Here is a 144,179-nt window from a genome sequence, read left to right as displayed (position 1 = left end):
CACAGCAGCATTTTAACAGCCGGTTTAACAGGATTTTTTTTTTTTTTTTTAACCTTTCATCTCCTTTGTGATTTTTATATTGAACCACTTTCCTGCAGAGTTCCCGACAAACCATGAACATTTTCATTTTATATCCCATTTTTTTTTTCTTTCTTTACTCCGCTGCTCCGAAGCACTGTGTAAAGATTTCACTGGATTCAAATTCTATTTACGTATAGAGAAAGCCTCAGAGGAATTTACCCGGTGCAGTTAATCTACGCTGATGGTCTAACAGGGATTGTCTGCAAAGTATCTCCATAGCCAAATCATACAGTGTGAAACTGCATCAAATGAACAGATGGCAGTGACACGAATTAAAAGCACAGAACAATAGTAGAATATAAACCAGGAATGACACCCAAAGTGGCTGTTGATTTATAGCCGTGGTGAGTTTGGTACTGGGCTTCCATGTATATTAGTGCTACAAATCTGGGTCCATTTAGCAGGGAGATGCTCATACATACATCACCGACTCCTGCTCCAAGCCAAGGTCAGTCCTTATTGCATCAATCTTTTCAACAGAGGCTACTCCACACAGCAGCAGTTTTGTAACTGTCGCAGCTGTAATGGAATCTTTTTTCTCGCGCTTCATCTTTCTCTTATCACATGAAATATATATTCAACTTCTCTTCTTTCTCTCATTCTCCTGATTCCTTTTATTTTATCTGTAGAACATTCCCTGGGACCTCATTCCTTTTCTGGGTGCGGCTGGGGTTGCAAGGGGCTGGGAGGGTGTTTTTTGGGGGGCGGGGGGCACACGTGCTGCAGAAGCAGCACAGATCTGAACCCTTTTTGCTCTTGATTGCAGAGGGTCACTAGTGAAAACACAGATATAACTAAATAAAAAATTTAAAATACATTACATAAAAATGGACCTGTCCCATTTATATGGTGGTTCAAGCCAGTGACAAAACATTTATTAAAATCTGTCGACTTCCCTTCCCTCTGCTGTATATATTATTCACTAAGTCATTTCCCAAAGGTTTGACAGACATAAGAGCACTTAACATGTGTGCGCCACTCAAGGTAGATAGAGGATGTTTCTTTAAATAGGGCCTTTTTTTTTTTTTTTTACACAAAATGTCACTTTTTCTGGACTTTATCTTGGCTGTGTCCCCAAAGTGTCTAATGGAGGTGGTCAAAACACTCATAAAGACGAAAAGGGACCGAGTTGAAATGTGCCAGTTTGAGACATTTATGCTGAGTCAGTTTCTGTTGTCCTGATTACTCACACTACAGCCTCACGTAGTACTTTAATAAATGAAGAAATAATAAAATCAATCATTTTAAATAGCGCTGGACCGTTTACAGCGAAGGGAGGGGAAAAAAACAGTCGACTTTTAATTGATGAACTTGACCTGCTTTTCCCTGATAACAAATTTCATTTGTTCTATAAAAATTATGCTCAAGTGACATTATTTGACGGGATCTTTATCACCTGCAGAGTAAATAAGAGTAATTTATGCTGTTTAATTTTGAACATGGATTATAAATCATGGCTCTATCATACATTACGGTGCTTGCTTTGATGAAGGAAGTGAGAAGCAGGGCCAGCTGATTGGGTTGTTAAGGCAGCAGTATAAAGCAAGAGTAACAGCAGTGACTCATTCTCCCAGCATGGTTCTTTACAGCTGGGCACATTGATGCAGATGATAAATGATGATAAACACATAGTAGAGACACGTGGTGAAAGATAGACTTTTAAATAAATTATAAAGAATGCATCATTAAAACTCAGACAACAGCTTGATGCAAAAAACAGATTACAGGTATGTCTACTGTCTCCCTTGCAAATAATGTAGTTCAAGTTAATAATCATTACTGTAAATCTAGCTGTGCATTCATGCTACATTGCTTTTCCAGTAATAACATGATCAAATGATACAATAAAGTGCAATACATAATCACCATAATAAAAAAAAAAAAACAACTCATGATATATTGTGCTTTGATATGACAAAATGCTATATAAATGAATACAGACATAATTTCATCTGCAGAAGCTGATTACAGGCGCCGCTCTCCTTTAGGTGAAGCCTCGCAGCTCGCTCAAGCAATCATACAGTAAGTCATCTCTCGGCTGAGAAGACCCTCAGATCCTCTGTCAAAGAGATGGCTTCTGACAAATATCAGTCTGCAGTGATGAGGACATGACAGCTGTCAATCATCACTTAATAACGGGGAGGCAGAGCAGCTCACATGCCGTGGGTTTGACCTGTGAGGCCGCAGAGAAGCACACACATTTTGATTTATCCATCTTTTATTAGCAAATATAAAATAGCACAGGGTGGAACATGGGTAATACTTTAAAACAACAGAGGAGCATTTCCAGATAATATATTTTCACAAGTGATTGATTAGAACCATCCACAGAGTACGCTTAAAGAAATAGTTTGACATTTTGGGAAATGTGCTTGTAAGCTGTCTTGCCGAGAGATGAAAGGGTTGATAACACGTCTGTTAAATATGAAGCTACAGGAAACAGCTGGTTAATTGGCTGGGAGGAAATATCTAGTCTGGCTGAGTCGAACTGTAACAAAACCAAACAAAATATATGTGAATCAGGTGCTGTGACACAGACAACTGTAAAGTTTGGCTACCTGAACATGGAATTATAATCTAATTCACCACAGAGTTAGGGCTCCACTTAAACAGCTATTATTCTTGAGATTGGACTGAGGAACAAATATGTCTGATTGGATCACCAACGAAAGATTTTACCTGGAAAATTCTAAAAAATAAATAATGTTATCATACACATGTATGAAGAGGTGTATCACGTTTAAATTGATTCTCATTAATGTGGAAATATGTTGCTGTTGGCCTCAACCTGAATTATTCTTTTCTATTCTTTTCACTGCGGAGCAAGTGAAGCAGAATTAGACACAAGATCTGTGCATACATACACAAAAATACAACAAATAACAGAACATGATGAGGCACATTTTTCAATGTGGACATCTGATGTTAGAAAAATACTGAATATTCCTCGTATTTTGTTGTGAAAATCATTGCAATTACATGTGTTGCTGCGAATTCTTGAGTTCAGGAGGTGAGCTGTAAATAGAAGCCTGAACCGAATGAAAGTGAGGGGTTTTTTTTCCATCGCATCTTAAACATTCAGACTTTGCACTACAAACATTACCATCTACAGTTAGCTAGTGTGAAGCAGCATGCTATCGCTCTCAAGCCTGGATGCTACAGTATACAGCACAGAGGGTCGCGTATTCAGATTAAAAGGATTAATAATGCTCTTCCTCCTCTCGGCTCATCCTGCAGAGCTTTATGAGTTCCTTCGATCCCTGCTTTCAGAAGCCATTAGCGCTCTTCCTTTTGAAAGATAGAAGGCGAAGCCCGGAGCCATAGTGAGAGTCCTCTTCCTGCCCTAACTAGAAATGACACAATGTCAATAAGTATACTGATTATTCTGCCCATTTGTTTTGTGCAATGCAGTTAACGAGCTATATTATACAAAAAACATTGTGAAAACCCAATAACCATTCTTTATCATTTGTTTTGATGAGCGTAATAGAGTGGCTCATACGAATGGCCTGCTCTGTAGAAACTTCTCTTAGTGGAGGAGACAATGGATGATTTCCTACATGTGTAGCTGCTGTAGCAGGTATCAGGAATGACCACGGCGTGCAGCGGTATGGGGAGCATCAGTCCACGCCATCGTCTTGAATTGTTTGTGTTCCTACATCAGCTGTCCTCCCAGTTCACCATTTATCTTCCCTGAACTGTCCTAACCTTTTCAAGCTTTCACTTTTGACAGATTCCAGATACACTGGGCCAAGACTCACTGAAAGCACACTATAGCATCATACACACAACTGTCAGTATTAAAAGGAAGCCTACACATGGCCTGGCACGCTGGATTGGCCTCCTCCTTCACAGCCACATAAATCTCAGCTGCATCAGACAGGTGGGAGGTGGCTCTGGCAGATGGAGCCCTGAGGAATGGAGGTAGTGATGCTTCAGACAGGCCCTCTTCCCAACCTCTGGCCCCGTTCCTCTGCAGGAACAGGGAGGGTTGTGGGAGTCTGCAAGGAAGGTGAGCTCTCTGGCTCTTGCAAAACTTTGGCAACGGGAATCTGATACAGTATCTGCCAAAAGTGGGGTCCCACAAATAAAAGGAAAATAAATAAAAGAATAAAGAATAGAAAAAAAAAGTGACAAAAAAAGAGAAGAGATGGAAAATGAGATGACAGATGACGTGAAATGTAGAATAGAAACTTTCAATAAACAACAAAGATAAAAAATAAAAAGCCTCCTCAGTTACCAAGAAGAGACAGATTTATGAACATGTGACTTAGAACAACTTTAAAACTAAACTTGGCGTAAAGTATAAAATAATAATTGCATATTTCACTTAATTAAGTGAACCCCCATGTCTAATCTTAACCTGTGCATAAATCTGGTAAGATGTCAGTTTTGGCCTTGGCTAATCAGGACTCAGAAGAAAGCTAGAAGAAATAAGGAAGCAAAAATTCCCCCCTCCCCCCATTAGACATACTGTACATAAACTTGTGGTTGTTTCTCCCAAGCAGGATTTGAGCAGTACGAGAAAACTCTCCGTCTCATCTTAGTGTTGGAACAAGCTCAAAGAAAAGATGGAAACATGAGATCTCTTCTTGGATTTGTGCTTTCCTATGGGGATAGCTGAAAACGTCATTTCAAACCGAGAGCTTTAAATGAGCAGTTCTGAGGTGAACTTGATGGACCGGGCCTTACAGCTTGTCATCTAATCAGCGAGCTAACCAACTCTGTGCTGTACTTACCTTGCCATTCATTCCCTGTTGTTGTTGGAAAACTGATAGACCAATCCACTTCCCTTCCTACCTACCTACGGTAACAATGCCGAGGCACACAGTCAGTCAGGATGTCAGTGAAAGTGTTGTGCCACTTTCTGGTTATTTTTTAGTCTGTGAATACTTTATAATCCCAGGTTATAAAAAGGGACAGTTAAAAAAATGAGATAAAGGGAAAAAAAGAACATGCAGCATGCCAGCTATGGCACAAACGTGTACAATTATTTAATATTGTGCAGCTTCGTGTCACTTACACATCGTGGCAGTTTGCCTTGCCACACTGCTCTGGTCACATGTGTGGTCCTCTCCTGTGGGCAAACAGTGAGGGCAATGTGGGTTAGACTCAGGCTTATTTACTTCTCTCCAGACAGGCTGACTGACAGTGATCTGCTGAATTTTGTTGGCCCTCCTTTGCTGTCCAGCAAGTATCTGACAAACCTGATTAACATCTATTACTCCCTGCAATAGGCTTTCTGCAAAGCACTTGTACTGTGACAGAGGCGTCTTTATGTGAAGGCATGATGTTTATACATTGTAATGGGATGTAAACAGACACAGGAAGTAAGCCCTTGGACTACATGAACGCAAACTCATGAATTCAAACTCCTGCGGTACTTTTTGGAAACTCCAGATTAAACAACTTCATCTTTCTATGCACTAAATTGCACTTCCTTTTGTTTCCCCATGTATGTACTCCAATGATCCACTTTGCCAAATTTTTTGTGAACCCCATCTCAAATTACTTATATTTATAAAAAACTAACAAAACAAGAACACAAATTATTAACTTAAAAATAAAAAAATAAAAAATACTACAATCATTCATCTTAGGCGATGAAACGGTTTTCCAGAAAACAATACAATTATTGTTTTTGACAGTATTTGTATTGTTTTTGAAAATCTGTTTTGTGAAAACCATTTTTTTTCTCATCATGAGGTGAGCGAAAGGAATGAACCCTGAAAATAGTTTCATTAGCAAACCCTAAACTCTGTACCAAATTACTGCTTCAGATGAGTTTCATTAATCTGTATATAGACACAGTACAAAGTATAGTGTAGTGTACCACAGGTATCCATAATAATAATAATAATAATAATAATACAAAATTATCATTCTCAGAGAAGAATTCATAATTGTGAATGAATCTGATAATTTGATGGGGAAATTATTTGTCAGTATTTCCACAGTGTTTCTAAGGATATATTTGATATTATTCAAAAGTTTTCAAATGATAAACATCCAAGAGGTCTTTATGACATGACACCGGGCAATTAAACCATAAAAACTTTACCATAAAAGTATCGCAGCCAATTAGAAAATAATGCGAAGGGGTTGGCTTTAAAAGGGGTGCAGAGCTGTGGTTGTAAATAGGCTTTTTGATCTATGAAACAAAAAGAAAGCTGAAATCACCCCAGGTAGCGTGCTCGCTGTGAGGATGTTTGCGCTCCAGCATGGTGGGGGTGGTTGGGGAGCGAGGTTGTTTTCAGCCATCTCCTTGATGGGTTTGCATTTCAAAAGACCTTGGTCCAATCCATTAGGGGTGTAGGAAAACAAGATGTTCCTCTCCAGTTGGGCTAATTAGGTTTTTTTTTTTTTTTTTTTTGAGGGAACCTTCCATATTCTTAAATTGCTGTGGGGATCCAGATGTGTAACTAGGCTAATGACTGACTGAGTAACAAAGAAAAATGGGCTATAATCCTTGAGCAGCATAATAAGTCACCTTCTGTGAGGCAGCAGTGAAGAGTCATCGCCCATGTAGCCCTGCTCGCTGTTCCAGCCTACAGTATATAGCCAACCTTGATCTACTCTGGGGTCAAATCATATGCAAGCCTCCAATTAGCTACACTCTAAATAGAGTGAATATAAGTCCATTTACAAGTGGCATCATCGTCCGCGCGGAGACAGAGGAGATGAAAAGTCACTGCGAGAGGATGGGAGTGGCCCGGAGGGTGAAGGGTGAGAAGGCGCGGCAGTGTTGTGCTGAAGTCGTGTGTCTGCTTTGAGGAGGAGTAGAGCTGACAGAGGCCACCTCAAGAGACTCTTCACTCTCCATCAAAGAGCTGAGAAGAAGAGGCAGGGTCTGTCAGGGGTTCCCAATTCCAACAGAGCGCCCACATGCTGCACCTCCCACCCTAAACACCTTTAGTCAGTCTCACAAAGCTTCTCATGCTGACACAAGCCTCCAGATTCATTGGCAATGCATGACCAATCCCCAACTCAACCATCCAAACATCACCAGAGTTTAGCACTTAGAACATGACAGACACGTCCAGGGGCTTCATTTCCACACAGTCTGCAAACACTGGGATCATGTGTACCTCAGCAGACAGACAGAATGTGATAAAATCCCATTATGGGTGGGGTGGTATCAGATAAAGTGTACAGATGCTCCACATCACAATTATCAAACAATATTATATTATATCTGATAGAAATCCTAAACTATACAGACAACGAAGATAAGATTTCTCCCAATGGAAGGAGTCGGACCATATCTGGACAACCAATTTGATTTGTCCCCCCCACCAGCAAATTGAGATTTCCTTCACCCTCCCCACTTCTTGAACCAGGGCTATCAGTTTTAATTTTCCAAACTTTCTCTTTTCCGTCAAAATTGGGTAGGAGGAAAAAGGAGAATATAGAGGCAGAGACCACCATTCCAAGTTTTATCTGCTCGACAAAATGTCGTTATCTTAGTGCGGTGTCAAGAACTCTATCTCTTTTTTTCCAGGTGACAGGCACAGACGAGAGATAAGATTGGAAAAGAATCCCACTCCACTGAGTAAATAAATAATCAATACTCATCTAAATGTAAATGAGAAAGTAGCCCCCTTTGATAGGAGGGTTTTTATCAACCAACCAATTTTCTACAGGCACTCACTGGGCCTCAACCAAATCACCATCATTCAGCTCCCATGTAATGGATAAGAAAGGGGGGGACCAAGGGGGTGGGGGTGGATGGTTGGAATAGGAAGGGTCATCTGAGATCAGCCATGTTTAGAAGGCTGCATCGCTAGCACACTCACACTGACTACAGTATGCACGAATGGTGCTTTGGGAGGATATTGGTAAAGATGCCGTAGGAATTTCCTAATCATTGCATAACATGACAATACACAGGTAATAATTGGAGTAGTTTGATAATCCGAGCAGCTAAAATAAAAGACCATGACTAGTCAAATTTGTTTAAGTAGTAGTTTCACAATATACCTTTCTGGTTCCTCTACCAAGGTTAAATACGTTTAAGAATAAGGACGGAACAAGCCTGTTCTGATCTCTTCCTTTGTACAAAGCATAAGGAACTAAATAAAAGGAAGTTTCTTTTAGCACAGATAAAGCAATAACTTGGCTATTTGATCATTTATCACGTCAACTTTCTGTACCTGAAAAGTATTTTCCAGCATTGAGTCCATCGCTCTGTGTTTGCTGAGCTTAACCAATCACGTTCCAGACTGTCAGGTTAAATTCCAGCAGAATTCCCCTCTGAAACTGGAGAGGGACGAGGCCGCAGAACCTATCATTATTTCTCACGCGCTCTCGTGTTAACATTTTGGATACCTCTGCACTTTTCTAACCTTTTTTGATGCTGTATACACAGGACGACATTAGCATTTTATTGTCATCAGAACGCACTGCTCTGTCTTTAAATTGATCCAATAAAAACCCTCAAATACTATTTTCCTCATCCTCATTGCATTAGGTTTTATTTCATAACTCATAGTTGTCAATAATGGAAACCATTATATAGCAGTATACTCAATAACAGAATTTTCCTGCTTGAAATGCATGCAGTATTGATTTCATGTTTTTCTGGGTCCATAAGGGCAAGTAGCGTGGCGGAGGTTGTTTTACTGTACTCAGTCAGCAATGGAGAAAACAACATGGGGAGCAGACTGAGAGTCTCGCTGCTAAAAAGTGCAGCTTCAACAGAATAATAAAAAGATATATATACTGTATGTCAAAAAAATTTTATGACCTGAAGGACAAGTAATTCTTAACATTTTCGATTTTTGTTTTAATTTTTAACTATACTTGTAATTAATTGTTTAATTGTAGTGCATGGGATTCCCGACTGTATGCAAACCATCAACACAATAATCATTGCTATTTCAGATCTGCACGCTATTCAAATTATAAACTACTCTTAATGCAATTTCTGGGAATTCAGCGTGTGGGTTACGGGCTATTGCTCCGCTGGAAAAGATGCTTATTTTCTATTAAGGACCATTGGTTTGTGAAACTAAACAAATGAAAGTGGACAGACATTTTTTTCTAACAGCTGTATGGTGTATGAGGCTGGCACTGTGCTGCGGTAGGCTCCAGGTGAAGCTGTGGTATGTGGCCACACTGCTTGATTTTTATTGTGCTGAATTGGAATGACAGAGCAAAGCATTTCACATAGTGTGTCTTCCATTTCTTCCCTGGGATCCCTCCAAGCTAGCCTCTTGTGTCCCCCTGGGAAACAGACCCATCCAGCTAATATGCCATAAGCTGACAGCCCTCCTCTGAAATGTGTGTTAAAGAGCCGGGTTTGAAAACATAAAGGCATTCTTCAGAAGCTGATGCAATTCCTTTAGAGATGCACACATTTTGCATGTTGTCTTCAGCACACGCTCATAGCTCTTTTAACACACCACTGATATGTAAAGTAAAACCACATTGTCCGTAGTAAATACGTGTACATTGTATAAAAAGACAATATGGTTTAGATGAACTTCTGCGTTCAGCGTCGGGAGGCAACAAAGTCACTGTGATGCATTTAGTGGTGGAAAAAATAGGACTTTATAGTATTATATACCTCTGACTCACTTTTATCTATGCAATTTAGCAAGCACATGAAATTGCTCCAAGTTTTCCAACCTCAGCTGTAATCCGCTCAAGGAGGATTTGCAGACTTTTCCTCCAAACCATTTAAAATCAGACAGAACAGCGAGGGTGAAAAAAAAACAAAAAAAAAAACACTTTAAACGGAAATCTTGACAGGATAGTGCAACGCTAAAATTGCACCGCAGCTGCTTTTGTTTAAATCCAGTGCATTCATGGCTCTTAAAAATATTGCATCACTGCTGGTTTATAATCTCTCTGCACTTTAACTTTGATGGTCTTAAAGAATAAAAATGCTGTTTTCCTGACTTATTTTCATAAGAATTAAGGAAAACTTAATATGTGTGTTTATCCCACTACACAGCGACCAGCTGAATGTAGACTATATCCACAGCTCCTGAGACTTACTGTTGTGATCTTATTCAATTTACACGAAAAAATGTAAAGCCTAAACTTTTAAGTACAAGAGGCAGTATTGCTGTTTCGCAGAGCAATCTCTCACAAGCACATTGTTCAACAGCAGAATCACCAGCCATTTAAAGACCAATACCAGAGACCAGAACGCCTTTATAGCTGGTGTTGTCAACTCAATTTTCAAATTCCACCCCACACCCTGGCTCTTCTATTGAAGTGTCATCTGATCTGCTGAATTACTGACAAGGCCACAGTCATCACCGCATCGCTCTGCCTTTCTCTCTAACAACATCCATCAGCAGCTGCATTACATTCACCTTAAACCAGGGAAATAACAGCTCTGTGGGGAAAGAAAAAAATAAAAAATAAAAATAAAAAAACCCTCCTTGGCGCCAGTGTGCCAACAAAGTCTCAGTGATTTTTCTCAGAGGGACACTATTTCTCTTCTCCAAATCATTGTGTTCTGTTTAATCATAATATATGAAGATTATTTAATTCATATGCCAATCAGAACAATGATAGTTCAGATTTCTTGTACTCATCATGGAGTAGACGACAGCGGTAGGTTCATTCAGTCATCAGTCGAACCTTACAGCAGCTATAATTAATGTTTTCATAATAATAGCCCTAATGACTGTGTAGTAGTTAATTAAAAAGTGAAATAATGAATTCAAAGTGAATTATCACACTCTGCATTTCTCCCCTGCAGAACATTTTCATGTTTAGGTTGTTCCTTATTTTGGTTGAATGTTTGATTCCGTCCCACAGTTCTCACTGCAAGGTCTTTAGCCACAGAGGAGAATCATTTAAAAAGCTAACTTAGAGTACCTGCCCCACAGCAAGACACAGGCACATTTAGTTTGCCCCAGAAGTTGGTGGAGAACCAAAACAGAGCTATAAGAGGAGTAAAAAAATATACCTAAATATAACTCCAAATGAAGATTAACGTTGTTCAGAGACTGATGGATGTGTAGCTGAGATATTTTGACAAATTTGACAAATAACTTGCTTATGGTGCCCCAAGGTGGCCAAAACAGTCACTATTAGAGCTTTAACTAACAACTGATTTCAAAATGAAGCAAGTTTAAGTGACGTCCCAGCTGGCAGACTTTGATACACTTGATCTGCTTGTGTTCTCCGCAGCAAGAGTTTGTGATTTCGGCTACAGGATGACTATAATCACAATTAAATACCATTAGTTGTGCAGGTGCATAGAAATGAGTGACTGGATGCAATTGTTCATATCAGATCAGATTCATCTCTTGCTGCAAATCAAACAAAGCATGTGGACTGTATATAATGAGTGGGCGTTTAGCTCAGGTGGATAAGATCATTTGTTTATTTAAACAAACAAGAACGAAAGAAAGATTGGAGAGCCTGGCCTGGCCGAAAGAGCGCTTGACCAAACAAACCTGAAGGACACTGAAGAACAGCACAGTAAGGTTTCCGCTGAAGCACAACAGATCACAAAGAAAAGTGGCGTAGGCTGCACTTTCAAAGCTCTTGGTGAAATCGTCAAACTCTCAGCTGAAATGCAATTTCTGACAGAATCTATAAAGGACACCTGCTGCTGTTTACTGTGATTTTGCCTTGTTTATCATGTCCGAGGATACTAAACACTGGTCTTGTTGGCAATGGTGCAGCTCCTGAGTAGAGTGAGGTGTCAGTTTCAAAAACTGACGCATTAAACATATACTTAACATACCGGCTGTTGCATGAATTCTCTGTGTAAAATGACTAAAGCAACTTGATTTGCTCTCACTGGACAGCGAGATCTGTTGTTGCTATCGAGGAGACAGTTTGCATTTTAGTCTGAAGATTTCCAATTTGCACTTTCAGTGGGTGAGGAAGAAGAACCCCAGGCTACAGCCACAGTTTCCACTCAGGAAAGCAGGTCAAATGAACTTTTTTTTCCAACTCTTGCTCAGTGCTACCAAGATGTAGCCCGGTTTTTCCATGATAATCTTAATACAGCCTATAAATATGCTCCTCCTGCAGATTAGCAAGCCCCTGTGCACTTTTATCTCTTTTTTTCTCATATAATTGCCCTTTCTGCCTCTGGCACAATCACATTACAAGTCATGAGAGACCTACGTAACGTCTTTGTAAACATAAGCTTGTAGAGCACTATTTTCCATTATTCATTATCAAATGGCCAAGATGAATTTGGAAGCACGTACCGTATGGTAAAATGTTTTAATCTGCACTTCAGAGAACCTGAATGAGCTCAATACTTCAAATATAGAAATATTTTCACATGTCCTGTTCAAGATATGCACCATCGAACTTAATGTTCATAAATAGAACAATATAAATAAAAAAATCTGCACTTCATCATTCAACAGTAATAGTGAAAATCTCGTTGTGTCTACAATGTTAAAGATGGACATCTGACCACTGGTAGCGCTGAGGGAGCAATGTTAGCACAAGTGAGGTCCTTATATTGTTTAGATAACATGGAATCAGCATACATGGCTATAAATTAAAATATAATTAAGTTATACTATTATAGATTTTATTTATTTATATTTATTTCATTATTTGAGAATTATTTGGAATTTTTTATTCCTAATATCAGCTAAAAAATCGTGGTGATGTATGTGGACATCAACAACATTTCTGGAATGAGACATTGCTGTTTTTCAGTTCAGATTTTTCAGAGGAGACGCAGTAACATCTGTTTGCGAAATGGAAACGTTCGGTTACCGAGCTGAAAATATCTGCGTGGCCAGATGCAGCTGGTTAAAAAAAAACCAAAACAAGAAGAAAGTTTTTTCTGTGTGTTGGCTGTACTGACCCTATAAGTTGTGGGTGTACAGAACTTGTTTTACAAACTGGTCCTCCTCTCCACATCTGCTCCTGCTAATGCCGTCCCCTACCAGCATTCCTGATGCTCAGGTGAGTGTTCTCCTGGTGTGAATTGCAGACCTTGTGCTGAACATTGATGCACTGCCTCCATTACCGCCCTGCCTCCTTCCGAGGAGTCGACACTATTGTTTATGACACTGACACATGCAGTAATGGGTATTTCACTTCTGCACCTATACTGAGCGCGTGTTGAAACTGGAAACACAGATAAATATGGTGCGTATCCACAACATCAGTAAATTTCTATTTCATCAACTGAAGCATTAGACTGATCACCAGAAAAACCCCAGTGTAGTGGTAACACTGCTGCTTGGACTCTCCGCCATTACCAACTTGAAATTATCACGTCGTTTTAAGAGAGCAGAAATGATCCCCTGGGTAAAACAACAGTTGCTACACATTCAGTCAGTTTGGCCTCTCTGTTATTCCTGGGACTTAAATGTTCAGGGAATTCAAGGCACAAAACTTCTGAAAATGATTTAACTGGAACGTCTCTTCAGGAAAATCATCAAACATGCAAAGATACGTCTCAGGGGATTAGAGGAACTTCAGACATACTGTACAAGTCAGAGGAACCCTGCAGTACAGTATGTCCCTGTAGACTTGGGAACATGGCAGCTGTCACTAACAAGGAAAGTCACATGTCACTCTTCTCCTTTATCTTCAAATACAAACACAGACTCTGGTGTATTAGTGCCAGATATTTTCAATTATCTCATGTCAACCTTTATCTCTTCACATTTTCTGCTGTACAGCTGGATTGATGCCTTCCTCTTTTCATATTTCAAGCACTCTTGTACTTCAGAGGAGAGGGAGGAGGAGAAGATCACAACAGTTTGAGGCAACTTTTATGTAGGTGTTTCAGATTCTGCTAGCCTGGGGGTGTGTCGTGCACACCGTTAAATTCTTTAACAATGCTTTTAGCCGTGCAATGCCTGTAAATAAAAACAAAGGCTCCCTTGAAATGTTTGTCTTGAAGAAATCTTGCTCGCCAAACACCTCATTCATTTCAAACGCAGGGATTATCAGTTCAGATAAAGGACTGATCAACTTTTCTGATACAGAAAAAAATCTAGTGTAGCTACAGAGTTGCTGGTGTATATTTCTATCACAGCCGCAGAGCACAGCATCGTTCTCCTCAGTAGTTTTCTATTACAGTACAACATAAAGCCCTCTTCTGTTTACATAGCAAGCTTGCATCAAGTGGAGGATTGTGCACATAAAATTACCATAATAGGCGGCCACCGAGTTTGCTAATGTGCTTCTCTGGATGATGGGGCATGCAGAGACTCGCTGAGGAAGAGACAATGTGGCAAAAGCAGAAAAATCCTCAGTATATCCTCATTTTTCCAGGCCCTATTTAGTACATGGGTGTGCAGCCACCCCAGGAGCAGAGAGGTTACCCCACATCTGGAGAAATGAGTTTGACCCTCTCAAAGGGCACAGGAAGTTGCCCCTGAAAGCTGCAAACAAAAGCAGCAGTGGCGAGCAGGAGCCCAGAGCGCCATTCATCGCAGCTAATGACTTGTTCATTAAGAGTGATGATGGATAAAGACTTCTCACGCTGAGATGAAATCAAGATTTATATGCGTTGTTTCCTCACCCAACTTGTGGGAAGATCATCATCATTTAATTCTATCTCTGCGGCCGGTGATGGGCATCCAGAGAGCGGGCTATCAAACGGTGCAGTCAGCTGGCAAAATCCAAAACGTGCCGTTGGCACATCTGGAGCTTGCCGTCGCAGCTGAGGGTGAGCAATGGCTGCTGGCAGGTGGCCAAATTACAGGCAGAGACGCTTCAGGACTCCACAGTCTCCACCCTGGCTTCTCCTCGTTTAGATCATCATCATTATTTATTTGCTTATTTATTATTTTTTCCATTATGTGTGCTGTGTTGCATTTCAACAGCACTTTTCCCCCCCTCAGCATCAGCGTATTATCACACCACGCTAGACCCTCGACCCACCTCACTCTGTAGGTTCTTATCTCTAGCTGGAAATAGGCCCCAAGACACTTCATCAGTGTCCTTCACCCTGCTATCTGCTGCTCCCAACTTTTATTAAAACTTCAGCCTTTATCAGCTTCTGGGTAATTCAGGCATGACAAATTGGGCACCAGATGCCACCTCCATTTGAGGCCGCTGTACATCTCTTGCTCCCCTATCAAGACAATGGGAGGTGGCGGGCTGCAGCATTGTGGGATATGCACCTTTAGCCTACCACATCAGAGTGTACTTCGACAAACTTCCTAGAGCCATTTGAATGCTGAATGCTGTGTCTGCCATTGTAGAAGTTCTCCTCTACGTCAGTGCACTGCCACTCTCGGAAACCTTCTCTATCTGCAGTCAAATATGAGAGCATCACTGTGGATTAGATGCCCCATGACACGACTGGGTGCCTGAATATGCTGTGGATCGATTTTCTGAATGAAAAAAAAAAAAAAACCAAACAAACGAACGCCCACTATTTATCTGTTTGTTTATTTCTAAGTATTAAGCACATTTTTTTTTGGACTATGCATTACATATGGGGCAAAGACTGTGGCATGTACATGTTATCAAATACAAAGGGACTGCACAAGAAAATAGTGGATATAGAAAATAAAAAGGTTTATAAAGTACATTTTTCATTAAACCGCTATTAGACCAACCTCCTACACCCGTTATGCTCCATCCAAAAGGAACTTGCTGTCATATTATTGCTTTCGTATTATTTCTAGGATAATAAACACATAAAAAAATATTCATGGAGTATTGTGTTTTTGGGCCTGTGGTGCACAATTAGCTCTCCGCTGCTTTTGAACGCACCCATCTTGATGACATGGACAAGAAGAGCACCAGGCAGTTCATATATACTGTCTCCTCCTCCTGCACATTTCATTTTGGGCATGTTTAAAGATAGGACATAATTTATGATGCATTTAAAAAGAGGGAACGTGGATCAGAGCTGTATGCTTCGTTAAATAAAACCTCAGCAGCTCCAGGATATAGAAAAAGAATCAGTCGGCGCCATTAGTTCATTTATATCACAGACATTAATAATCCACAGGCTTTTTAAGAACAAAGCAGACTGAAACAGACAACACACATCCACTCACTTGTGAGATAACCTAATTCTGAAGTGCAGGAGGTTTTAAAGTTGACAGCCCTGCATATAAAGATGCTATTGGATCAGTTACTGGAACTCTTGAATGGTATTCATGGGGAAAGGGACAGTATTCATGGGATACCGAGACCTACACATCATGTGCTCCTCAGGGAATTCAGCAAGGGTCCTGCCTGTAAATAAGAATCCATGATAGAGGGGCAGCAGGCGTGAAGCATGAGATTGGAAACCAAAGGCATCACACTGGGCTGTTGGATCTTAGTGATGTTTCGAAACACATAACTCTGTATTTGGCATAAGCCAGGACACACTAATACACAAACCATACACATGAACACTTTCCTACACTGCATTAAAGTCTGATCATACAAAAATATATATTTGAATTAACTCAAATAATCAAAGGCTGCTCTTGCAAAGGAGGGTATGCTTTGGGAATGAGATGTGTGCAGACAACACGGCGCAGATCCGCTCTCATTATTCCAACCGGGTTCCATTTTAATCTCTCTCATAACATCCACATTTGGTCCTTCCGTGCCCAATGCAACAGTGCCGGCCAAGATGCCAGCTGTGTTTCAGGGCTAAAATGTGTTTTAAGAGCTACTGCAGGATGGTAATGTGTTGTGCAACCTGCCAGCCCATGAGCATCCTGAGGCAAATGGGAGAAGCAGTGGTTAAAAAGCAGGCATTTTTGGGCTAGAGCCAGGGAGTAATCTACCACATAAAGGCATGGCATAACCGGGGGCTATCATAAGGGATATGCTTCCCAAAAGGCGCCATTTTTTTAGGAGACCTCCCATTATTTGGTGCCAATGGAATTTGGCACAGGAAGCCTCTTTTAGTCAATTAACATTTGAAATTAAAAAGCACTCTACACAGCCATGTTAAGTAAATTAGCAAACAATAGATTCATTTGTCAGTGATATTGAAAGCATTATACAACCTCAGTAGGGCAAACGCTGGAGACTGACCCCAGACACAGGACTGGGATGTGCTCTCTTTCACACATTTACCTATTGGTGTGAAAAATATACCAATTCCACACTTGGAAACCCTTTCATTTTGGCAATTTGTTATGTCAAATAAGTTTGCTGGGTAAACTGGACTTGGGTACAGAAGTCTGTGATGAATTGTATCCATTAAGCAGGAATCTTAGAAACCTTGAAGTGAAAACATACCTAAAACAAGAGCATCATTAGGAAAATGAGCAAAGACCCGGACCTGGAGTGTTTCTGAACAGAGATGAATGATGGCATCACACCTCAGTCCATTATAGACTCTATTTATACACAGGGACACAGAGGAGCAACACTAGTTAGAGGCTTCTCTCCAATTAGGTTATTAGTGGTCTGGGAGCCTTTCTACTGAAGGAAATTTCAGAATAGAAATTGTGTGTTTAATCAAGCATAAGGAAATCTGTCATGGAATTCTATTTCATTTGGTATCCAGCAATGCATTTCTTTATGCTTAGTTCGACTGAATTCCCCTGTTTCCTTAAGTGTAGGACGAAATATCAAACCTCATGGCCTGTTTGATTCCACACCCAACAATTTCCTTGCAGTGCCGATGTTCTCTGTCATTGCAGGGTGTTGTGTGTCCCTTTTTTGTAGGGCGCAGCCTTGCTAGCTTGTGTATTTATGCACAAAAACACACAAAGTTGGCTGCCTTCAAATTATGCAACACATTTATCTTTGGAATACTAGTATAATAATATAGGACAATTTGATGCAAATGTTTGGGTTGTTAGTTTTTTTTTTTTTTTTTAACCTGTAACATAAATGCAAAAACTCAATATTCAAAATAAAGATCTCAAGAAAAAAAAAAAAAAAAACAACCTTTCACCTCAACCTCAAGATGTAGCCATGTTACAGTTCTAATAACATATTTTTGACCTCATGTTTTTATTGAACAGCACCATGATGTTGTAAAAGCGTCACACTGAAAATCAATTCACAGTGATAGTGCTTTAACAGCGTCAAACCCCCAGTCAGCGTGGTCTGTGACATTCTCAGCTTTCCAGTCAGCAGGAAACATGCTAGCATCTTGGCTTATTAGCAGTGCTGCTAGCTCAAATACTCGTGTCTGCTATGGTGGTCCCCCAAAAGTTTACTTCATACAGTGTGACAGAAAGTGTGAAAGCTGAAGTTGACTGGATGTGGTGCAAATCTCACTTTCAGCTAAGCATAAAAAAAAAAATCCACCATTTTCAATACTGTTCCTTCTCTTTACCCATTCTGTCACTTTCTTGGATTGCGCAAAAAATACTTTGCTCCAAAACATTACCAAGTGAACTTAACACAACAGTTTGTTCAGACTGAAAATCTTATCTGGTACGATAATGAATCAGTGCTGTGGCTGATTGGCGATCGGTAAATTTATATGGAAATATCACCTCAGTCTGTCTTCTGAAGGGCAACGGGTAAGAGCAGTAAAACTTATGTATAATCTGAAGTGTAACGGGGCTCCTTGCACACGGCCTGAGTGACAGGTCAGTTTACAGCCCTGGAATTCCCCGCCGCTCCTCCTCATTGCAAGACATGGTAGCCTCAGTTGAAGTCGAGCGAGGAATAAAGGATTACCTTCTGTATTTTTTCATTAGACTTTTCTTTTGTTACTGAATACATAAATCCATTGTGGCAAGATGCAATATGTATCATGGTGCTCCACCTGCGGACGTCTCATAATGGCTGCCATGTCCCTCCAGTCAGGGATGATAAGTGAACCCCCTGTGAATGTTAATGATAGTGATCATTCTGAACCAGCCTGCCTCTCTGTCTTAGCTCACAGCCCGGGTGTCACACACAGGGTGGCAAGGTTCAAGGGACTAAAATGAAAACAAACACTCAAGGAGATATATAAATAAATAAAGACGGAAATGAATGAATGAGGGACTGAATGAATGTGTGTGCATCGCCACAGCAGAGTAAAACATGGAAGCATTGACCCTTTTTTTTTGTGGGGGGATGACTTTAATTTAGAAATCTGCAATCACTTGCAGTATTTTGTTCCATAGTGTTGATTAATTATTGTGTCATTTCATGCAAAAGTCCAAGCTGCTGTAATATTTTTCATGCGCCGGGACTTATTTCATTATTTCCGAGGCCGGTAAACAGTGGGGAGCAGGTGGGTTCAAACAGATGTGGCTGTTTACATGACCACAATAGTCTGGGCTTCATTTCTGGTCATTGCTCGTAAATAGCTTTGACAACATGCACACTTGCAGGGCCAGACAAAAGGCTTGACTCAGCTAATCAAAACTGACAATACTGAAATCACAATGAGCCTTTTTCTATCAAGTGCTATGAGTCAAATGGGAGATGAGCTTAAGTATCACACTAATCTTGAACAGCACCCCCACAACACAGACGACCTGAGAGATGATTCTGCTGCCTGCTGACGATACAAATAAGGAGACCATGTGCGATATGAAAACCTTTAATCACATTTTCCTCAGCAGCCCTCTCGATGTAACTTTTTCCACTGTGTCGGCCTCCTTCAGCGTGGATTGTTTTGACCATCACAACAGCTTCTCCAAAGCAACACGCCCAGCTCAAGTAACAGGCAGGGGAGAAAGCAAACACAGAGTCCATGCCAGCTCATCCCCCTCTCTACATCTCACCGCTTCCTCCTTGTCTAACTTTGCCAAAGTCCTTGGAACTTGCCAAATCCAGTCATGCCTGCTTAGCTTGCTGGACTGATTGTGCCAGAAAAGAAAATAAGACACAGATGTATACAAACTCTTGGTGGTGCCAGTGGAGAGACAGCTAATGGCTTCATCCCGACCCTCCCATTGTAGTCGGGCACAGGTGGGGATAATTAGAGATCTCTCTGCTCAAAGTTCTTTTTTTTTTTTCTTTCTCAAGTTGTGACAACTGAAAAGAGGCTATGGTGCTAAGCTGCACCCCACCCTCCCATCACCAACCCCTTTACCAATGAAAGCCATGGTTAGAACAACAAAACATCATTCATTCATTCTTCTCTTACCGCTTATCCATTTCCAGGTCACGGGGGGTGCTGGAGCCAATCCCAGCTCACATTGGATGAGGGTGGAGGTCACCCTGGACAGGTCACCAGTCCATTGGAGGGCCAACACACAGAGACAGAGAGAGACCCACAACCACTCACACTCAGACCTACAGACAGTTTAGGGTCACCAGTTAACCCAAACATGATGTCTTTGGACGGTGGGAGGAAACCCACGCAATCACAGGAAGAACATGCACACTCCACACAGAAAGATCCCAGGCCGGGAATCAAACCTGCAACCTTCTTGTTGTGGGGCAACAGCACTAAGCACTATGCTGCTATGCTGCCATCATCCATACAGCCTTTCCTTTATAGTGACTGACACCGCTGGACCCTGCCTAGCAATGGTTTGTCTTGGCAACAAAAGAGGAAACTAAGAGTTTTCTAAATAGAAAAATAACACCCCCCCTCCAAAAAAGAAAAAAAAAAAAAAAAGCAGACCTCCTGTCAGTCCAGGCTGTGACATAGCAGTGGAAGAAGAACAGAAAAACCACAAGGAGAGGGACTCAGGGAGTGTGTCATAGCCAAGACTAATCTGCTGCTCAAAACAGCCTAAGATTAGTACACATGAGAATGAAAAAAAAAATAAAAGAAAAGAAATATAATGCTTTTCAATCTTTGGAAATTGAATACCTTCGAGTGCACCATGAAAAACAGTTAGGTGTCTCAATCCAGATTGCTGCCTCATTTAATAATTTATGTTCCTGAACTCCAGATGTTTGAATAAGCTCCAGACTGTGACCTCTGTCCTCTCTCTGGGAGACTCGAAATGAAATAATCCCGCTTGAGTAATTCCTGATGCAAAGCGCGGTGCTATTATATATAGGCCGTGTGCTTCAAAAGGCTCCAAAAGCCCTTTTTCTTCCGTTAGCCTGAGTGACAGCAGAGAGACATGTGTCTTCAGATGAGAGGAGGCGAGTCTCATTACGCCGTATTTGGTTGACACTGAGTGATTCAAGTGTTCCTGGACAATTCAGACACACTGATATAAAACACATTAAATGTCTTTCACAGCACTTTACCTGACACTGTTCATCTGTGCTCATCTGTTATCCCTGACGAGCCGACTTTTGTGGCTGCTTCCAGTCTCAGGACTCTTGTGAGCAGTGAGTCAAAAGCAGCTGTAATGAAACACATTTAACATGTGAAATATTGAATCCCCTTTCAAATTAAAAATTTCAAGGAGAAATTTGTACTTTTATCTTTCACCAATATAAAATGCCATTTGGCTCATTAACATAATATTGTTGGTGCTGTAACGCCACATTGGATTTTTGCAGAAGGTATTACTTGACACACCTACTGACGCACACATGCAGATCAAATCAAATGTATTGTAAACGTCACTGACACATATGGGTGAATTTCTCCCAAAAATGATACTTGAGTAATCATACATGACACACTGTAATATTATTTTGACATCCTACATTGGAAAGCAGAGAAAGTAGCACAGCAACACAACCTGGCATGTATGTGATGTAAAGTTTCTTCAGGAGTGACAGGTATGGAGACAAACACTGTGCCAATGAACATTTGCAGCTCAGACAGGATGAAGAGGAAGCTCCACCTTCTCTATACATATTCAGCAAAACTCAGTGAATGAACATGCACCTCACCAAACCATAGCTAAAGTGCTGCCTTGACAGTAGGCAGTTATTACCGTATTTTACATTAAGTGACACTAAGCAACGCATACAATCATGAACAAAATAAAAAATAAAAAACTTTTCCAGAAGAAAACCTAGTTCGTCACTTACATTTGAAGTGAAGGTGTGTCCTTTTGTCAGACAAGGAATAATTTCAAAAAGACAAACAAACCGGAGTCAGCACCCGGAACCGACACTTGTAAGTCCGCAGTCAGAAATTGTTAGCCTACGTTCCCTCCCTTTGACACCAAAGCGTTGATCCTCATTCTCGCTGCAAAGACTTTGAGGTGAGAGTGAGGATAGAGATACGGTGGAGGCGGTGATAGGGCAGGTGAGTGGAGAGGATGCCAAGCCCAGTGGTCAGCGGGTAACTGAGAGAGGGCGGCTGTCACATCCTGCTGACTTAGCCAAGACAGATGAGACAATCAGCAACCCAAGGCCTGGACAGCTCTTCAAACCCGTCCGTATCCAGTGTTTCAGGGGAGCTTTCCACTACATCTCAAAGCTGAACATGGTGTTCCCTTTGCTGCGGAGGGCAGGTCAAGGCACTTCTTTGCAATGTAAAAGATATGTGATGCACTTTGTAGGCAATCCTAATGCTAGCTGTATCTTCAAAATATTGATTTATTCATGACAATGGAACAAATGTCTGTGTGATTCAAAAAGGATCAGAAAATCATTGATCTTGTGCTGTTGGTTCTGATAAGCATTTTGATTCCTCTTGTTCAGTTTGAATGCTGTTGAATTGAGCCAATTGTGCGTGTGTTGTTCTGTCACTCCCAAGAAATCAGATAATGCACCTTTAATGTAGTTTACGGAATAATAGTAGTAATGTTTTGTTTTGTTTTGTTTTTTTCGGGGGCGGGTTGATAATTCTACCCTTTTCAGTCTTTGTGAGCTTTGAGGAAATTAAATATGTTCAATGTCCATAAAAAAAATCATGATCCATCCGAACCACATGGACGAAGAGGAGCAGCATTATAAGCTGTGGGGTGTATGGGAAATGTGGTCCTCAAGAAATGGTAAATCAATGAAGATGGTGGGAGACAGGGGCAACCCATCATCTGGACTGTTGTCTCATTTGTTTGGGATAATTATACCAAGGTGTCACACTTAATTTGACAGTGATAGACTGACGTTCGAATGCAACACTTTGCACCTTCTGATTTTGCTACCACACATCCAATATTGCTGCAGCTTTCGAGGACCTCGGTATTTCCTGAATTAGAAAAAAAAAAAAAACCCAAAACATAAAAAAAAAAAAAAACAGTTTTGGAGTGTGTGTCTGTGTGTGTTTGTGTGTGTGTCAAAAATGTCCTAAAGACCATGCTGGACCAGAGGCCAGCTTCCAGGCTCTCTCCTAATTGCATTGATTTTTAGCACAGTAAATCTAGCTGTGTCACAATCTGCACTCCGCAGGCATGATGTACTGCTCCAAAGCCAGGCTGCGTGTCTGCTCTCAAATTTGCTGCTTTAAAATTTGAACTATAACGGCGTGATTAATGTTTAAATTAATTAATCGCTAAATGTATGCTAATTGTTTAATTGGTTACCTGATCTATATAAGATCATTTATAAATTAAATGAGTTGATTTACAAAGTTTATTGATTAAATGTGACAGTGAGTTATATGGTGGACTACCTGATTTGCAATTTTCCCAATTAAATTCACAAAGCTCTTTAAAGTGTGGTTTTGCAAAGTGTGTCCTATCCAAGTGATCTACGCCAGCGCTGACACTGCTGTACTTATTTATGAAATCAGACAGCCAATAATGATGCATTAATATTAATGCCAACTGTAAATTTTCATATTGCTCTGCAGAAACCAATCCAAGAACATTTGTCATTGTAAATCCATCTATTTTTCACATATTTAATGCAAATTAAAGTGGAAGTCCTCTGTAAGGTCAAGTATCTGGGAGGATTTTTTATTTTTTTTTTTTTAACTCCATGAGCTACAGGTGAATTATCTATGGAAGACATGTGAAGGACAATTTTCAGGAAACAAATCAGTAGATAACTTTAATTTGCCTAAAAAGTGTAAAACCCAGCAAATCCATTTATAACGCTTGTGTTTTTGCAGCACACTCTTAAAGAGGTTCAGTATTTCTAACACAAGGGCATGACGATCAGTGTGTTTCCCAGTGTGCTTTTATAGCACAAGAGCTGTTTTAGGATCCAATATAGATAAGTTCTCCAAGTGTTTGGCTATTCTCAAGAAAATAAAATAAAAAAAAAAAAAAATCTGCAGAAACAGTCAATTGTAGTCTATTGCAACAACGCTATGCTACACTCCACTTCCTGTCTGCGAATTACCATTTTTGTTGTCTCTCCCCAGGGGGTTGGAGGAGATGCAGGGATGTGGTGAAATATGGCACTATGGTAACCAATACAACTACCCCTTTGGGTGTGATAGTGGAAGGTTGTATATGTGTAACAGCAATCTAACAGCTTTCATTAAGGAATCACTGATCTCTAACGCCAAGTATTACATTATTACAGTATCCCATATTCTTATAAGAGTAAAATTCCCTGTAATTGGCGGCACTGGCTGTTGAATAAATGTCTGAATGTAGTCACTTTACCTTTCTAATTTAGTATTTAGAGGAAAATGGTTGTAATTGTATTTTAAAATGTTTATGAATTTATTAGTGATGTTTAATATCATCCAGTTAAACTAATCATATAAATTATTCATATGAATTATGATGCATTTATTGCTTATGTGTATTTATGACTTCATCTAATCTTATACATTATTACATTATAATTATTTAAATTATTGATGTATATATACTAATGCGAATTAGGTTTATTATATCTATTAAATAAGTGTTTATATATTCATGAATACTGGTTGTAATGACAATTCAACAAAGTGAAGCAAAGCTGAAAGCTTTTTTTTTTTGGAGGGGGGGTCATCAAGCTCTGGTTTACCTGTTGTTTGTCAGCAAGAGAGGGTGAGGTTGACCTTAAGCCTATCCCCCAAGACAAAATGTGCTTTGGCACAAAAAGACAGCCACAAAATGAGACATCACTAAAATGTCAGATTTCATCTTTGAAACTCAATCAATCATCATATCTTCTACTGGTTTTTAAAGCTTTTAATGCAAAAATAGACTATTTAATGAGATTACAGAAGCATTGTTCATTGAAGGGGCTATTTGTAAGCTTTCTCTGCTGCTGCTGATTGCGGTTTCTTGCTGGGAGCGGGTGCTGCTGGTAGTCACTTGCCAAGAGCTTCAGCCACCGTCTTTCTAACACATGACATTATAATACGCCATCTCAGTAACACTACATCTTCAGGGCAGTCTGGAAATTACAGTGAGCTGCTATTAGAAAGTGAGGGGACAGGCTGGGACTGACTGGAGCTTGCTGGCTAGCATGTTAACCTCAGTGGAGGAAGAGCATTGATGAAAAAGTGGGTAAACATTGGCTTTGCTTTCCACCACAGAGGGTAGCTTTTTTCTCAGTAACGCTAGAGGCACGTTGTGACTGCCTTTGGTTAAAAATGCAAGTGTTCCCACCAGCTGCGTGACCTTGCAACCTTTTAATGTTGGTCACATTTATGAAATTCAACCTACAAACATACAGGTTGTAATGGAAAGCATGTGTATGTGTAATATTGCTGGCATGATGTTGAAATGTTTGACGCCAAATCTGTCGATCACACAGCTGTGACATGTGAGACGTGTGTGTCATGCAGTGTGCCTGTTCTAATTTCTTAATATCAGCCTGTCTCACTGTTGTCCGGTATCCAGTTTTTTATCCAGTATTTTGATTTCATCTGTGAGGCAACCTGCCATCCAGTCACTTCTTGGTTTGTAAATTTGTCATTTTGCAGCTCTGAGTTTGTAATTTGGCCATTGCTGTTTTTTTGGAACCAAAAGAAATCATATTCAGAGGAGAAGGCGGCGCTGAGGAGGAGTGAGGGTTTGATCTGACCTGCTCTGTGCTTCTTCCAGCAGGTTGCCATGTCTGGTAGAGTCTGTCAGTCATTGGGTTGCCACACCTTGTTGCACACCCTGAAAAATACACCATGTTGTATTGCACAGGCATTGAAAAAAGAAACTGAAAACGTAATCTCGTCAGGCAAATGTTTGCTATTTTCTTATATACCTCTGTACAAACTGACTTCTTTTTACAGCCAGAGGAGGCGCCCCCTGATGGTCATTAGATATAATGAAGGTATAATGAAGACTCTTCAGCATTGACTTCACTTTACAGACCTCTGAATCAACATCCACTTGTATGGACAGTCAATGTAAGTTCAACTTACAACCTATTTAGATTCGAAGACTGGGATTTTAATGCTCTGCTCAACAGCGTCGGACTTCAGTGTAACTAACTGTTCTGTTATTCATGGAGCTTCTCCTGTCTAGTGTATCTGTGTATAGATACACGTTCCATAAAAAGAGAGAGAGGAAATATGACAGTTGATCTGCTGTAGGATTGTACAATATTTGACCCGTTATCTGCAGACACAGTCAGACTGAGGTGATTACAGGACAGTCAATTGAAACCTCAGACAAAACGGCTGAAACTCAATGCAAGTGTTAAGTTTTGCTGAAGTGTCGCCACCATGATGGAGACATTTTTGTGTATTCAATGGCATCTGCAAAGTGTTAAGAAGTGTAGGTGATTTCTATGTTATCACACAAAGAGCCAAATTTGTTTCCCAATTGGCTGGACACTTTGCTTTTCTAATCTCCCATTTCCTGTTTTGTTTTCACTGACCTTTCCAAAATGTAAGAATCCAAACAAAATATTCCACATACATTCCATTATTCGTATTGGATAATAATCTGGTGTTAATACTCTTCCTTGCAATTGGCGAAAGCCCCAAATAAGTATTCTAAGAGCAGATGCAAAACTGCACTTCATTTTTTAAATCTTATGCTTAAGTAATATAGGATACAAATGCATGGCGTGTAAAGATGAAGAGTGGCTGTCACTCTTTTCATAATGGCCTTCCCCGCCTGAAGTCAGATTAAACCAGTAAATGACTGACAGATCATACTTTTTGCTAATGTGCACTGATGTTAATATTTTAAATAAATACTCCAGGTAATAAATAAATTGTTGGCGCAATATGGCTGACAAAGCTCAGCACCAGATTGATAGTGAAGGTAATTTAGAGCTTTTAGCAAAAGCAAAACACACACATAAATAAATGAACTCCCTGTGTCTGCCAGAAGATCCAGGGCAGTCACTGTCTGCTGCTGTGGATCAGGATGAGCAACGAGTTAAAGTTTGGCAACCAGTGAGAAATTCCTGCGAAATCTAAATTGATTAACATACCTGTCTAATTTGGAGTAATCCACTATTCACTGGGTCCAAGCAAATTGAAACAGTTATTGCAACCTTACACATGGCTCCATATTCATAGTGAGCAACGCTGTGGCAATAAGGTAAGCAGGAAAGACAAAGTCAATGAAGACAATTTGACTCATCGGTTGTGATGAGAAGGAAATAAAAACCTTTTATACGTAAAATGAAATCCAGGTTTTTTCTGAATTCACAACTGCCAAAGAGTCTCTACCTTTTCAGACCTATTCATCTTCTTCTTTGTCTTGTCTCTTGCCGTCTGTTTATTCTGGCATTCATCAGCGCCATTACTGCCATGCCGGTCAGATCTCTCCGAGGGAAATGAAAAACAGCAGTCATTTTAAGGTGCAGTCAAAAGGTTAGTTCATGTAAAGGGAGTCTCCCGCATCATTCCATGTGTGCGTCTCTACTATGTTGGCGTACTCTGTACTGCAGGAGCTGCAGGAGTGCAACTTTAAGTTTAAAAAAAGCTGCTGATTTGGTATCTGCGTTGTCAATGAAGGTTACAATGGAAAAAGTTGACAAAATCCATTGGAACTTGGTTTAATAAGATTAAAGCTGTCAAGTTCATAAAGCCAAAACTACCAAAAACAACAACAAAAAAAAGATCCTAGGAAAATGGATCAGCAGAAGTGCCCTTCACTTTGTACCTGGCACTATGCAAGAGATATTTGCCTTTGGAAAAATCTTTCCATTTTCCATATTTTCCTGCTCCTAATGTCTGGTTAGGTTATATCTCTCCCTGCAAGTAAATGAAAAGCAATTAGCTCTGCTGAAGTCTCCGAAAGGCCACAAAGGCAATAATAAAGAAATGATTGTACAGGTGGCAAACGTCGGCCTCTCTGCTTCATGAGTGGAATGCGCATTTGCTAATGTTGGTGGTATTGGTCCAGAGGTTACACGGGTAGCTTGTGGGGAATTTTTCATATGTTTTTGCTTTTTGTAGTTCCTCGGAGGTGATGAATGGCAATGGGTATAGTGCCAGTAGCGATGTCTCTAGAAGTAGCTTATTCTGTGCTGCCAAGCATGATTTATGACAAGAAAAGGGAGGGGGGGAATCTCTGACTTCACCATTTGCCCTCCTGCACTTTTCCATATTGTCCAAGAGGAGTTTGGGGGTATTGGATTGACACAGCAACTGCACACATCTGGTTTGGAGATATAGACGTTTTCAAGCCAACAGCCATTTGAAGAATTTGAGGGGAAATTAGAAAATGGAAATATGATGTGGCAAAAGAGGGAATAGTGTCCATGACAAAGACTATTACTGCCTTTTTATTTTCATTGTTGGCTTGAAAAAGTTTTTCATCAAGTTTTCAGAAACTGAGAATAATAACTAAATGTAGATTAAAGAGAGGACCTTTCTTCCAAGCCTGTGTTCTCATACAGAGAAATACTGGATGCTGACTAGTGGATATTACCAGCAACCAACCCTAATTCAAATAACACAGTAGTGCTGAGTGCAGGTTTTCTGCAGGGTGTGTCAGCTGAAATATAACTGTGACCTGAGTGACGAAAAGATTTAAGTCACTTTCAATTTTTTTTTTTCATTTAAAATAGAAATCATGTCAAAATGTGACACATTTATGGCAGCAGCAACTAACTGTAACGTAAATCACCATTGTTTTTTTTTTTTTAACAAGAAAACAATCAAATCAACCCAGTTCTTTATTGCTGTGTATTTATATTGAGGAAGAGTAAAAACCACCAGTCCATTATGGTTATTGAATATTATTATTATTATTATTATTATTATTATTAGTTAGTTCATTAATTACTGTTACTGGTATTAAATATCTCCCTGATAAGGCCTAATAAGTTTTCTAATTTTGCTCCATCTGCAGTAATCTCATTATAACACAACTTTAAGAGCAAGTGACTGTTGTTACAACACACATTGTAACAACATTTAAACTGAGAGGGTTCACAGATCACAGTTGTAGGATGCAAGCCTCCTTGTTTCTGTTCTGAGAATCCCATATTTGCCTTTGGATCCCTACGAGGAGCAGGAAGGTGTTGTTGGATTTGACCTGACCAAATAGCAAGGAGAAAATCCATCTGCTGTAAATAATGGACCGACTGAAACATCAAAATATTTATGATACTGCTTTTATATAATTACCATGTAGTTAATAATTCAATCATTATAAATCATTTACAGCTCAAATTCAGCTGACTATAAACTAAACTATATACTAAATTGTACACTTCGAAAAAAATAAAATAAAAGTTTAAGTACTTTTCACAAACTTGTTCTTAATAGTGGGATTTTTCTAGACTGTGGAATTGCTTTTTTAATTATACTTGACTTATTTTATATGATTGTAAAACAATTTTCTAACAACTTTGAATCACAGCAAAGTTAAAAAAAGAAAAAAATGCTATGAGGGAGAGCTATAAAGATACCTCAGGTCAATTTCTTTATTCAAACTCATAAACATTTGGTAAATAGTATAACCTGTAATGCCAAAGAGCTTCTTATCCGCACCATAAACTTTGGACTTTTCTCAGATTTGTAGCATCAGAGTGGAACACTGTGTCCCTGTAACCTCAGGCCATTAGTCCATTCAAACAGGAGTTCAAAATTTAATTTGGTTTGTTTTTCCCTCACCCATAAAGCCCAGATGTCGCTTCACAAACAACCCACTGTAATACACAGCCACTATGACAAATTGAATGCTAATGATGCAACTTGAGTCTCAAGTAACTCTGGTTGAACATTTTATTGTTCAGACATGCTTTTAAGGACCTCTGTCTTACTAAATAATATTCATATAAAATCAATGCGGTAAAAATGTTCAAGGAGGATTTTAGCGCCATAAGGATGAATTAGACATTCAGAAACTCTATTAATTTCCACAGTATGCGGCGTCATATTTAGATTTAATAGAAAGTTTTTAATGAAGCAGATTGGAAAAAGGATCCTTGCCTCCATTACCGAATGATGGATAACCGAGAAAGGTTAGCAGCCACTCATTAACACTCTCTTAAATTACGAAAGTACTTGCCGCTTTTTTCTCCTCCACCTTTCATTTTTCCCCTTAAATGAGATAAAATAATATTGAGAGGATGAGCCTTGAATCAAGTCCAACCATAATTAAATACACTGATGGGGTGAAAGTGTTCTCTAGTGCGGGTGGTGTTTGAAAATGTTGCTGTGAGTTAAGATCACGCGAGGCACTTATGTTCCAATCCACACGGCTGTCTGTGGGAGTGTGATGGATAAGTGCAGAGCACAGGTCTGTGGCAGTCAGAAGAGATGTGCTAAAATGTATTTCATTTTCTTTGAAGCTAAATTGGGTTGTTTATTTTTCACACGCAGTTTTTGGTAAGAGATTTGCGAGTCAAGAAATGAAGTCATCTGCTCCAAATGAATATACGATACTGAAGATTTTAATGATTTCCATTCTTAAGCTCTTTGAATATGCATTTTGCATACAATTAAACCTGTAAGGTTTAGTCTCACGGTAGGTTAAGAACCAAAAACGGGAGACAGGGGTAACAGAGCAGCTGATAAAAATAGAGGTCATGAGGTATTCTTCATTTCGCTGAGTGCTACAGAGTTGGAACCACTTGGGATGTTGGTATGTAGGACACCCGCTGCTAAAACACTGCCATGCAGCACCATGATTACGAGTTGATCCATCCTCCACTGAAAGCTCACGCCGGCGGAAATCAAGTACCCCGAGGCTTACAGCTCACAGCCCAAGGCCTAAAAGGTAATAGCATGAAATATAGATACAGAGGTGACAGATGTTTACAGTGCGTCGCGAGATGGCATTGAGACACAACACAGTGGCTCCCCCTCCATTGGAGAGAAACCTGATGAGTAGTATAGTAAAGAGATGGAGTGATATAGGAGGTGCTCTGGCAGTGTTTGCAGGCAGATCATTAGGGCCCCTCTTTAACTCAACCCCCAGTGACAATCTATTGCTCTCCTCCCCTGTCAGCGAATCATTATGGTCTGATCATTAGTGACATCGCCACATGCCCATCACTCAGGCTGGTGCCATATTGGCAGATGAACAGCCTCTGCCCCAGGCCCACTAATCTAGAGTCTTCAGACAGGGAGGATGAAGGAATGTTCACTGAGCATCAAAAACCCTGGACCCGCTCCTTTCCCTCAGATCAAATATAGATCTGGTTCTGCATCAGCATTCACAGAGGCGAGCAATAACTGGTGTAATAAATGAAATGCCCACAGTTTTAAGGCCTCCATTTTTTTTTTAAATTAAGTTTTCTTCTTAATTAAAGGCACAAAGCAGTTTACCATTTCTCAGAAAGACCCTCCCTACATTTGTAAAATTCTCCTTTAACTTCACAAAGTTGAAGTCCTTAGTAGGTCAGGATGGCTCTTCCTGTTTCTCACCACTGTAGATAAAGGGGGCAACTCACAGAGTTGAGCCACTGAATCTTGCTGACCCAGCTGTCGTGGCACACATTACTCAAACCTTCAAAACTGTATTTCAAATTCCAGCCAAGATCCAAAAGTTTCCTCTGAAGTATTGAATTTAGACATTCTTTTTTTTATAATAAAATCACATTAAAGATATCAGATGATCTATATATCTGACAGAGGGATGCAGTCATAAAACACACGAGGTCTGGGCGGTAATGATATTTCAATCAGTTTGAGCATCACATGTATGTCATATTGATGATTTAGCCAACCCTTTCTTCAATTTGTCACTAAAGTTTGCACAAATTTGAGTGTCATTTAAAATTTGTAGGGGCCGAAAATTATTTTTAGGGCATTAATCTAGAAGTTGAACTGCTCAGGGCACATGACTAAACTCATACTGGACCCATCTTGTATGCATGCAGACTGCTCAGCTATTTGGTCGTATGATTATTCATAATTATTATTATTATTTTACTCTGCTTGATGGCTCTAAATTGTCGCCAGTATTACCAGTTTCAAAATCATTCTTTGGTACTTTGACTATGCCGCCATCTGTAACTGTTGAAATTCAAATATACCCAAATTAATTTGTGAGGTGATAACTTACTTTTATTCCAAGTCGTAATCTTGGTTCATGTCACATTACACACTGACCAATGGATCCACTGATTAACATGTTTATTGCATTATATTTGTTGCTATTCATCAAAATGTAATATTAAATGTTCCCATGTATGTTGTCAGAGAAGCAAAAAAAAATTGAGTCCCTCATTACAATTATTTTCAACTTTCAACAGCTTTATTTTAAAGTATCATACATATTAATACATAATTTAATTTGACGAATCATTGAGGAAATCTATAATTTACCCAATAGAATTCTAAATTATAAACAAATAAGTAGTTGCACAGCTTTATTTATTTGTGTATTTATTTTTAGTTGCTTCTTTCACGTTTGCAGTCATAAAACAGACAGATGAGTAAAGAACCAAACCCTGATTTCCAGTTCAACACATATAGTAACACCAGTTCGAAAAAAAGTAATTAGCTTTTAACATAAAAAGGTTTGTTGTGATTGATTTCATGTGGAGGAACGCCAGAGATGCTCTCAGCTCTGTACTGTATGTTTTAAGATGGTGATGCAATGGAAACAGAAATGCATGGCCTCTGCTCTGTGACCTGTAAATAATTGATAAATCAATTTTCTTGACTAGAACACCAAATAATGAAGCAATGCAATTCTTATCAATTACATTTTTGTCTTAATTGTTGACTTCACTTAGCACAAAGCAGCACAGCGAAACACCATGCCATTTTTCAATTAAAAGGTCCAGATGTTTTTGGAGGCTTCAGTAGACACAGGCAGTTGTGAGAAATGCGTTATCTGCATTGTAATAATCACTAGAACATCAGCTCCAGGCTGCATTTACATACTCATGTTTTATTCTAGCCCTCTTTCTAATGCACCGCTTAATTATACTGAGCGCAGACAATGTCAGACCCCCATAGCCCCAAATTTATTATTATACTGCGTGTGAAGCAGCAACCATCAAACCTATTGCCCCTCATCACAAAATACCAGACTCGTCGCAGCTCACACATTTGGAAATACATATCATGCTCTCGGCATTTAACACATATCATATCTCTGATTTTCTGATCAGTGATTTTTTTTTTTTTTTGTGGTTTGTTTGTTTCCCTTTCTTTAGATGAAAGATTTGTGTTGTTAACTGCACATGTTATTTTGCATGGGAACAATTGCATTGTTCAGAGAATCATAATAGAAACTGGATCCAAGATGTATAATAATGAGATGTAATTACTTCGAATGGCCGAGCAGCAGTCTGGCATCAGGAATGTCTGCCTCAAAACTATTATCTTATCTGCTTCAATCATTTTCTGTCATCACGCAGAGAACTTTTTTTCGTACAACTCACAAGCGAGTTGTCGTGTGTTATGTGGCCATTAAAAGTTTGTTCATCCTTTCCTTACTTAATGTTAATGCATAATAATATACTTAAAACCTTTATTCCTTATCATTACTGAAACATTAATATGCTAATACCAACTGTACAGTTGTATAAACTTCATATACTCCTGCTTAGACATTTAGTCTATTGGATTATACTTCATTATTTATGCAGAAACTTCATACATACATACATAATTCTATCATACGTTTCATGTATATGTTTCATGGCGAAAATACAAATTACGTTTCAATTCAATATTTTCTTGTGCCAAAATGAAATTTTGGCGTAAAAAGAAAAAATCAAGCATATATTATTATTCACATATGTGATCGTTTATCATTAAATCAGCACAGTTTTTAATGTATACTTAATGCTAAACGCCCCATTAATATATGTCCATAAATGTGAATCTGCAAAGACATGAATTAGAAGTTGTGTAAATTAGCATGAAATGGAAAAAGTCAAGTAAAGTTCATGTTATAGGTAACAGTTTCAGTAAATGTTCTGTCATACTCTGGTATTGTTCATTTGAATCACTGGGATACACATCTGCCATCTAGCCAAACAATGTTTACCTTTTGTCTTAAGGATTGTGTCAAAAAATAAGGGTTAGGCACAATGTAGATATGCTCATCCATTTGCAGCAGCTGTGCATGTAATGTAATTCGAGTAAAAGGTGGATGCCTGGTCTGGGTTTATACATGGTGGTGACAACTTTTCGGATCAAACTGACATCCTTAGCGCACGCTGCAAAAACAAAAAATAAAAAAAAAGCATGTCTCGTAGCAATACAAGCCGACATCCCCAGTTTGGTAAGGTCACATGTTCCGTTACAGTGAACAGAGAGGGGCTATACCTCACACCCTCCACCCCCACCCTGCTCACCAAGCCCCTCTGAGAGGAGCCGAGCATGGAAGAAATATTCTTATTTAGATGAGGACTCAGCGAGGGGCACAGTATGGCATAATAGAAGAAGCGTACAATATACTGTGGCATGCATTGAGAGTGACTCCAACACAGCCCCCTTTTACAGAAGGCAATCAAATCTGGCAGTCATGTGTAAAGATACTTATCTGCCTGGAGAAGATTTCAACACCATATTTCAGGGAGAAATGGAAATCAATGCTGACAGCAGCTTGTCAGTGTTATATATTCAGAACATCTGATCTCTATAGAGAAACTTCCTTGTGAAGAAAGGGGAACAATGAAGAGATATTTGGCAGTGAAAGGTCAATTCTACATTGTGAGTAAAGTTAAAACACAGAGCCGGACAGATTTGTCCGTGCTTCAGGTATTCAATATCCTGATGAGGGCAGGTACTGTAGTAAAAGACACATCTTACCTTGGTGTTTTAACCCACTTCACTCCCCACGTTGCCTCGGGAATGCTTTTGCGTTTGTTTGACATTTTGCTGCATTTCATTGCGGCCCAAATAAAATCTAACGTGAATCCATAAGCAACACCTTTCATCTGATGTGGTTTTTGAAATATGTTGCTGTACAGTATTCACCTGACATATCTATAAATTTAGCATCAAAAGTAACCAGTCTTGCCTTCTGGGGATTGATGAAATATGACAACACGGAGGCAAAGAGAGACTTTGGCATGGATAAAGCCACTTGATCAGCTGGGATTCCTGCAAATGTGGAATTATCACCCAACCTGCGAATCGGCTCCACAATTCCAGCAAGCTGCGTTAATCAGATTTTCCCACCAGAGTTGTAGTTCATTGTCATTGCTAATGGAGCCTCCTCTGCAGGTTGTTGCTCTTCACTAAATTAGCGTGAAGTCTTATCCCAAAAACATTGACTAATACTGCACTTAATCTTGGAAACTCTCAACTCCTGTGAAAAATCTCATCTGGACTGACACTGATGCATCGGAGCGTCGCCCTGCGTTGCATTCATCATGTTGCTGACAAAATTAATCTTGATAGACTGAAACCAAATTACACCTGAGCTCACACCCATTGCTCACCACAAACACTGAATAAATATTTATCGATGAAATGTGTAATTTCTTCTGTGCGTGGTGAAGTTAATTTGGAAAATAAAGATGAAATGAGAAAACTTTCAGGCGAAATGGAAGAATATTTTTTTTCCTGTGCGAACTTGCTGTTTGATGGTCTGAGGTAAAAATTGAAAAAGGAGTCATGATCAGTTCCTCAAGGTGGAAAACTTGAAAGATTTGGTATAGTTTGAAATTAAAGTTTAAACTCAAACAAGTGCTTAAATTAAAGTAAAATACTGGCAGCTACAGTTGCCAGCATTATACTGTTAATTTACAATATACCTGCTATAATTACTTCATTCCTGCAGAAATATTACAGCAGTCTACTGTATTAATTATAACTTTTACAGTAGAATATTGTCAACCATTTGTTTGCTTTCATACTGTGATTTTGGTATTATTTACTGCAATTTATAAAACCATCCATCAGGCAGCTAAACAGGAAGAAGCTAGCCAAAAATATAAACCCTGCATGGTTGTAACATGCAGTTAACCCCAAGTAACTCTGCTAAGCTCATACTGTATAATTTTGGCAAAATATTCCATGACAGGTTTAACACTGTGCTCGATAAGACTGCAGTTACCTCCACAGGATGTACAGGATGTGTGCATGTGCATGTGTGTAAGCAGCACCAGAGGCTCCATCCGCTTCGTATTATTCTTAATTTCATCGAATAAAATTGCTGATTTACATAATTTAAACCTGTTTTTTAAATACTCTGCCTTGACTGTATGCTAAATAAGGTGCTGGCACTCGGTGGTCCGTGATTTTTCTTGGATCATTGTGGGCAGACTCAAACAACACAGACAGTTTTCTCTGAAAAAGAAAAGCTACTGAATTGTACTGTGATATTCTACCGTGTTTTGTAACACAAAGTGCAAAAAATTTGAAGTATTTAACAGTAATTCTAAAAAAAAAAAAAATGTTTGTATTTATGTATTTTTAGATTAGTTAGTTAGTTTGTTACATTGTATGTATTCAACGAGTCTATTTCATCTCCTGATTTTTCCCTCATACAGTATTTCCATGAAACAAAAAATTGTAATGCACTCTACTGGCATATCATAAATTACAGTAACAAGTTGGGAAAAGAATCAGTTTACTGTTTGTGTATGAAGCCGTTCATTAAAATTTTAATCAACTAGAACTGGACATGATTACGGTTAACATATGGCAATGTTTTAAAATCTTTTCAGTGAATACCCTCCGCAGACGTTATCGTTTTATGTTCGGGCTACTCTGTGAATTAATATTGTTTTAAAGGGTTACGAGACCATCAGCTCCGCTGTTTAAATGGCTTTGTAAAACTATGCAAATTGTGTCTCTCGCCTCTCAGTGCAAACGGGGTGAAAAACACCCGTCTTTAGCCTTGCCAGCCAAAAACAGACATGCACAGCTCATGTTATTCATCTTCCAAATGAACTCATTTTTCACTACTAATTAAAACACGTTGAGATGAGGAGGAACATGGAAGAAGGGAAGCATTTGTTTGAGAACTGCACAGTCATTCATTTGGACATGTATGTTTGGCTCCTGGTTAAAGAAAGCAAAGTGATGTACGAACACAGAGCAAGTTGTTGTCACTAATAGCGAGAGGGAGTCGTTTGTATTGTTGCGATGATGCTGACACACCAAACAGATTGACAGGCCTTAAAAATATTGGGAGGTTTGCCAACCTTTTCTGGCGCCATGCTTTAAAATAGATCATCCCGTCACCTCTATAATGTAGCTTAATCTATTAGGTACACAGCAAACCAACACAAATATTTTTAGATGATGGGTTTTATGGCTTTGTGTTTGTGATTAATTGAATAAAATGATGGCATTTCACAAATCATCCCTTTAATTAGTCGGTAAGCGTCAGAGTGACGACGCTGCCTCTGTCTGAAAACACAGAGACAGGGGTGGGGGCACCAACCAGAGCTCCAGCAGGGGCTGGGGGCCTTTTGGAAAGGAGGGAATGTGGGCTGAGAGGTAGGAGGGGGGTGAGGGTAGGGGGCTGCGCAGCCCCAGGCAGCCTGTACTGCACACCCAGGTGCTGTTGTCAGCTGGAGACCTGCCCCAGCTGCTCGCCAAAGATTGATTTAATTATTTCCATTCTCTCTGTCCCTGCATTTCTTTAATTCTTTGTCTTCTCTGCCTTGTTGCCTTTTGCCTTCTCTCGCTCTCCCTCTTGACTCCACATGATATGAAAGCCAAAAGGTCCATTGTTGTCATGACAATACATCATATATATTCAATTCTATACATTTGGTTTTATGCAAATTTGAAGCTTCACCTCACTATGAGCCTCACATTTCAGTGCAGCACGCAGAAAGTAAAAATGGGAAAACTCAGTAGATAACTCACTTTCTGAGCCAAATTTTGACACTCGTATCACTTCATCTCCTTCTTTTCATTTGGCTCATTTTCATACATAATGACACAGATTCGTTTTATAATTACAGATGTACTGTATTGTTACAGTCCATAAATGCTGAAGGAGATTTCAGCTCCGCTCGTTGAGTTTGAGGTCGTAGGACTTGTGTTATCAATTCTCAATGATTTAAATTGCTGAAGTTCTTTTTCTCTTATCTGATATTTTAAAGGGCAATGAAAAGGCCCATTTTTTCACTGAAACCCATCCTCAATCACAGTTAATGTTAACTCCATGTACACATAAGAGGGCTGATAAAGAATCATTAGTCTCGTTAATGGAATCACAGGTCCAATCCCTCCATCCTTTTCTATTGAAAAGCGCTCTTCATTTCAAAGTTGTTCTGCTTTATTAAAGCTCATTACCATTTCTCTTTTAATAAGCACTCTTTAAAGTCATTACCTGCAGTGGAGTTAAAGGCTCAGCTATTAAAAGGTTACTTTAATGTGAATAATGGCCTCCTGATATACTCAAGTTAATTACTATTGGACACTGGTTCTAGTTTAATCTTATGCTTAAACCTTAATGAAAGATATGTCACAGTACAATGAAATGGCAAAAAATTGTTCCCGATCAACAGAACTATTTGTGCTATCTCTCCTTGCGCAGGCAGCCTTCCTCCATCTTCTCCTCCAAAGCAGCCTTCCAATACATTGAATTGCCATGTGCTATTTTCTCAGAATATCAATAGACACATGGTTAGCATGCTTAATTGCAATTGAAGTCAATCGTATTAACATTGTCTTCATCAACCACCTTTTGTAATGTAATGTTGCAGTCAGCTCTTTACTTTTATTCCTCAGGCAAAAAAAAAAAACAAAACATATATATATATATATATACAGGGAGAGAGAGCGAGAGAGAGAACCTGAGATTAAAATATCATTTATTATATAGATTATATTTTAAGCAAATTGCTGACTTTGAACAAAATGCCAACTAACAGGTTTCATAATTTCCTGCACTAACTCAGTGAAAAGATATGGTCTTTCGTTATGTATAGCCTTTCACAGCACTCTGTAAAGTCCCAAACAATCAATATTTTCATATTGATCATGACAGTAGCATCATTTTCAGTCACAGAGAGCAGCTCTTTTCAGCCAAATGGCTCAAAAAAAAACAAAAAAACACTGTGCACACAGCTTATATGGCAACTACAACTTCATGCAGACAACGGTGACTCTGACTGGATGACATGTGACTAGAACATGAAACACAACAAAAATGCAGCTATTTCCCTGTAAGGTGAGTGGAGATTAAAAGATTTCTTAAAATAACTAAATAAATGCTCTTAGCGTTAGTGCCCTGTTTTAGCTGTGGCTGTGAGAAAATAAGCAGCCAATTGAAATCACGTTTGTCATTCAAACATTTAATAAACATTAGTGTTCCGTTCACAGTCCCAAAAAGTGTTGCTGTGATTTAAATATTTTAACTGTCGGACGCATGAGACACAAACTTTGGGTTGTGTAGTTGAAAGCAATGACTCACTGCAGAAATAAAAGTACACACAACATGTGCACGTATTTGCAAGAAAGACAGTGAAAACCCAACATTACTCACCGCCAAATTATTCACCACTCAGTATTCACTAAAATGCTCACCCAGTAATACGAGTACTTTGAACTGTTTGTGATTTCCCTCTTTGAGGGCACAGGGTCAGATGATGAAAGCTGACCTCTTTGTTTCAGACAGTTTTAATTCACAAGTGAAAAGCCTAATTGCTGCGATCTGCACAGAATGCCAGAGGTAAAGGCTCCTGAGAAGCATTAACCTTGAGATCATGTGGTGCAGTACGCTTTCTGGAGAAATCGAGGCAGCAACTAGCATGTGGATCAAACATGTGGATGAAAAATGTTTCTTTTTATTTCCCCCAATTAATAATACCAATGTAATTTCCCACTGATGCAAATACCACACAAACCTGACAATGCTATTAAACCGACACCTGAGCACCTCTCATGCTCACCAACTTCCACTGACAGACTGACATACATATATTTAGCAATTAATGGATTAGAAGATGCTCTCAATTTGAGACTGAGAACTTCTAAAATCAGCAATTTTCTGTCATTCTCAAATCATCACAAGAAAAATAATTATAATTAATGATATCATCAGTTAGCAGATTTCTGTTAGTCCTTTATTGCTAAAGAACAGATTCCCTTAATGTTTAAGTTAAAGAAAAGAACACATCACTCAAAAGCTCCACTTTAATTTTTTCTGCAGTGAAATATGTGTCGTATTCATGCACAGAATTAATGTGCACCAAATGCACCACATTAGCATTTTCCTGTGATACGTTTCCCTCTCTCTTAAGGTCATGTGGCTTTAACGGGAGGCTTAAGTAAGACTCATGTGCATGTGTATGACCCATTTCATAAATCCCATCGCCTCCTCTGTGAGATAGTGGATACTAAATGTCACAAACCATTGGGTCATCTAATCCCTTTTCCTCGACAAACCGCATTAAAACAATTATAAGGAACCAGCAACGGTTGGGTTGGAGGGCTTCAATGTGCTAAAATACTCTGATGACAACAAACATTTTCCGTCACGTCGACAACAAACGATGCACCCCATGAATAGGTTTGTTGAGATGTGGTGGACAGATGTTGCAGTCGCTGGTCTCCATGCTTGACAGATTATTTGCAGAACTTCAATGTATCTTTGAAGCCCAGGGGTCGGCTGCTGCCAGCCAAACAGAAATGGCACTGTCAGGCAAAGGATGGACAGGAGACTTTCAGCGAAGAACAGCAGGATGAAAAGACGTAACATTATCTCTTGATCAAGAGCAGGAGGCTTCTGTTGAGCATTGGCTTTTAAGATCAAATGTTTCTGCTGAAAATTGGCTGTAGCACCGACTGTATGGTGGTGTACTTCAAAATATAGAACCGCATGTTTCACATGAATGCCTTGCTAACAAGACGAGCGGGACACAGACATGTTCAGCTGGAGATGTTTGAAGAAAGCTGACAATAAAATGTGTAATGTTGCCACTTCATAGAGTCTAAAAATACAGAATCTTGCTTTTAGCATTTATTAATTACACCAAGCACGCTGACTGCTGAGATGCATGTGAGCCTTCTCTTGCCTTCTTTTTCTTTTAATTTTTCTTTTCTTTGAGCTCTCCATACACTTAAGAGAAGAAAAAGACAGCTATTGGTGAATGTGGTCACATTCACACCACTGTTTGTCACCACTGCAACATTAATGCACACGGTGGACCGTTAGGCGCCATATGATCGTTTTCTATGCAGCATGTTTTCAAGGGAAATAAAAGATGATGTGTTTGGAAAAGGGAAAAAAAAACAACTGTCTAAACCACTGACACGTATGCCAACATGTCAAAACAAAACATTACTATGCATTACACTAAATGAAATTTTCATCACACTGAAATTTCTGCTGGATAATCTGGAACAAGACCTTTAAAAAAAGATGTTTCACAGTCATCGTATTTAAGGAAATAGAGGAAATAGAAAGTTGAAGGTCTTTGAAGTTTCAGGAAACACAATTCTTCTTCGTCCTTGAGATTGGTAAGAATTTGGGCACGGTTAAAACAAAGCTACCAGTGGTGGTAAACTTGTTTCCTTTTTATGGATTTGGGTTAATCTGAGCCACTCTCTAAAGTGATATGGTTCACTTGAGTCCTTCAGTCAGTGCTGTTAGCACCCCCCTACCACCGCCACCACCACATGTACACACACACACACACACACACACACACACACAACTTAGTGACATAATATAATTTGTTGTTGTTTTGCCTACAATAAAATTTGCTGCATTACTAGTTTATACCGCTACTGATAATAACAACAAAAACAACAACAATAATAATAATATTAGTAATAATCATCATCATTGTTGCATGTGCATAAAATACATCAGCCAGAAAATGAACACCAGTGTGTTTAACCAGTTTTTTTGTTGCAGTATTTATTTTGCTTACTTTGATTCACTGACTGCTCCACCTGTCACATGGAAGATCAGGGTTCTACTGTGTTCCCAGTCACAAGGCGCCCACAGAGCAGTGGTATGCTCGTGCCGGCCCCAAACCCGGATAAATGGGAGGGTTGCGCCAGGAAGGGCCTGAACTGAGGTGTAATCTAATCAGGCAAGTCACAGCAAGCTGATTTGCTTTGGCAACCCCAAATTGGGAAAAGCTGAAAAAGAAGATGAAGACTTTCTATAGATTTGCTGACTGCAGTCCGCCGACTCGCCTTGTGTACTTACCCTGTGTAGTTTGTGTACTTAGCCGCAGCCAACCAGAGGATTCATAGGATCCGGGTGAATGGAGACCTCGGACACATGATTCGTGAGTCAGTATGAAGACTCGATTCATTCACCTGGCTGATTCAGGAAGTGACCAGATCCAGAAGCTATAGCAAACCGCTTCTTAGCCTAGCTTACGGCCTGTCAATAAGGACAAACAGCTTGTTTTGTTCAATGCAAAGGTAAGAAGTTTGACCTCTTAAGTACTTCTTAGAGAGGGTATTTGTTTTCTCCGCTGCTGAACGTGCTCCCTTGCCAGGAGTGAGTGGTGACTGTGTTGCTTGATAAGAGCCGTTGTTGGATTTACAGCACTTTATAATATTAGCAGGAGGTGTTCAGGGCAGCCTGGAGGCTGCAGTGTGTTTTTATTGGAAAGTGATAGGATGAGCTGGTTGGCTGCTGGTTAGCGTGCTAACTTCACTAGAATAATGTATGCGAATAAGACAGAGCTGTCATTGCTTTCCACCACTGGAGACAGAAGCAAGAAGTTTGATGCTGAACTCAAATAGCTTTTTCTAGACTGAGTAAGTATAAACAAACCATAATACTAATGCCAGTTATGAAACGATAGAATAACTGAGACATAGAACCTTTGAGTTCACCTATTAGTGCGTTGTCAGTCTCCATGTATACACATATATCAGCGAGAAAATGAAAATTAATAATTTACAAAAATATCAGACTTTTACTTTGGACTCTGTCTTTGTTGAAAGCGTTTCACAGGGTTTATGTGCAAAATGTGTATTGTTCCTCCTTTTGCTGTTGCCTCATTCATTTTTTATCCAAATGTGACTTTTGTTTATATACACCACTACTCATCCATGCACCAAAAACCATTTCAGATAAGACAAGTTATTTCTGAAGAATATATTGATACTGCTTTGCTACTTTTTCCCTCGACTGAGAAAAAAAAAAAAGACAGTGGCACTGTACCTCCGTAAGAGCCTCATAAAAATAATGAAACTCACACTAGAAGCTCTCCCTGCATTCCAGCACCACTACATTTGAACTGTGTGTCGACAAAGCAACAAAGTCATCACTATCTACAGCGTGAGCTTGCATTATGCTGATGAATGGAGAGCCCTGCCAGATTACTTGATTTGATAAGCAGTACAACCCATCGGTAACATAATACATCACAAATTGTTTTGTCAACAATTTATGATACCATTTATCAAATGACCATCGCAGTGGGCTGAGTTATGGTGTCATAGCTGGCATAATGTCAATACTCAAGCTGAGTTGAGGGCAGTCTGGCCACATTGATTTAGACACGCTACACTCTGACCTCTTCAGAGATTTTCTCTTCATTACCCGACAAATTGATGTTGAAGCGAGAAAAAAAGTTGTAAAATTTAATGCTGAAATCTTTATCTCCTTCATATATTTAATTGTAAAGTAAGTGAGATTAAGTCCAAAGTCTATGTTGTGAACATCTGATGCAGTTCGATGAAGACTTCAGAATCGCGAAATGAGGCTCATTTAAAATTTTGACTCAGAAAATGAGGCATCTGATGCTCAAAACAAGTTATGGTAAAAATATTCAATAGGACACTAGTGGATATTTAAGACTTGCTTAATAATATTAATTTTTTATGCCTGATCGTTACATCTCTCATCAATTTTCGAGCAGATGATTCACAACGTGTCAAAATGGCAGCAGCCTGAGTGCAGCCCTCCAGACAGACTTGTTCTTCTATTTCTTTTGTCACGTAAAAAGTCTCAGATATCTGTCAAATAGCCTACACGTGGATTTTGCATTGAAAGCACCACATCCAAGGTCTGATTTTATTGTGATTCTCAGGATCAATTTGGGCTGCAGCCTGGATAACAATTAAAATGTAAGGCCTTAAAATGCCTCCCCAAGTCAATCCCTGTCTCTGGTATTGACCAGAATATATGGCCCATGTCCAAGCCACCACCACTCGCTGGCCAATCTTAAAGGTTACGGCAACCACTACATGTACCCACATTAACAGGACACTCACCTCTCTGGGTTTATGGTCTGTGTAATAATTTTAAGCAAAGAGAGAAGTGCATTCAGTGGAGACAGTAACGGTGAGAGAGTCGAGGGAGGACAAGTATAGTATGATTGATCGTGGTGAGCAGTATAGCTGTGTACCTCTCACCTTCCCCCCCGATTACTGCCTACTCCTGATCTCTCACATCTGTCTCGACTTCCTAAAGAAATGGATTCCTTACATGTAACACTCTTGAGATTAAAACTCTATCAAAATGTTGACATTTTTTTTCCACATCCTACTTTGTGTATGTGTAGTTTTACACATGAAGAATGAAGCATGAACAGAGTGGGACACTGAGCTGCTCTCACTGGATGAGCTGAAGCCACAGTAGTGTAGTCGCGTATTGATTGAAATGGAAGTACGTTAGGGAGTTTAAAATAATTCTTTTCTCTGTCCAACAAACAGATTTGCAAACTGAAAAAAATAAAAATAAAAAATCAAAACATAGCAAAGCGCCTGGTCGAATTAGCTCCTGTCCTGCAAACATGTCAGTGATGTATCAATTCTCTAATCGTGCTTTTAAGATTCTTACCAGTTTATTAGTTTACCTCCCACACTAACACTAAAAGTGATTTAATAATCGCAAGGGGAGTTAACAGCACTTGTTAGAAGATGAAATATTTTCCCTTTAGTTATCTACCCTACTAACAGGCTACACAGGCAGTGCTGAAATGTAACCAGTCCATTTAGTTCAGTGTTGTTATCACTTTCTTTGCAGATTAATATTTTACATATACAACAAATGATCAACTAAAAGAAATAGGACACATTGCTGTAGGTTTAACTTCCAAGCAATATATATAGTGTTTAAATTGAGCTCCTCTATGTCAACCTACATCAATTTATACACAAGCACAAATTATTTCGTATTGTAAAATATGATTTTTCTGCCAATTAGCTGGATATTTGTTTTACGCTGTGGCATTGCTACAGTTTTCTTGTCCTAAAGATGTGAACGTGTCTTACAACACACAGCACCTGTCAGTTGGAACAGCTGGAGTATGAGCTCTGACCCATTCATGGGAATCTTTGGTGGGATGTTTAGTTTACTACACCAAACCACAGAGCGGATTCAACAAATATTCACGCTACCTCTCTGTGCTTTCATATGTACAGCCGTAATGAAGACAAAGTGCATGCGTACCAGCGACAAATACCAGGAAATAAATAAGAATGAAGTATCCAAACCAAATGAAAGACTGTTCGTAATTGGGTTAGTAATGTCTCTGGCACCGTCTGCTCGGTCATTTCCTCCAATCTCCCTGAGTAACAGGGGAATCATACAGGCGACGTTCAGACCAGGAGTTATCTTGGTATCTCGTGTGACAGGCCTCCTTCAGCAGGTCACAGCACACTTCCACCGTTGTCAAAACCGATTTTAATTCAAAGAGGCCCAGTGAAGAGATGAACGTCATCTTCAGATGTAATACAAGAGGCGATTTCACAAATCTTTTAATGATTTGTGACCCCTTTGTGGACAGCAAAATTGTGAAATCATGCACCCATAACTTCTCACTTAATCTGTATTACTCTCATCACAACAGAGCAAGCCACTCTATCACTAAATGCTAATCTCCTAATTAACAAGCTAATTAGGCAATTACAGCTTTGCAGAAGGATGCCCAAATGAAATATGACAACACAGTCACTTTCTACAGCACCTGTGGGTCTTTTCAGATGTCACAATGAGAGGCATGATGACAAAGTGTTGTCTCTACACTCATAGGTGGATATTTCTATGCCTCGCTTAGCTCGTTTGTAAAAATATTGTCATTTATTTAACGTAAAGCACAGTAAATGTGGAAACAACTTGTCAAATTACATGTAAATGATTTCTCTTCAAAGAAACGAACCTGCAGCCTTTTCAGGGCAGATTATTTTTAGCAGTATGAATACAAAAATGAAGTATATAGAAAACAGCAGGTAGCGCAACCCCTTTGGTTGTGTAAACATGGTTTTGTGAACTGGTAACACTACAGAGTCTTACTGTACGGACCTGTCACATACGGAAATGAATTATGTTGACATATGGCTGAAAACAACGGTGAATAGTGCTGCTATGCAATGCAATGAAGAATCATGCACTGCAACAGAGGAGAGGAGCCGAAGCTGTACCTTTGAGCCCTCCTTGACAGGTATGTAGTGTGACTTGACAGCTCAGTATTTCAATGATAAATGCAGTAGTCCTGGGACTCCCATTCACTAAACTCAAGAGTGTGTTGCTCTGATGCTTCAAGGTCAAGGGAATGAGCAAAACCACACAGACCACTAAAGACTATTTGTTTTTTCACATATTGATATCCTGCGATGATTAGATTTCTAACTCTAGTCATGTACAATTTCAGATATTTCAACATTAATGATGTCATCAATTTTGGACAAACTGGACATTTAATCTTAAGCTGTTTTTTTTTTTTTAAATAATAAACCAAAATATATTACAATATTTGCCTATTGTCTTTAATCAAATTAAATATAGCATGCATCATTTGTTCTGGCACAACTTTTGAGTCATCTTTCAGCTCCTGGGCAACGGCAGTAAGATGCGCCCCTCCTAGTTTAGCAAGATATTTAAATGTTATTGGAAGTAATGACTCACTGTATCGTGACTTAAACTGAACTTCTTTAGTAGAAGTTGTTTTGTTTTGTGAGGATAAATCCAGTCACTCATCTCTGACGCATGAAGATGATTCATGCCCCCAAACACCAGATAGTCTTTCATCAGCCCACCACTCTGTGCTGGCCAACGAGAACAGATTATTTTCACTGCAAGTGATGAAAATTGTTTTTCATTATTGACTGTGTGACACGCAAAGGGGATTTATGCCCATTTTGCATAAGTTAAGTCCAAAGTTTTGTGTAACACAGAATCATTAAACCCAAAACAACATGTCTCACTTTCTGTTGTTTTATTTTTTTTTTTTACTTTTCATTTTCTCTGAAAAGGACCAGCAAAATTTTTCAGATTTTTTTTTTTTTTACAACGCAATCTTAAGAAATTGTTTATCTTCCTTTGCGTCCATAAATCGTTAATTATGTTTAGTCTCTTTGTTTACTGTCAAACTAAATCTACAAGGACTAATCATCAGGGATCTTTGACTGCTACTTTAAAAGTAAAAACTTTAAATCCTTGTGTGTTAAATACACTTTATATGCACAGTGAGAACCGAGAGGCTGAGTAAACCACAACACCAACAAGACCTGTGGGACGTAGAGAAAGATTGTTCTCCTTCAGTTTCATTGAATAAACTGCTCTTTTAACTTTGTCAGGACTCCAACAATTATGGCAAGCACACATTTCATTTCTTGGCTTAATTAAAAATAAAAGTTACGAGGACAAAAATAGGACATTTAAAAGATCTCAACTGAGTCTCTCCAAACTCCCCAGAAGCCAGATCTTCTGTTGCCTAAATTTGGTGGAAGGTGGGATTACATCCATTGTGTTTATTTTGGCTGCAAGAGAATGTGAGGACTGCATTATTTAGGTCGACTTCGCTTCATCAAAGCCCTTCTGCCAAAAGTTTAGCACCAATACACACTCTCTCAATGAAACCTGATCTGCCTCAAACGCTAATCCAACAAAATAGTTACCGTCATGAAACACCAGTTAAAAGAAGTCAAATCTATACGCTTGTTCTCAAAAACAAAAAACAAACAAAAAAAAAAATCCCTGATCTATATGTTTATTGTAGAGGTGCATTTGCTGTCTTGCATCCAGAGCTCAACAACTTGTCTGCTGCCATAGCAACTGCGGAGGAGCACGGAGCAGCGCCGCCTGCTTGTGCAATGGATGTCACTCTTAGCAACGGCCAATCAGAAGTTCCCATCCTTTTGTACCAGCAGTGCGAAGATGGAGGGATGGAGTGGGTGGGCTTTCGCCGTCATGCGTCTGCCAGCAATAGGACAAGCGGATCGTCAGTCTCCGTCAGCCCGGTCCGTGATTGGTGGAGGAGCTCCCACTTTCCAATAATATAAACATGTCTGCCGCTTCCCCGGCTTGAACCAAAGGCTTTTACAGGGGGACCGCGCAGTTCTACATCAAACTGTATAAAAACTCCCATTGTGTATTTGCCTGTGCGGGTTTGCAGGGCTAAATCTTTATCACTGCTGTAAGAGAATATGCACATAGCTGTACGTGCACGCGTGAGGAAACGAGGACACCGCCGCTGCGAGAAAGGGAGAGAGAGGGAGAGAGAGACAGAGAGGGAGAGCGAGAGAGAGAGAGAGTGGGGGACTGCCGTGCTTTCATCATTATAATCACCATCCTAAGTACTAGCTCTTAACATTTTGTTTTTCGGTGTTCAGGCGAGAAGTGACAAGAATATAGACCCCTCCTCTGCAGGGCGGAGCGTGCATTTTCATTTCGTATTTTGTATTTTTTTTTTTTTTTTTGTGTGTGTATTTTTTTTTCTACCCCCGTTCCCTGCTCTGACACGTCTGCACTGAGTGAGTGGCATTGGCACACTGTCAATCGCTCACCACCGCTGCCATCAAACAACATAAAACACACACAGGCAGAGGCTGGAGCTCATAAATTTCTGCAGGGCGAGATATTTTTTTGCGCATCGCCTTTTTACACAGCGTTGTATCCTAATTAATTTCTTTCTCGCTGTTGCTTCTTCTTTTTTTTTTTCCTAAAGAGAAACCCCCAACTTTTTTTGTTGTTGTTTTTGTTGTGTGTTTGTTTTGTACATTTCATATTTTTTACAGTCACATTTGGACACCTAGTGCAGCAGATTGTGTATAGATATATATATTTTTTTAAATAATGCCGTGCGTTGACGCGGGAGTCATTTCTGCACATTTATAGTTGGCAACACCTGCAAGCCTAAGATTTTTTTTTTTTGATTTGTTTACACGTTTTCACATTGGATATTTTTTTGCCGCCGGTGCTTCACCAGGAGGATTTGGACATTTTGGAGAGGAAATGCGATGGGAAACCCATGAAGAGCGCTAATAAATGAGAGATCACCAAGGAGCGTTTCTGTCTCTACCGCCCGTCAAATCCCAGAGAAAAGACAGATTGGCATGAGGATCCGAGCGGGATACGATGGACCGTCAATTTTGACAGAGAAGTTTCAAGAAGAAGATTAAAAATAAAAATATTTATGCATTTTTCTACAAACGCAGCCACGCGTTTTGGCACTTTGGACCGCACGTAAAAAAAAAAAAAAAGCGAGAGGACAACGAGAACTTGGACTCAAGATTTACGATAAAACATCACTGCTTTAAAAGAAAGAAAGAAAGAAAATCACCGTGTCAGCTTGGTGTCGCTCAAGAAGCCCACATCCGTGCATCCCTCCAGTCTGCGGCACATGTTGTAGCCGATTTCGTATATGAGTTTTTCAATTTGTGTGGCTCAGTGCACAGACTCTTTAGCGGCTACCATGGACGATCAAGCCCGGATCATGCAGTCGATCGGCGGCGTTAGTCTGGCTGGCCACTCGGTACAAGGAGGCATGGCACTGCCGCCTCCACATGGACACGATGGGACAGACGGAGACGGAAGAAAACAAGACATTGGTGACATTCTCCATCAAATAATGACCATAACTGATCAGAGCCTGGACGAGGCGCAAGCAAAGTTGGTTGATTTATATGTTTTATTAACTTCGCCCTCCCCAAAACGCTGAACGCATCATTGCTGAGTTGTGGCCCGGTTAACTTAACTCCCCCGTGCATAACAATAGAGTGGCTTTAATGATAATCTTACACTGAGGTGTATTTACCGCCTGGCAAAGCTTTAACACGTGGGAAAGTTGTCAGTGAGGGAACAACAGCTTCTTAGTTAAAGTGCCTGTGTGATTCTAAGAGAGGATGTGTTGTTCAAAAAGTTCCTGTGCACACATGTCCTGTAGTAAATGTTCATACATCTGCACAACTGCAGGCTGATGGAAAGAAATCAAACGTCAGCAGCCACATTAATACATTTTGTATTTGCATTATATATACAATGGAGCATCGTTGTTAGAACAGATACTTTTATTTTCGTTTATAAAAACTTTGTGCAAATTCTATACTGTGCCACAGCAGGTGATAACTTTTTGTAATATCTTTGTTGGAACATGACAAGTCAAAGTCACGGTCACCTCAAAACTCCACATGTCAAATAACACATTTGTTATTGTCTAACAGGTGATTGATCAGTGAACTTATTTCACTATTTTATCTTGTCTCATACTGAAACAGGAAACATGGACTGAACTGTCACAGAATGAAACCAGCACTCTTCAGCGTTCTCTGTGAAATCAAAGAGAAGACAGGTAAGAGCTTTACATTAAAATATGAACTCAGAGAAAAATAGTAGCAGAGCCGGAATACAACAGCACATAGTCATTTAAGCCTCGCAGTGGGTTACATGGGACCTTTTGCCAAATTAATCAATCACTTTTTAAACAAACAAAAAAATATGTTGTCGTGCTGCACAGAAACAGCCCAGTTATTGTAGCACAGTTACATTTCTTTTTGATTCCAGAAGATGCTCTTGTTTGTTCATCTTCTCCAGCACCGGTTGCCTGGTTTTAAACAGAAAGTTCACTCCAGCTTGCACCCTCACGGCTCTGGTGCTAAACAGGATGGGGGAAATCCCGTAGCATATGCTCTACATAGCTGAGATCAGATGGAATCTATGGTTTATAACTGCACATCAATTTCCACACACTTTCAACATATGCAGTCAACTTTCAGTTCAACTGTCAGTCAGTAACTTTCCTGCAGTTGCCTTGAGATGCCTTGATCCAAAATACAAATTCAGATGACTCAAATAACTGAACTGTATAAAATTATATTAAAAAAAATTCTGATTAAAAAAAAAAAAAATCTTTTTTTTTTTTTTTTTTTTGCATCACTCTGTAAAAAGACCAACAGCACATTTCTATGTCCAGGGTTCGAAACTTTCAGCATGTGCACATATACACACAAATGTGGGAGACAGCTGTGAAGCAATGCAGTTTTCGTGAAGTTTAAACTTTCCTATACGTATGGTTTTAAAATTTCACCTTTGTGGAGAAGGATTGTCGTTTCTACGCTTTGCCTCACAGTATTTTCGGGGGAACATAATAACCAAGCATCCTTTTAAATTCTTAAATGAAGACGTGATAGATTTTGGAGGAATATCAGCTTTGTACAGACCTTGATGCTTCACTTTCACTTTGCCTCATTATCTGTTTGATTTGTACGTCTCTCAGAAAAAGAGCAAAAAAGAATATGTAAACAACAGTGCTGTGGGTTAAGTGTAATTTAGTAAACCTGACGCCTTGTCAGATTTGTGACCTTTGTGCAGTTTATGAGGGAATTGGCTTTGGGGAGACCATAAAAGTTTATGAACTTCCCCAACACAGGTGGCGTCCACAGGGTCAGGCAGAGAGGGTCCACGGTGAAAGCCGAGGTGCTCTGCTGCATTTGTGTGCCTGAACCTGGAGATTAAACACAGAGGCTGCAGATCACACATGCCACAAGATGCCAGCTTTTATTTTGTGTGCGCTCAGTGATTTAATGTGAGTGTTTTCTAGTACAGAGGCGTTGCTGTATCTGTCAAGTCCCAGTGGAAAAAAAAAAAAAAAAGAAAAAAGAAATGGCTGATTTTTATTTTAAAGAAGTTATATTAACATCCTTTTAATCTCCCAGTGACTTTTGATGAGACGTTTCAGCAGTTTTGCTTGTGTGACGGTTCTGGGTTGAGCTCCCCTGTTGTAAACTAAGCTGCTTAAGGAAAGAACAGCCGAAACTGGAATGAGGAAAAAAAAAAGTATAATATATATATATATATATATATATATATATATATATATATATATATATATATATATATATATATATATATATATATATATATATATATATATATATATATACACATAAATAATTATGTTAATTTGTGAAAAAGTGTGTGTATGGGAACAAGTGTGTTAGAATGAGATGAGACAGAGAGAAGAGGGAGAACAAGCTGATGTGTGTGTGTGTGTGTGTGTGCATGGTTAACCTGTGGTTTAGAGTCACAGCCTCCCCCTCTTAGCCATTGACAGAGCTCAGCTGGTCTGGTGGCCTTGTTGACCGGCCTGTTTTTCCAGCACACAGTGAGCCTTTCACTGGCTCCTGTAGCACCGTTCACAGGGCTCCCTTGGTCCTTTCATGTGTGTTCAGATGGCACAGGGGCCGCTGTCTTTCAGCCATGAGATCCACCGTTGGCTGAAAATGACTTTTAATAATAAATTTGAAAGCCGTCCAAGAGTCATTGGTGTAATTACTGCGCACATGTATCATGTTATCTAGAGCTATTGTCTGCCGCACAGATGAATAGTGAGTCTAAGGTTTAGCTTCAAAGCTCCAGACGTGTTTATGTTCAAAGCATTTAGTGATAAGCGGTGTGACAAAATCGCTGTGGTGAGAACGATTTTAATCTTGATGTTCTTGGTTTTAGGAGAGGTGAGGGCTTGAGGTTTCGAACACTGGAAAGCTATTCTAAAGACTTTTCAGGGTGTTTGGAAGTTTCTGGCAGACTTCTGACTGTTATTATAGGACTACAGCATATTTCTGCATTGCTAATGCCCTAGAAGTATTAATTCACTTTGATATGCTAATTAGAGAGCATTATGCAAGAAATGAGATTAAGTGGCAGCATGAAGTCATTTGCCTGTCACTAAATTGAGTGTTTTTAGCAGGAGGGTTTTTTTTTTCGCCCAGATTTTCTTGGTTTTGCATTTAGATAAGCTGCATGTGAGATCTGGTCGGTGAGTGGTGTTCTTTGTCCTTCAGTGTGTGACGTTTTTGTTGTATATGCATAAAGAAAAATGGCAATTAAATGGTTTCATTCTCTTAAGTTTTCAGCGTTCCAGGACAAAGGCTGCGTTCACGCTGTTCCTTTTTACCTGTGGGCTCCTTTAGGAAGTCAATGAATGCATTGAGTGAAAATGGCCTGTAATTCAGATGAGTTTTGCAGTTGTTCCTCTGTGCTGGGTTTGTTTTATCCTGCTGGCTACTCCCTTGTCTTGCTCTCATGCTTGGAAGAGAGGCTCGCAGCAGCAGCAGCAGCAGCAGCAGCAGCAGCAGCAGCGGGAGTGGCTAGAATAACAAAGGTGAAAGATTACCTCCATATGGTATTTCTGACCAGGAAAAGAGAGGTTCTGTAGCAGGACTCCTCTTTGATGTGAGGTTTAATCAATAGAAAGAGATTACAGAAAACTATTACAGGCTAAATCACGGAGTGCCACAGAGAGGCTTAGCCCTCTCCACAGCTCTCTCAGCTGCATGGCGCTTCTTTTGGCTACGTATTGACTTGTTGTTTTCCTGACCTTTGACTCATCAGGTTCAGAAATGGGGGGGGGGGGGTGGTCTGGAAAGGCAGGGGAGGGAGAGTGAGAGAGGGAGAGAAAATGTCTGACACTCAGGCTGATAAATGCTCCGATCCAGTGTTTAAAGCAGTGGATTAGGGAGGGACTGCACTCACAGTCCGAGCCAGTGTCGGTGTCGTGTTGCACATGTTTGATTTGGCTTCCATAACCTGCTAAACGTCTGTTTACCGGTTTGCCCATGTTATGTGTAATGTTCGCCTATGAAAGGCTGTGTTAACTAAATACAGTTCAGGATGAGCCTGTAATTAACCACATGCAAGGCTGACTAAAAGCATTACCTGGAGTAAATAGAGTTAGGACCGAGGAGGTAAGCATTTCTGAAATCTACAGGGAACATTAATTTCAATGTTCCTTGACAAAGTTAATGAGCCTTCTCATTCCAATAGTGTTATTATTATTAATTCCAAAATTAGTATTATTACTATTCTAATTATTATTATAGGGAAAGAAGAAAACTATATTTTATTCAACTTAATTTTTTGACCTTTTGGGTTTTCTTTATGCTTAAAAAGCTCCAGTAAATGCATGACAGAGAACAGAAAGCTATTCAGCAGGAGAGACAATTGACTTTGGCTGCTTTTTGTCTCAGAGAGCCCCAGTGATGCGGCTGCAGTGACTAGATAGTGTTGTGCCGAATGGCTCGCACACAGCTGGGTTCCTGACTGGCTCAATGGCAGGGCCACTAGTCCTTCCTCCTCTAAAGCATGAGGGGAACCGAGGAAGATGTGGTTATTATCTAAGTAGCTCACAAATACCCTCCATTTCCCCATCAGCAAAGATGAGAAGAAAGAGAGCCAGATAAAGAGGGAATAGGAGAAAAACAAAGAGAATACATGTCAGTTTCATTTGGAGGGGTAAATGCTTTTGTGCCGTGGAGATGGATGCCTGTGCACGGGTGCTGCCTGGTATCTGCACACACAGCTCCTCAAGCCTGTATTTTCTTTTTTTTCTTTTTTTTTTTTTTTCTTGTACGATGATTCAGTGCTGTCCCTCCATCTGCACACACGAGCACCCATCTTGCACACATCTCCCTTGCTCCCCCTCCAATCGCTCCAAGCGTTTTTTGCGGGCTCCTGCACGATCAACAGCTCATAATTGTTTTTTGCACATACGTTATGCAAATGACTCTTTATGGCAACTGGCATAACAATTAGCATTCTCCAACAATATTTTAGTAGGTTAATTGCAAAATTTCTGAATTGTACATCTGAGTTGTTAATTAGGCATGACAGAGGTGGTGAAATAGTTATCTTCAGGCGGTGGCAGCCAGCAGAAGCTGCTTTGGATGCAAAAAGGAAGGATTGATTGAAATTAGTTTACAACAGTTGCAATGTGGCTGTTGCCTCTTTTTGCTTTTCGCTGCATCTGTTTGTCAGTCCATGTAAAAAAAATTAACTCGAAGACACTGAACAGAGATGTGAATGATACAACTTGTTGTCTTGCCAAAGTGAGTCAGTGGCTGTGCTCTTGTCAAAATTGTAAAAGGCCTTTGACCTGCCAGATACAGTTAAATCAAGTTTCTTGATGGCAAAAAAAAAAATGAGTTACACCCAAAAAAAAAAAAGCACCTTAAATATTTCACACTTTGCATTTTATGATTAAATTGCTAAAATTGACTAAATTGATAAATGAAAGAAAATGTGCAGTATTTTTTTCTTTTTACCAAAAAAAAAAAAAAAAAGAAGTTCACATCCATGTGTTAATGAAGCACAAAGTTGTAAAAAACTGAAATGAACCTGTCATGAGTTTATGAGTATGAGGAACATCGTTTAACTGTGTACTTTCAGCCGACACCTCTGTTTATTTACAGATTAAAAAATAAAATAAAACAAAAGCCACTCAACGTGAGCCTTTCCCCGAGTCTCCTGTGTCACGACGGTCATTACTCGATGGTCGAGGATATGTAACTCCACGGAGCCAGTCATAAGTGGAAAAAGGGCTACAGTGAAAGACTGGTGCAAAGCAAGTCCTCAGTAATGACTCTGCTATTTATAGGTCCCTATTTCATTAGCTCTAGTGTTTCAGGGAAGAGTTTTCCTCATGGGACAACAGACACCACGATGTTCATTTACTCTGTACACATTACATGTGGACAACTAAATGACCCATCATTTGTGAGTGCAAGAGCGCTCGAGACGATCCTGCTTTTGTCACTATTAATGCTGTAGCTCGAGGAGAAAATCCTTTTGTATTTTTAAATTGTTGTAGGTCATTAACTGTCCGTGTTTCATACAGTTTCAGAGTCGGTGTGTGTGTGTGTGTGTGTGTGTCTGTGTGTTACTGCTACAGGTAACGCACAAGTCAGTTATTGTACACATTTTAAATCTTACTTGTAATATTTTGATGCTGTAGCTCATTGCATGACAAAAACAGTGAGTGATGCACTGCTGTCAACTTCTTTTTCTTCGCACACATTCTTTTTTTTTTTTTTTTTTCACAAAACAGGCAGAAAAAAAAGAGGAAATCTGAGCACTTTTCCCTCATTTGCGAGCTTGAAAATGAAGCCCCTCTTCCCATTGTTCCATCTGCCATTGTTCCACATGTTTCATACATTAAAATGATATATTGAAGGCAGAAATGGGAAAAAGACTGCAATGCAATGAAATTTTAATCAGCGTCTTCTGCTGCTTTAATAAGGCAAATAATTCTTATTGGCTGCTGTGTTAAGATTTCTGATATTTAATTCATAACAAACCTTGCATTATTCTCCTTTAGCCCTGAGACAAGCTCCACTCTGCTGCCTGCCAAGAGGCAACTGTGGGGGGAAAAAAAGAAGTAAAAGGAAGTGCAGACTGAGCATTTTTCTTATCAGTTGTGGCATAATACTACCACGTTGTTTTGATTCTGCCTGTGAATTTAAATATCTAAGTGTGTGTGAAGCTGGAGCTAATGACAGAGAAACTGATCACACATTTTTTTTACATATATATATATATATTTTTTTTTTTTTTTTTTAATAATGAGTCAGTTTAACTGTTCACCAGGCATGCTATCGCTTTATTTTCTTAAGTCCTGAAAGTTCATTTTTGCGTCTGAAGTAATGGAAAGATGGCGAGGGGCCAGCAGCTAGGTGCTGGCTCATGTTACAGTGAAACGGCGGGCCCTGTTTTCGTCTCTCGGTGAAATGGCTTAATTGGTGTCAGAACCCCAGGGATAAAGGCCTCTTGCTCTGAAACACAGCCACACAGACCCTGTCTTCCCTCAAACCAGGAGGAACGGCCGGCGTCTGCTGGTGAATGAGGACTAAGCCGTGGCATAACAATACCAAATGATGTTTGGGATGACAGAAATTAATATGCGCTTGCTCCCAGAAAGCTATGATTAATGACGGCGAGCAGGGGAATGCTGTCCCTCCTTTTGCTCCTCTTTGATGGGGATTGAAAGGCAGGGGAAAAAAAAAGGGCTGGTTTCTCCTCTCTTTAGAAAGTGGAGGTCATCCAGAGTACATTACTACTATTCTTCCCTTGCTTTTTCCTCAAGCAGGAGGCAGGAAAGGAGTGAGTACTTGTAATGAATTTTGGAAGGATTCAGTAATGCTGTGAGCCGGTTTATTGGCCCATGGCATGTTGCTCAAAGTGACACATAGCTGTGTATCTCTGCAAAGATTTGAATCCACCAGTCATAATTTCACCTGTAATAATTAGCAGTCTGAATATCACTCTGATAATTACAGATATATATTTTAATAACCTGTGCAGGATCATTTGAAGTGATAATTTTTACGAAGTAAAAGCACTTTTCATTTTAATAATGGAGCTAATAACTGATGTTCTGGTGGCATCTTTTCTTTCTTTTCTTTTTTTTTTTTTTTCAAATAGAATTTTATATACAGCCATTGATTCAGAGCAAACGTGTGAACAAAATGGTGGTGTGCTGTTGCCATGATAATGATCTGTATCTGTTGTGTCCTAGGAGGAGACACATGAATATTTAATTGTGTCTGCTAGAGAGATCCCCAGACCCTTCTGTTCATATCTTACTTTCTCTAATGTGTTTCCACCCTCCCAGGTACTTCCTCTCTAAGTAATGGAGAATTAAAGTGCACATTAAAATGATATAAATTGCAATGTAAGGGATTTCTAAGGACATTTGTCTCCCCACAACGCGGTTGAAAATTCAAATGGCAAGTTTTGACAATGGACATTCTGCTGACACGGTGCATTTGCCTCATGTTGGCTCCTCAAATAAGCATTTCCTCTGTCAAGAGTGATTGATATGTATTAAGCATGTGCTTTTTACATCACAGTGCTCTGGAAGATGATGTGGGTACAAGGATATGAGTTTTAAACAGTGAATGAGTTCCCCTCATATTGATCTATTTGTGCTGCCGGAGTGGCAGGTGCTATACGAAGTCTGTGTCAGCTTTGATTGTTTGTGTCAGTGATCCGAGCCGACACTGAGCTCTCGTAGTGTTCGTCACTGCACTCCTCTTGATGAATGGCAGCACACTGCACAGATCCCCCCCCCCCCAAAAAAAAACAAAACAAAACAACAAACAAACTTGTGTCTTTGCTATCTCACAGAGCCTGTGAATCAGCACTGACTGGTCCTCACAGAATAGTTATCAAGCTGTGCCCAAGATTGTGGGACATTCCTGAAATGTCCCAAGGGTATTATTATTATTTTCTTCCTTCTTTTTTTTTTTGGTGCTTTAATAAAATTATGTAAAAGCTTTCCATGTGAGTGTGAACATCAGTTGTTGAGAGACAGGAGGTGTGGTTCCTCTCCCTCTCTAAATATTCAAGATCAGTTCTTAACTGTGTGTGTGCGTGTGTGTGTTGGCAGGCTTGCTCGGCTGTGGCATGAAGGTGAGGTGCGTGATGCTCTGTAAGTATGCAGAGCACGGTGGGGCTCTCGCGGGTGCTGAAGGAGAGCATGGAGTGGCAGAGTTAATTTATTTAATGACTGAGCGTCTTATATCTCCCCAGCCCTGATTAGAATACATGCTTGATGAGGGAAGCGATACAGGGGTGTGCACTGCCCCTAGGCCCTAGCACGTACATTCACGGTTTTCTTTCTCCAGTGCCTATTTTCCCTACCCCGAGTCCACTGGGTTTTATAAAGAAAAAAAGAAAGAAAAAGGATCATTTCCACTTTTGTCTGTCACACTATTTTGTGAGTATGTCTCTACGTGTGATCATTTTGTTGCACCCTGACAGGAAATTCAGTTCTGAGGCTGATTAAATGTGTGTGTGCATGTGTGTGTGCGTGTGTGTGTGTGTGTGTGTGTGTGTGTGTGTGTGCGTGCTCGGTGATAAAGACGAAGTGCTATGGAGCTCTATGAACGTGGGAAAGCCAAACAGAGTGTGTCACTTTGGCAGCACGGGCTGTCAGCATTGGGGAGCTGCAGTTGTAAAAACCATGACCTTCCTCTTTGCCAGCATGTCTCTTGCAGAGCCAAAGCGCTGCCCTGTAGATCTGGGCTGGCTGTAGGAGGGAATACAAACACAGAGAAAGGACAGACAGTGGAAAAAAACGGTAAGAGCCATAATTGTGAAGAGGAGGGGGGTGGCAGAGAAGAGGGTGGTGGTAGTTGGGGGGTTGAAGTAATGAAATACTTCTTGGAGCTATCATGACTGAGAAGGTGAGGGAGGGAAAGCAAGAGGACTGACGAAGAGGGAAAAAATACTCCTAGGCTTCTAACATTTCCATGAGCCATCATCAGTAATGCCGCAGCAGCCTCACAAACCAGAAATTATTTCTTCAGGCGTCGCTGTCAAGTGTTATTCAAATAACACCAGCCTCACATTTGAATAACAGCCGACATTTTGAATTAATTAATCAGACAAGATAGTCTGGGCCTTTTCTCATTAGTCTACAGGTCAGGCTGGGGAAGATATATGTGCTGGTGATGATATACTTGTCTTTAATAGTGATTTATGGAGATTTTGGATTGTACTCGATTCGTCAAAGGGCCCAGTAGCAGAAAAATAGGACAGTGCATATTTCATTACCTAATCTTTGATATGTTGTATGATGCTAAAAGATACAATCCTGTTGTTTAAATGTACAGGAAGCTCGTTTATATTCACCCTTCTTGAGTGAAGAGGTGCATGCACACACACACACTGACTGGTGTGCGTGTACACACACATACACACATTTAATCTCCTCTCGTAGACCTCTCCCATTTTACTTTTCCTATGCAATTAAGCAAGGGCTGTAAATTATAACTGTGTCGTACTTTAATTATCATGGTGTAAAAATAGAGTTCCTGTCTTTGAGAGGATTTTATTAACTTACTCAATATTCCATGTCACTTCAGAGAATCACGAGATTGCAGCAAGGTTTAACATGTTCTGATTCAAGTGTGCCATTTATTTGGATGTATGTATGTGTATCTGGATGCATATATATATATATATATATACATATATACATATATATATATATATATATATATATATATATATATATATATATGTGTGTGTGTGTGTGTGTGTGTGTGTGTGTGTGTGTGTGTGTGTGTGTACACACACAAAAACACATTCTAATATTCTGTCGCAGCATTTGTGGGTTCACCTTATGTAGCTGTTTGCTGGTGTGACATTTTATTTTGGTGCCTTGCAGGGTGGTATGTGTGGTCATAGAGGTGTAAATGAAAATATATATTTTAGGATAGCTAGTGCTAACAACATGGTGTCACCTGCTGTATTGGGTGTAAAATATTAATGAACATGTTCTGTTTAGTTACACTTCACCCACTTTTATTTTTTTCTTCTTCTTTTTATTTTATTTATTTATTTTTTTAACATACACAGATTTTAATCAGCCATAGTAGACATGCAGCACATGCAGTCTGCATCTGGGATTTTGTGCTCGACAAACGTGTGTGTGTGTGTGTGTGTATGCATTGTCAGGAAGCTAAGAGCTGTTGCCATTCTGGTGAGCAGCCCACACAAAATGCACCAACACCAGTGTGACAAAACATTCAAATAAATTGCTGTCAGGCTGCTGAAACACCAAGTGCAGCGATTTTTATCTGACATGTGGAAGACCCAGACATGCAGTCCTGACAAGTAACGCCGGAGCACCTGTGAGAGACGAGCGATAAAAATCTGGATATGCCTGATCCTCGGCATAACAATACCTATCATTACATGATATTATTACTCTTCTTTAAAACAGAGCTTGAGATGGAAAGATAGTACGTATGTTGGCTTTTTTTATCGTCTGGTTAGTAATTGATCATATGTCCTTGTTTGTGCATTTAAAATTCAGAGTGAAATTGAATTATGCGGTCTGATGGGATACCACCAAGTATTAAGCTAATGCTCACGTTCATGTAGAATTGTTTATGATTTAGAGAAAACTACCATCAATTTGTCTGCTGGCTCATTGTGAACAAAGTCTAAGGTTAAGGCTGGACTTTTTTTTTTTTCCCCCCCAAGTCCAGCATTATTCATCTTAGATGTTAGACTCTTAGATTTATGAAGATTTTGAGGCTTCAAATTATTTTCTATAATCATTTCCTGTAGTGTAAAAAAGCTGTAGAATAAATTGCATTTTTTTTCTTCTTTATAGTTTAAATAGGATTTAGTGCAAAATCAAGCCGCTGCTGATTGACTTTGCTTTACTGTTCCAAGTAACATGGAGGTGCAAATAAATACTGAGCAAGCTCGTGTTGCTTCACTTGTTTTCATTGAGTCTACAAAATTGAGTCAGTAATTCTTAAATCCAATTGAGTAGCATTAAAAAAAATGCTTTTTAGAAACTCTGAGACAAAGGACTCACTATGCAACGCGCCATCCATTCTCCACTGTATTGTTATTTTCTCCCTTATAGGTTACTAATGAGGAATCGGCCCTCATTATGATTTTAAGGATGAGAGAGGAAAGCTTTTAATTAATGATATGTAAATGGTTCTGAATTGATTATGTTAGAATATCAAGAGAGATGGGTAGAAGCTGTGGTGTAATATATTTTAATTAAGAATTAATTAAAAATGATGGCAATTTTATAGTGGCTCACAGAAAATAGAAGAATTTATTCTCTGTCACAAGTAAATCAGCCCTTGATTAAATAAACAGACACATGCTGTATTTATTGAAGAGTTATATTTATATCTTGCCAGGAAGAATTATCCTGATTATTAAAAAAATAAATAAATAAATAAATAAAAATCTGTGTGGTATGTCAGTGGTCGACCGCAAGCTGGGTTCTCCGGGGTTAATGGTGATTTATCTCATTCTTAATTCATGAGATCCTCCTGGTCTGTGTTAGGTGGATCAATAAAGCTGTGTATCCTTTTTGAATTCAGTGTCTACTATTAGATTTGCAGCGTGGAACACAATTATAAGTAAGACATGAATGCATGTTTTTATCACTTGTGGCAGTGAATGTGCACCCACCCCTCCACCCCACCCCTTTCGAAAAGATATCAATCTGTTTATTAGGTAAAAAGATTTGTGTGGAAAAGATGAGTTGTGACGCGATTTGGACCCTAGTTAACCTTTTTAATTGCTATCTGCTTTCTTTCATTCATTCTTCAGGGAAGGGGGGAACAGAAGACGTTAGCTGCATTAACAGCGTGCGCCGCTATTAAAGGGAGAGAGGTCTTTGTTTTCTGCTAGCGGTGCCGTGCATGCTCTGTGCTAAACTCTGCGATCAATGGCAGAGGGGCTGCTATCACAGCGCTCAGAGCAGGCGTAGCTCAGGGGGGAGGGAAGGGAGGAGGAGGGGGTTCTGGGCTGGGGGGTCCCTGGTGGTTCATTTTGATTGGAGCGCAGAGTTTTGTGTTGAAAGGCGAGGGAGAGACAGGCTGTTGGAAGCAAATCCCCCTGGATCAGTTAGAGCTTTGCAACAAAAACACCTTGATATTCCTGGGAACATTTGCTTAGGAAAAAGAATGAATTTAAATAAACGGGCAACGAGAGAACGAAATGATCTAAAGCGCTTGTGAAGGTTTGTGTGTTCAGAGAAAGATTGTGTGTATCAGGCTTAGAATTAATTTAGGAGGCTGGGTAAAAAAGCGGAAATCAATGTGACTGTATTTTGTCAATATGTGGTTCCAGGTTCCAAAGGAGCTTTTTTTATTTCCCTTCTTATGCATAAAAAAATATTTTTGGAGATGGCAGGAAGTTGGTCTGACCAGCAGACATTGGCAATGTGTGAGTCCTCATGAGCTAACCAATTTGTTATAGGTGACAGGGAGGGATATGCTGGTTGAGGTGGGGGGAGTGTTGAATGGATGGATTATTAGTCTGACCCCCCACCACCACCACCACCAAGCACATACCAGGTCGCATGTACAGACTTAGAGGCATCACGAACATTCGCACAACGAACGTCTGCTGTTGCACACACAAATATACGCATACATGATGTGCAGTGGGACGCGTGTTCTGAAAATCACGCAGGGGCACAGACGTGTGCATGCATGCATATATCCAGTGCATGCACACCAATGGCTGGCAGAGCATCTTCTTTTTGACACCTGCAACTAGTTGCAATACATCACTGTCAGGATCACTTTCTCCACCTATCCGTATTTGCGCGTTAGTTATCCGTGGAGGCCTTCGTCAAAAAGTTGAGCAGTCTTGACATGAGCTCCCTGGTGGGAACAGAAAAGGTGAAGTTGTGCTGGGAGGTGCCATCACCATGTACTCCCTGCACCCCATAGCATCCTAATGACAGCTGAAGAGAAAAATGATGGTTTAACATACAAATATTATGCCACAGTTAATTTTCTAATTGACGTGTGAAGTGAAATTCTGAGCGGCAAAAGCAAATATCTTGTTTCATTTACTATTTATCTCGAGTTACGCAGAATGCTGCACTGTACACATACTGTATTTATGAAATGAATACCAGGGGATGACATAATAAAAAGCCAGGCTGAGGTTTATTTTGTTCAGGGCCCCTTGTAGTAAATCTATGTGCTTGTGTAATTGACAGCGAGTGTGGCTGCTGAGGAGGAAGTGAGGGCACGGTGCCTCCTGTGTGAGCTCACTGTGGAGATGTGGAGAGTCCAGTGGCACTGCTGCTGGTGAGCACCAACAGCCCTGGCCGTGACAGAGAGGAGGCTGGGAGTATTTGGGGGCGGGGTGGTGTGCTCGGGAGAGTTTGTGTGTGTGTGTGTGTGTTGGGGGGGGGTCAGCGTCTGAACTGGCTGATGGGAGCCAGAACATGAAACAATGCCGGGGGAACGTCTGGTGGGTTCGCTGCACAGAATTACAAGCGAGGGAGCAGGCCTGCTGAGGCAATTACAGCTTAATGGGGTCATTTGGAAGGCAATTGCCAGGGGTTAATGTAGTATGGAGGGATGAGGTGAGATTGAAGTGAAATTTTTGGCTAGAAAATGTGTTCAAATGAAAAGGGAGCAGGCAGACAAGTCGCACGCTGATGGGGTGGGAGGTTGATTGGGGGAACTGGAATGCAGGCTTTCACTGCCACACAGATAGACGCGAGGCCCTGCCGCTCACTTGTATGTGCACCAGTGCAGGCAAATGCACATGTCCACACAGGTGCCACTGTGCTTTTCCTCCTCTCTACGTCTTCACTCAAGCTTGCACGCACTTTTTTTTTTTTTTGGCATCTCCTTCGCTGCCTAAAACTGCGAACAAGAGCTGCACTGTTTCACTTTGCTGCTGAAAGCTGTCTGCTGTCCTCACAGAGATGGGGACCAGTAGCTGGGCTCTTTTGTTTCGGATTACCTGTGACATGGCTTCCTTTATTAGAGAACACCGACGATAAGGACACAGAACCCAAAGTGTCACAAGTTGCTTTTAAGTGATCCAGAGAAAGACGTGTCAGAGAAAGTACAACAGACTGACACCCTAGAGAACAAGGATAAAAAGGATCATTATGTGCTGTTACGTTAGCCAGTTCATTACCTTAATTGCCCAACATAATCCGGTGTTGGAAGGGTGCACTGGAGCTTTGGGAAGCAGTCTTTGCCAGGACCTTCAAGCCCAGGTCTCATCTCCCTGATCCCCTGATCTGCAGCAAGCAGACCAGTCTTGCTAAAGTTAAACTTTGATCAAAGCCAAACTTATTTAAGGTCAGCCATGTGAAATCCCCTGGGAGCCGCCGTGTGCGCTGAAGCAGACTGCGATATAGGAAGTAGTACAGCACTGTGCCTTGCTGCTGCTGCCTGTGACCGTGCTGGATCACTGGACAGCAATAGCATTATCATCAGCCCTTTCAAGTCTTCAGCATTTTTACACGATTATGCTCAACAGTGGAACTCAACATCATCCATGGGTGGAGATTCCTTGAGAGTGCTCTCTCTCACACTCTCCTCTGTCTGTCTGCCCCCGCCCCCTCCCGCCGCCATCTCTCTCTCTTTCTGTCATCTGTGTGAAGCCTATGCCTCCCCTCTCTTCCCCTTCCCCTCCACACAGAGTTTTGGCCAAGAGCCGGCCACTTCACTAAGGCAGATTTTCCCAGGCTCCCAAAAGGCTATTTTACCAGGATTCCCATTAGGTCTTTACCCATTACCAATGTTCCAAATCATTACAGAAGAATCTATTTACTTTATGTGGTAATGGATTCATTTTACATCGCTTGCACTAAAGAAACTCAACATTTAACATGCACTTTCCCCCAGTTGATTCTTTTACAGTATTGTCTACGTTTGGTTTGTTTTTATCTGTTATCTGTCTCGTTCTGAAATCCTCCTCACGTTGTGCTTTCCATTAACGTCCAATACTGTCAAGGTGGTGGAGCACTGTGTCAGTGCTACAGGAAAAACAAGCATGATGCAACTCTGTTGTCATTTTAGAGTGACAAATAGACAGTGGCAGTCAATCAGAAAGGGGGAGACCGTGGAATGGTGTCGCTGACAAACTGCTATGACCTTTGGGTCCTATGGCCTCCAGAGGGGCACATACAGTGTTTACCTCAGGTCAGTAGCAGTGTGACCAGGCTGGTCCCCCTCCCAGGAGAAGAGTCTGGCTTATTTCACTCATCACATTTGAATTGTCAAAATCAATAACCAGTCCGATAAGATTTGGTCAAATTGGTAGCATTTTCCTTGGAAAAGCTATAAAATCGGGATGCAGTGTCTGACTGCCACTGTACAATTTAAAATGCTGTTAGTTAGCCATGCTAAATCATATGTAATTCAGTAATGGTCCATAAAGAAAAGCTTTTACAACAGCAAGCATAGATCCTAAAGCATCTGAGCACCTCTCCTACCTAATCCATGTCACCAAAGCATCCCATCAAAGCCTGCCTCCTTCCTGTTGTAAGGTAGAAAAAAAAAAAAAATCAATGGCGCAATCTTTTCTTTTTGCCTCCTCCAATCCGTAATTGAAATGGAAAATCAAATGAACGGCAAGCAGATAATTGTTTTATCAATATTCCCTGCCTGCCCTACAAGGGTCAGTGCAAAATGATCATGAGTCGGGGATATGACGAGGACAAAATGTGAAATTGAACAGCTAGGAGGCAATAAATCAGCCCTGACAACTAAGAGTGACCAGCATGTAGCTGCAGCAGGCAGCTCTCCCTTCAGAATTTGTCCTAAAGCTGTCTGCACTAAATGGGGAATATTCATCTCATTATTGTTGCACTTAATATTGCTATCAAATATTATTCTTAGAGTCCAGACGGGAAGTCAAGGTCACTGGTTCTATTATTGTTGTCACTGTTAGTGTGTGATATTGAGAGTATAATAGAGGGCAAAGCCATATGGTTGGCTGGGCTTATGAAGAGGCAAAGAATAAATTTAGTCATTTGTTAGAGTTGAGGAAAGAAGTGGTTTTCCTTTTGCCACGTTCATGACTATTACTGCTGCTACTATTCAAGGTTGAAAACCAACAAATGTACCAAAACAGCAACAGCAACTTTGCCAACACCATCAACGGGAGCAGATCGGTCATTCAGCTGTCAGGTTGCACTGACCAAATGTCGGTGTTTTGTGTTTAGTTCAAAATGACAAAAGAAATGATTCAGATGCAATTTATAAATCAATAACTGATTATTTGCATGGTAACTTTTAACACATAACAGACAATAACAGTGTTCCTGTGAGCTTTGATGATTGTATATCCATTCAAGTCGATGGATATTTGTATATATTGTATATTTATATTTAGTTGCAGCTTTTTTTTTTTATCCAGCCAGATCCAACTGTAAAACAATAGAAAACTTGCACACACACTCATAATTGTTTATTTTGTTCAACCACGTTTCCAATTGGTAACGCAGTTGGCATCCAGAAGAAGTAAACAACAACGGGATAAATTGATTATAACACACCATTGTGTCACAACTAGTGTTGCAACTTGTGACAGTATATAAAAACTTGGATGCAATGATATGATCATCATAGGAGATGTCTGTAACTGAAGGAAATGCTTATAGTTCACAAGCTGCAGTGAGGTGATGTTTGACATGTATACTTAAGAAAATGACTGAGGTGATAAATCACGTAGTAAAATAATTGCCTTTTTAATTTTCTAACAAACAAGCCGTCATTGACTGTGATGCATATCATCCTATTTTTTGCGTCTGCCACATTATGTGTCTTTAAATAAACCCATCGTGTCAGCTTTCCAAGTCTTGTAAAAACTGCAGATACAGTTGCTGGAGAATCGACATCCTAAATCATGTGACGTCCCTTCCCATCTGGCTCATCCAGTTGCAAGACATTGACAAAAATATGAAATTGATTTGGTTGAAGGGTGTTAAAGAGCCGACAGGAGAATGTCACAAACAATGAATGGTCACAGCTTGGAGGAAAATCAATGACAGAGGTTGAAGCCAGTCTGGAGTGCTACTTGGCAGTGTTACACTGTTCCTGGAAAAGAGCTGTCTTGTGGCCTTGGTTGTCTGATCAAAAGGAAAACTTGATAGGTTTAATGAACGGAGAATGATACAATAAACGTGACATCAGAAATATAGACACTGTTTCACCTCAGTGTAGGTGGCAGCTATATGTTTGCACTGTTGGCAAGTCATTTGTAATTTGTCATTTGCAAATGCAATGGGATGACTTTCTACCATATGCAGGATTGTAATACATAATCAGTGACTCCCTGCTAGCCTGTAGGGCAGTTGTTGTCACCTTGTAAAGCTCATATGTACTGCAATGCCTTCGTGTGATTGGAGCATTTGGAGTACCATTTTACATTTTGGAGATGCGTGACAACATCATCCCATAAATCATTGTAGGATCAATGTATGAGAAAAATCTTTGTTATTTAAACACGGTATGTGAATTGTACAGTACACACTAGATTATGATACTTGGAAGGAGAAAAAAAAATGAATTGGCAGAGTGTCTTTCAAGTGGACAAAGTGATGAAAATCCCCCCTACTTTGTTGGGATTGCAGTTGTAAGCTTTGCACCATATGCTACTTTCCTCTTTAGCTGGGATTATGCCATCATTATTGCTGATAAAAGCTGTTTACTGCCTTGGCTCCAAATCGATGCTTGGGGCGCTCTGAAACTGGCATTCCCTCTCCAGAAGAATTCATTCCATGCCAGCTGCTCAGGATTCAGCCCCCTTTGTTTAAGATTTCACAGTTTTTGTGATGTTTATTTTCCATTTAGTTTTTGCCCCCTCCCCCGCCCCCCACCCTCACACATGAGGTTTTTTCTCGCATTAGCATATACGTTTGCAACGAATTGACATTTACATTTGATTTACTTACAGAAGATTGAAAGTGTCTGAGGCATACTTACACAATGCTCTCTGTTCTACGGCTCTAGTTAACGCAGTAGAGACCGTAAAAAACAAATAATAAGGCCCATTTTGAGGTGAGGTGAGGTTTCAGTACCAAAATGCAATCACGGCTTGGAAAGGCTCAGCATTTGGAGCAATATCCTCAAGCCTGTCTTCTCTCAGTGTTACCAATCAATGGCATAATCAGTCAATGCAGATTCAGCCCGACAGCTGTGTTAAGATAACAACTGGTTCTCATGACTATAGCAGCCCCAATGACCTTGTGTGCCTCAAATTAATAATGTAAAATCAACACCAGACAACCACCCCCCTGGTTCCCACACAGACAATGATGAACTACCTTTTTGCCTCACCATCAAAGGCCACTCAGACTAAGTCATGTTTCAAGGCACAGAGCATAACGTCACTTTTTTTTTCTCTCCAACTTAGGCTCCATGTCCCTTAAATAATGTCTCTCACTCTTCCTCCACGGCTCCCTAGTACCCAGGGAAATCATACTGATCAATATTTCCCATTTTAGAGGAACTGCAGCAAACATTCACACAGGATTTACTGTAGCTCCCTTTAGACTTTAATCAAGCTATAATTTAGATCCAACAAACAAGAGGTTTGCTTGAAAATGTAGGCAAAGTCTATTAGCTTATCTATCTATCTATCTATCTATCATCTATCTGTCTATCTGTCTGTCTGTCTATCGATTTTTTTTTTTTTTTTTTTACATTTTCTTATTATTCGCCTAGAGTGTGTGTTGGTGTTCATGTGTGTGCTTGCATGCATTCATAATGTCGTCACAGGGCATAAATCAGAACATGCTATCTCAGTACTTCTTTATATTGGTCAAGGGCCATTGAGCAAAACAGCTTAATGCGCCCTTAACCATCTCAGTCATGGCAGGAAGTGGAAAGACTGCTGACTGGCTGACACTGAGGTCGGCACCCTCTGCAGTCTGTTTATTGTTTAAACTTAGTGTGTCTGAAGAAACGCACCAGAAAAACAGTAACTGAAGACTTAACAGGGTGGGTTAAAATGTTTACGTTTTAGTATTCTAGTCAGATAAATTTTTGATTTTCGCTTGGTAACACACACTGCCACACAGTAGGTGATGCTAAATAAGAATTTAGGTATATTATAGGTTTAGTACAACTAGCTATCCTGAATAGGGCATGACTTCTTACAGAACTCAGCAAGAAAACCACATTTTTAATTGTAACCTTTGATCATATCAAAGGTTACAGCCAAATTCATAATTGTCCATGGTAGAGCGCTAGTAAGCATAAATTTGAGGAGATTAGTTAAACTACGGCAAAGATCTCACTCACAGCCTTGTGCACCAAGGCCTGTTAAAAGGCTACTCTTTTACTCACTGACCAGTGTAAAATGTCAACACACAGGCTCTTAACCTGCAAAAAATGAAAGCAAACTGAAAAAGAAAGAATACAATGATGGATAAAGTGTTCATCTAGTTTTTAATGCCAGCGTTTTTGCAGTTGATGTTCCTTTCATACCTCTTGGGCATTGTGTCTTAACCCCAATGAAGGAGCATTCTCAGAGCTTTGGTAAGCTAAGGCAAGATGTGGAGGACTGGGTAGAGTTGCCATGATGAACAAACAGACAAACAGTCATTTTATGTGCACACCAAAGTAAAAACGGCTACGTTGAGGTGGTTTGTGCTACGACACAACTTTTGCTTTTGTTGCTACAGTAAATACATTATCGCATCATATACTCGACAAACAAGCATGGCCGCAAAGTACATGATATCTAATGGATTTCTGACAGGAATGGAGTGCAAGACATTTGAGTTTGCCTCTTTGATCCCTCCTTGAACTTGCTGATAACTAGGTGACCAGAGTGCACACTATTGCTGACAGCTCTGCATGGCAGGTGGTGACAGAGCACGTGTGGTCCCATCACAGGCGTGTGCAATTAGCCTGACAGCTAGTCCTGGATTGCCATGAAATAAGACCCTCTATTGTTTATGTGACTGTGTGTGTGCTTGTTTTGGTGTCTGCTTTTGTGCGCATATTTGGACATACCAGTTACCAGCAAATATAAACTGCTGTATTGCCAGAAGAGCCTTTTAACGAAGCACCACGGTGCAGCATTGTTGGATGATTTTATATAGCAGACAGCGTAGCTCCAAACTGTCTGCGTCTTGTTGTGAGGTTGGAGAATCTGTGTGTCATTTATTCAGCCTCCTGTAATGGGGAATGGACTTGGAAGAGAAGAGAGGGTAATGTATTGGAAAATATCCCTTTCAGCACCTCAGCATTACTTGTCATAGGTCAGGCTTAAAACGTAGCTTGATACAGTTATTAACTCTAATCCGGGCATAGACGCAAATCCTCAAGCACCAGTCCAATTAATAATTTGCATAATTAACATGCATTTTAAATAGAGGCTGGTCTTGTCGTTGCCAAAGCAGGGATGGGGGTAATTAGGGCTAACGGAGCAGTGCCTAGGGCCCTTACCCACGGAAGTGCCGCAGTCGTTTCCAGGGAGGGGATTGACAACAGCTAGACAAGCTCTCTTGGCTTAGAGTGAAACCCCCTTTGACAGAATTAATAGTTGACAAACTGCTCCTAAAGCCCTGGCATTGTTTCTGTCAGTTGTTTGGTTTGATGTCACTGTTAGACATTATAAATCAATAGTGTCAGGATTTAGTAATGTTTATAGCCAGCCATGGTTTATTATTTCATGTGACTGTCATGGACAAATAGTATTTATCATAGCTGTCTATAAATTACTGGAGACAGACTGTTGGTTTACCCAAACCCACTCTGCTCTTACAGGGCCCATTCCAACGTCCACTTACATATTTAGAGTAATTTATTTTCTCAGCCGTAGGCCCACATTAACCCCTCTCTTTCCCACACTCCTCTGAGACTTATTGTGGCTTGATTGCTTTGCTTCCGATGACACATTGACACATTAAAAAAGCTGATCAAAGCCTGTTCAAAACTGATTGGCACGTCTATTTCAAGACTCAACATATTTTATCTGCGAATGTTTTCCAAAAGGCCATAAAAAACAAAACCGAAACGATAGTGCCTTCTTTTCATGTTTTTTTTATGCTATATGATGTCATTGGCTCGTCTTCCTAAGATAGAAATGGGTTACTATGTGAAGTTACGCAAAAAAGAAGTGATAAGTGTTCTAGTAAGAGAGTCTATCCTCGCTTCATCAGTGTCACACTTGTACTATACAAACTATAACATTCATTCTACCAGTTGGCTTTCAATATATATATATATAAAAAATGCCCTTAACCTTTTGCATCAGTGGCACACTCATCAAAAACAATTAGAATCATCAGTTTAAATGAGATGATTGATTAGACTGCACTTGCAACGTCTTGTCAACAAAGAACAATGCTATAGCTGGATCCACTGTCAGGTAACATTACTTACATTAACACATGGATTTGTCTTGTTTACATTGCCCTCGTAACAAATATGTAACAATGACATGTTATTGACCAATGTGCTTTGTGTTTAGCATTCACCATTTAGCTGTATTGATGACTTTTATGCTTGTTTTTTTTTTTTCTTTTTTGTTTTTTGTTAATTAAATTTAACTTTAACTCGTTCAACTTTTATGATTATTTTGTTTAATAATTTACTAAACTGCCTTTAATGTCTTTGAGGGATATCAGTGAAAACTAAAAAGAGAAAAAAGAATGTAACCTGAGCTGGAACGGTGATATTGATCAGTTGTGCCATCGACTATAAGGTCCACTTTCAGCAGGGAGGTCATTAGTTACCCCTGTGTGCTAATTCATCCACGGGTTGAGGCGTATCCGTTAGAATGCTAATTCACTGCTATGATCTGACAGCTGGGGTAAAGAAAGGGGCAAGCAGGCTGCTGCGGAGAGAGAGCAGAGGAGGGGGTTGCGGCGGCTTGGTGGTCTGGTCTTGTGTTTGGGTAAAGAAGAGGACTTGGGTACGTGGAATGTGCACAGAAAAAGGAGCGCCGAACTGACCCCTGCTGTCTTTGCCCCCTAGCAGTAATGATGTAAAAGAAAGATGACATTTGGTGTCCACTTTTAACTTGCATTTGCAGTCCACTTGAGAGGTCCAGTATGCGTGACCTACCTTGATTAAGCCCGAGGCTGCCTAGGACTGTACCCTTTCGACTGAAACAAAAAGTGGAAGCTCACAGGAGAAAGCTGAGCCTGTATAATTGGGCCAAGTAGAGCTGCGGGAGGCAGCCAGTCGCCGCTTCGCCTTTTGTATATTCATGACCCCCCCGACTTGATTGATGGAAGGATAGCATTTGGTGACACTGTCATTTGCAAGTTGAAAAGGTAGTGCAGTGGCTGGAGCGGCACTGTGGCTGCGCCTTAGAAGGGGCATCGAGAGGAGGCTCATTTCTATGCTGATGATATCCAGCCCCCTCTCATTTTCTTTGTCTCCGTTAGAAGGACATCTGCTGACAGCAGATCTGCTGAGTTTAAAAAGAACCAAGTTGAAAATGAAAAGCCAGGAAAGAAACATACATCTGTGTCTTTGCATGTGAAAAGCGCACGGTTACAAATTTAATCACAGAAAAAAAAAAAGTTTCCCCTGTGACGTCTTCATAAATATGATGTTACCTTTCAGTCAAATGGAGCATTTTGAAGAAAAAATACCTCTCATGATATCTTCATAAACATGAGAGAATACACCATTTTTGCAATATATTTGCAATGCACATAGATCCAGTCATGTTGCTACACAGTATAATCATAAAATTTATAATAATCAATTGAGTATTATTAGTAATAATAAAGTCAGATATTGCAGCCATATTAGTTTGTTGTTATTAGTCCTCATCATGTCAGAATCTTAATATATCTGTAATATAAAAGCATCCCCCCGTTGTTGAGTTATTTAATGGCATTCAAATGGGAATTCTGGAGGTTGAGGTTTGGTGTTAGGGAAAAGAGGAAAAGGATTATATAACTATTCTGGAAGTAGTTTTGGCTGTTCTACACTAGCAGTGCTCGCAGTTTGAATGAAACAGTTGTTACAGATCTGGCAAAAATGTAGAACCGCATTGAATCCAGAGTAGACACACTCATATCTTTTAAATGAAGTTGACAACGTGGCCTTGAAATGGTGACATTTGACACCTTGAGGTAGATGAGACACTCCAAGCCACAGCATGTAAAGATGTATTAAACTGTCCAAATGTGTTTCAAAGTGCTGTGCTTTCAATGTGTAAACAAGAAAAAGGACCGGTGACAGAAATATCAGTTTCCTAGAAACACTTCTGCTATTCCCTCAGTACAACAACCCACACTTATCAGAGCCACAATTTATAGCTGCGGTGTGAAGTGTTCGCCTGCAACTCCCATCTTTGTATTTACACCAATTAGCACATAAACTCTAATTACTGAGATCAAGGCAGCCGGGAGTCCATAAATGCAAAGCGACACGGAGAACACAAGTCAGCTGACAGAAAGGGAAGGTGACAATAAATAGGGAAGTATCAATTAGGCATCAATGACGCGATGATGCATGTGTGTGCTGGGAGGTGTCACACAGAGGGAGGTGGGAGTGTGAAATGTGTGGGGGCAGCAGGGTCCACAGAAAGTTACACAGGCTGTGGGGTCTTGTAACTCACATGCTGACACACAGCACAGTGACACATTGACTGTACAACTTGTTTCCGTATTAACACCACAGCACAACCAGGTACTCCTCTTGTGTCTCAGTGAAAAGTAGTATTTATCACAGCACTACGCTGCTCATAAGGTAACAATTAATGCTGGCTAATTTAAGGGGCACATTGCAAAGTCAGGAGGTATAAAAGTTCAGAATAGGAAGAGATGAATATGCTACGGAAAAAGATCATTATTGGAGGAGAGTTTGCCAGTTGAGACTTGTTTTTAATTATAAGAACTAAAAACTCAATCACAGCTGGAGAAAATAGAGGCTTCTCATAATGATTTGAAATGGATTGTAGACCACGGTTAAACCTCAGGTTAATCCCAATAAATTGAACTTGATCAAAGACCATAGCAGTAAAAAAGTATGGCTCTGCGCATTAATCTAACAAATGCATAAAACAGGACTGGCTCAGCTCTATAAATTACACTGTCTGCAATAATGCTGATCAGGGGAAATTTTGCCAGCATTGGCTCAAGCCGCCACTGCATGTCTGAAGTCTTGTTATCCCCCTGTCTTGATCTGGAATGGTGTTATCTGTTCCCTTCTCCTTGTGCAGCTTGGATTTTCTTTTTTCTTTTTTTTTTTTTTCACAGGATGGCCCAGTGATGGATTTGCAGAGTCTGTTTACAAGCGAGTGTAGAGCATTAAAGAGCTGCCAGAAGGTCCATTTACATAAATGTTTAAATCAGACATACAAACATATCCCCCCCCAAAATTAAGATGTTTCCTGCATTAATCTGCCACATCTGCCTTTGGTCCAACAATTAGCCCCCTCTAATCCAGTTCCGTGTCTCGCTGAGTGACCGATGTAAATAGAAAAAAAAAAAAAAAACAAAAAACAAAAACAAAAACCAAGAAGATGGTGTGAAGGTGCTGAAGCAGCAGCTTTCTGGGGGCCACACCAGGGCTCAGAAAATAATTGTCAGCCTTGTAAATTATAGCAAAGTTTGTGGCATTACTGTGATGTCCTGGTGTGAAGCACCAGATAGTTTACTTCTCCTTTTTCCTCTCTCTATCAACACATGGCTCCACTGCTGATTTAAAGCCTTGTAAAGATGTCTCATTTTAAATACTGTTCGCATGCGGGCCCCTGGACGACATTTCATGCTCACCAGATTTACATTATAGCTATTACGATGATTTTATGATGCTGAAGCCTTAAAAACTATTTCCTCAAAAATGGTTGGGAGTCCTCAGAGCATTGCCAAGTGTAAATATTTCCCTACACTATGTCTGAGTTTCTCCCATGCCAAGCCCCAGATATCACTGACCGCTTCTTTTTTTTTTTTTTTTTTCTCAAAGAGATAAAAGCTTCTTCCACCGGAGGTTAATGAAATGTTTTTTCTAGCCCCACAGTCAATTTTGGGGTTAAGTGAACTTTCAGAGAAACAATGAAAAATGAAGATATCCTACCAGTTTTCAGAGAGTGACCTTAATCATGACAAATTCAACTAGAGTTTCATGTCCCTCACCTTTTTCCTGTGATAGCAGATTGAACGGTCTGATTCTTCTGCTTCTGAAATCAAGGATAAGATGTCAGAGGTAGATTAGTGTAGAATTAGCCTCTGCTTAAACGCTTATCCCCCTACCGGCTTCATTTCCTTCCATTATCTTGGGTTTGGACACATCACACCCGTTTATCAAAAAGTTACCGTTCACGGCATCTTTCACCAACGGTGTTGGTGTCTGCTTCATGTCCTGGAAGCACCGTTGGAAGTGATCAAATGTAGCTGAGACCAAGAATAAAGCATGTGAATTGATTCCTCCATCACCTGGATAGGCTGTTGATTTTGGGGAGAGTTATCGCTGTTTTCCTAAGTGTGGCGTGGAGATTTGCTGGAGGGCTGAGTGATCGATTCAGCAGCCTGGAGCATCCTAGTGTGTTTATACATGGCTTGTATGGCAGCTTTCATAAGACATTTACCCCATGATTTGCGATGAGCTTATGTGTGAATAATTAATGGCAATTAATCCTTAATTACAGTAATTAGGCAAGTCACAGGAAATTAGGCTGCAGCTGGAGAAGCCCGTGCCTAGGAAAGGGAGGACTGAGGCTGAGAGAACGTGCCATTTAGTGACAGTGGAGCCATGGTACAATGATTGCGTGGCAGGCCTGCACCAGCGTGCTCGCTTGCCAGCAGAGATAAGACTATAGAAAGACACAGATGCTGCCATCCAGAGAGCCAGGCCCTGCAAAGCAATCACTAGCACAGAGCGCCAACACAGCCAATAAAACCTAGCTAGAAAAAGTTCCAGCATCGTGACCTTTGACCCCCGACGGCGCTTACGCTTGCTCGGGATTACTTGTTAAGAGGTGATGAAGCACTTCAACAGGTTGTGACTGATGAGCTATCAGCAAGTGGTTAATGCTGCACATCCAGCTCCTTTCCCCTCACTTTTATAAAACCAGATTCACCACTTTATTGAGGCCCCCAAGGCTGCAGACTTTAACACCCAATGTGCTGTTAACACCAAGTTTATGAATCTTCTGTGGCTAGAAGGAGAGGAACTACAAGTAATATTTATTTGTACTTTCTAATAAAACAATTAGCCTCCTTGGACTTATTAAAGGAATCTACAGAGTTGTTTGGTTGCTGGTTTCATTGTTTGGTTGTGGTGGGAGAGATTAGGTGCATCTGTTCTGGGCTAAGACAGCACAGAAGAATAGGGACGGAGCGCTCTGTGTCTCGCTCGGAACTCATTTGTGCTTTCCCATGCTTGCCTTGATGAATTTCTGTTTCTTTCTGCTCCTGTTGCTTTCAATTACACTCTTATTCACAATCCTAATTGATATGCCAGTCTCAGTAGATGAACCATGGACTTTTTACAGTCCATTTTTCTATTCTTAGACCAACGTTTTTCCATGAGAAAATGGATCCATGGATACCACAGTTGCAGTTTCTTTTGTCTCTCAGATGTTATTTTACAACACTGTAATGAATTCTTTGATTGAAAACATTGGGATATGGCGTTCTTTGAATCTGTCAGACTAACACTCTTATGGGCCCTGTAAAAGTTTGTTTTTGGAAGCAGTGCTTTTGGACTTGTTGTGGGCCCTCTGCTGTTATGGAGCCTGCAGTCGTCACCGCCTTTCATGCATTTCATACTTTTTCTTTCTTTTTTATCACAGAAGGACTTTTAAGCTAACAGGGAATCTAAGTGAGTTGAGGAGGCATCCAACTGTGATATTGCATTAACCTATAGTGCTTGGCCATGTCTGTCAGTGCCTGCAGTATAAAGAGAACATGCTCTGCTCTACTCTTTAGCCTTCACAAGTGCTATTAGAAATAATGAGGATTTATAGTAATATAAAAGACGCTCTCCTTGCTCCTGAATTCTGAACAGCCAGTCATATTCCAGCATCAAAGGCTTATACAATAATGCGTACTCAGCCATAGTAATATGATTAGTGTGTGGAGTGCATTATACATTAAAGAGACTCTCATTTCTGATGTATTTAGCTGGATGTTGAAAACCTTCACTGTGATTTGAGCTCCTGTGCTATATATAATAAAGCCCACTAATCAGAGTTCAATGCTTAGACTATGTTGCTTTCTTTAAGCAACTGTTCTGCTGTCACAGTTGCAGTCCCTTAGTTCTTCTTTTATGTTTAACACAGCCAAGATGCCACTGAACGGTTCGGTAACAGTACCTGAACACCAGCAAGGCTCCTCACTAGCATGGTGAGATGCTGCAAACAGTGACAAGGTCAGCATGTTCTACAGGCCCCGCACTTACATTTCTCACTATAAGTAATATAAATGAGGCTGCGTTAGCCGTAAACTCACAGCATGTTGCCTGTAAGCTAAAGGGTAACTGCGCAAGAGCGACGCCGCCAAATCCACCGCTGTCTCCCTCCACCTAGAGCGGGGGACTGCCGAATGAGAGATGGAGCCACCTGCTTGCATCGCGTCTCTTGTGTGAAGGTTTTGCAGAATTGAGCAAATCACAGTTGCTCCAAGTCAGTTTTTGCCAAACACGGTGAAATTTCAGCGCTGAATATATGCATAGAAACTCCAGCTTTTTATTCCATGATGTGTGTGACAGACTACAGCGCAGCATTAGCATGTATCCACAAGCTCAACTAAATTTGTTGAGAGTACAGCTTTAAGTGGGAGCAGCAGAGTTTGTTGTTAGGGGCATTTTTGTATCTACAGTGGTGTTTACTCACATTGGTAATTAATTATTAATGCAGAAGCACTGAGAGGTTACAGCGATATGGCGCTCAGCCTTTCCAAGCACTGTCTATATATGAACAGTCAACATAGTGAGAGCTTCAAAGGAGTCCTCTGAAATGTTTCAGACTCTCATGGAGAAAGCTTATTACAGTTGAAATGTTTTTCTAGGAGCCCCAGATATTCTTTGTGAATGCTATTGCCTGGAAAATATGGGGTATTTTTGTTTGTCTATATCAAGAAACGTGTAAACAAAGAGACAGTCAGCACTTGCAGCTTACTTGGCGTGAGTATTGCAGTTCACAAGCAAGAACTTGTTTGTGCAAAAAAAAAAAAGAAAAAAAGAAAAAATTGTTTTGCCAAAAACTGTGAAAATTTGACAAAGAGTGAAGATGTAGGATTCCATTAACCCTTGCAAAAAAATATGTGTATTTTCTACTGAAATAATCACATATGGCATGTGCACATTGGAAGGCTAATCAATTTTTCCCATTAATTTTAGAGGTCATATGTCCAAGTAGGCATGTGTTGCAAGGGTTTTAATAATGAGTCTAGAGATAAACATCAACTGGCAAGCGGCCCTTTTTGAGGCGTCCTCGCCGCCTGCCGAGCCCCCCTGATGACACCTCTGTGGATCTGCTAATGGAGGGAGGACCTGTAAGGCTATCCCCTGGCCTTTGTCTGACCCCTTTGTGGAGTTGAATTCTTCAGATGTTTGCAGGATCAAGTCACTTAATCTGTAGCACAGACTAGGGCCAGGAGAAAAAAAAAAAAAAAAAAAAAGAGGACATGGAGAGTGTAGAGGAGGGAGGGAGGAAGGCAGGAAGATGAGGAGGAGGAGGGGAAGGGTGGAAGACGAGCACCTCACTCTGTCTGAAGGCAGAGCATTCAGCGCTCAGAGTAAAGAACTGCAAATGTCTGCCTGTTCTGTTATGCACCATTGTTTCATACAGAGCTGGAAATAGACAGAAACAGTGTCGCAGCACAGCTCTGGCAGGCAGTGCGTTTTATTACTGCTAGACCATACACTTAGACATTAGTGAATATGGCTCATTAAATGGCATGGAATGTTACCATTTTACATAATTCCTCCTGTATCGTTGTTGTAAATGAAATCCTGCGTCTGTCTCTGACTGCACTCCAGTCACTCAACAGCCATTACAGCTCTCCCATCAGGCCCTAGCCTTCCTTGAAAGCAACTATCTATAATTTCAGGTCTGTGTCACACACAAAAAGAACGTGCTCTACAAGCCTAATGGTATGGCGTGGTTGATGTGGGAAGGATAGAGCGCGAATGGGAGGAAATCTGAAGAAATACTTGAGAATTAGGCAATGATGTATTCAGATGGCTTGAGAAACTTGGGCAACAAATATAAATAATGTATGTGGCAAGGCTCCTAAACATAAGCTGGAATTTGCTCCTGTACTTTTTGTTCTCAATCACCTTGATGAAACAATCCTGAAGCAATGACTGTGTGAATGAGACCACTGACAAGCTGATTTTCCACCCCTGGCATGAGGCTGCTTTCTCCACTTAATGTTCTCCGATAAAGTGTAGCACAGAAGTAAACTAGAAGAGCCTCCACTCCTGACACATGTGACAGTATTTGCATCAATTATGCAGTCTACGGCTGCGGCAGGAGGGAGCAGGAGAGAGGGGAGGAGATAGGAGTGAAAAGGGTTTGTGACAAGATGCAGAGGCAGAAATGCGAATTTCTCTTTAAAATGCATTCTTTAGAAAATAACATTCAAGATCATTTACATGAAAGCAGCTGCAGCGGTGAACTCGACAAAGCAGCAACAAAGTCTGTGGAGCGTTCTGACACTAAAGACTTTGGCAAACAGAGTACTGTATAATGGAGAGTTCTCTGTGTCCTCTGTATTCACTGTACGCTGAATATCTACCCTGAATAGCAGTGGAGGAGACAGTGAAATGAGGAGAGAGACCGGGTTACAGCTGAGAGGGACGCTTGAGTCCCTTATTGCTAAGTTCAACCAAAGGAATAGATTGTAAGAGGCCTTATGAGCCAGATAAGCAGTGCTCTTCAAGTAGTGGCCTGTCTAGCCTAAGTAGTGACCTTGTGCGGATGAAAAATTCCCGATACATCAAGAAAATGTGCTCTGATTGCATTTGAAGATTTCCTATTGTGCAGGCTAACAACAATTTGTAGAGATATGTTTCATGATCACCCTTAAAACCAGAGTAGAGGGAGAGATGCCTCCTTATCGGCAGAGGGGATGACTTTCAAAGCATGTCCCAGTTTTAACAGACTCCAGCACAGCATTTTATTTCACTGTGTCCAACCCTATTTCACATCCTAGTTAAGAATACTAACAAATCTGCTGCGCCATAGTTTCTAACCTCTCATACACATGTGAAGCCACACTCTCACACACACACACTCAGAGTCACATCACTAGGCCTGTCACTGCCTTTTATCCATCGTCAACCTTCAGCTGTATGGTTTATCCGTAGTGACACTATAGCAAAGTGCATGACTGCTTTTTGCCAACAGACTGCAACACTTTAACTGTACTTAGTCATGCATCATTATGGCAGACTCAAAGCAGTGTGTCTGGGAACGCCTGCAGATGGTGGAGGCTGAACCATTTGGAAAGGAAAGCTCTGTGACAATGATGCTTATTGCATGAGTAAGCGTGTATGGACACCGCAGCGTATCTGTGTACTAGTGCTGAATAGGAAACAAGTGTATTTAAAAAAAAATAATAAAATAAAGGACGTGCCCTGCTGCTAATTCAACAGGCTCCTCTTTGCAGTGTCTCTTTGTGAGATATTATATATGAAATAAACATGCAAGTCTTTGTTCGAGAGAGTCTTTTACGTGTGTATTGATCAGTCATTGTTTACTCCAATCGATGCTGACTTTGTGAAATGCAGCCTCCTCTCTGAGCCACGTAGAGATTTAACCCTCTCTACATTACATTCTGCTGCTTTGTTCTCCTCTTCAAACCTTCCTTCTGCTGAAAATGTGATCGCAGTTACTGTCACTTGTCACTTTCTCTTTATTTCAACAGATGACAAAGCTTTTACATTGAGTATTCTGCACCACACATGGGTATTGTCAACAGATCTCCCCTGCTATTGAAAGATAAATGTTAACTTCATTCAACAGAAACCTCATTCATGGTTCATACAAAGCTGGCTTTTTTATTCTTTAAGGAAATGAAGAAACCATTAGCGAAATATTCACTCACGGAGAAAGAGAATCTTATCTTTATTCCACATGACCATGCAGAGCCATATTCCTTTTGACATCATTATGTAAAACCAATTTCTCTTTCATATCATTTCCGCTGAGCTGCATTACCACATCTATACACTCACTATTCTTTATTACAAAGTAGGTGGCCTAGAGGAAAATATATGCATTCGTTCCCTATGGCATAAAATATGCATATAGGTGCCTCATTTCATCTCCAATCTGTGTTATTCCTTTAAAAATTCACCACTGCCTGCAGACCCTTTTCAATATTTAACTTGACAACTTTTTAATCTGTCTTTATATGATGACGAAGTAATCGTCAGCTGTCACAAAATTGATTGAATTGTACAATGGGGTTGTAGTGACTCACAGGTTATAGCCTTCATTATTTGTCTGAAGTGCGTTAGCTTTGTGTTATCACACACTAATTTATCTTCCATCTTAATTCATCTTTTCTCCTTGTCCCCCCACCCCTCGTCCCCATAAGCAAGGCAGAACTGTGTTTAACATTCATGCATCATTCATGCTTTGTTTTACTTTTCAGTTCGAAGCAAATCAAAAATACAATTGCAGTATATAAAAGACACACTATTTAATTGTCTATCCGAGCTACTTGCTGCTTTTTCAGAGTCCTTCACTTATTCCTGGGAACCACAGAGCAATGATAATTACTCCCAGTCTTTTCTTAGCTTTTCAGGTCTTTAATGATCACAGATTATCCATCGCGCAAGCTAAATAATTAGTAGAAATGTCTCATGAACAAGTTGCCAACAGATGCTCCAACACCCACAAGGTGAAAACGCGGCTGCGCCGTCTCTTCGGCGAAGTGACCGAAACGGATTCGTTTGGAAAACTAAACAAATAGATAATGGAGCGACTTAAATAAATGATTGTTACAGCAGATGAGTGATCAGCTCCTGCTAACTCTTTAGCACCACCTCTGCCGGCCTCTCTGGCAATCTGGCCATGCTGGGCCCCCACTGTGGAGCAGCATGGCACTGGGAGTTGTGGTAACCAGTCTCCCCCATAGCCCCAGGCTGCCTCTACCTTTGCTACACTACTCAAGGTTAAAGGGATCCCAGTTGGGTGTTTAACAGTGTTGTGCTCAGATCCGAATGTCCCGACTCTGTTTTTTTTTTTTGGACACTATCTGCACTGTGGCAAAGAACAACACAGAGCTGTTCATCTTAGGAGCATTTGTACATCTACAATGTAGATCTCAGTTCACTATTCCAGCTGTAATATTTCTACAGCAGACCTGTAAATCCTGCACCGCTGTAATGCTCTTATAAAGTAGCACGGATAAGTGATTTGAACCTTTTTACTGTGAAGATCTGCTGTTTGCCGTACACATGCAGCTTTTGCTGACATTCATTTTGAAACCACTCGCAGCACTTGTGAGTCGGAGCAACAATGCTGGGGAAAAAGTGTCTGCTGAGCCCGATAGTAAATATACCTCTGACCCCAACCGAGGAAAGGGAGATTTATGAAATCCACATGTTTAATACATTTCATTTTGTCCAAGGGATTTGTATTGCTTACCACAGTATTTTAAGGTTGAAACATTCTGTATAGTCACAGCTTGTATTGTCTGAGGAGAAGAAACCCTGTCCAGTTTTGCCTGCTGAAGATTTGTTTTATAGCACCCTGCTTTCCTTGCCCATGTCAACCGCATACTGTCTGAGGTATTGCATTTTGTTGTGCTGAGGTGTTGGGCGTACATGCTCTTAATCTTTAATGCATAATCCCATGAAAATCCGCCACATAAATGAAAAAGATAACCCTCATATCAGTGCAGTGACAGAAAATAAGATAGCTAGGTAATTTAATAAAGGATTGACGCTGGCCCCGGTGTGATATGGTGTGTGACCTCTGTGTATTCATTGTGTATCGCTGAGAAACTGAGCCACCGCTTGTCGAGGAGTAGTTCCTCCTATTTGGGAGGAAGGTGGAGGGGGGGGGACTCATCCTGGGAGTGTAACATCTGCGGTGACAAACAGAATACACCATATGGATTAAAGTGCAGGGAGGGTAGTCACTGAAATATTTGCCTTCCCAAAGTGTTGACACAGTATGAAAAAAAGGAGAAGCATGGCTGTGCTTTCCCGCTGTAATCAGGTAGCAGTTATCACAGTGAAGTGTTTGCCTACTTAATGGTGTTTCCATTTTGTGTGGGTCTGTGACATCGGCTTCCCATTTGGATCTGCCTTCTCTTATAAAGCAAGTGCTACCCTGCTGAGACTTAGTCTGTGAGGATCAACAACAACAACAAAAAGAGACAGACTGATGAATTGGGCGAGAAAGAATGTTAAAAACATCATAATCGTGGTCAGGCGCCGCTGCAGGAAGCGTTGAGTTCATTTTGTCGCTGACCACATCCAGTCATAAATACTCTTCCCAGGGAATCCTTGTTTTACATCTAAAATGCGCTTGAGTGTAATGTTGACAGATATAGCTTGTGACGAGTGATAGTCAGAATGTATGAGCTCCCATAATGCTGCTGTCAACTGTTGGTGCCAGACTGAAAAGAAGCAGTTCACCTCTGTTTTCATTCAGGAGAGCACAGCAGACAGCGCCGGCTTCTCCTCTGTATTTATTGACTTGTTTTACTAGCCTGAAACAGGGTGCTTTTATACGGGCCTGCTCAGTCTTAAGACTCTCCAGACATTTACATTATTCCTGACTGAGTTACACACACGTATAAAGGAGCACGTCCGCAGGCAAGGTGAGATATATGCTCTGTTTCCACCTCTTTCTTCCCTACATTCATACACACTCATGCACTATTTTATTACCCCACCATTTTAGATATTGTTAGACTCTACTTTCCTTCCAGTACTGTTTCATTTTATTTGCATGTGTAGTTAATAGTTTCAGATGCATTTAAAAAATGCAAACTGTATGTCAAACTTTTTAAGTTCGACCGCTTAAAAAAAAAAGAAAAATCAAATCAAATGTATTTATATAGCTCCACTCACTTATAAATATATATAATAAATAAAATATTTCTGTTTATGCTGAAGCTGATTCACTGGTATGAAAGCACAGATTTCACGAGGCTCTAAAAATCATCTTTCGCTGACTAATCTGCACAACTGCAGAGGAAGATAATGAAAGTCACAGCCGACACTGTGATCCCCCACCCAGCCTAAACCTCCAGCAGTATTTACATGATATTTCATTTTAGAATAAACCTCTTTTCTCTCCCACTGTGAAGATATTGAACTCTTTCGCACAGATGTCATCTTAACCAAAGCTTATTAAAAAGATGGACATCAAAGTTGTGGGTGCCCATTTATCTTATAGCGCTCTAATTGGCCACCACAGGCAAGAGAACAACTAACTCCAAAATAGGCAGCGCCGAGTGGTTGGGCTAAAGAAGAGGATCTCTAAAGACCTCTCAGTGGATTCATTGCCAATAAATCCTCTGGAATGAAAGCAGGGCATTTCTAGGAGGTGGGGGGTGGGTATGGAATTTCACAAATACATTATGAAATGTGATATGCTGAATTAACTGAACACTTATGGCCACAGGGTTTGGTTTCTTTGTTCTGATGTGTTTTTGTGGCTGCATTGTCCCGCGCCTGAACCTGCAACCTTGATGTTTTTGAGTTTTTTTAACATCATGGTCGGCGACATGAGGCAGTGCACGCTGAAAAGGTCATACGCCACAGTAGCCACGAGCAAAGTGGGATTACATTTTGCTAGCTCCATATAGTATTCTGCGTTGTTTTGAACCAGTGAATGAAAGCGAATCTTTAGCCAGAGTTACTGCTACTCCATCAAACACCACACGCGGGCCTGAGGTGAATAATGTATTATGTTTTCCACTCAAGTGGGCAATAAAAACACAAAAACAAAGTCATTAATTGCCCACATACAGTAACCAAATGCCATCAAGAGCCTGCGCTCTCATTAACCTGGCACCTAATTATCTGCCTCCAGTCTGAGTCCTGACAAGCCCCGCCGTCTGAACCCTCAGCTTGGTTGTGGTATGTTGTGTTGTGTCAGTGCTCGCCAACCGCAGCCAAGGAGCCACTAGGTACAGAGGAGACAAAAGCTTCTTGCAGCAAAGGCTCCCTCTGCATGTGCTGCCACAATGTTCGTCCTGTTAATACCTTCCCTTCCAATTAAATCTGCAACTGTTAATTATCGTAATTATGAGAGTGAGCTCCCACCTTTGCCCACCCCCCTCCCTCAACTTCTCTCTTGCCGGTGTGCTGAGACGTTACAGGAGCTGTTGTGTTGCTTCAGTGGCGCCTCGTCTATGCTCCAGTGGAGCCCTAGTAGGGAATAGGATGCGGAGGGGGACACATGACAGGGGTGACGTGAGGGAGATTGCACGGTTCATCTTGGATAACTGGGCAAGCGAGTCACAGCCAATGGCCACGCCTAGTATGAGTACATGCTGGGAATAATTAGCACCAAATAACCCTTTTTCACTACTTTGTTCACAGGGTGTAACAGCCAAAAAAAAGGTGGAATATCATCTGAAGGTGTACAATAAAACTATTCAGCTAGTCAAACGAGATGACGGAGATGATATTTTCCCGGCAATCATTCAGTCATTTATTTTGAAAAAGCCACAGTTATTTCACTCCTTTCGCTCCTCCTCCATTCTCGCCGTGCTATTTTAGAGACACTTAAGATGGATCCAAAGTGATGTGTTGAGTGTAAGGAGAGCTGAAAAAGAGTGGATGGCAGGCCGGCTGCCTGTTAAGTAACTGCGTGTCTCTACATCTTCTTTGGCCTGCTTCTGTCACAAGCTGTTGTTTGGCCAGGGCCTGATCTGCTACAGCTACTCCGTGCACTGCACTATGCACATCCAGCAGCAACCTGCAACATCGGGCTCAGGATGCTTCCAGAAGCGGCGCTCTTTTTATGACACTCGAAAGTGGATGCATTTTTGTGAGCTTTGTCAATCCTCACCACGAGACGGGCTGAGAATCAAGCACGCTGAGCACAATCTTATCCGGGTGTCGTAACCTCAGTTGCCTCGTAGCTGAGTCCCTGCGTGTTAGCACAGCTAGCAAAGGATTCTGGCATTACAATTTGGAGCTGAATTCTCTTCTATAAAAGACACTGAAGGAAAGAGCAGCTCCTTCTGCTTCAGGCAATGCAGCCTTTTCGTGGATACACTGCAAAATCTAAATGATGGACTGTCAACTCTCTTGCAGAAATGCCACTGCAAAGAATAATCTCTCTGGCAGTGGATCATGGTTGGCTGTATGCTACCAATGCCGTTTCTTTGTTTATGCAAGCATGTAGCATTCACACGCACACATGAAGACATGGGCGTGTGTGCATGCACAGATTTACACACATACGCATTCTCACGAAGACACACACACACACACACAAGCTCAAAATGCTTCAAGCTTAAATCTTTTCTTTGGAAGCATACAGTGAAATATATGGGATTAATAACCTGAATAGTATTATTTTTTCACCTCTAGCCTTTAAAATAATGCACGCTTGGCTTGGTGTCTGGATGAAGTTTTGCCTGTGTATATGCCTGTATTATCTGTGTGTACAAGACCTGCTGTGTGACCTGGTTTCATGCAATCTCCATCTTCTAATTAGGAGGCTGCAGAAAGGCTGGAACGAGAAGAGGAGTGATTAGTTGCCTTTGGGTGTTTCATAAGTGGCTTTCAGTGCCACATTTGCATTATTTGCTTGAGGTCTGAATAACAAATCAGCCTACCTTTGCAGCAAATAGAGGCTAGCAGCTAAAGACCATTAATACATGAAATATAAAATGAAACCGAGGAAAAGAAAGAAGCAAAACATGCTAACATAATATAGGGGAGGACAAAATGAAATATTGAAACACAGGATGCAATAACTGTCTCTCAACTCTGAGTCCACCTACAGCACAGAGAGAAAAGTATTTTCTGACTTTTCAAAGAAATGCATTTTCCTTCATGTCCATCAAAGATATGGGATGTCTGTCTGAATTACACACAAGTGTCTTGGTGACTGCAGCTCATTCTGTGACTAGTGGAGCATGTGAGCCCTAAGTTGGAGCCCCATGCTGTATGTGTCCTGTAGGGTCAGTCAATGTGCTGATCTGTACCGGAGGTCCTGTCCACTCATTTGGCCAGTCTCCCCAACCCTCTGCATGCGGCCCGCCACCGCCAGGCCTGGTCAGCCATCACTGCACCATTTGGCCATTTGCCCACACTGAGTCTTAGAGGGCAGGAAACAAAGCGGGCATGCACACGTCCACATATAAACACACATCATGAGCACATGCACACACACACACACACACACACACACACGATCACAGCAAGTGACAGTGGCTCTTGTTTACCCAGCCCTCCCACCCTCCCTCGCTCTCCTTTCATCCTCTCCCTCTAGTCTGTCATGTTGTGTGTCACTTCCCACAAATGTCAGTGCCACCGTGGGACAGTGATTAATTTTGGTGTGCTTGGCAAAATGTCTTCAAGATGTTTGTTTGGGTTGTCTTTTCCCACCCCCCTTCTCCCCACATGTCTTGGAGTCGTGGGTCGAGAGTGGCAAGCACTCCCCCCTCACCCCCCTCTGCTCCCACACACTGTCTCTCCTCCCGTCACACCCCTCACCCCCGCTGTCACAGTCTCCTCTTTGGGGTGGGTATGTGGGGCTGGCAGGGCATCATCATCATCATCATCCTCATCATCATCATCATCATCATCAAGGGACAAAGGCTACCAGAATTGACAGAGATCTTCTTTTCTGACCAGAGCCACTTTGTGTCCCCCGCCCCCCCACCACCACCACCTCCATGGGCTGTCTGTTTAGTGTGTGCTGGTGGTATATGGTGGGAGAAGTCTAGACCCAGCACTGGGGGGCTGTAACACTTCACTGTCAGCGCGGCTGATTAGCTTATCACTCACCGCACTGGGAGGAAATACATCATCATTCTCGACAGGGATTCCCCAGTTTAGGCCCCATTCGCTGCCTCCTTTTACTCTGCCTTTAATCACCAGTCTCTCAGTCCCCTCCAGTACTTCATCCTCACTTCGAAAGTCTGGAGTGGTTTACACTCAAAACTTACTTTAAGGTGTGTGACTGATGCATTATATTTGTGAGAGTACTTAGGGATGGAAGAGTTACTTTCCTTTGCAGACGCAGTTGCCAAGTATTGATATTTTCTCTTTGGTAGAGATTTTGAATGAGCCATTTTCCCCCCAAATTATTCTTTTCAGCTCACTCTAGAAAGAAAGTGAGACACAAAGTGGCAAATGCGCTTTGGCTTCCCCACAGTGTGGTATCAGGTATGGTAATTACTCTGCCATTAACACTGGGAATAGTTAATGTGTATTAATGTGTTAATGGCATGTTAATTACTGTACATGCTAGAGAGCGCCCGCAGGCATTCTCTCAGATTTTTTGTGCCATGTGGATGTAAGCCAAGCTTAAAAAAGCCTTTAAGAACATCGATGAAAGAGGATCCTTATGTTTCATTTGTCAGAACAAAAGATTTTCAATGGTAATTTGATCCCACTCCCCGCTTCTGGAGCTAAAAGTCACTGATCCAGGCGCCACGACAAAGAAGATGATATGAAGTCAAAGGAGACGTGGAACACGGCTGCAGTGACACTGGCCTCTTTGTGAAATGGATACTTTAAGCCCTCTGTAGTCTCTGGTGTGTTGCTTTGGCAGCGGGTTTTAATAACACGGTGGATTAGAAGTCTTGGATCATGAGTGCCAAGCCAGAGTTAAAGCTCACCTTGGACGGGCCTCAGTAACAGGCTAGATGCCACAGTCCTCCTCCTCCTCCTTTTTTCTGCTCACTCTGTCTACTCCACGGCTTCAAGAGAGATGACCTTTGCAAATATTGACAGAAAATAAATTCTGTTTCGATTAGTTAGCTTTGGGAGACCTTTGTGGATCGATGCAATTAGATGAACAGAGTGTCGATACATGGCCGGACCCTTTCCCTGCAGCCACTGGGTACTAGAGGAGCTGCAGGAGGTCAGGGTTTCTTGTAATGAACAGGATAGTTTAGAGTCATAGCGTGTAATGTCAAAGCCAGACAAAGAAAAAAAAACTAAATACAATCGCTTTGCTGCCTACAGCAGGGATCACTTTACTATCTAAAAAAAATTAGCATTACAAAAAATTTATACAAATCATGAAAAAAACCTCCGGCTTTATCTGCAAGAAGCACAGCTTTTGGAGCGTATTGTCTCGTGTCCAGCAGTGCAGTCAGTGCAGCAGGATGAGGTGGAGAAGAGAGCCACCCCTTCCTTCTTCAGCAGGCCACATTAACCCAGCAGGACTCTGCCTTTATGGCTCTCCTGCTCACACTTCAGTGATGAGAGTAAACAAGCAGCGGGCCAAAGGTCAGCTAAGCCCACAGAATAAAAGAGGGCACAGGGGGGAAAGAGGTGGGAGGCAAAGGAGAGCGGCCCGAAGCAGCGCTCAGATCACTGTCAGAGCTTCAAGCAGGGAATGATGTACGAGACAACAGGCCCGAACCGGAAATGATTATAAACAGAGACCAGGGGAGAGTATATGAGAGAAAAGGGCTGCATTGTCTTTATCTGTCAGATTTGTTACTTCCTCAGATCTGATACCGACGGTGAAACCTGTAAAAAATGAAAAGGAGAACCACCCCTGACTGATAGGGATGGATTAATCACAGTGTCTCCTTTTGTCTCAGCCACAGAGGAGAAATGAGGAACAATCACATAGGCAAGTGCTTTTTCCCCAGCTACTCCACCTGTATTGTTGAATGACAAATGGGGCCGATTAAGTACATGTTATATTATTATTACAATTTCAGACCCCCCCCCCCTCTCTTTCTTTTACATCATTAAATGCATTCTGGTAATTAAGTGAAGCTAGCATCATTGGAGTTCTGTGAAATAACTGGACCATATATAGATTTTTCATTCACAAGTCTCCATTGCTCGCAGGCTTTACCAAGGTGACACGACTCCCGCACTTTGCCTTTGCACCAAGATTAATCCCACTTTGACTGTGGAGGTGGATTAGAGCTAAACTCGGGTGCCCAAACTTGTTTTAATACCCATATCATCAGACAAAAACAGGATAAAGATTTGAGCAGGCAAAGCAGCATTGCGGGGCTAGAATGTGACTGTGGCTTTGGAAGTTACTACACAGATTTGTCAGCCACATAGCAAATTAAAGATATTATCTTGCTGGAGCCTATTTTGTGGAAATTGTGTGATGATGCTGAATTTAGACAGTGAATCCACAATCTTTAGCTCCTTCAAGAAAGGGGGCACATACAGAGACAGAGATACATTGGACCTGTTTTTAAAATAGTGTTTTTTCAGTGTATTGTGTGTTTTGTTTTGTTTTTTTTTTTGTTTCCTTTTTCTAATTTTTTGTGTTTATGTGATTGAGACGAAGGCATTGTCCCTCCCAACATGTGTGTTATGAATGACCAGCCAGAGCTACTGTGGCACAAATACACCCTCGTGGACTCCTGCAGCGCCGTCTGCTTCTCAGGGCAGCACAGTAATCATTTTTATCCTGCTGATTTCCCAAATAGAAATGGACACGTATGATAAAAATGTCACGGCCACTCCACATGTCAGTGGACTAACAGGATTACATGTCACTTTCTAATGTCTCGCTCTGTTTTCCTTTGCCACGAATGGCCGCATTATTGCACGGAGGAACTTTGTGGTAATATATGGTAAGAGACAAGTAGCTCTTTATGGCTGGTGATTATTTAGTTTGAACAAAACCAGTGATTTATGCCCATTTAACTGAAAAGCCCTGTAAATTCCCTCAGCTGCATTTCCCCTGGATATAGAGTGAGTGGAGTGAAAGTGACAACTGGGTTTGGTGTGGAAATGTACGCTGCGTCCCAGAGTTATATTTAATATACCTGACATGAAAAACGTGCCTACCTACTTACCACCACCCACAGCACAAAGAAAAGTGTAGCCTGCTGAGCTTGTGTTGAATCAGAGAGTGGGAGTAAATAGTGAATTAGGAAAATATGAACCACAGTGGCAGTCAAACCACCAGCTATTAGAGCATGTTGAGATATGTAGCCAGGCATCTGGTCAGTCAAATTTGAATCATGTGCCATTTTGTTTCATGCTGCACAAACTGGAAGGGAAACAGTCGAGCCTGTCCAGAACGAGTGCTTTGGGTGGAGTTGTGCAGATGCAGTGTGATGTGGATGAGGGTTAGTGGAGCAGTGGCATATTGTCCACATGGATGGCTTGGCTCTGCAAGCCTGATGGAGCCTTGTCCAGCATCTCAATGTCTCCAACACAAATAGCCACATTCATCCACTCCTCTCACACCATTACACCTAAAAGACTCAAAGCCAGCCGATCCATAAATTGAGCCAAATTTGTTTTTTTCGGTGCCACTGCAGTCGAACAAAACACCAACAACAGCGATGAAAACATCAGAGGAGTGGCTACAATATGATGGGTTTCCTCTCTTTTTTTTTTCTTTCTTTTTCTTTTAAATTCTGGATCGTGTTTATAAGGAAGGGAGCAGTAGAAAAAGGCATGTTTTCCCTCCAGTATTTACTCCTGTGGACAGTGTGCAGGGTCAGTCGGTCAAAGCGTGGTAAAAGGGCTTCTCTGATTGCATGCCTACTGGCTGACACAATAGAGCCACTAATCTTCTTATTTAGAATCCAGAGGCTGGCCATATCTTAATGAAGCTGTAATGAGCTGTTGAAAATCCCTGAATTGCAGGAGGGATTATTGAATTGAAACAACTCTGGTAATCATAACGTTCAAGTAGCCACTCAGTATTTACTGCCCATTGAGCCACATTTTTATCCACTTACTACACTGGATTGCTGGAGCTTGTTTATGTTGTAATTCTGACCTGCAGTGTTTTCTTTTTTCTTTTCTTTTTTTTCTTTTTTTTTTTTTTTCATGTTTGTTTATTCTGTGTAAATGCCGGCATTGTGGCTGCGTTGCCAATGCATCCAGGTGTGCATTTGTGCTATCTGCTGGGTGATTACGACTTGCTGACAGACTGGCGAGACAGAAAACCAGAGGAAATACACAGCAGGAACCAAAAACAAAAATAGGATTCATGAATGAGCGCTTTACATAAAATTGACTCCGCACTCATTTTGTTGCATGCAGATCTTTATTCCGCCAGCACCTTTTTCATTACTTCTTAGAATGCTGCAAAATGATTGAAACGATTGTAATTCAAGATGTAAATCCCATTAAAAAAATTTGAATAATAATAAAAAAACCCAGGAATGAGGAAAACAGTAGTTCACAGCATTCGCTGTGTCAAAGACAGAGACACTTACTAGAGGTATAGTTTTCTGTTTAGCATCCTTTCACAGAGTAGAAGTGCCACTTCACCATTGAGCATTTGTCAGTTTATGGATGTTGCTGTCATGTCAGCCTTCCCGTACACACAGTGTGCAGCGCAGTGTGTAAATAAAAGAGAACAGGCAAAGACATGGGCGACAGGAACACAGCACATACACAGAAGGCAGCCAGTTCATACCTGCAGGGGGAACAACACGCTATAGTACACTACACAGGCAAGCATAATCTTTTAATTGCACATAACAGTATAGTCTGGGTCTATTTAATCTGTTTTATTCATCACTGTTAGTATTTGTCTTATTTTGCCTCTTAAGGGCTCCGGCTGACCTCAGGTATCTCTTCTGTGTGTGTTGCTATAGGTCTCAGCATCCGTGGTGCCCAGGAGGAGGACCCCCCGGACCCCCAGCTCATGCGTTTAGACAACATGCTGCTGGCAGAGGGCGTGGCAGGACCGGAGAAAGGTGGCGGATCCGCCGCCGCCGCAGCTGCAGCCGCAGCCTCAGGCGGGGCAGCTGACAACTCCATTGAACATTCCGACTACAGAGCCAAACTCACCCAGATCAGACAGATCTACCACACAGAGCTGGAAAAATATGAACAGGTGAGAAGGCATCTTTAGAAATTCCGAGGCCGCAATTTAGCTTTGCTCAAAATACACTTTTATGAAAATGATATCCATCAAAATGTTTGAATAATGACAGACTACCAGCGTTTTAAAATTTCATTCTTTGCATTCAAATGTGATCACTGAGCAGCATATGTTGCTTCAAATTGTGTAAACGCACCCAGAGCAGCTTATACTCTCCATTAGCAGGAAAATAAAAGAGAATGTGTGCCATGGAGGGAAATGTGTTATCTGCATGGAAAAAAACTGCAGTATTATTCAGTGTGTTGTAGCTGATTATAGAGATCCAAAGGAGTGCCTTAGTCATCTGTGTTAAATGAAAGTATGATCAGCTCCTTCACCTAGCACTCTGAGCCTGCCATTAAACACAGAGGCATTATGGGTGAAAATAGAAGGTGTAACAGTGATGCCTCAGCAAGCCAGTGAGGTAAATTAGTCTAATTTACTCCGCGCTCTCTGAGAGAGGAGGTGGGTATGTGGGGGCATACAACACTTCGCCTGGAGTAAATGCATCTTTCTTAAGGGTGTTTCCAGGTTTTAATTATCTAAATGTAAATACTTAACGAATTTTACTCAGAGTAATGAGCTAAAGTGTGCACTACGTAAATGAGTTATTCTAATTAATCATGTATGAACTACTGATTTAACGAAAAGCTGTTTAAATTCACTCTGCATTAAAGCCAAGCCAAATAGCAAATCGGCATTTATATTATTTTCAAAGATGACTTCCCTCATTATGTCATCAAAGTAATATGAAAACAGCACATTTAGTTGAGGCTTTTAATAAAAAAAAGACCCTGTAGGAGCAGAAATCCTATACTGTACGAAAAGATGTGTATAACTTTTGAGGTCATAAGAAATCTGGATGCTGCAATTTGCCACACTTGCAGAACCTCACGTTGGCTGTTGTCATCTGTTGGCAGGCATGTAACGAATTCACTACCCATGTGATGAACCTGCTGAGGGAACAGTCTCGCACGCGGCCCATCTCTCCCAAAGAGATCGAGCGCATGGTGGGAATCATCCACCGTAAGTTCAGCTCCATCCAGATGCAACTGAAACAGAGCACCTGCGAGGCTGTCATGATCCTGCGCTCCAGATTCCTTGATGCCAGGTCAGTGGCTCATGTGTGTGCAGCGCATATACCGTACAGTATGTGTGTGTGTGTGTGTGTGTGTGAGTGAGTGTATCTAGAATGTTTCATTGCCTGGCCCGTACAAGCAAATCCAGTGGGCGAGGGTCATTTTTAGTCTGAAGTTAGTTTTTCTGGCACAGTGCACAGTGTGAGCTCTGCAGAGATGCATGATTTTAATTACGCCCAGGTTCCATGCATTATCCATTTTCAAGACAATCATGCCCCTCACACCTGAGAGCAGTTACCACCAAATGAAATGGGGGGCCAAGTCTTGTGTAATGGATGGAGGGGAGGTCATCGGCAGGTGTTGTGGATTACTCTAATCACTAACAGGGTGGAGCAGTGCGGAGCTCAAGTTCGAGCCAAGCAAGCTGAGTGGAAGCACATTTGCTGCCCACTGCCTGTGTGAAATGCAGTCAACAAGACAAAATAAGCAAATGCTCAACAACATGATAAATAGTGCCCTTGGGAGGGAAGGGGACCCAGATCTAGTTAGAGTTTGCTTGTTTCTACTCGAGATCCCTGGGGCTGTGGCACTTCAGGAACAATGCTCAACTGTGCATGCCATGATTTCTATAATGTACCGAGATGCACTCCGACTGGGCTTTGCGCTCCATCACGAAGCCCACCCATCCGCTGCACTAAACTCTACACATTACACGCTTGGACTGTAGATTGGAGACCAACAGACCAAATTAAACATTGTATGTGTTTTGTGACTGGATGTTTGTTTGTGTGCGTGTGTGTCTGTGTGTGTGAGTACTTGTCAGTTTGTTGGTCAGAGTCTGGTCTTCTCTGTGTTGACGGGACTCTTGGAGCAGGACACGATATTCTGCCCCTGAAGGCCCTTAGAGCCCATTCCTCATTATTTTCACCATTTATGTGTGAGATTGATTGTGCAATTTGTGCGATCCAAATGGATGAGTTAATGCTGGTCCCACTAATAGGCTTGCTCGGCCTTTCTCTCATTCTGCTCCCCACTCAGGCGGAAAAGGAGAAACTTCAGCAAGCAGGCTACGGAAATTTTGAACGAATATTTCTACTCGCACCTCAGCAACCCATATCCAAGCGAGGAGGCCAAAGAGGAACTGGCCAAGAAGTGCAGCATCACAGTTTCCCAGGTGGGTAGTGCTCATCTAACAGTAGCTGGTGGGTAATCGGGAGGGGGGCGGTGACAGGCTAAAGCCTAGAGGGATAGTTACTGTAGGTCACAGCACCAAGACACAATGTCCTTACCTAACCTTGACATTGTGACTGCTTAATGATGCTTCAGTCAAGGCTGGTCCCAGTAAGTCAGAGCAGGGCCACAGGGAGGGGAGGCCTATATCATCTTGGCCTCAATCAAAGCACTATGCTGTCCTTCCTTAGCCACCCCAATGCTGGGTCCCCTGCCATTTGTCCCTCTCATTCCCATCCACCATGTGTGATCTCTATGTTGGCTGGTCAGACGCTCAGGTCATAAACTGGGAAGGAAAAAAAAAATGGCATCATCCATTACTTTAAGAAAAGCAGTTAAAGTCCAGTGTTCAAAAGCACTGGCTGATGCTGGCTATCTATTATTATCTTTGCTGTCCAAGTGATCTTGCAGGACTCTGCTAATTCTCAGTAATCGTTTAGACTTAAAGATGTGACTTTCCCACTTCATATACAGCATAGCCTCCTTGTTGGGTAAACCTGAAGGCAATATCTCTCACACCTAACCCCCACATCCAAAGTATTATTATCCTGTGCTCTTTTTCTGCTATGATTGTGACTACTATCTAGATTTCTCATACTCTATTGTTCTATGGCTGTCCTCTCGAGACACAGTATCAGAGAACCATGAATCTATACAATAATCTACAGTGTTTTTTTTCTGTGTGGGGAGGGGGTGTTGAGGGGTATATTGAGTGTAGTCATGAAGAGTCAGATACTGTAAAAGCCCATTCTTTTTTGCCTTCAGGGGGTGGGAAGCACCATCACAGTATCACAGGTATGTCATAACTTCTCCTGATCCACTGTTTTCATTTTTTTGTATCTCTTTTGTTTATGTATGTAATAGCCTCACAGTTTGCCACTGCACAGAACCCCCCTCCTCCCCCTCCCTCCCTCCCTCCTCCTCCTCCCTCACACTACTGGACCAATGCTATTGTTATCATGAACTACAGTATTTACAGTTTTACTATACATTTCTAAGACCGAGGAGGAGACTTTTTTTGCATTCACATCCCAAGTTAAAGTCACACAAGAACACAGCCTCTTTTGAATTGATCCATACTTTCTGACACGACACTCATGTTATCACCATATTCTGTCTGTACAAATGTGTCACATGAAGTTTTTTACTTTTTTGGCTATTGTTTACCACATTATTTATATTTATTTACTTATTTTTGTTTGTTGTATAGCGCGTCGACTAATGGTGTGGTCTGCACTCTTAGTTTAATTACCCCCCTCACCCAACCCCGTGATCACCGTGTGCTTTATAGCGGCTAAAGAATTGCCTCCGACCTTCGCAAATGGAGCTACACTCCACTGTTTTCTGAGTGCCTTTGTGAAAAAAACAAACCAATGTACCGGCTCCCATGAGAACAAATCAGTCCATGCAGAAATTAGAGGGCTTTTAAAAATTCACTTGAACTCATCTGAGGGCCCATTTGCGGCAAGCTCCTCGACAAGCAAAGGCCACGGCAGACATTGTTATTGACTTATTCGTAGTGCTTTGGCTCATTTTAAGTGAATAACAAAGTTGGATGCACGACATGAGGCCGAATGCACCCTAAGTGTGTTATCCCTCATCGTGCTTCCAGATTCACAAAACGCTTGCTGCGGCCGCACTGAGTAATCAGCCAAGTCATTTTTTCAAACACCCTCAAACTTTTTTTTTTTTTTTCCCCCCCTCTCTGGTGCTCTGTTGATTGCATACGCAGTTCATTAACTAAAAACCATCTATTGTGAATCGTATGCCAATATCAGTCCGCAGCTTGGCTCAATACAACCTAGCTGACGAAACACCCTGCATCGTTTCAGCAGGCATCGTTTCAGATGCAAGTGATGCAGTCGTAAAGAGAGAAGCCGCTTTGCCTCAGGACATTCCTCTACTTCAAACCCATTCTTTTATTTAGGGTTAAAATGCTACAAAAACAACATACACATTCATTTCATTAATACTGAATTCTGCTCATGTATAAAAGAAAACAGCTGAAGTGCAGTGAGGTGTTGGCCTTGTTAAGTACGGCTCGCTAAACACAGGACGTAGTTTTATTTCCCCCCGTCACCTTGCATGCGCCATGCTGAGCTCCTGAATGAAGGCATGGGATTGGATGGCTGTGGTCTGTGTCCAGGCTTCCAGGAGCTTTCTTTGCCGTAATCAATATGAATGAGTCAACAAAGATTTGTTTTTATCCTTTGGTGCAGCCTGTGTAATCGACGGACCACCTTTGTAATTGTTATTTAAGGTTTAGGGCATTATGACCCCAGATTTATTGAGATCATAGACAGGTCATGGATTGCTGCACATCGACCAGTGAAGAGTATTGACCTGAAATAGGGTGAAATAGTTTGAATTATTAACTACAGGTCTGCAGCCTCTCCGGTGGGCAGCAATGTAGGCAACGATATCATGCTCTTGCTAGGAGTCTGCGTGGCCATTATACAATCGCTGCCTTTCAGGCTGCTGATGTCAGGTAATTCAGCATCACTACCTGATTCTCACCACACATAGGAGTCAATTGAATGCATGGCCTGCCACGAGATAAAAGGGAATTAGTTCTGTAGATTGGGTTGTGCTCGACACCTTACAGTGCTGTGCATTTGTTCAATATTTAGCTGAACCCGGGAATCACTAAAGCCAGAGTTCAGTGGGCAGGAGAGAAACGTGTGTGTAGAACAGAGCAGGGTGGTGTAACATCTGGAGGCTTTGATGCCAACACCGCTGAGGCTGTCCAGGGTTGTAATGCCACATAACGGTATAATACAGTCATGACACGCTTCACAATAACGGACAAGAGAAGAATGACATGTTTATGTTTGAGCGGTACCGCTTCTGTAAGTAATATGTCTCATTTTGCTGTAATACTTTAGAATCACTGATCCATATGGTAGAAAGTAAAAGAGTGCACAGTGACAATGTTCTCTCTCATCTTTTGCACTGAATGACAAATAATGTTTTCATGTGTAACAACTACAACTGATATTCTAATAAATGTAGTTCTGTTTAATTTACTGTGAATGAACATGTTGCTGAATTATAGACTGATGAGCTTTGGAACAGATTTGCCGTGTTTTTCTGGGGGTTTGTGGGCACTTTGTGAGCTGTCTTATAGAGCGAGAATATTGTATCGTCTTTGGCTCTACAATCCACTATAAGCAGGTTAAGTAAAAAGGATGATGGCCAGGGCTTTCATTGCTTCCAATTAAACCTTGCTTGTTAGTTTAACCTCTAGGTAAACCCATCAAACAATTGATGTCAAGGAAACCCTGCCAACAGTGGGCTTCGCCTGAATGGTCATTAATTTTAATTGCCTAGATATTAAAGATTTAGAGCACAGAGACGTGCAGGATAGAAATGATCTGATGTCCTGCAAATCCAGTCAGTTTTCACGCCACAGCATCAGCGGGCTGCTGGGGATATTAAAATTTAAGCACATGGGTGGAAATTAAATAAAGCGTCATTAGGGGCAGCTGCTCTTTGGCTGGTCCAGCCGTGGGCTGCAGGGCCTGAGAGGGGGGCAGAAGCACCACGACAACACACTCTAATTTATAGGACCATTAAAAACAAGCATCATCTCATTATTATTCCACTGTTATTGCAGAGCCAGCATTCGCACATAAGGCTCAGCCCTCACACAACTTTTCAGTGTCTGACTGATGTTGGATGTCATCATTGCAGTTCAACAAAATTAGCATTTCCTCTTGCTCTAAATCTGAATATACCCAGTTTCAGGCATCAATTTGAACTCGGTTCTTCCTCGTGCCTTAAGAGTTTAATTTCACTCCAGCAAAATATTCCCTTTTTTTAACCGCATCATCAACTAACACTGCCACGACAATAATCTGCGTTTACTCCATGTCTGCAGGCCTTTGGCCTTTATCTCTTGTTTTTGATAAAAGCTGTTGAATCACTGAGCATGCATATACACATATACACAAATGATTAACTGTGTTGTTACTAAGCACCTGAATACAATATAATGGCTAATGTTAATGTTTACCACTATCTTTAGCTTTAAATAAAATTAGCATGTTCCACTTTTCCCTTCATTATAATTTTGACACGCAACTTTACACATTTACAGCTTTATTTTTAATTATGCCCATAAGTTAAACAATTACACACATATATTTAAAAAACAAAAATGCACATGTACTGTATTTTCGCACAGGGTGTCAATCACCGAGATTCACTTATCTGGAATCAGTGAGACTCTCACTCATCTTGTAGAGGATGAAATATGAACATTCATCCCATTTCACTGAGAGAAATGTCAGAATTTGTATCCTTATTCTCAATAACCAGCCCAAAAATTAGGGATAATATATAGTATATCGACGCTAGTGTCTGAGCAAAGGGAGCCCCTTGTGTTTTAGTTTTGTCAGGAGACAGATCTGAGATCATGTCATGCTCCCATCCATGAGAAGACACAAGTGGCTCCTGATTATAGCTTAATTAGCTTGTGTACCCTGCGGACATTACTGCAGGGGCTGGGAATTGGGTACTTGATGGACCCAAACATGACATCTTGAAACAATCACATTGCTCAGTGCACGGTGCTGTGGCTGCTTGATGTCTGACTCCTCTGCTCCTCCTCCCTCTGCTCTCCCACACAGGTATCCAACTGGTTTGGCAACAAAAGGATCCGGTACAAGAAAAATATTGGCAAGTTTCAGGAAGAGGCCAACCTGTATGCCGCCAAGACTGCTGTAAATGCAGCGCACGCTGCAGCCGCTGCAGTGCAGAACAGCCAGGCCAACTCCCCTACCACACCTAACTCCGGTAGGCACTCCTGCATATACACAAAAAAATAAAATAAAATAAAAAAAGATCTGCCCTCTACCTCAGCCTTTAACCTGCTGCCTACCTGCCTCACTTTCTCATGCACCATTCACACAGGCAAGAGTGACAGGCTCTGCTCCCAGCTTGGGGATCACAGTGTCTTCTGTCTATAAGACAGTTGATGCCAAGCAAACTCATGCATAAAGAGAGCGTTCCTGACTTGTGAACCGAGAACACATGTATTTTTGGCAAAATAGAAAAAAAAAAAAAAAAAAAAGAATTCAGAATGATGCCAAGGGATTTGTTTTCCCTTGACTTTCTGTCAACTTCCTGTCATTTGTAATGCAATACGTAGTTGGTTGTAATCTCACTGATCGGTAGAGCTTTTTTGTTTTTGTTTAGTTTTTTTTTTTCTTTTTTGGTAGATAAAAACAACAACTTAATTGCTGGGAGCATTTCATTACAGTAATAGTATTATATAAAAACCACATGTGTAGTTCATATTGAATTAGTCATTTAAAAACATGAAGTCCAATGAGTGATGTAATGCTGAGTTTGGACTAGGTTGCCCTACGTCGGGATGTGGTAAGCTTATGAAGTGGTCCCTTTTTCTTGCACCCAGGATTCCAGATGAAAGATGAAGAGTTTCAGCTGGATTCTGCAGAGAGCAAAAACACTCTTTTAAGCAACATGTTTACTGGTACTGGTCTTTTCATAAGCTTCTTATTGTCCTTGTCATTTACCATGTGATATACCTCCCTGCCAAAGTTAGACTGGAAGTAGGTGATGTGGAACAATTGGGAGCTTACGCGACCAACCACATGTAGAAGTGGTTCCCTTGTGTCATGTGACTTCCATTTCATTTGTGTTCACCGCATCCGTGAAAAGAGCCTCCTCAGTCCCTCTGCACCTCGCCCTCTTCTGTTTGTTCCTTTGGTTCCCTCCCTTCGCCCTTGTAGATGCTTGCTTTATGGGAGTCTTCCTTTTGTCTGCCTGAGTTGGGTCTGTGTACGCAGACACACTAGTCGTGGGTGTCTGGGTTATTTTTGTGCGTGTGTGTGCGTGCGTATGTGTGTCTGTGCTTTCCCTTTATAGCCCTCTCATGTATTCAGCTACTTACATCTTCCCTTTCCAGGTTCTTCAGGTTCTTTTAACCTCCCAAACTCTGGGGACATGTTCTTGAGCATGCAGAGTCTGAATGGGGATTCTTACCAAGGGGCACAAGTCGGAGCCAATGTACAGTCACAGGTAGGATCAACAATCAGGGACAGTTCCTGACTACCAGTGCAGAGAGCTGTCCTTGTCTTGCCTGTGTACTGAGCCATCCACAGTGCAGTCTGAAGCACATTAAACCAAAACACAGAAACGATATAGGAATAAAATGCTGCTCATGGGAGGGCAGTTCAAATTACCACGGCGAAGCCTCCACTGACATCAGATTGATTTAAGTGTTTATGACTATTTCGCTTTGGATGGAATATTTTGGCAGCCAAAATATAATCCCACCCCACTGCTATCATGCCACAAAACAACTTCCTGGTTACTATTCCAAACATTTAGTGAATGCATTTGGCTTTGACTTGAGCTCTTGGGTTGGTATTGGGTTTTTGGTACTGTGCCCCCTCCCCCCCCTCCTCCTCCCCTCTGTTTTTTTAAATTTATTTATTTATTTTATTTTTTTTGTTTGTTTGTTTGTTTCTTTGGTTTTCTTTTTCTGTACTCTATATTGCTTCAATCTTCCTGTCTCATCTTCTTGTTGTTTGCTGTTGATGTCTTTCATTTTGTAAGTTTAACACAGCTACACAAGCAACACACAGCCACAACCATGTGCTATGTGTGATGAAAAAACAATTAATGCCTATTCATATACGGTAAAAAATAAACACATGAATAAAAGCTCATTTGAAATAGCCAGTCTATGTTATGTTTTATTGTCACTTGTGCTTTTGTTTTTGTTCCTTATTTTATAGCCACCAGAGAGTAATGTAATAGATTTGAGCATGCCAGTAATGCCCTGACATTACATGTTTTGTTTTGTTTTTTTTTTTTTTTTGTTTGTTTGTTTGTTTGTTTATTTTCTATTGTTTCATTATTTTCATTTGAAAATATCTTTTAGCTGTATTACAAAGCCGGTTAGTACATTTGCTGTCTCAGAAGTCTGTTTGTGATTTCACACTTGTCACTATCTGTTGCTTCACTAAGCATGTTTGCAGTTGGTGTTGGACGGCTGCGAGACACCCAGTTGACCAGCTTGCACACCTTGTCTGTCCCTTCAGGTGGATACCCTGCGCCATGTTATCAGTCAGACGGCAGGATACAATGATGCTCTTGGGGGGAACGCCATGTATAGTCCACATGGCTTGAACGTAAGTAAAGGTTTTATTGGTTGCACATGTAGATTGTCGAGACAAAAGCAGTGTGAAATTAGTTACTGCTGCTTTTCATCACTGTGTTTATACTCATATTCAATGAGGGTGTATTCCATTACACACCTGGTAGATACAGACAGACACACGCTTGAATGCTAGTCAGCTTCCCAAGCACGTACTGGATTTAAAAAAAAAAAAAAAATTACTACACATCATATCTTGTCGCTTTGCTGATGTGAATAAAAGTTGATTTTGATAAAACACATTACACAGCAGGGGAATGAAACCTCCAGTTTTACTTTAATAAACATCTTTTAATACTTTAACTTAAACCAAAAATGAGATGGGAAAAAAATAAGTCACTGCACAGTATCTGTTGCATTTTAGCTGTTTAGAAATGCTTCACAGAATTTTCCATAGCCTTATCTTCATGATAAAATATGAACATTTGATCGCCCGCAGCCCTTTCCAGACATGAATTCCATCTTTGTTGATGAGATTTGATATGGCGCCTTTTTGTAAAGCAGCGCATAATCTGAAGCTATCAGAGTAAAGATTAATTTCGCTGATGAGAGAGGATGAAGAGAGGGAAGGAGAAAGAGAGAGAGAGAGAGAGAGGAATAGTGTCAGACAGCTCTCTCTGCCTCCTCTCTCCCAAAAAATACAGAACCTTCGTATTTGCTCTCTTTTTATTGTTATGCCTGTTGGGCAAAATGCATGCATATTAAGTTTAATACTACTGAAAGCTTATGCATCAGAAATAAGGTATTAAATTTGCATCAGTTTTACTGGAAATGTTCAAAAAATGTGGGGAAAAAATGAGCATGTGTAATGTAAACAAACGGTGGGAGATGTTGCCAGTGTTCACTGCATTTGGTGTCATTCTGGCTTTGCTGAAGCCTTATTGCTATAAGCTCTTTAGACATGTCAACTCCTCACAGGATCAAGTGTTTTTCTTCACTTTCTCACATGGTTTCTCACTTACATGTGCAGTGTAGACCTGTGTCTATTGGCTCACCAGTGCTCAGCGTGATCCCTGGTAAAACTGAAACTGACGGCGCCGCAACACGCCAGCCTCGGCACATGAAAGCAGAGAGTCGGAAAGAAAAAGTAGCGTCATAAAAAAAGATTTTTTGGAGGAAGTGAAATTGTGGCAAAGCTTCTGTTTTGCAGCAGCAACCCCTGAAATTGCCTTGGAGATATATTAGCATAGACTAACCTTTAGCTTTGTTGGTGGTGACGTAGGGGGCTCCAGTAAAGGCTAGGTCATGCCTGGAGCAAAGCAAAGTCAGACTGGCTAAGACTGGCTCTCTTGGAGAGGCCCTGCCCTGTCACTTCCACTCAGCTCTCCCCACCTCATCCGGCCCGAGCCCTCCCTCTTCTTGACTGACAGGAGAATATGTAGCGACAAGCTGTCGGCCACTGCTGGAATCTGCTTAGACACTGATTTTGGAGTGCGCTCCCATTGGTCGGGACACAAGACAAATTTGTTTCCAAGAGTCTCTTTGCTGATGCTACTGTAATGCAAAGAATGCTCAGAGTCCAGACTAATCACAGCACATCAGTTCATTCAACAACGTTTTAATATCGGCTGACACATTAGCACAACCTATTTGTGCCATTTCCTCTCCATCTCTGGAGTGTTGTGTTACATTTTGGGGATAAAATTGTACCGAGCTCATGTTGCAGAGATTGTGATTGTAATCTCAACCTCTCCCATTTGTATCACAGGCTAATGGGGGATGGCAAGATGCAACGACTCCATCTTCTGTAATATCTCCGACAGAAGGACCTGGAAGTGTGCAGTCTGATACCTCGAATTGATCCTCTATTAATACATCTTCGCCTCAAGTTGGGCACGGACTCTTTAACTGTCAGACCAACTGCAGAGGATGTATAAAAAAAAAAAAAAAAAAAAATGAAATCACAACAAATTTGTTTTGCCGTACCTTAAAATTTGCCATGACCATACCACACAAAGGACATCATCCACCGCAAACACCATGTGTTTCCTTGTTGCTCAGTGTTTTCTTTCTGTCCTCACGACCCAACCGTAATAAACATGCCGCTATTTGTTTGTCGTAGAAGTAAGCACACACGTGAACAAACAGAAAACAGCCCCTCAGATGCTACTCAGTAAACTTTTAGGATAATTATCCCCTTCCAAACTCAAAATACAAGATGACACTTGTGTATTTAACGTGACATTTAATGACATTTTAAATGCCCATTTGTTTGATTCTTGATTTAATTACCACTCTGCATTTTGATAATTGCGCTCTCTTTCAGTTCTTACAATACATTGATTAAAGCAGCTGTTTCTTTGACTGTAATGTGCTCGCAATCTTGTCCAGCAACTCAACAATGCTACTGTTGACAGCTCAATGGCAGCTTTGTAGTTCCTCTCAAGATTTATTTTCGCCTTACGGCCGTATACATTAGTAGAGCTATTCAAACTCTGAAGCATAAAGAAGTGTAATTGATTGCTTGACTATATCATGACACCATTCCATATTTTATAATTTGATGTTTAGTATGTACATATGTAAACATTTTTTTGTACTGCGTATGGAAATCAACAAATCCCCCACAGTAGATCATTCCTTCGTGATGCAGGAGCAGGCCCCCCTAACACAGGAAAAGTTGTACATAGTATAGCTAAAGAGTAATTATACATCCCACCGATCAATCCACAGCTTTATTACCTCATTCAAATTCATAGAAACCGTTCATTTCCAACTTTTCTGTAGCTTAGAGTGCTCACTTACTACCTCTAAACAATATCACCGCCATCATTTCTTTTCCCCTTATTTAATGTTTTAATGTAGTTCTTTTGATTACATCTTGTAACACTGTAAACTCTTCACTCTCTATGTAATCTAATGTATATTTTAATCTTTTAATAAAATGCTGTTGCCGTACCGCAACTTAAAATGACAAAAATAAAAAAATGAAAAATGATAACAATATTAATACTGTGGAAAATAGACAGGGAGGGCGCGGGCAGGGTTAGGAAGTTGTTGGTCTGTGGCTTTTACGAGGGAGTGGGGAGGCGCGGGGGGGTGGGGTGGGGGGTGCGATGAACATTGTTGATAAATTAACACCAGACAGTAAAACTGTTGTAAATACTGAAGAAAAAAAAAACATTTTGAATGTTGCTCATCTTGTTACTAAATCATGCAAAAAAAAGAAAGAAAAAAAATCACTATAAAAACTGTAATGCATAGAGGTTTCAGTATTCAGAACTGTAAATTTCCAGCTCTGTTCAACAGGGTTCAACTTCTTTTCTCTTTTTTCTATTGTATGTGATTCTGAAACTGAAAAGTCATGACAAATGATTTGTGGCAGTGATTCTAATGTATTAAAGATGTTTAGTGTTACTTTCTAACCAGACTACACCCTGGACTGAAAAGTCTTCCTTGTGGTAGTTGTGTAATTTCAAACATGAATAAACCTTTTGCTTTCATGACATCAGAGTGTGTGGTTTGTTTTTGTTGTGGTCTTTTTTCTTTTCTTTTTTTTTTTTCATGTTTGCTGAGTCAGTATGAAAAGCTGTGACATTTTCGCCTTGATAAAGGAGGGCTGCTGCACCTGCCCGGTGATATTAACTTCAGTCTCCGAATTAAGCTATTCTGTCATCAGTCAAAGAACAATCCATTTTGTGTATTTTCATGCATGTATGCACATTTCTAAGTAATTTATCCGTCATTTTCGCACAGCGATTCCTGAACATACAAGGTCCGTATGAAGCTTTTGCTCTGATTTCATATGGTAGGTAGAAGGTAAAGGCTTAACCTGGTTTGCAGCTACTGTGGAGCTGACATGGTTAGTGCAATTAACTGAAATGTCAGGCGCCTCTAATTCAGGCTATCTTGTCTATCTGTTGTGGAAAGGCTGCCTTAATGGATCATTGGTTACCAATTCCACATGGAAATTGACATCCATTCATTCTCATTTTCTTAGCAGAGTTCTTCAGTCTTGTCCTCTCCTGTGCTTGTGTCCAGTGTCTGTGTCTTTCATGGACCCTCCTGCTGGTCAACTGTGCTGAAACACAGTGTTTGTTATACTGCTGCAAGAAGATGAGCAAATGGAATACTTTTATGCATGTGCGTGAGACGTGCACATGTTAGTGTTTGTTTCGATTTCAACATGAGTGCAGGTACAGTAGACAGGCAAAAAGAGAAAAGAGATGTAACAGCATCGCATGAGTTTAATTCGAGCGCAATGCACAGACGGCTTCCCAGGAGAGCATATTTGTCCACTCAACCAGCGCAGAATTTCATTGAACACCTTTTTCTGGAAATCATATCTTCATCCTGATATCATACCTCCGTGCTACAGATTTCCAAATGTATAGATAATCCTTTTTGTAAAGAAATTTCAATTAAAAAAATATGACCTTGCCTTTAAGGTAAATTGAAAACTGAAAGCATAATGGATTTGCACACCACTATTTCTGCAAGGATTATTAATAATGATTGGATTCTGCTTGAGGGATATTTTACAACCACACAATCTAGTTTGTTCTATGTTCACGTGATCTAAGACCATGCTTTTCTGATAAACTGTGCATCCATATGTATATGAATACAGTATTTCCTCTCATAAAAGCTTTTGAAGCTAAAAGTCCAGTCCTGCTCTTCCCTGCCATTTGGATTACAATCTATTTGCTCACTCTACCTTTACAAATAGATACATTTGCTTCCTCAAGACTTCAACTATTGGATTTTAAATACTGCACTCAGCAAAATTGGCCTCAGAACCTTTTAAATAAAGAAGTTACATTTTCGGAAATTATGCCTATTAGTGATTTTTCTAAGGTTCATTAAAGACGACATTTTCTAAGTAAAATTCACTGTGAAAAGCATGCATCATTAAATATGGAAATCCAGAATTATATTAGCAATATGCACCAAGCTAGTGCCAATTAAATTAGAGAAAGATATCATTTATATTATTAAGGTAGAGTTCATATTAGATTAAATATAAAATGTAATTCTTTCACGGTTTGATTTATTGCTTAGAGTGCATTGTTCACAGACCCATGTTATACTGTATTTCAATGAAAAGATTGTTTATATGAAAATGTAAAAAGCTGTAATTGCATCACACTATTGCTAAATCAAATTGGTTCAAAAAGATATTCATGCTCACATATATATTTCTTCATTCTTAAATGTGACTGTATGTATGCAGGGTGTTGCGCACACAAAGCCCTTTAAACATGATGAGTGCTTGCAGCTACTTTACTGTTCACTTTAGTGCTGATGAAAAAATGTATGCTTTCTGTAAAACTTCGTGTTCCTGGACCGGGTTTCAGAGAGTAAAATAAATTAGATTACAGGAAGTTGAGTCCAAGAACACAATATGTCACAGCTTTGTTTAGACTGGGCCAATACAGGGAAACAAAAGAACCCAGAACTGATCGGAAATTATTCTGATGTAGTTTGCATTCCTGTGATCATTGTTAGTTACTGTTAAATGTTGATGATCGATAGTTATGTGGAGCGAACGCGCCTGACTTAAAACCAGAGCACTTGTCTTAGTGTTCAGGCAGCTGTGTGACATCACTCAGCAAAATTCAGACACAGAGCAACTCTTTTGAGTCTTTATGAGTATTTTAAGGGTTTAATAGAAGCATTGTTCTTTTTCTGTGTGGTGTGTCAACATTTTGCTTGTTGAAAATACATTGGTAACATTTTACCTGTGTAGCATTTATAAGCACTTTGTATAAACATTGTTTTAGATTATTATTCACGTCTACATCAACTACAAGGTGGTCTGTTACAAGCCATTTTTAAATGTGCATATACTGCTTACAAATACACAATAAGAACTTTTGAGAATAATAATAAAAAATAGACAATGTTTCCTGGATCACACATACCTTTAGAACAGGAAATCCAGGAAATTTCAACAGACTGATCTGGTTAACTTAATCCTTACTGGAAATACCACTTTTGCTTTGTTAGCATACATGATATACTCATCACATCGTGCAGAGAAACAAGCCTAAGAGAAGTGAACAGTAGTGTAATTTACTGAGTATAATATAACCAGAGACTGTCTGCACCGATCTCTGATCTCTGCAGCAGCACTGACTTCTATTAAGAGATGAGTCCTGAGTGTCCTTTGAGCTTAAAACAGTGGAGTTAATTAACATTTGATCTTACCTGTACTTACATCTTTAGAAATTCAATTTCAATTTCATTTTAACCCATCCACCCATTTTGCTGCTGGAAGGCATAAGACTGCATGTAGCCTCATCTCTGAACTGATGGTGGCTTATCATAGCTTGTTGGGCAAAAGCAGGCATATGACGGCTTTTGACAGGAGACAGATGTTCGCCTTACCTCTTAGCAGACGCGTGTCAGCAAGCAAGGGCCTTTGTGCTGCTCAAATATACTGACACCAAGTCACAGAGAAAAAGAAAATAGAAAAAATAAAAAACCAGGAGCAGTATCTGTCGTTCTTTCTTTATCTCCCTGCGTCTCTCGCTTCCATGTACACACATTGCCCAGTAAAAAAATAATAATAATAATAATAATTATGCCATGTAACTTTATTAAATCAACTGCTGCTTTAATTTAAGGTTTGGACCTTTCTAATTTGGCTTTGTAAAGACTTCATTACTGAGGCAAATCTGTCACCGTTCACTTAACTGCACAACTTACAAAGCAGGTGCAAGTCACAAAGACAGATGATAGATGTCGTTTATAGTATGAGGCACAATCTCATATAAAGCCACAAAAGGCTCAAGTACTGTAATATAAAAAGGATTGTGGTGACAGCTCTTAAATTCATTTGATCTATAGAGGTACAGCCTCTGCTTTTGATTAAATTTGGTCCTTTGTGGCCTCATTCATATTTGTTCCGATTGTTTAAAAGGACAAATGTGTTAATACCTGTATCATTTCTGTAAACAAATAAAGAAGAATGTGTTTGCACAGGTATCATACATTAACCCAATTCACACTTTCACCACAGTATCTGCATCTCTATATGAAATGAAGAACTATATTGCGATCAAAAATCTTGCTGGCATTCGTTCACTTATCTTTCAATACTGTTGTTTAAAATGTAAACGATGACTGAAACAACATGTATAAGTTTGTGCACTCAGTGTCCACTATATGTCTTGTACATTGTTTGCAAAAAAAAAAAAAAAAAAAAAGAGAACAACTCAAGGGCATTGTTTCTGGCTATTATCTGTGAATTGTTAGTGCTGGTGCACAGTATGTCAGCCAAGAGTTGGCAGAGCAAGCCCATGGCTGATAGTATAACTGCTAAGAGGGCTGGAAAATGCTTGATTCGATTGGCAGGGAAAGGTAAAATGCATGCTGAATAAAGGCTACACTCTAAATTTGTTCCTGGCTGGAGCAAGAAGGATGATTTTGAGAATGGGACACACAGATGTATGTGTATTGAAAGCACCAACTGGAAAGAAATAATGGACCACAGGAAATAAGCTAGGTGCTCTGGGAATTAGGATTTTAGCATCTTGATTCTTGCAGACAGTTTTACTTCCTTCATGTCTTATAGAGGACATATAAAGAAATATATCCTAATTATTATTTCTAATAGGTGACATAAAGTGATACAAGCTTCCTCTTCAAAGGTCTACGTTCTTCTCTCTCTCCGTGTTTCTTGTCTTTGTCTGATTTTGCTCAGATGTGTCTCCTGACATCCAAAAACAAATGATCCCCCTGTCAACATCTGGAAAAAGATAAAGCAGCTGAACCAATCTGTTATTCAAGGTCACTGACTAAGTATACCACACAGACTAAATTCATTCACAAGCTTAAAAAAAACTTACGCAGTGACAGGTCTACCTAAAGTGACAACATGTTTGTGAATAGCTGCCTCTTTTTTTGTTTTTTTGTTTTTTTTTTTTTTTGTTTTGTTTTGTTTTGTTTGCTTTTTACAAAACTTAAAATGGTTTGATATATATCCTCTGCTTCTTTTTCACAAGCCATAGATGGGATGACTGGAAAGAGGCAGGCTACATGCTGTGAAAGATTATCACAAGCTTCTGCACGTATTCAGAGTAGCTTTGAGCAAATAAAGGGGCTCAACAGTCAGAGAGATTTACCACCTGGATGTAACTTATTGTTCTCCGGCATCAGTATTTACTGCGGCAAAAGAGCAAAATGTTGTTTCAGCTGCGGGTTTGCATCTGCAAGACTCTACAGAGAGGCTGGCGCAGTCATTTGTTCTTGGTGCAACATACATCCAGGAATGAGCACACCATGGATCTGTACCTAGCCCATTGTCTTTGAGCTCCTCTGCAGCTGCACACACAGATCATCGCTTACAGTGTGTTAAGATGCTTCTGAATGTTCTCAGACTGTTCTCCTGTGTCCTTTTGTCTCCGTGAGCCATGTATAGGTTGTGTTTTGTTCCGTGCACTGTGGCATGTCAGCCGTGGAGATATCCTGAATTCATTACTGCTATCAGTTCAGTTACATGTCTCTTCCAAAGCTGATCTACACGACCATTCGGATTCAGTTCCTAAAGGATCGAACTGAATACAAAAGGTCAGTGTGAGTTCAGAGAGGAAGCAACGGAAATTTTGGAGGGAGCGTAACTATATAAAGGTGATAGAAAATAAGAAATGTAAATTTGGTCAACGTAGCACAAGTAAGACCAAAGTGCATCAGCATAAGTTGAAATTATTTGAAGTAAGCATTGTAAGTATTTAGTAAGTGTGTAGATTAGCTTAGGACAAACTGGAAAGAGAGACATGATTTCTTCTGCCTTCGCTTCTGGTTGGACTCTATGCTAAGCTAAGAGGCAGTCGGCTGCAGCTTGGTATTTAGACGACAGACCCGAGGGGGCTATCAATCTTCTGTCTCAAGGAGAAAGGGAAAAAGAAGTGCTGTGATGACTTCACTGAGATGCATTTGCTGCAATCATTATGGTTATTTGGAGCACGAAACATTGTTATAAAATGTGCAAAGAAAATCAAATACACGCTGGTGTGTTTCATAACAAGCGGAAGAAACGCTAATTTGACTGAAATCGATCCAAACCTGAGATCCAGCATCCAGCTGCTTTGATTCTGGTAATTACTTGAAAAGAACAACTAATTTTTACGACACGTTTTTCCCTCCTTCGTGCACTCATCTCGTGCATTGTGGCTATGGGCTACACAGTGTAATGGGAAGTCATTAGCTTTTGGTCTGATGCAGTTTGTTCTCAGTCCCTCGCTGCTGCATTTATATTTCATATCTTATGTTTCACACTGTATTAACAGCTGTGGCTTGTTTTTGCCATCTGCAGACAATTACTTTAGTTTACTTGGCTTTGTAATAATAACATGTTTTCTTCTTGCAACTCTCTCAATAGACAACATACTGCAAATTCTTGACAGGTGCTGAGGCATTTGCTCGGGAGACATGGTGAGGAGGATTATTACTGCATTATTTAGTTCTCCTGAAATAAACAAACACATTCCCTTCCTGGCATCATGTGCGACTATCAAGTCAGAATTGTGTTTTGCATCGCTCCAGCTCAGAGGAGCCAATTATGATTTACGTTGACTACCAAGAACCTCAGCGCCCCTTTTCACCTCCAACAAGACCCACTTAGTGACGAATATTTTCCCTTCCATACCCTCTCATTTGCTCTGTATCTCCTCCTTTTATGACCTTTTTACATTCACCTTGCCTTGTTTCACCTACTAGCTATCACCACAGTGGCTCAGGTTCCGCTCCACAGTCTAGTTTCAGTATAATAACTTGACACTTCACATTGCATTAGTCTTAGTCCCGACAACAAGGTTATGTGACCTATAGTGTCAGGGAGCATACACCATACTTGCCTGGAGTAGCTATTTATCAAGACAGCTTTGGGCCACCTATGATTCAGAGCAGAACAAATACAGATGTGAGGCTGTTATACCGAGGACATATTTGTCCAGAAACCAGAGCTTTAGCTGGCAAACACCATCACACAGGGTCCTCTCACAGGGACTTGAATGAAACTTTTAATCCTGGAGGTAGAAGTCACCAGAATGTCTGACATTTAACACAATAAAAGCATTCACCTCCAACCTTTAAATTTCACATTGAAATTCACTTGGTATGGTTTAAGCGGTGCAAGCTAATGACTAAATGTAGTCATTTGCTGCTGAACGGATAAAGTCATGCATCCAGCTTATTCTTCCTCATAAATCAGTTGGTGTTTCATATGGTAATTACTTAAAGAACATATGTACAATAACACATGCCTATCTCAGACTGCAATATGTGGATGTTTACATAGATGCCGATGTATCATTATTGATATAATACATTTCTACATGTGTCTGAAAATGTGACGAAGAACAATTAGAGGGACGGCTAGGCACATGTACTGGGTGGGACCTTGGGCTGCAGAGAGGGAGGCCAGCTATGAACCCTGAGGAAGTCATTACGAGACCAGTGACCTCACTGGTGTGGAGCTCAAAAAAGCTGCCCCCCAGCATAATGTCATATTCTTCATGCCATCAGTCATTTTACCACCCTCTAGCTATCAGACCTGAGGAGCATACACATATTGACCACCTGAGGATATTAGCATGAAGTGGATTTATTAGGGTTTGGGCTTTTTCCTTGTATCATACAAGATTTCTGATCATGCCTTTTGGATGCCAAGAAGGGCCCTTTGGTAAAATTGTCCACCCCTGTCTTCAGTGTACAACTGTCGCTTAGAACAATCAGTGACATTACTTACAGGTTTCAAACTATTTTAGACATCTGTTACAATTACAACTGTAATTATAAATTGCTGGAAATGAAGTGACGGTAACCCCTAATGAATAAGTAATAATCACAGGATCTGCAGCTACCTGATTTCCCCAAATTCACATCATTCTGTTGTTTTCTAAATCTGTGTGTTTTCAGCTTTTTTTATAGTGCACCGGAGATCCTGAAGCCTGAAGAGATCCTGTGTGAGGAGTGTTTTTCAGTCTATAAGACCCTATGATGAAACTGTGGAGACACCGAAGGGGCACTCACAACATTTTACATGTAAAATTCATCTTATTTAGGAGGACAAGCCACTGCTCGGCCTGCACAGACACAAGTTCAATTCTCCTCTGTAACTCTGGAAGGAGCTGTCTGACCATGATGTCATCAGGAAGTTTTTTTATTTTTTATTTTTTTTTTACCAAAAACCCAAAGTGCATTACATTTAACAGGTGGGGCAAGTCTAACACAAAATTGCTATTAAATTGCATCATATAGGTTCCAATGTTTATGTTGACACAAGGGATGTCCATACTTTTATTGCATTATGGGTGATACTTATTTATTTAAGGTGAACAACTCTGACAGGAATACCATCTGCTACATTTTTGGGTACAAAACGTATCTAAATAGATGCAGGGGTCACGTGCATAGATGTCTATATTCTTTTTTATCTGCTTAACATGTGTATTGGTCCTTACAATAGAATATCAAACAAGGATCATCAAACAAGCTCAGATGAAAACTTTACTTATAGCCAAAGATATCAAATGCATGTGGTGACCAGGAGAACACAACAATATACTTTTGCCTAACTGGCATGACTAAATCGGAGAAAGAATAACTGGAAGCTTTGTGGCAAACCAGGCAGCAGCATTCAAACAATACTGTGTGCTTTTGCATTCATCAAAACCCCCTGAGCCTTTTCACATTTCTCTGCATTAAGCTTCAATGTGCTTTAAGAATCGCCTTAGAAAGCAGTGTAACCCGTGTGGCTACTATGTTGATCTGTGCTACAATCTGCACCAGTGTGCTGCATAATTTATTTTATTGCACAAGAAATAAACCACTATCACTCTTCCACACAATCGCAGCCTTAGTAAATGTGTTTATCTTGTTTATTCCCCGGCCCCCCCTCCCTTTCTCTCTCTCTCTTTTACTCCCTCTCTCTCTGGGTCTCTGGGGTCGAAGCAGCCCCTGTCTGCTTCCTGGTGGTGTCTGGGAGCTCAGGTCTATGAGGCACCAGGATCATTTTCCCTCTGTAGTTGTTGTCACTAGCATGGACCCAGCTAATTCATCTTGCTAATGGCAGGTGGGTCAGTTGAGCGCTATAATTGTGATTTTCTGTGTTGTTGTTTTTTCTCTCTCTCTCTCTCTCCCTTTTTTTGTGGTTGTTGTTCCTTGATCTAATAAAAATAGCAGAACTAGGTTTAGATGAAGACAGCTCTACCTGCCATCAACATGTTCACTCTTTTGATTCACCATATAACTCGGGGAGTTGGGGGGGGTTGTGTTTTCAGTTAAAAGCAAGAAATGACAAATTTCAAAGGCTGAAACTTTGGTGTTTTCAAATGCTCTACACTACATTTGGATGAACTTGCTTTTTCATTATTGAGAAAGTCTCTTACTCTAAAGCGAAATACACATTTTTAATTCTATGCCTTTTGAAGAGTTAACAGTTTCTTCTCAGAGTAACCAGAATGAAGTCAGCAGTCGGTTGGAGTCACTGGGGCGTGAATCTCCAGAGAGCGGTGGACATGGAATGAGCCCGGGCTGATTTCAGTCAGGCGGACCGTCGTCAACACACAAATGAAAAACATGAGAAGTGGTTCAAGGTCTAATCAAGTCCTCAGACTGCATTTACTGGGAGCAATTAAGTTCTTCCCCCTCTCTCTCGACATAGGTAACCGGATCCTCCTATTGACATTCTCAATAAAAGGTCATTTACTATACGGATGCAATGATCAGCCTCCGTTGCTAAAGACCTTATAGCTGAAAATGAACTTGAAAATTGTGGTCAGAGCTATGACCAAAACAAAAATGATGTTATTTACAAAATTGTGAAGGACATATAATCAAAGAAATGATTCACATAAAAAGAACGAGAGGAATAGATCTTAGTAGTGCCTCAACAACAAATGACTGCACTCTGTATTTTGAATCCACCTGCACTATCTTCACTGCATGACTTTCGAGACCTTGGTACCGAGTCAGACCACAGGAATTCATTACCATCATTGCTAGTCTGACACAAATGAAGTCCTGGTACTTTCTGTCTTGCCTCTCAGACCACAATACTTCATCATAAGTCATCCTTAATTTGTATGGTTGTCGCAGGCACTTGTTGTCAAGTCTGTTAGCATGCAGCTCCCTTTGTCAAAGCCTGTCAAGGCTGCACAAACTGGCAAGGAGAGAGTGACGCGATTTTCACACTCTGATCCCACCTAGAATGCCTACAAAACACTTGTTTGCCTCTGAGCCAATACCCTAAAATATAGTCCTTGCATGTGCTTGTTGCATCGCCTGCCTCCAGATTTTTTCACCAAGTGTGATCTCATAGAGGAAAGACTATATATGATACCAGTGCAGACACAATAAGACACAATCCAAACTGTAACACAATGGCATTTTGGCTTTAAAGCCCTTTTTCAGAATAGGATTTTACTGACGTGGGAACATGTTGCCTTTTTCTGTCTTTCGCCCCCCAGGAGGAATCAACCTGTCTCCGTTTCTTCGCTGAGCATATGGCTTTTACTGCATATCCCTGTTCAAATTAAAAGCAACTTTGATGTTCGCCAACTATGACTAAATAAAGAATGAAAAGGCTCCGTGATACTGTCAGAGCTTCTATTGACTAGGTTTTATCCAAAGAAAATACACAGATTTTACTCTGAATTATGGGTCACTCTTTTCATTTTGTCAGGGTGATAATGAGCAAATATTCATTCTCTTAATCACATCTAGGTCATCTCAAGCTCTTGCACCATGAAACAGAGCAACGCATATTATAGACTATCTTGTGGGCAGCTTGTAAGGGTTAACAGCCTTATGTTCCCACTCAAGCACAGATAATGGAAATGGGATGAGAGGGTTGGGAAATCACCCCCCATTGCATTCTGACCAAAGGACTGACACAGTCAAGGCTAAACATTAACACAGGAGTCCTATGGAGTCTAAAAATAGCTTTTCGCATTATGGAGAATAAATGCTCCGTACTCCAAGACAACATTAAGAGCAGCTAAAAAAAAATAGAGAGAAGAAGAAGAATTTAAGTGTCTGATGGTGAGGAGTTAGCTGACATTTCACTGGGAATTCTTTAGTTGCCACCCCTCCATCTCTGTTGATTATTTCTGCAGCAATACAGAAATTCCCCTGGGCTCTTTACCAAAATGCAATAAACCTTGTATCACACTGACTCACCAATTGGCAACCAACTGCAAAAGACACAAGAATAGAAGTACCAATTAAAAAGAAAACCGATTTGCCTTGATTGGTCACACTTTAACTTTTCTGACTGTATTATCCTTATTGTAAAAGTAGGGCATACTCAGGAACTATTGACTGTTTTTATAGTGATGAAAAGTCTGATCTAATTCTAAATCATAGTGTCTCTTCACTTAATGTATGATTACATTTCTAACATTTTACAGGTCTATATGCCTATATTTGGTTTATATCCATCACATTCTATCTTGTTCCATTCACCCTTACTTGTATAACATGTCTGATCATTAATTATACCTCAGCTTGACAGGTGCTGGTTAATGCATTTTGACATCAGTGCCACTTGTTTCACACAGTTTTTGGTCTTCAGTCTAAGCTAAACTAACCTCAGCTTGGCTTTGGCTAGAAACACTTCTGAAGTTTGAGCAATCGTTTGCCGTCAGTTAATTTTATTCAAGCTGTTTTAATGGCTATCATTTTATTTATCAGCACCTTAGCAATCATAGTGAACTTATTGAGCGTGTAACCAAATCTAAATTCCATAGAAGATGCTAATCCTCTGTGAAGACCTCCCTCTTTTCCTTGTTGTAGATTACTCAGTTTCTTCACATTTCACTGTTGCTGTTATGTCTTTGATTTAATAATAAAACATGAGATTCTGTTTTTTTACAGTGCGTTAGTCATTTTGGCACTCTGATGCTTATGCAGAGCGCAAAATCCCACAAAGCATTTTATTACATTAAGGAAAATGGTTTTTTGAAGCAGTAAAACAAATTCGGTGTGGCTTGCAGTGTTTACCCTCACTTGTTGAATTTATGTTTTACATTATTTGGAAACAGTTGATCGTCATCTACATGTATGTTTTATTTAACCAGCTAGATCAAGCTGAAAGGCAGCCATAAGAAACAAAGGCACAAAGACTTGGAAGGTGTGAATTCTTCATTGTTTTCTATCATTTCCAAACACAACCAGCAGCCCAGCAGGCAGTGTTGGGACTCATTCAGAGAATATTGTGTACTTTTGCTCTGTAAGTGAATTTGGGCCAACTTCAATGTGCAACACGCCGCGCTCTGGCTGAGCTTCCTGTAGCAGAGAATTAAATGCCAAGCGGCCTGTTTACTAGTAGGAACTGGAGCTCCTCACATTTTCAGTCCTTCCCAGTTTAATGACGGCTTAAAATCATGATGATTGTGTGTGTGGGCTGCGGAGGAAGACGGGTCATAATGGAGTCATAAGGGCCATAATTATCAGTTTCATTTCTGTCATGCAAATAAGCATATGAACAGTTTGAGAAAAAGAGGGATAAATCGAAATATGCTTATTCACTTTCTCCCTTAAAGATAGAGGAGAAGATGAAATGATCAGTTTGTTAACTGAGCCTAACATAAAGACTGGAAACATGAGCTGCATAGTCTGACTGTCTGCCAGCACAGCTAAAGCTCTGGAAAGGTGAGAGAACTTTAGATCGGAGTTGGCATTTGCTGACAAACAGACTTGCTGTTTCCACTTTATGCTAAGATAACTGACTGCTGGCTCTAATTCCCATATTTATTTCCATGTGGACATTAGAATTTTTCCATCCAACAAATGTTTTTTTTTACCACTTATTTCATTTATTTACTTTAACTTTCACAAGGACTTTTCTTCTGTACATCCCGCAAATATTTTTGCTAAGCTACAACTTCATTTAATATTATCATATCAACATCACCACAGTGTCTGGTGTTCAGCATGAGGAGACAATGCATCCGGGTCTTTTGAATAAGTAAAGAGACACTATTACTTACACATTCATTTTGGCACTATCAGCAATGAATCATGGATGTGGTGAAAGGTTGCATTTATCTGTGAACAGGACAGAGAGTAAAGAGGTTTATCAACGCTTTCGTGCATCCACTGCTTCCCCCTGAAGGGAGGCACTATGAATATATAAAAACAGGAACAACAACTAGCACAAAGTGCTGGCGAAATCGTCATCCTGTAATTATTTATGGAGCTGAGCATTTGGAGTAATTATGAGGCTTTCCTATAAAAACAAGCCAGGCTGTGAGGTCTCCATATATTTATTGTCCACGTCAACTGGTTTGCTCTGAGTGCCTGCAGTGGAAAAGCGCATTTCAGCAAAAGGTGTCACAGCCATACATCTTGTTATGTGTTCATTGTGCTTACTTGCAAAGTGCCATTCTTATTCATGTCTGAATGGGCATATGCCACACAAAGGACAACTCAGACAGAAGTGATTTCACTGCGAGAGTGCACGGTAAGTGGAAGTAAAGTAGTTGTACTGATGCATTGACATGACATCAAAGCAAGTCCCAACATCCACACATAGCTGGCTATCTTTGGAAAGTGATGATGATCTTAGCTGCGCCTCTCTTCAACACTGAGAAAGATTGCAATGTACAGCCGTCTGCACGCCACATCCCATCTGACATGTTGACACAGTGGGTCCTTAAAAGTGCATGTGTCACGAACTCGGAACTAATAGTGCAATGTCTAACTTCAGGAGATTAGCCAAGCAATGACATAAGCTGCGGCTGCTGCGGTGTTTAGAGGCCGCATTTTGAAAAATGTGCGTGCCACTCGTACGTGAGGAGAGAGAAATGAAGGTGATGGGGAAAGCTCTGCAAGAGTGGAAAATAAGTGAAATGTAAGTCATAGGTAGCAATATTTTGATAAAGTAATCATGCTTCACGAGCCAACCTCGGACTCCGAAATCAGCCTTTGGTGATTCCGTGAAGCTCCTCCGAACATGGCAGCATCAGATTTACAAATTGAAAATCATTAATAATTCTAACCAGGATGTGATAAATCTGGAATCACTCCCGATGAACCTGGACACACTTTCATAAATCAAAAAGATTACTTGGAAATTTTTTAAAATCTGACGTCAAAGTGTCAGGCTTACTAATGGTTTTTGTAGATCCCTTACCGTGATATATCATTAATCTGAGATACATTTGAAGTGTGTCACCGGGGCAATATGTGATCCCTCTAATATTAGGAATATGCTGGTCTGTGTCAATACAGGAGCTAAGAAGGGATGAAAGCGGGCGGGGGTGCTGGGGAGTCAGCTGCCGTGGTTTACATTTTGATAAGGCGCTTCACTGAATATTTCAGATGGCCATACATGGTGAAAACTGATCATCCTTGTATCTTAATGTAACAACTGTTCTGGTGCTGGTGCATCCTGGTAATAATGCTAATGATGATGATGATTGCTGCGCACAGAGATGAAAACAGATAACCTGTAATGAAGGTTATAATGTATTTTAATGCAGTTCAAGTGTTTCCCTCCTAAATTCAGAGAATATCTACACAGAAACCACTGTATCCCCAAAATCCACATCACTGCTGAAATACCTTCTTTATTCTGAGAGCAGCTTTGCTGAGACTTAGGAGTGCTATTGTGAAGAAGGTGGTATTGACTGTGATGGTGAACAGGGCACCTCTGTAATCTAAATGTCATTCACTGAAAAGCATCTCCCACACAGCCAATGGCTTTCATCTGAATGTGCCTCCAAAAGATTCAATTACTTTTTCTCTCCTTCTATTTCTTTCACCCTCTGATCTCCACCCTCCTTCCCATGCACTAGTTGCTTATCTGCTGTGATTATAGTCATTATGAAGCAGCCGTGTCTGTAGTGAGATTTCAGCAGGAGCAGACACGCTCAGCCAGCTGCCTCTACAACCAGGTCCTGTTTAGTAAAGGAGCTGTGCTGAGAGTAAGATGGAGACGTTGTGCTATTTCAACTCTTCCCTGGCTAACCGCAGATTCTTCCCGTCACGGCATGACAGCAGAGTCAGTTGCAATCACATATTCTGCGCCATATATTCTGTAAACATTATTCCTATTAACGTGACTGGCTCCATCTACAAGAGCGTACAAAGGTTGTGTGCAGCACTAATACATGACTCTGACTGTACTTCCTATTCTGGCGAGGCAAAGGGGAGAAGTGCAGCAGCCTGAGGATAGAGGGCTGGATCAGCCAGCACAGCTGCTCTTTTCATGTTCCAAATCTGTTTCTTGCACGTCTCCGTCTAGGTTTCAGGAGAGGGGGTGGAGTTTAAATGTGATGGAACAAAACTCATTTTTTGACAATGACATCAAAGGAGATGGCTGCTTTTGTGTTTGAAGTGGAGCATGTTTGAAGTGTTCTGAAGACAGTGGAGTGGTAGGGCAAGTTCATTGTTGCTTCACTCTGGGGATGATTATCAGCTGCTATCGGTGCAAATCTCTGAAACAACTGTCAGCATGACATGTGAATAATGATCTCCCTTTTTCCACCTGCTGACGCCTAACCCACTCTGACACCTAAATATCTACAGTACTACCAGAGCCCAGACATTTATTTCTTCTTTCACTCTTTGGTTACAGTTTAATGCAATGTTTGGAAATTACTGAAATCATTGAAACTTCATTTCAGCCGCACCCTCGCAAACTTGCAAGGGATCTTATTGAAATCACATCAGTGTCCAAATTTAAAAGCGCTACATATAAAACAACTTCTGCCAAGGAATAAAAACGTCCACACAAATCCCCGTAAATGCAAAAATAAATACACTTAATATTGTGTTAACATAATTGTTAACTCTCTATTACTGTTAGAGCAGAACCTAATCTAAAAGGCAAAATGAATGCTGGGAAATACTTATAAAACCCATTAGCTATATGTCAAAAATGTTCAGTTGAACATTACAGAATTTCATTTGGCTTTTACAAAACTCAAGACAGCGTACAATTCTGAAGTGTGTCATGGGCTGCATGCATTAAACATTTATATAGCAGTTATTAATGCTTCATTAGAGGAGTTATGGACAGTAATAAACCCTTTCATCTACTTATGTCTGTTTACAGTGCAGTCTGTAGTCACACATAGCCGATAAACTATACATTGCACTGCAATTATCTACTGTGTGTTTACAGCCTAAATTATGTGTTAATATAAGCCCTTAAAATTTTTACAACAACACATAGTTGGTTATAAACCATCCATCAATTGTACATCAGCTAAAAATAAAAAGGATATGAGTACAATTATTATAGATGAACAGTACACTTACAGTATTTACACGCTGGAGGAAATGCCATGTTTCCTGTGTTTCTTTGATAATAGTGTGAGTCAGAGAGCGATGGCTCTGACACTGCCCTTAAATATAAACCAGGCTTTGATATTACCTCATATCATATAACTGTGTGCCCTTAATGGTTACATTAACCTAGTAAAACAGACAAGTTAACAGTCCTCCCAATATGTGTAGGGAGCCCTAGATTTAGTTGGGCCTCTAAAATCCTCCTCCGCTAACTATTATTGTACATGGGTTGGCAGTCTATAGTCCAGCCTGTAAAATCTTTCAGGAAGGGTCATTAAGGATATTTCATTATCTCCATATTGCCAAGGTCAGGTTGTCCATATATCCACTTTACGGCTGCTAGGGGAATATGCTGCGACTGTAGTATAATAGACCAGAAAATGTCCACACCAGGAATGATGGGAAATCAATATTGGGCCCAGCTCATCAATACAAACCCCATTTTCACAAGCAGGAAGAAGGCACTCGGAAAAAAAAAGGTTGAAGAAAATAGATTGAATCAGAGAAAATAAAATAAAACTATGTTTTATTGTTAATAAAATGTTTGTTTTTTGGTGCACAATATGCTGCCAGACTCGTCATAGAAGAGGTTTAAACCAGTTTGGCTTGATTTTGTTTTAATCTGCCAGCACTGGATCAGGCAGTCCATAAATGTCCCAGCACAGTCATGTAACCACGTTAAAGGAGAAAGAAACATGGGTTGTGACAATGATTTGCCCCATTTGTTACAGCAGTGGCAGCCAGGGGCCTCAATCTGCCTTTGGTTTGTTAGAAGAATGTTGATGCCTTCAGTTTATTGCAGGGTAATGGCGAGGAGAAATGCAGGATGCCGACAAACAAAGGAACGTTTATATCATTACGACTTAGGGAGAATATGTAGTGGAAAGCATTCAGTCATTACTAACACAATTCCGCTGTCATACTCAGATGATATTGACACATTTTCACGTCGAGCATTTGTGATTAATCAATCAAAGCCTTAACATAAAACACAACACTCCTCTAAAATGTAAGGTGTAAATATCATGCGGTGAAATTGTCAGTTACATGGAGGCTGTTTGTAAATAAACATGGCAGAGCATGTTGTGGTCCAACAAGGAATTTACAATGTGCTATGGTGGAGAAAAGAGAAAACAGCCTGTGGTTGTTTAACCAGCCAGTTGTAGCCTTGGGCGTTGTTTGTTTATGCAGCACAGCTTCCAACAAATGAATATCACACTGGCAAACTGATGTTGGAAAAAGCTAGGACTCTGCATACAAAAGCTTCCCCATGCCATCCCAAAAAAAACCACCAGCAAAAACAACCCCGGATAGTTCAACTGAGTGCTATTGCCCCGCACTGGAAAATGCATATTTCTGCCCTGAATTATTGTGAAACACAAACACTGACTCACTGCTGTTACTGTACAGTAGATACACTGTCTTTGTGTGCGAACATTACACATTGTCTGCTGCATGTTAATGGCTTATTGACCATGTATGGTGTAATGAGACCTTGGGTGCAGGGGCAGCCATGATATATGAGGGTGAAAATTGGCCTCTGCTGCACTGATGACCTAATTTCAATATTCAGGGACTTGGGGATGGAAATGACACTTTTCACATTTAAGTGCTTTGTATTAGCCCCTGGCTTACTGTACCTCTGCCTAATCCTGGTCCACAGACAGAACGGCACACTGCACACAGAGACTGCACTGGCTGATATGGACCCTTCAAAATTGCAAACCATTCATTGTGAACACAGCAAGGTGTACACCCTACAACCACCGGGCAGCGTGCACGGAGAGGGAGCATTTGACTCGTTGTAGGAGTCACCTTCATCTTTTCCGTTCAGCTGGCTTGATGCATGCATTCAAGAAAATAAAGCAGAGGCAGATTCCAAAAGGGCTCTGTCTTCAGAGATAACCTTGAGGATGTATGGCATTTAGCATTCCACTCAACCTCGGTCATGGCTTCCTGAAAGCAGCCGTGGCTTCCCGAAAGCACATATTCTGATCCGGAGCCTTACGTAGGGAAACATTAATACCTTTTCATACTAAATTGGCGTTTCCTTTTTTTTTTTTTCTCAGGCGACTGGTTTCAAACTTGAATTTAAAGACTGTCATTGCATGTTAGGGCAAAAGGGGGATGAAGCTCAATGATCTATTTGTATTTTGGACTAGGAGAAGAACATGAGGACGGTGCATATAACGGATGGTTGTGAAAATGCAGACTTATTTATCATTCATCCTTTATTTCTCTTGTATTAGTGAGTGGAGGTGTCATGTTTGACACATCGAAACTCTGTGTTCTGCCAAAGAGATGTGATGCCAAGAGAGGTGTTGTTTTAACCTTGAGCCTGATTTAAGCAAACATGAATATATTATGTGCAGTATCCCTCATCCCCCAGCTGACGTGCTCACGATGTATTCTTGCAATGCTACTGTATATTAAATGCAGTTTTTACTGCATGCAGGGATATGAGCTGTCAGGTTCTACACAAAGGACAGGTGAACCACATCATGGCAGCTTTGCTTTGTTCCTTGACAAGGGAAGCAAATCTGGAAGGATTCTCTGTAAGCTATAATAAAAAGTACACTATAGGTAGGTAATTAGGTTGGTAGGTAGATAGATAGATTATTTTTTTCACAGTAACCTGTGTTGTCATACATGAACAGATGGGACACTGTTGCCTGCTACTGCCACGTAAGGAGGGAATGTTCACCGTGTGTGTATTTGTGTGTGTGTGTGTGTGTATTTGTGCGTGCTATGGGGACAATGCAGTAGCTCACGGTGCTCCGACAGGTCCACTGTGTGTGGTGTTCTGCAGCATCAGCAGCCGGACAGGGGCCAGACGGTGGATTTATGATGCCAGGGAGCGGAAATGACCTGCTTCTGTCATTGGGTGTGTGCCCCATCACGAGAGGCCCTAAACTATATTGGCACAGCGCTGACAGACATGTTTGTCATCTAGTCACTTTTGAAGATACCAAGCACGGGGTATTACTCCTTTGACAAGCCCCTCCACTCAATCTGTGTGACTGCATGAGTTTGTGCCGTCTCTATCTTTTATGCTTTGCCTGTGTTTTTTTCTCTCTCTCTCTCTCTCTTTTTCTTTTAGAGCTGTTGCTTCACATCAACTATTTGCTTGTTGGTCAAATTAGTGAAAGCACTTTGAAAAGAATACAATAAAACACACACATCACAGAGTTTGTATATGCTTCTGCTGTAGCTATGTGTGTATGTGTGTTGCAAATTGTAACAAGGTGAGTTTAAAGTATCTGTTTTATTGTGTGTGTGTGCGGTGGGGGGGTTGGGGGGCAATAGCAACCTTTATGCTTGAATGTGCATATTTCTGAAGATAATGTAATGTAAATTAATCTATATATTATACTTTTAACTGGTTGACATGCTAATTCTGTGTGCTATCAACTTTCTGGGATTACGTGTGGAAGTGTTGCATGAACAGTGACACCTTCTGGCTTTCTGAAAAGACCGAGTAGGGCTGCTTTCACAATTTCAATTTCCACCCATTTCCCCTTGATTAAATTCAGCTTTCCCAAAGACAAAATAATTATCATTTATTGATGAATCTGGGATATTCACTGGAAGGCAATCCAATGAGCCACTTATGGGTTTCAGTTTCTGCTGGAGGTAGTTTGTGACTGCGACTTATAAATGCAGTTCTTTCATTTCGGATCAGGGATCCAGACAGAAATATATGAACACATCCATGTTTGTGAAATGCACACAGAGGCTGATTTATGATTGTTTTGTCTCCATGATAAAAGTGACTTTGGTCACTCGGTCCACATCGCTAATCTTCTTCTTCTAATGTTGTTGCATTAAAAGAAAAAAGAAAAAAAATCTACTATTCTTACCTTTAGCCTTTTTCATCTCTCCATATTATCCAAGATGCTGTGCACCTGCTCATCCCTGCCAATAAAAGAGTTCAAGGGAAAAAAAATTAACAGCAGCCCCTCCGAGGAGGACCCTACCTAATTACCTTAGCATTTGTGTTTTGTTTTAAAAGCTCATTGCTTAGCAGTTATGGGCCAATTATCAGATCTTTCTGTAATTAGGGCAATTTAGGGATGTAAGCCCATATATTTGTTCATTTTTCCATCTGATGTAAGCTAAGCAGACAATTAGAGGAGACAAGTGCGAGTGTTAAAGATGGCTCTTGGTTTTAAGATGAGCTACAGTTGATCTAACTGAGAATTTGTGATTGTTTCAGGATTGTCGCCACTTTGGATATACAATTAAAAAGCATAAAGAGGGACACAACGAACAGGGCCACTTTGGAACACAGACTGCCAAGTGCATAATAAAGAATCCAGCTGTAATTTAATCATGATCATATCTTAAATCAATCTTTTGTCAGTGTAAAATGGATGAATGATGCCGTAACAAAAGCCATCGCACAACAGTAAATCACTTGATCACCTCATTTAGTAGATGCACACCATTTATTAAAAAGGGGCACTTCATTAAATATTTTGGACCCTATCTTTAATGGTGGTACACAATTCTGCCAGATTTGCAGCGTTTGTGGCCTTAAAATCCCTGACCTACTTCTGTGATTTACACAATAAGACACCAAATTCTGTTTCTATACACTTGAACTTCCAAAGATTTCCTCCATCACCAAGCAACCATCTACAGAGCCTCGCCTCACCCATCCACTCCTATGAATATTTTATAAAGATGCAAAGATTTTCCTCCTTCTTAGTGTGTAATCAAATGCACACAGAGCTGCAGGGATTTAAGGAAGAGATATAAAGTCACATCTTAAGGAAGAAATCCATTTTTCTCAAGCCTTGCCTTCATTTTGGAATCAATGTGCCTCTCAAGAGACTGGCTACTCAAATCACACACATACACGCAGACGCATACACACTGGAAACATTGTAGTTGTTATTCTGATCTTCTGATCTTTAAATGCTGCTAGGCAGAAGCATTAATGGACTGTAGGTACTTACAAATCGGAGGGCTATCATGTAATGGTGCTTAACTGAACACAATATGTTAATTGGGAGAAAAAAATAAAGGTCAAAGCAATGATCAAACCACAATGCTTAATATCCCTAGTTTTTAAAAGTTCTGGTCTATTACTAGTTAGATTCATAGCACTTGGTAATTTTTTGCTATAACTTCTGAGTTTCAAGTGACTAGGGTAATAACTTTCCTCATTCTTCCTCAGAGTTGATCTTCGTGACTGAATCTTCCGATTTGTTTTAATTTCACAGATGCCATTTCAGAAGGCAAACAGCAATAAAAGGAAAATACTGAGAAGTGATTAATGTAATACACATATATTTTTCTATAATTATATTTTTATGCACAGCTGTATTTCCATTTGAGTGAATTCAAGACCCTTTGAATATCTGATACAATGATTTTTTCCTTGGAACTGTTGGCACAGTGTGCAATCCATTTGGGTCCTCTTGTTATTTTTATTGTCATGTTTGAAATGCTGTAATGCTGAACTGTTTTAATTAGTACTCTGCACTTTATGGAGATCATTGTTCACGCTTGCCTAATTATGTTTAGATGGCCCAAATCTCCATCAAAGGAAACCATTATCCTACATCGATGCTGAAGCGACGGGATTCCATCTTCACCCCCCAGACAAGGCTATTACTGCTCTGCCTTGGCTTGGACACGCTAAATAAACACATCAATTTCATACGTCTGGAAAGTTAGAGATTGAGGGGAGATTGTAGTTATCAGCTGCATATGGTTGATGCAGATACAGTACTGTACATCACAAGTGTTTTTGCACCGGCTGCATTGACCAGTTCGGCAGTGCGCCCTGTGATGCCTTTAACCTCAGTTTGACCACAATTCTTCTTGCAATGGGAAAAAATGAAACATTATACTTCCATTACTTACACATTCCTTTGTAATGCCTTCCTAATGGTGGTATTTAAGAGCAGTGGGGGAGGAGTATGATTGGTGATGTGCTTTGTTTTTTTTTTTTTTTTTGTATGCATCCTTGCCTGAGAGTCTAGCGAATGTGATGGTTTCAGATTTGATTAGGCAGCCCAGGGGCCTCAGCAGTCCAGCCCTGCAATGGGCCGGCAGGGGCCTTGTACAGGCGTCTCATTGCTCACCATGCCTCAGTGGTGATGTACACATCGAGTGTGACTGCCCGCTTGATTTAAACAGCAGTCCAGCCTCGATGTGGGAGTGCACTCACTCAGTGCAATATTGTGGCCCATTCATCCACTAACCACTGGACATTGGTCTCTGCCAAATACATCGGGCTTGCCACCACATTTGTGTTTGGAGTGAGTGAATGGCTGGAGTAAGAGAACTGTGAGACTTTTTGCTTGTGTGCCTTGTTCCGCCAACATTACACAAATCAAACATCAGCACAAACATCCACATGGGCGGATTGTGTTGAGCGTTACAGATTTAATCCAAGCCAAAAGATTTAACACTTTATTTATATGCGATCTTATTCACTGTCTGCCTTGTTGATGACCCCTTTTCATCTCTTTCAGCAGCTTTAGCCGGTAGGTAGAGGTGTTTGTTTGCCCCGGCTTGTCAGGTGGCACCATTTTGAAAGACAAAACATAAACCTTGTCCTGCAAGTGTAAAGTTTATTTGACAATAAACAATGCAGCAAACCTTTGCTGACTTCAATTTAGCGAGGAGTTTTATTATTACAGCCTTATTTTGGCTATGACCAGATGAGTATGGTACATTCACACTAAGATTTAACATTCACCATCACTCTCATCTCCACTTGTGCCCGCAGTTTTTTCCATTTCAACATCAGTTACAGTCCGTGTGCTTGTTTTAAAGAGGCTATTTGGAGGTTTCCTTGGTGGATAAACATGGATACTTGTTGGGAGCGCAACACCTTCAGAGGTGCTATCTTCGCTATTATAATGTGATCGAGCTAGCTGTCTGGTGTGCCAACACCAGAACAGGAGAAAATGGCATTTTCCACTGCTGGAAATGGGATTTCTTTGAAACTGGCAAATAGAGCGATTAATGCTAATGTTGGGCTCAAGCAAAAGTAAGAGAATGTACTGCTTTAATATTAGCAATGAAAAGTCAATATACGTAGCTGTGCAAATTGTTGTACCACATTGTGTTTATAATTTAGAGCAATTCACTGCCGATAGTGGTGTTGTGATTTAGACTAATATATTTCAAAGGAATGGCTCCGTTCCTGAGGGTGTGCCTAAATTTCCCGGGTCAATTTTCAATAACATGCAACCTACAATATAATAGTATAATATTTCAGACTTACATTTAAAAAAAAAAGGTCTACTTGACCCATTTCAGCGGATCCTGTGTGGATACTTAAAACTGAAGAAAAAATCCTTGACAACGAGGTGAATTTATAATGTCGACCCTTGTTCTGAGCAATGCAATGCATCGCGTTCACAATACATCAATGTATGCAGACAAAATGGGTTTCAATGTTATTAACTGTATAGATCATTTTACTGGAGGGGTTATGGGATGTGTTCCTACAGTAATACAGCTTAATGATGGAAAGTAAATCCGGGATGTTTTTAAATCTCTTACTCATTGGTCTGGACCAAACAATGATTCTGTTTGCAATTTACTGGCCATGTAAACCGGCCCACACATGCCACCATTTCGCTATGTGGGAGCAGCGCAGCCTGTCTGCATTTAAGTTATATTTAGAAATTCAATTCTTTACTCAGACCTTGAGCCTACAGGCCTTTGCTTTGCACAAAATGAGCAAAGTTATTTTCATTTCCTAATGGTCACCACAGTGAAGCTGTAATGAGCAAGGCCAAGGAGGATTGTTATTTTCTTAAGGATCAAATTAAAAAAAAAAGAAAGAAAATCCTGAGTGGTTCCATCATTACAAAGGCAAGCCTAGAGGAGAGTTTGCAGTTCATTAGTCTACATGCTTGGTCCTCCTGGTCCTGCCGGGTGAGGGAATATGGGTGATAAATTGTGCATCCATTCACTTCTGCAGTGCTAGTTGTCATTAAATGCCCAATCTGGAATTGGAATATAGTGCCACCTTTGAGATCCACCTGCTGCTGAAGCTGTGTTTGTATTTACTTTGATGCTGGGGACTTTTATAACTCCCAGAGATAATGGCTGACTTCCTGAGATAAAGACTGCTGGGTAAATAATAACCTTTAAATGTATGTTAAAGCAGGAAATGATATAGTCATGTGAAGATGGATCTTGATATGGAATTTTTAAGTGACACTAACCCTAACCCTGTTTATAGAAGTGTAATTTGCAGATTTCTTTGTGTCACTCAAAGAATTTATGTTTCTTGTAATACAGTGTATTTTCTGCGTAGAAAACCATATTCAATGCCTGTATACATCCAGAGGAATTTAATGTACTTCATATTCCATTACTGACTCTGGTTCAGTGCAGCATGGCTCATTGAGATTGCGTGTAGATACAGTCTGTGATGCTTGATTCACTTGAGGCCACTGCTCTACATCAAACAGAGGTAAAGCTGCCAGGTACATGATGTAGCGTTCACAGTTTTGGAGTCTTCACTCCATCGCTGTGATGAAGGATGACATGTGAAGTATGACATCATGCTGGTGGGCAGCTTTTTTGAGCTCTGCACCAGTGAGGTCACTGGTCTCCTAATGACTACCTCGGGGTTCGTAGCAGGCCTCCTTCTGTGCAGCCCATGGGGTCTCCCCCCCCTCCCCTCCCTCTATCCAGTGCACAGCTCACCCAACATGGTCAGCTCAATGCTTGGCTAGCCTGTTTGCTCATTGTGGTTAATCAAGAACTGGGAGGCTTAAGGATGCAGCAAGTCAGTTCATGCATGCCCAGTGGGGTCCTTTTTGTCAGTCAGTCAGATGAAGCCAAGTGGAAAAAGCCTCTTATGCTGTATACACACACATACAGAGCAGTTGTGTGGGGAAATGATGGCTGCCACTGACTGGTTTGTGTGTGAGACAATTGCATATTCAGTTTACACGGACACAAGCTTTTGTACTTGATTTATTATTGGATACACTTGTGATATTACTAAAGCAGGTCTTCAGATCATCAGAGCAATACATTTTCAGCACACTATATATTTATTCTCCATCTAAGTAATGGAGCACAGACCTAGAGCGTTTTGTTTTTTCTTTTCTTTCTCTTACTACTTGTGCATCTAAAGGCAGGATGAGAGGCATGTAAATCAGGCAGCCCATGTACTTCTTTAATATTTAACATAGGTTATTAGACAGGGCAAAGATTTGACCCCCCGAGCGCTTCTGCACATCACATGAATAACTAATGTTGGCTGATTATGTTAATCAGTAGTACTAGGCAGTGATGACCAGGAACGCAGCATCAGTGCTGCAGGAGAGAGCTATAATCTCAGACGCATCACAAAAACACAGCCCGAGCCCATCATTAGCTCTGAAACACAGTTTCTGCACAGTGTGTGCAGCACAGGGTGATTTACACTTCACACGCTCAGCTTGAATTTTCCTTTAATATGTATACTAGAGATAATAAACATGCTGCATTTGTGAAGCTACTTGCTGTGATCTCCCTTAACAGATAATCAAATATTTGCATAATGATTGGAACACTGAAGCTACACCAGGAAACTCTGCATGTCAGCAGCTGCAAATGGCAGCAAGAGGAAAATGAAAATGTTCAACTTCAATATCTAGAAGTCACATAATGTGGCTGCGGTTAGGTCAAACACTCCAGCTTGCGATACCAGCCGTGATGACGCCAAATTATACATGAGACACAATAAGGATATCAGTGAGTCCAACCTTTGGGAGTAGATATCTCACTCATAGGTGTACATACAGTGAGCAGTGTAACATCACAATTACAGTGTGGATGACACACATCTGTTACAGCATCATTTGGTGCTACTGATAGCAGCTGTCTGTAGGAACCTTCTTCAGAGTGTGTCTGTGTGCATTCAATAGCAACACCAGCTCTGACATTTTTATCATATGACTGAGTGAACTTTAGGTGCACTCTGCAACAACAGCCCCCCCCCCTTTTTTTTCACTTTGTTTTTCAAACACAACGGTGACGATTTTAAAAGCTTATTGCTGCGTCATAAAGCAAGTGCCTGTCTTCTCACTTGTTTGTTTTGAGCCAAAGATAAAAACATACTTTTGGAAAACCATTTAAAGGTAGAAGTGGGTTGATCGTGGCTATATTCCATCCCCATCACCAGAGTTCTTTGGCCTCCACCATAAAGAATTCCAACGAGACAATTTTGCGCAGTGTGGGGTGAGCTGACAGGGAGTGTTATTAAAGCGCAGGGTGCTGACCGCTCTCAAAGTTATTAAAGTGCTGTGAGATTGTGTCTGTGATAGCCCTGCCGGTCGGGATGTCCTTCACACACACACAGGTACATTACGGTGGGGATGCGGTCATCGCAGAAAGCATGGGGGGAGGTGGAGGGGTGGGGGGGTGTTGGGATAGGGAGGGGTCCAGATAGACATGCCAGGACCCACTATGGAGCACTGTCATTGTCTTCATTCCTCCATTAACGCTGAGCATAGTTGACCTCCGCCTGAAGATTCCCTCCACCACAAGTGATAATAATTTAGAATTATGCTCTCCCAACATTTTCAAAGTTAGTGGCTTAATGGTTGTACAGGACAGAGAGTTAACAACATCACACCTCTTTAAAATATAGAGTGCTCACTCCATATGATTTGCAATTTAATGAGAGTGCATTAGAATAATGCATGACACTTGTTGCAATTGATTTGCTAATATATTTTGATATGAAGCCCTTACAACCACACTCAATGCCATTCTGGAATTCCCAGAGTGTTTCCTAATCATATTAGAAAGGAGAACACACAGACATCACAAATTGTGAACATAAAATCACTCCTTATTCCTGGCAGAGAACTGAGACATATGAGATTGAAAAGCCAAAGCTAGCAGGCCTGAATCACCTTAGTTTATACAGTAAAAACGTGTGAGGCCAAAGTCCATGCTCATGTTTGGACACTTCAGTCATTTGTTTTTGCTGTTATAAAACCTAGCAGGGTTGTGTGTTAGCATATTTGTGTATAATTTTGCATTATAATGTGCAAGCTGCTTAAAAATAATGAAAAATTAACTGTTACAGGACTCTCTGAAATATATATGTTTCATATAAATATTTGTATAACACATTCAAAATATTCTGAGGTGAGACAGTTGAAGATTGACTGAAACAAAAAATGTCTTTATCATATATGATACCTTATTGGGATGCATAAACACATATTAACACCCTTTACTCATTTATGGTAGATTTATTTCCTTTCCGTGGAATTTCGTGAAATTGTTGGTACACAGTTCGATGTCTGCACAGTGAACATGACTATGTTCATTAGTCACAACTAATCTGAGCATAGAGACTGAAACAGGAGGAAGCAGTTTGACCTGTTCTGTCCAACGGCATCAAAATCTGTATCAGCAGCTCTGAAGCTCCCTGATGGCTTTTTTTTTATTAATATTATAACTGATTGACCACATACAGTGATTTAACTGGGTTGTGTGCTCCTATTGCTTTAGCAGGGGCTCCTAAGGCAAAAGTAACCAGATAGTGGTGGGAGCATCATATTTAGATGTATCTGCCTTCTTATTGAACCCAGCAAGAAACCAAACAACATACATATCATAACAACATATCCCAAAGTATGACACTATTCTTTTACAAATTGAGTTTCTTCAGTCATTGTTTCTGAGTATTGCAGCGCCAACAACAACTCTATTGCCCTTTTTATGTTTGGGAAATAAACCAATTGAAGAAAGTATCTCCTCCTGTGTGGTAGAATTTTACTATTGTGTCTTTAGAGAAAGCAAATATAAGATTATATGAAGTTACAGAGTGTAGACACTTAACTTCAACATTATTTCTAAATGTCCAAAAATAAAGTCAATATGATGAGATATTCACCAAACTAAGAAAGACTCTGCTGAGTGTGTGCTGAGTGTCTTGGGTTCAGCCCCTAGGTGAGTCTCAGATTTGAATGTGGGGCCAGCTGCCTGTGTAAAATGATAGGCAAATGGGAGGAGGGCTAATGGACTGATTCTGTGGGTTTTAAAGGAAAGGGAAGAAGCCTGGAACATCAATCTGCTGTCTGCTCCTTCTCAATCTGTTTCAGCTCCACTCTGACATGACAGCGTGGGGGACTACAGCCCTCGATTCATCACTGGGTCTGGAAATAACAGGACACCTCCAGTTTGTCATACTAGATTAGTCTGTGGCCCGTAACCACTGTCCTTAATAGAGTCTCCAGCGTTTCATCTGAGGTGTCCACTAGACCACCATTGTAGACCTCAGGGAGAACACAGAGGGTGTATCGACATCCCTTGTACTGGCTTATGTGCAGAGGGTATTTCACTTCCACTGCAAAATCAATAAAGAGCCAAAGCCATTCACAGCTTCGGCCATTTAATAAACATTTATATATTTCTCCTCCTGCAATTTAGGAACCTGCTATTGGAGGCAATTTTTGTCTTAAATGTGTGGATTAGGATGGATCATAAACTGTCAACACTGACCCCTCAGAGAAACTCAGTCACAGCTCTCCAGGGACAATAAGTTCATGTCCCGCTCATAAAATCAATTGATTGTAATCCATAGTATTTCTTAATTGGTGATTAGCTGTTACTTTGTGGATCGCGGGTCCTGGCAGTGGAATTAGCCTTGGTCTTTAATAACTGCTTGACCAGCCACTGAGGAAGTGTAATGGACAGTGCAGGGTTAGGCCAGGACTGTGATGCAATAGCTCCTCACTGCTTCCCCTCCTGACCTTGACTGGCAGTATGGCTCTTTGAAAATCTAAGTGCCCATCTTACAGCATGCCTGAAGCAATTTAGGAGTCCATACACATTCATATAAGTCGTACCTATTGATTCTTTTGCTGCTGTTCACACACAGTCTGGCAATGTAGAGTTTCAATTATCACTATGTGACCTGCCATTGTCTGGGGAAAATGTGATACATAGCCAAGGAATCTTCAAGTTTGCTGAAAAAAAAAAGAACAAAATAACTGCACTTGTATGTATTCAGTAAAGGGACCCTGTGGACATAATTTAAAAATAGCTTGTAACTCTAAAAAAAAAAAACAAACACACAACTGATGTCCAGACTTTTATGGAATGGAGACCTTAACTCTCCAAGTGCGAAGTTGAAACTCAAAAATAAACCTTAGCTAGACAAAAAGACCAGTTTATGCAACAAAAACAAAAACTCAATGATTTCTCTGCGTAGCTATTGTCAGTTTCGCCTGTAGACATACATACAGTGTATAGACAATAGAGTCCAGGCCCCTGATGGATACACAACTACTGGGGGGTTGCTTATTTGGACTGGGATGATGTGTGCTGTCTCCGGCTCCAGAGGCTGCCCCTCTTCCTGTTTACCTGGGAGTCCTTTGGGGTGAGGTTGAGCTGAAAAGCCCAGTCGGAGCCAGTCAAAGGGAGCGTGGCGCAGTCTTGACCCTGGAGCTCCACTCATTGTGTAGAGCAGCGGTGTAATGAGGCCCTGTGTGGATATTGATATGACAGAACAAAAGGCCAAGGTGCAGTAAGGACAGCAATCCACACGTTTCACACCATTTGTTTTTCACACCGTATCCATCACATTAATGGGTCACCTTTCTGTGACAGCTCATGATTACCTGCTTACCCATGGAGAGAAAAGGGGGTGAGAGAGAGAGAGACAGGGATAGAGAGCGAGAGAGAGAGAGAGAGAGAGAGAGAGAGAGAGAGAGAGAGAGAGAGAGAGAGAGAGAGAGAGGGGGCCTGGTAAGTGCACAGAGAGAGAGAGAGAGAGAGAGAGAGAAAGAGAGATAGGCAAGAAGATAGGGAGCGATGGTGCTCCAGTACTGAGGGTAAGGGGTGAGCTGGGGTTGGAAGGGGGCTCGGGGATTGGGGGATGGGAACCTACTGCTATTTTTTTTTTTTTTACTTTCATGAAGATTGGCTCCGGCCCTGTCATCATCCCCACAGAGTGAATTTATGACGGGCCAGCTCTCCATGTAGTCACCTGATGGATGGAGAACATCCAAGTTTATTTGGGGCATAGTGGAAATGGCTAAACAATTCCCGAAAGCACAGATAGATTCTTTTTTTCTCGATTCTTTTTGTATTTTTTAAGAAGAATACATCAGAGTTCCCGAGAAACATCAGTGTCACTTGTAAAAAAAAAAACAAAAAACAAATAAACAACTGTAACAAACCTGAGTTCTGTTGTTATATTTTTTATTATCCTCATTTTTTATCATGTTTATACCATTTTTTTATTGTCTTGTTGATGAGAAATTGTAAGGGAATAATGCATCTATTATCCCTGCTAAGTGAATAATTATTGGCAATAAAATACAGGAGAGCAAAGGTTTTTTCCCATTGATCACATATCTCGATATTTGCTCTTTTTTTTTTCTCCATCTCTCTGTTGATTATTGCCCATGCAAGGCTCATTTGCAGTTATGTCCAGCTATTTCTGATGCCGAAAATCTTGACTTGGATATATTTTATTGCTGCAACAACGAGCCTGCTGCTGATACTTTGAAAGGAAGATTTATACAGAATATCAATTTCTTCTAATGAAGGCAGTTTTGACACTCGTTCTGGCCTCGCTTGGACATTACAAACTATTGCAGAGGTGTACTTAAGTTTGATTTCCAAAAGTTCAAACACACTTTCTCTTTGGAAAGTCAACAGTGCAGATTGAACGGCTTGCAATGGAGCCTTTGTTTTCACCCACTCAGAGGTTTGTGTACTGCTTTCTGTCAGTGTTTTCTGCGAATCTTTAAAAAATAAATTCTCCACAGCTCAGTGGTTTTTCATGCGAACTCCCAAAGCACCAGCGTGAGTGTCGTCTGTGAAATCTTAAGTCACTTAAGACAACCATTTCAACATCCAGTCATTGAGAGAAAATTGCAAGATCTCATTTGATGATAAAATAAGCTATGTATCTTTGGAAAGGCCTTAGCTCAGCATATCAGGTGAGAGGCAGGGGAGGATGAAGGAGGAGAACAAGATCACTTTGTCTCAAATTAAAAGTCAGAGTGTCATCTTTAGGTCTAATTGCCTGGAACCATTATTGGACACTGCAAAAAATTGTGTCTGCATATGCATTTATTTTGTAATCTATCGATGTACTTCATTCTGTTTTAAGTCTGTGGGGGCCAAAGTCAATGCATGCAAATATGCTCTTTTTGTATGAATGAGGGAAGGATTGCAGCCTACAGTATACTGCAGAGAGAGACAGTTTGCCATATGTCACAGCACCCAGCAGATATGAGGTGATGGTGTCAATACATCTTGCATCTGCCCAGTGGAGGCTCACTCCGCATTACACTAAAACATGAATTATATAAGTGGGACAACGCTGTGTTAGGCTGAGACGTAAATCAGAAGGGAGAGAAATTGCTGACAAGTTTTGCTATTAAAAGATAATTGTAATCAAGGTGCAAGACGAGCGATGAAGTGGTGATAGCAGATAGATAGACAGCTGCAAAAGATGGATTGTTTTAATTTGCACCAATTAAATTGAAGTTCACTGGATCATCTTCCTCAATCTTCATGAATACTTGATTTTCTGGCCGCTACAAAGCTATTAAAAAGAGTGATTGGACTCTTGCACTTGGTATACCATATTTTATGCTATACTTTCATTAACCCTTTGTAATAATACTTTGTTAAATTGGAGGAACTAAAAGCCATACCACTAAGCACGCTATGCATGTTGTGTTCAGATTAATGCCGATGCTGATGCGATTAACACAGCTGTAAGGCGATGTTGGCATACAACCTTTGGTGAAAGGCTCAAAAGAACATCAGCGGGTCCCAAAGGATGAGGGCGATGTTGTTCTGTGTTTTTCTCACTGTCAACGAATTCCATCAAGATATCAAGACCAGCATATCATTGTCCATCTTTCAGTTCCTCCCTTCATTTCTATACTGGTTTGTGTGATTTCCCAAAAGAGCTGGCTGCTGTAACTTTCATTGGACATCACTCATTCAGAATTAAATAGTACATTATTTGTGGACTATTTTCTCCTGTGAAATAATACACACGTGGCATGCCAACTTAGGGTGTGATAAGGAATAGCAATAGTGAAATAATAAGTCTTTTCAGGTTAACTATTGATAGGAAGGCTAATTCTTCAGAAGTGAATGCGTTAGGGTTTTTTTGTTGTTGTTGTTGTTGTTGTTGTTGTTGTTGTTGTTGTTGTTGTTATTTAACATTATATTGCAGAAATTACAAACCTCATCAGTCGTTAGCAACATTGCTTGCGGGTGAATGAAAGTGGTCGTTATAACACCTTCTGCACAGTTGTCCCACAAACAAGAACAACTTAATGTTGTGCGCATACTCACATCCACATGCACGTCCGCACATACGCATTGGCCCTTTTCAGCTTTCTTTCATTATGAAGAAACAAATGTGTTTTAGAGAGAGAGTATTTGTTTCTTACTCAGACTAAACATCCTTGAACCTTTTAAAGAAAATAAAAATACATCAGCGTTTGTTTGGTTTGTTATATCCCAAATGTCAATCCTTGCATTCTTGACAGGCACATTTTCACAGATTCACTGACTTTTCATGCTCAATTTTAAAGGATTGCCACAAAGTAGCACATCTGTGCATATTATCTTGTCCGAATTATTTCAGTGTTAATTGATGTTGATTCCTTCTTGGATGGTAATGTTGTATTTTCTAAAGGTCAGCAATTTTTATTTGAGTTGGAGTCTGATAAAAAGTTGCAGCATGTTTTAAATAACCCCAGGAGCAGAACACAGACCCTCTGGTGCAGAAACTTCATGTATTTAAGGAGAAGTTATTTGGTATTGGCAGATGTAAATTGATGTTGTAAATCACAGGTTCATACACAGGAAAGGCACAGAGTGTGGTTGTGAGGGTGGTGAGGCATTTCAGAGGAGGCTGGGGGCAATGTTCCACAGTGTTTGCTTTTGAGCCAGACTTGCTCCAAGGCAGGGGTGATTAGTGCTTGTCGGTAATTTGGCAACCTTGACCATGTAACCTTGCTAAAACTGGATTAACATTTTACCCTGGAAAAGCCAGAGATGCCTTAAAACATGTTCCATTTTTCTGCTGCTTATTATAAGACAGCAGCCTACTGAGGGTATTCAAATAAGTGCCCATAGTATGCTGCATGAGCACTCAAGGAGAAACTCTTATTAGACTTAAGCATGCTAAGTGTCAAAAAAATGTTGACATATCCATCTGATTGCTCCCTGAAAACACTTTACATATTGAGAGCATGTGAGTCCCAGGGGTTAACAGATAAGGTTAATATGCAAACAATATGTGCAGAAGTAAATTTATTTAAACGACTAAATGAAAATGAAAGTTTGCCTTCTATTAGGACAGAAAATACACACTCTACTTTTTGGTCTTACTGTGTTTTTTTTTTGTTTGTTTGTTTTTTTTTGTTTTTTTTTTTGGGGGGGGGTGGCAAATATAATATTTACCTTTGACTGATGGAAAAATCACAGCCCTCTACCCAGAGCATCACAGAGTTGTTATGCATATTTTACACATAACCGCAAAATAACACAGTGGAAGTGTAACTGACAACAGCTACATTTGTGGTTAATATAACAGAAAGGTTCTGAACTGTTTACCAAACTCGTCCCAACACAAAGCTTTGCATCATTGTAGCTCTGCTCTCTGTTAAGATTGAGAGCAGAGACAGTATGGAGAGTGACAGTTGGCATGGCATCCCCACTGAAGCCCCTCCCACATGCTACCCAAAAAAAATAGCAACTATCCTATGGTTATTATTATTCTGATTTCCGTGTGACCAGTTTCCCTTCACCCTTTTTTGTTTTATTAATTTTTAACTCAAACAACCTTGTATTACCACTACAATACAAGGTTGTTTGCTAATTTCCAAGCACCCCTGTTTTTCTGACAACGTTGTATCTGAGGTAGGTGGTACATTGCCCTCCTACAAAAAGCTCAGGCTTATTATTGAGCCTCTTTATCTTTACTCTAGCTAAGTTGTTAATTAGCTAGACCTTGAATTAGATTATTTGCATGTCTGAACAAGGGCTAAGGTATTAATGCTCCCTTAGGACAAACTGTAATAACCTCTTTGGTGGCTCCAAGATCCCTGTGGAGGGGGCTGCATGGACGCTAGCACCTAGAAGGAGGGAGAGAGCATAGCCATTTCATCCAATTAGCTGTGGATTATACTGCTCCTCTCCCCTTGAATCCTATTTGCTGTGATAAGGTGTTCTCCTACAGGGACAGAGCTGAGCTTTGCTATCAGGAAAAATGATTAATTCACAGCCCACTATTAAAATGCAGTACCTTCCATTTCACACTGTCTGACATAGGAGGAAGAAACAACTCAGAAATCAATACAGGCACTAAACAACCACACAGGAAAAGGAGAGATTGGCCAAGTAAGAAAATGCCCCTAAGAATCTAAGAAAGCAGGCTGCATTTCATTCTGCACATCACACTTATATGGCTCTCCATGGTATGATATGTCCTTGAATTATTCAAAAGCGTCTAAACTCTGGGAATGGTTTTAAGACTAATGTGCCACAATATCATGGACGCTGTTGTTATTGCATTGTACTGTGCAATTTTCACAAATATTTATCTCTTTCTTCTGATCTTCCCAAGGGCATGTAGTTTAATTCTACAATTCCACGCTCCTTGCACCTCTCTGAATAACCAACGCGGTCACATACGGTGTACGATGGCGTCAGAGGGACATTTTAACAGACATTTTTCATGTCTCTTCTGCTCTTTATCTGGGCTAGGTGTGGAGAATCTAGTGTCCAGATTTATATTTTCCAAGCCCTCTGACGCTGCACAAATGATGTTTAAACACCCAGCACCTAGGGTTTAATTAAGTCCCTCTAATCGTGTTCCAATCAGAAGCTTGGACTGATGGGCTGGAATTCCTGATGTGCATTTCTGTCAGTCTTAATTGGATAATTGATTGCCAATTTGAACCTGGCCACACACTGCATACACAATAAAGCGTCTGGCCATGTTCCTTGAGGATTCATTTTCCATCCGAATAAAGATGCTGCTTCAATAGGCAGAACTCCAACTATTGGTCTTGCTGGAAAATAAGCCCGGCTGCCAATGTAGATTGGAAGTCCACTTCTGAATGGGTTTTGAATTTTTAGGGCACGAGTGGAGTTCTTGTTCGTCAAAATGCATTTTGTATCGTCCTCTGGGACGCACGCTGTGTTTATGCTGTGAAGACGTGTAGCTGAGTAAAGCAGCATATGCGCTTTTGGTGTTAGGTAACTAAGCTCTCTTATCAAATGATTTTCATTAATACTTTGATTACATACTAATTTAAGACATGATAAAAAGTTTGAATCAAAAGTAATTAGTACTCAGCTCTAACGCAGACTATTTGTGCTAACTATATAATGCCACATGAATTTATTTACCTGAACCTCTGTAGAATAAAATCTCTTGTTTTCTAAGGAAAGCAAACAAACATTGCAGAGACATTTCTGTTTGTCCAAGTAATTTCAACAATCTGTGTATCTGAGAGTAAATTGCTGCATGAATTGGCGTCTAATGAGCGACCTGGGTGAAGTTTAACATGAAAATTTGTACTGTTGCCCTTTGTTGCTCTCCCACATCCTAGCTAAGCTACAAATTCTATGACTTCTCTGTATATATCTACAAATTATTAGAGAGGCTTTTCAAAGTGAAGCACACCACAAACCACAAACACAGCATCACACTGCTCCTCTGAGTGGAGTCAGTACCAACAGTTTAACTGGGAAGTACTTCATTCAAGGACTCTTGCATTGCGTTGCATCAGACGGGTGTTTTGTTGTTGTTATTGTATTTGTGTGTTTTGTTAACGCAGCAATAGTTTGAGAAACGATCAAAAGGTGATGCTGAAAGGGTGAAAAGGTGACAAAGAAAGGACAAGGAGAATATTAATATTTATTATGTGCATGAAATATGACTGGGAAAAGACACAGACGCAATATGGCAAATAATTATTTTATCCAGACAGGTTGAACTTGAAGACACTCGGAGCTTAACTTTCCACTAACGATGATATTATTGAGAGTAGTTATATTAGGATTATATTAGGATTTAGGGAAATGTTTAGTGTTTGCTAAATATTTGACCAAAAAGTCTGAACACATATACAGGAGACTAATGTTATCGTCATCTTCTTTTCTGGGCAGAGGAAAGTAAAGAAATGGTGAATTCTGCAATTTGCAGGTTATTGTTAACTGTGTTAAAGCTTCAGTGCTGCAAAATGACACAATGATGGTGACATAGGTCTGTGAGCATAAACAATGTGAAATAACAACATTTATGAGGCATGAGTGATGACATGCGATGATAATGGTGAACAGATTTCCAAATATCTTTATGCAGTTAAGCACAATTTCCTTGTCTGGGAAAATGCCTCTGGAGAATGTGAGCAACAATGGGTTGATGGGAAACAGATCTGGGAAGCCACCACAGCACCAAAACGATCTCCTCTGATCTTACTCATCAGTGAGCGCCTTGCTCTCTTCTGGGACAACTGTGCATTTGGTTCCATTTAACCTTCCCCGCTGAAATGTGTTTTTGATGGTGTCCTTAGCTATCAAAATGTCATCAAACACACCAATTTTATAATTTGTAAGAATAACATTTATCTGCTTTCTTTTACTGTGGACTGAAATTCTGTACGCTGGAGGTTCGAAAATATTTTGACATGCCAAGGTGAAAGACTCTGAAGGCCGTATTTTGGATGTGGACAGCCACAAACTGCCCATGGGTCCCTCCCTGGGTGGGCCCACACTGAGTTATTCTAGTCCCTCTCATCTGCTCTACATTTCGTTCACTGTTTTCTCACAAGAAATTGCCCCCCCACCCCCTCAGCGTCTAAATAAGAATTCTTCCAAGGAGCCAAATGGTGGGGAGAGAATTCTCCTATTACAAATGGCCTTTCTCAGCCGTGTAACCTCCCTACAAGTTTTAGCACTAAAGTGCAACCCTTGGTGGGATTAGATATTTTGGCCACCATTTGTACAGAGTGAAGTTTCTTTGGCGTCTCCTTGAGACAAGTGACCAGTGCAGGGCAAAGTGAAGGCCTTATCAGTCACCCTCACAATGGTGCCACCCCATGAATTATATTAGGGACGGATGTGGCTCACCAAGCCACTGCATTGTGGACCATCTGGGTGACAATAAACATGTCGCCACATGGTTCCCTCCATCATTCAAGTGTAGATAGCAGATCTGGACCTTAACTATAGCTCACTATCTCCTGGATCTTGGCGTGACCTGTTAGAGAGATGGAGGTGAGGCTCAAGGATATCTCTGAGAGTCTGCTCCAACACCAGGAGGTTATTATAGCCAGGCTGGGGGGACACAGTCCGTCTGTCTGTTGTGCTGTTTTCTCTCCTTCTTTATGTGTCTAAATGTTCCACAATGAGGGGGAGCTAGTAGTAAAGAAACACATGTAAAAACCAAATATCTTGAAATGGAGCATTTCTGGTTAAAGGGTCAGCTGCAGGAATTCTGCAAACTGAGGGAGTAAAAGCACTTAGCCGTCTTTTACTGCCGCTCACAATCAATGAAATGAGTCACTATTACGTCCAAGAGAACGGAGGACTTGAAAAGATGATCCAATAAATGTTCATTTTTGCTTCAATATTATTTTTTTTTCAACCCTGTTTTGATCCCAACTAAGAATTGTATTTTTTTTTTGCGCTGTTTGTCGTGTTTTCCATGTTCCATTTATCTAAAAGGTTTGTTGCTAATGTAGCTGTCTGTTCTTTGTTGCTAGTGTTCGGGTGGAAAGTGGAAAGTTTTTTTTAAATAGCATTGTGACAGCAACACAAAGCAGTCACGTTTCAGGCTATAAATCCACAACAGCAAAGTGAAATAAGCTTAAATGGACAGTTGAACAAAGGAGAGCGTTACAAGTAGCCATGAAAAAATTTATAAAAAGTACTTTGTCTGATCAGATCTCATTCATTAAGTAACGGTTTTAAAGTCTGAATCTTAATTTCGTGAGACAGATATAAAACATGTTTATCACAGTTAAGTCTTTTTTTTTTTACCATGGAGTGTTTTTCATAGATTTGCCTTTGCAGTGAGTGATTTAACATAAAAAGACTTTTTCTTTTTTTATATGTATAAAATTAAAAAGAATTAGATCAGCTCAGTGATGGAGTGAAGCTGTAAATGTTAGTTTGATTTGGGCCTGAGATGCATTGACTGTATCAGATCACCACTCTGCCCTGAGCCACCCATTAAAAAACACTGTCAGCCAAGAATTGGAGCTTTCTGCAGACTTAATTGAAGAGAAAGTTTACTAATGCAAGTTTTAACAGCAGTAAATCCACCTGCTTGAG

The 144,179-nt window shown here is 40.5% G+C and overlaps 1 protein-coding gene across 6 annotated transcripts; it reads left to right on the top strand.

The window, feature by feature from the left end:
* Positions 1 to 48,796: 48,796 nt before the first annotated feature.
* Positions 48,797 to 104,554, top strand: LOC115048659 (pre-B-cell leukemia transcription factor 3). Of its 6 annotated transcripts, XM_029510319.1 has the most exons (10): positions 48,797 to 49,748; positions 50,354 to 50,427; positions 92,851 to 93,092; positions 94,040 to 94,230; positions 95,237 to 95,372; positions 96,194 to 96,223; positions 100,060 to 100,225; positions 100,848 to 100,925; positions 102,502 to 102,591; positions 104,326 to 104,554. In XM_029510319.1, the coding sequence occupies exons 1-9, from the start codon at positions 49,501 to 49,503 to the stop codon at positions 102,546 to 102,548; spliced, it is 1,212 nt and encodes a 403-aa protein (XP_029366179.1). In that variant the 5' UTR covers positions 48,797 to 49,500; the 3' UTR covers positions 102,549 to 102,591; positions 104,326 to 104,554. The 6 variants fall into 6 exon arrangements, with proteins under 6 accessions (XP_029366179.1, XP_029366178.1, XP_029366177.1 ...); XM_029510318.1 differs by lacking the exons at positions 96,194 to 96,223; positions 100,848 to 100,925 and adding an exon at positions 101,361 to 101,449; XM_029510317.1 differs by lacking the exons at positions 96,194 to 96,223; positions 100,848 to 100,925 and adding an exon at positions 101,361 to 101,473.
* The last annotated feature ends 39,625 nt before the right edge of the window (positions 104,555 to 144,179 follow it).

The sequence above is a fragment of the Echeneis naucrates genome, chromosome 9, assembly GCF_900963305.1.
Source record: "Echeneis naucrates chromosome 9, fEcheNa1.1, whole genome shotgun sequence".
Classification (NCBI taxonomy): Eukaryota; Metazoa; Chordata; class Actinopteri; order Carangiformes; family Echeneidae; genus Echeneis; species Echeneis naucrates.
This window is presented reverse-complemented; position numbering and strand designations above follow the sequence as displayed.

Coding starts and splice junctions, on each gene's coding strand:
- LOC115048659 (XM_029510317.1), top strand. CDS start 49,501: ATGAGTTTTTCAATTTGTGTGGCTCAGTGCACAGACTCTTTAGCGGCT. Junction 94,231..95,236: donor TCCAGATTCCTTGATGCCAG/GTCAGTGGCTCA, acceptor CTCCCCACTCAG/GCGGAAAAGGAGAAACTTCA. Junction 102,592..104,325: donor ATAGTCCACATGGCTTGAAC/GTAAGTAAAGGT, acceptor TTTGTATCACAG/GCTAATGGGGGATGGCAAGA.